Raw genomic sequence first — 144,179 nt, forward strand, 5'->3', positions numbered from 1 at the left:
CAAGGGTATTGGAATGGTTATTTGGTTGATGTGTGTGTTTCAAGAATGAGGGCCCCATGTCTATATTTTGCCTAGGGCCCCAAAATGGCTAGATCCGCCCCTGCGTTATTATTGGCATTTTTAGCTGATCAACAAGGCAGAAGTAAATAAAAATCACATAGCATAATATATTTCAAAACCAAAGCATAAAACTATAAAAGATAAACAATGTGAAAACTAAAACATGTTAGACTTTCAAATAAAAGCGTGCAATGAAATCAAACTGAAAGGTAAAGTATAAAAACACACTATAAAAAACCATGAAATGAAAATGAATCAGTTAACACGAGAACCGCCAACGGGTAATTTTTCCCGCAGCTGTTTCTTGATTGTCTGTAACATTGTTTCAATAAAATATTCAAGTCTCCCAGTCTGTGACTTTTCCTGAAAGTGTGTTATGGAACACCCTCTGCTGTTAAAAATTGTCAATATGAAGTCAGATTGAAAAAAATGGCCATTTATACCTATCACCGCCAGCAGGTAATATTTACCCCCTATAGAAAATGCAGTGATTTTCGGGCTATTTATTTCGCGTGTAAAGATAAACATGACGTGTTGCTATAGCATTGCATATTGTGTACTGCTGTTCCTTATAGAGCCGGTCATATTTTGTAGAAAGACGTTTAAAATGGACAAAAGAAAGAGACTCCTGAATGTACAGGAGGCATTAGCGCTGCTAAACCGTCTGAGTGAAGAAGCGTCTGATGGTGGGGAGGCGTCAGGACTGAGTGATGTGTCCTGGGTTTGTTTCGGCCGCTGACGGGTCATCTGACAGCGATCCAGAGCCTTCGCGGAAAGTGAAGCCGTCCCATCCTTTTTGTGCAAACTTCCCTGCTTTGGGACGCCCCCCGGGCTGACAGAGACAGTAATTGAACGCATCCCTCAGACTATGACGTTAATCGTCACGCGCAACGCGCTCCCGGACATATACAGACTGGTAGCGAGTGAACGGGTTGCTGTGTGATCTGCGATCGGGTGTATACGAATCCATAATAACCACACACACACACACACCCACACCCACACACACACACACACACACACACACACACACACACACACACACACACACACACACACACACACACACACACACACACACACACACACACACACGCACACGCACACAAAAGAACAACACAACTGTACCACTCCATCTCAAGTGGAACAATAAAGTTTGGTTAAGAACACCCCCTGGATTGCTGCAATCTTTCTGATCGAAAATTTAGGCCAGCCTTGTGTAGAGCCAGTATTACATATACATCTATTTCACAATTGTATTAAAGACTAGAACCCTGTGTTCTAGTATGATAAATAAAGAGCATTGTACCTTGGATATCCATGCATTCTAGTAGCGGGTAAAATTTACCCACTGGCGGTTTTAGGTATACAGAGACCCTTGGTGGTTCTAGTGTTAAAATACTCAGCCAGGTGACAGCTACAATAACAAAAAGGTCAAGAAACAATATGGACATTCTGATACCAGCTGAGAGGATGCAGTGTGTTGTAAAGTTGCAGAGTCCATTAGGATGACCTGTCAGTGACCTCACGGGTCCAGATGGTCAGTGTACTGCTGGTCCAGTGAGCAGGTTGGTGGTGTCGGTGGCAGCGTCCCCCGCCTCCAGGGCTCTCCTCACATTCTGCCAGAAGACTCCGGTGTGTTGTCCGGCCTGCGGCCAGCTCAGGTAGCTGCGTCTCTTCAGCAGCTTTCTCATGCGGTAGTATGGAGACAGCTGGTGGGCCGGGATGTCCTCCAGAAACAGCAGGATCAACACGTCCTTCTGCTCGTCAAACAGACGGAAGCTGCAACAACACACCAAACATCAGACTACAAGCTCATCCACCTGAGATGGCAGCATTTGTATTTTACGACTTAGAATATAGTTACTAGCTTTGTGAACACGGGAATGTTGAATCGACAAACATTTATGTTAGAAATGTATAGTAGGGTCCCCAGCACATAGAAACTGCCGGAAGCATTCATGAGCCTACGTGGACAATAGTCAAAAAATGGCTTGGCTGATTGGCACAGTTTTGGACAGACTAATACTATTCGCCTAATGTGCTATTCTTCGTGGATGTTCAGTCCACTGAAATCACTTAGTTGATAGAAGTGCTAGTTACTGGAAGTCTTTAAAGCAAGCTCTCTCTCTGAGTCACTGTAAAACACGCCTTCCATTTGATTTGATTTTGTTTTATATTGAGGAGAAGTCTCTGTGTCAGCCTGTCCATCCTCTGCACACATCTATTTTGCTCTATTATTGGACATCTTTGAAGACAGAAGAAATAATGAAAGACGCTGCCATTACCTGGCCATCTGGATCTCTCTGGAGCACCACTCGCTCTGCAGGTAGCGCCTGGTGATCACACAGATGGTCTTCCTGCTGCCATAGATGGCGTCTGTAATGTTCTCTATGATTGGCTTCCCTGTGGAGAGTTCAGACACACTGGTGATATTCTCCACTGCACATTATGACCATTTTCACAGGCTTCCAGAACATTAAAAAGCCTTAGAGACCCTGACCTCTGCATGGATATCTCTCTTCTTTTCAATTTGCTGAAAATAGAATTAGTGACCAGGTGTCCGATCATAAGCATGCATCCAACAGAGTGATCACTTAAATACAATATCCATCTATGGATACATTCCATGTGAAATAAAAATACACTGTGCAGCTCTCAGTCAAACAGGTCAGCAGACTGTGGCAGTAAGCAGCTCTGCCCATGTTTCGAGACTTTACGGACGATTGTTTGCTGGAATAAAATTCCCTTCATACCAAATATATTTAAGTTTTAACTTGCATAGTTTGTGCAAACAATTAGGTCATAGTTTAGTGTTATTACTATTTATAAGCTAATAGTTTCAATGGAAATGTTTATTTTGAAGGGTTAGACAGACATTATATCTAAATATCTGTCCCACATGTGGCTTGTTGGCAACTGGTCACCATACTCATCTTACCTGCCAGCTGAGTTTCTCTAACTCAACATTTGTCAAGATAACATGTAAATATGGCCTTTGTAACCACTTGGGTGAGTTTCAGTGTAATTCACTAATGTTTGGTTGTCTCCCTGGCCCCGGCAGTCTATAAATCAACACGTCCGAATGTTTATCTCTCCTGATCAGCACCTGAGGACTTGCATGGCCGTGTGGCTCACTGCCACATCCTGTTGACAACAACAGTGCTATATATATCCATATGTTCTCTTCCGACAAGAATCTTTGACAGAAAACACAAATGATTGTCATTTTGAGATCACAAAGTAAATATTATTTCGCAAGAAAACACCATCTATATGCTTTTTGTTTTTCTATATTATTTCCATTAAGTATATTTTTTTGTAATGCATTTATATTTTGCCGGGAGGACAAAGGATAAACACCTAGACTAAATGGAGGCATTAAATAAAAACTATACAAATGTAATTAATGTAATGAATGGGATCTCTTTTCAAGGGTTGAGGCAGTTTTCACTGCATCTTCAACAAACCACATTGATTTTCTAAGGTTAAAGTCGAAGGGACATGTTGCTAGGGTTAAGGATTTTAAATCTGGGAGGGACATCACAACCAATGCTGCATGTTTGAGGAAGCCAGTGAAACCAATGTTTCACCTTACTGTGGTTTTTAGCTTTATGTGTTCATCTCCTTCATTAATTAAAACAATCCATTTTCATTCGTTGTGTAACCTGCTGCCAAAACGGAGCATGGCAGATGTAGTTTATGCTGTTTCAATGTCCCCTGGTTGGAGGTGTGTGATAAGGATATTCTTAGTCCTACAGTTCCTCACACATAGTTAAGTAAAAAAAAGCAACATATTACAGCTGTAATCTAATTACAGTATCAATACATATATTTCATTATTTTATAATGCAATATAAGAAATGTTACATCAAATTAATTTCAGGGAGAAAGAATATTAGTTCGAAAATACAACATTAAATCCTCTTCTGGTATAAACTACATCCACTGTTGTTGGTTGGATAGAAACAATGATGTATGAACTCATAAAAGCACTTTCCCACTATAGTTCATACATGAAACATAAAGATCTCCTTAAGTAACATATAACATCAACCTACGCCAGTGCAGGTTTAACGTTTTGGTCAAATTGCTAAGGTGTTGGTTCTTTTTAATAAATGATGCCCTATGATTCACTAACAAACACAGTGTGGTTTACAAATACAAAAGACCATCTAAAAACAATTGCATTTTGTTTGCTAATATTTGTGTTTCAGACACAAATACAGCAAAGGTTTTACAAGTACATATAAGTACAAAAAAATATATATTTCCTACAGAGACAAAAAAAGATCTTGTCACTTTTGCCAGGAATATTTCGCAGTGGCTATGCTGAGGATTTTCTAATTTTGGATTTTTCACCAGAAACAACAACAAACTCACCTGTTGTCCGCTCAAAGTGTTGATGTAGTCTGGTATCAGATCGTTAGAAAAAGCGCTGTCATTAGACTGGCAAGGCCTGTTACTTGCTGTGAAGCAGGGTGGCATTTCAACGGGACATTAAGACCTGTAATGTTTTGGTTTTCACGGAGACTTGGCTCGACCCCACGATACCGGACGCCGCCATTGCTCCACACGGATTCTCCATTCATCGCCAGGACCGGACAATAAACTCAGGGAAGAGCAAGGGAGGAGGTGTCTGCTTCATGATTAACAACAACTGGTGCTCAGATGTGGAGATCATTTCTTCGGACTGTTCTCCCAGCCTAGAGCACATCATGATCGGATGCCGGCCTTTTTATCTGCCGAGGGAGTTCACATCTGTTGTTCTAACAGCAGTGTATGTTCCGCCGCACGCTAACAACAACACAGCGCTGGAGGAGCTGTATGGGATTATCGACAGGACAGAGACTTGTCGGCCAGAGGCCGCATTTATTGTGGCCGGGGATTTTAACAGAGCCAACATGAAGAAAGTCCTGCAGAAATACTATCAGCACGTCAGCTGCCCCACGCGCGGTGGAAATACACTGGACCATGTTTAGCCTACACTCCTTTCCGGCATGGATATAAAGCCCTCCCCCGCCCCCCCTTCGGCAAGTCAGACCACATATCTCTTCTTCTGCTCCCCGTTTACCGGCAGAGACTGAAGAGGGACCGACCTGTGACAAGGACAGTGCAGCGTTGGTCCGAGCAGTCTGACTCTGCTCTGCGCCACTGCTTTGGCATCACGGAGTGGTGTGTGTTTGAGGAGGACGATATAAACACACACACTGACGCGGTCATTTGCTACATCGGCAAATGCATCGATGACGTCGTGCCGCGGATTACTGTACGGACATTCCCAAATGAGAAGCCCTGGATAAACGGCGAGGTCCGAGCTAAACTTAAAGCACGGGCCATCGCGCACAGCGGCGGTGATTTGGATGAGTACAGGAATTCCAGGTATGCACTCCGGAGAGCTATTAGCAATGCGAAAAGACAATACAGGGACAAGGTGGAGTCGAACTACAAGGGCTCCAACGCCAGAAATATGTGGTCTGGACTAAAAACAATAACAGACTACAAAAGGACAACGAGTGGTGCTGAGGAAGTGTCTGCATCTCTCCCAGATGAACTGAACACATTTTATGCACGCTTTGAGAGGCCCCCGGCTGTGGAGGCACAAAAGGCCCAGGATCCCTGCTCACTGGTTTTAACCAGTGCAGATGTGTGTAGATCTCTGAAAAGGATCAACGCACACAGGGCTCCAGGACCTGATGGCATCCCTGGCCGTGCTCTCAAGGTGTGTGCAGTTCAGCTGGCAGATGTGTTCACAGACATTTTCAATAGGTCACTGCTCCAGTCTGTAGTCCCCACATGTTTTAAAGAGTCCATCATTGTCCCTGTCCCCAAAAAGACAAAACCCATCTGCCTCAATGACTACCGCCCAGTTGCACTCACCTCCATCATCATGAAGTGCTTTGAGCGGTTAGTCAAAACTTTTATCACCTCCTCCCTCCCTGACTCACTGGACCCCCTGCAGTTTGCCTACAGAGCAAACAGGTCCACGGATGATGCCATCTCCCTCACCCTCCACACTGCCCTCTCCCACCTGGACCAGAGGAACACTTATGTGAGAATGCTGTTCATTGACTACAGTTCAGCATTCAACACCATTGTGCCCTCCAAGCTCATCATTAAGCTCAGGGACCTTGGGCTCAACAGCGCCCTCTGTGACTGGATCATTCGCTTCCTGACGGGCAGATCCCAGGCAGTGCGGATGGGGAACATCACATCCTCCACCTTGACCCTCAACACCGGAGCCCCTCAGGGTTGTGTGCTCAGCCCTCTCCTCTACTCCCTGTTCACGCACGACTGCGTGGCCACACACAGCTCCAACACCATCATCAAGTTTGCTGACGACACGACCGTCATCGGCCTGATCACAGACGGCGACGAGACGGCGTACAGAGAGGAGGTCAGAGCCCTGACATCTTGGTGCCAGGACAACAACCTCCATCTCAACGTCAGCAAAACAAAGGAGCTGATTGTGGACTACAGGAAGAGGCAGAGAGAGGCACACACACCCATCACCATCGACGGGACTCCTGTGGAGAGAGTCAGCAGCTTCAGGTTCCTCGGGGTAAACATCAGTGAGGACCTGACATGGACACATCACACCAGGGTCATATCCAAGACGGCTCGACAGCGGCTCTTCTTCCTCCGCAGGCTGCGGAAGTTCAACATGGACTCCAGGATACTCTGCAACTTCTACAGGTGCACCATCGAGAGTATCCTGACTGGCTGCATCACCGCCTGGTATGGCAGTTGCACCGCCCTCAACCGTAAGACTCTACAGAGGGTGGTGAAAACTGCTCAGCACATCACCAGGACGGAGCTGCCATCCATGGAGGACCTCTACACCCAGCGGTGTAGGAAGAAGGCCGGTAGGATATTAAAGGACCCCCATCACCCCAGCAACAATCTGTTCTGTCTGCTGCCGTCTGGCAGACGGTACCGCAGCATCCGGACCAAGACCACCAGACTCAGAGACAGTTTTATACCACAGGCTATAAGACTACTGAACTCCTGAGCTGTGTGAATGTCTACTCACATCTTTTTATAGTACACACATACATATATATATATATATATATATATATATTATACACATCTGCCATACATATCTGTTTATAGTACACATATCTATATATTATACACATCTGCCATACATATCTGTTTATAGTATACATATCTATATATTATACATATCTGCCATATACATCTGTTTATACGTAATATATGCATCTGTCCATACCTCCTCATTCAACAGTGTAAAGTATTTAAATACTCTAAATGTATTCCACATATGTATATATTTCACATCCTCAAATCTTTATTGTTGTTATTGTAAATATTCTTCTCTCTTTTTGCACTATTTTATTTATCTTATTTGCACCATGTATGTTGAGTTGTTGGAGGAGCATGGGATATAAGATTTTCATTGCCAACATATACGTTGTATATGCTGTGCATATGACAAATAAAACCTTGAAACCTTGAAAATGCTTGAATAGAAGAAGAACCCTTTAGGTGTGTGTGTTTTTACTTCATCAAAGTCAATTGTAACATTAATTTTTTTTCGAAACAATGACTAATTAAAGGAATAAAACAACTTTAGAGTTGAGAATATTATTCTACAAGGACAAACTCATCTATGAATGTCAGAGCTGAAGCCTCCCTCGCAGAGGAACTAAACCATTTCTCTGCCTGGTTTGATGCCAGCAGATCCCACCACGTTACACCACCATACCCCCACCCACTCTTCAAGAACATCCGGTGGAGCGGACGCTGAGGTCAGTGAATCCTGGAAAAGCTGCAGGAGCTGATGGAGTACTCGGTAAAGTACTTAAAGCTTGCAGACCAGCTCTCAGGGGTCCTCACCCGAATATTCATCCTGTCCTTGACACAAGCTAGCATTCCATCCTGTCTGAAGTCAGCTATAATAATTCCTGTCCCCAAAAAGACACCAGTCAATAGGCGTAACGACTACAGGCCCATAGCATTAACTTCAGCAGTTATGAAATGTTTTGAAAGACTCATAGCTGACTACATCAAAACCAGCCTCCCACCCTCCCTCGACCCTTATTAGTTTACTGGAGCAAACAGAAGTTTGGGGTAACTATGTCAGGATGCTTTTTGTTGATTATAGCTCAGCATTTAACACCATCATCAATATATGTCCTCTCAGACCGTCCTTAAACAGTGAAAATAGGCCCCTACAGAGCAGCAGCGACTACACTTCCTGAGGGTGCTACAAAAGATCAATTGAAGGAAAAGCTGCTGGTGTCCTTTAAACACCATCGAGAGCATGCTCACATACTGCATCTAAGTTTGCTATGCTGGCTGTTCCGCCACAGACAGAAAAGCCCTGCAGCCCCTGCATAGCTTGTTCTTTCTTCAGTGTTTACCGCTAGAACAGTGACATTATATGTATTATAAACCGTATAACAACTTTACTCTAAGTCCCTCCTGCAGACATCCTGCTGAACACACACACACACACACACACACACACACACACACACACACACACACACACACACACACACACACACAAACACACACACACACACACACACACACACGGCTGGGGGGGATTTAGCTCACCGACTGTATATGGGGGACGATAGGTTCGGACGTGTCACGTGGGCGGGACGTTGCCAGGAGTTCAATGTAAAGCCAGCCCACATTTCCCTTTTAACGTCATAAGAACGGCAAATCTGGATCAGCTCGTTTGCACCCCGTTTTTAGATGTGAGTAAGGAGGAAAAGAGAGATGGTTGTATTTTCTGACACTTTGTGAGTCTGCTTATGTGGCATAACAGAGCCATCAGTGGGCTGATATACCTACATTATTATTAATTACATGTTTAACATCATTTGCATTTAGTACAGCTCATGTTCAGAGTGTGGTGAAAATTGTCTGTGTGTTTTCTGATAAGGGATGGTTGGTTTATTGCTTGAAAAATGTAGTGTTATCTAGCAGTATGTAGTGTCTAACTCCAACCAGCAGAGTTCCCTACACTGTGTTCAGGGACAAAGTCTCGTGTGAATACGTTCAGAGAACGAAAACACACACTTGAGTGAATTTACTGTGTTACTGTGTTGTGTGTGTGTGTGTGTGTGTGTGTGTGTGTGTGTGTGTGTGTGTGTGTGTGTGTGTGTGTGTGTGTGTGTGTGTGTGTGTGTGTGGCGATATAAAATATATATTTTTGCTCTTTTTAGGTAAGAAGGGAGAGTTGGAATTGTGTAATTGATGGGTGAACATGTTATGTGTGAGTTTATGATCCCTGTTGGACTTTATGTAGTATTGTTTATGTATGTTACTTGTTCAGCCAACGTAACGTACTGAACATAACTACCAGTGCTAGTAGTTAGCACTGGTTGCCTCGTTACCGCGAGCGAGCGTGAGGCTGGAGAGTAGAACTATGAGCCGTAAAGAGTCCGGACTGCTCGTGTTGATTTGGTTAATTTGGTTTGGTAGACATGATTGGCTGACTGTGTATTGGAGCAACAAATTGATATTTAATGTACAAGATGAAACTGGTCTGGAATAGCAATGCAACAGACATGATTATTGTTTGGATGTTGGTGCAGATGTTCATAATTGTTTCAGTGTTAGTATAGTGAATACGTTCAGAGAACAACAACACAGTGTGTGTGTGTGTGTGTGTGTGTGTGTGTGTGTGTGTGTGTGTGTGTGTGTGTGTGTGTGTGTGTGTGTGTGTGTGTGTGTGTGTGTGTGTGTGTGTGTGTGTGCGTGTGCGTGTGTTTGTGTGTGGCAAACTGATGATAAAATACATATTTTTGCCCTTTGCAGAACAAAATAAAAGACTTTCAAATTAAATGTGTAGTGGAGCATAACTTCACTCTGTACCATGCTACACTTACACACCGGGGACCAGTGATATCGGTAACGCGTATTTTTTCTTTCTTCTTGCGTCTCGGGGAGTGACGTCTATGTGACAATTAAGAGGGGGGGGGGGGGGTGTCGGCAGCTGCTGAAGGTAACTAATAAAGTAATTTGTAATCTAACTTAGTTATTTTTAAAACCAAGTAATCGGTAAAGTAACTAAGGTACTTTTTAAAGGAGTAATCAGTAATCAGACAACATTTTCAAGGTAACTGTGGCAACACTGCTGGGGACACATATTTATGTATAAAAGACAGCAAAAAGTGCTGGGGACCTTTAAAACACAAATGACTTGTGACTTCACTAAGGCTTGACCTTTTTTGACATGAAAATAATCGATACATTACTGCTTACACCCAAGCAGAGGCGGCTGGCCATCAGGAGTACCGGTGTTCCAGTTTAACTGGATTCCGGTTTAACTGGTTGAGTTTGTTTACCTTTTCCGCCAGATGTTGTGGTTGCCAGGTTCGTAATTTTCACGTAACTTGTGTGTCTGAAGTGTGACCAGACCACTTAGAAAACCTCGGCGAAAAAACGTTAACATCACCAGTTCATGTAAAATGCACATGTCGAGATCACCTACAGACAACAACAGAAAATACGCTGGCCAAAAAATAAAAATGAAAATAAACAATATTCATACTCTAGCGACAGGATTCAAACCCGTACATTTGGGTAATATATATATCAACCATGAATGTTACTCATTACACCACTGACCGGCTCAAACAACGCCCTGCTTGAACCATCTAAGTGTTGTCAGCTCTTGTCAGCTTTACAATCACCGTTTGACATCGATGAAATAAACCCCACCCATGTTAACTGGTGATATTCACAATATGACACAGGCAGACGCTGCCAACGCAAGCCTCAAAAACGAATACAAAAGCCATGTCTTATGGACAAAACACTAGCATGGCCATCTGAAAGGATATCGCTTTGTTTTTTTGCCTAAAAAATGCATATAGTGACCATTACAAAGCACATATCAATCGCTATGAAAATAGCCGCTGTGAGATACGAACCCAGTCATGCTTTCAAAAGGTATTATTCCACTGCCTTACCGCTAATGGCCTGAGCTACTGTTCAGACGTTGAAGCAACAAGCTGAATATTTATTATTTACTATTTACTTGTAGCTGTTCCCAACAATTGGGAAAAACAGTAACAATGACATTGAAATTGATCACTGGATGAAGTCAATTAGCAAATTAGGTGGCAAAGGATATATATATATATATATATATATATATATATATATAGGTGTTTAGACGGGCCATTTATAATCGTCAGCATGGATGGAAAAAGTGCTGACATAATGTCAAAGAAGGGCAAGACCTTGCATAAAGTATAGACCAACTCGGCCATAGAGCCAACACCACGTTTGCCGCACAAATAGCAAACTGGTTCCCCATCCGCAATGACTGACCCATCCTCACCTCAGTCCCCATCCCCACCTCAGTCCCCATCCCCTCCTCAGTCCAGCCCTACATTTCCACAAGCACAAGAAATACAAGCAGACACTCTGGAAACTCGTAATTATAGACTTATTTTGTCGATTGTTGATGAAACTGGTGGCTGATGAGCAGGGGATCAGCCATCTGCAAATGGACATAGCGCAACAGCTCATCAAGGAAACGGGTTGGTTTCTACTTTGTTTTCAGTTGTTATGTAAGTGCTATTTATTCAGCCAATAACATGGCTATCTGTAATCAGATGATTTGTCGGAGCTATGTCGGGTGTGTGGCGAACATGACACCCATGACCAATGGGTAAGACAAGTTTGGAGCACTTGAAGTTGATTACTGTAATGTTTTGTAAGCTTTGTAAAAGCTGGTATCACAGCCTTTGTGTGGGGGAACCACCTGTGGACAACGATTACTGTCCTGCATGTATTTGACGGCCAAACAATTAAAAAAATCCCTTGCTGAACCATGCCTCTATTCATCCAGTGATGAAGTTGTAGCCAATTGTGACAGTTTTGCTCAATTGGGAACAGCTACAAGTAAATAGTCAATAATAAATATTCAGCTTGTTGCTTCAAAGTCTGAACAGTAGCTCAGGCCATTAGTGGTAAGGCAGTGGATTAATACCTTTTGAAAGCATGACTGGGTTTGTATCTCACAGCGGCTATTTTCATAGCGTTAGATGTGTGCTTTGTAATGGTCACTATATGCACTTTTTTAGCCAAAAAAACCAAAGAAATATCCTTTGAGGCCAAGTTAGTGTTTTGTCCATAACACATGGCTTTTGAATTCGTTTTTGAGGCTTGCGTTGGCAGCGTCTGCCTGTGTCATATTGTGAATATCACCAGTTAACATGGTGGGGTTTATTTCATCCATGTCAAACGGTGATTGTTAACAGCTGACAAGAACTGACAACACTTAGATGGTTCAAGCAGGGCGTTGCTTGAGCCGGTCGGTGGCGTAATGAGTAACATTCATGGTTGATATATATATTACCCAAATGTACGGTTTCGAATCCTGTCGCTAGAGTATGAATATATATTGTTTATTTTCATTTTTATTTTTTGGCCAGCGTATTTTCTGTTGTTGTCTGTAGGTGATCTCCACATGCACATTTACATGAAGTGATGTCAACGTTTTTTGGGCAAGTTTTTTTTTTTTATATATTGTCTGGTCACACTTCAGACACACAAGTTACGTGAAAATGACGAACCTGGCAACCACATATGATTCGGCCCATACAGCGTCATATGACGCTCAATGAGTGGAAAACGTAAACAAACTCAACCAGTTGAACCGGAATCCAGTTAAACTGGAACACCGGGACATTTCCCAGTGGCTTGAGGGTTCAGTTTGTTAAGGAAACTTCTGGAGCAAGGACTCGAATCACAATAAAAACACAGCCATTCTAAAGGGAAGAGAGAATGTGGCAACCGAGGTGGCGTGCCTGAAGGAGACTATTGGAGTAGAGTGACAAACAGTGATGTCGGTACTCTAATCTGACCACTTTTTTCAGTAACGAGTAATCTAACGTGTTACTATTTCCAAACCAGTAATCAGATTAATGTTACTTATCCAAGTCACTGTGCGTTACTATTTTTGTCATTTTCCTTAGTAAAGATATATTTTTGATTTCTTCTTGCGTCTCGGAGATCGACGTCTATGCATGGCCGTAGCCACATTAGAGGTAAGGGAGGTCCGGACCTCGCTTATTTCATCCGAGGTTTTTTTTTTTTTTTTTTTTTTTTGAACGTCAAAAATGCCCAACTGAATCAAACATTAAAAACCTCTCATTAAACCTCTGTGAAACGTGCTTTGCAGATTGTGGTTAACATCCATGGGCTTTGTTTTCGGTTTCCTGTGTGCACTTTCGGCTTTTTGCGTTTACTTGTGCAGAACTAAGAAAAAAAATAACACAAAGCGCGCTTGCGACGCGAGGATAAGAATGTTCAGCCGACATGAAGTCGGTGTGTGAATAATAGCAGTAACGACAGTAACTTCTAGCCTGTGTCAACGTCAAGAAACCATTTGGTAAGTGAAAGTAGGCTACTATTTTACCCTGTACCGTTAAAATAGTGTCCAAATGAGCAAAATATCCGTTTTAAATATCCGTTTTGGGACTGTCCACGACTTCAACGGATATTTTAGCTCATTTGTTGGCTACTTTGGCATTAGACCCATACTGTAGGATCAGCCAAAGCTTCCTTTTCAGGTAGATTAATAAGCATCTAGTCTTTTTGACTTTATTGGGTTAGGCTATGGGTTAAATTTGGAGGGGGCACCTTTAGATATTAATGTTCAGTTAATCTAGCACGTTTTCAGCTCATATTAATTTTAATATACCCATTCCACAGAAAACAAGTCACAAAGAGCAGTCCAACCATGTCCAAGAGATTAAAACAAAACACAATGGATGCATTTCTGTCAAAGAAAAAGAAAGAAAAGGACAGAGATGGAGATAGTAAACAGGAAAGCAAGGAGGATGAAAGAGAGAATAGGGAAAGTAAGCTGGAGCACAGAGAAGAGAGTCATTCAGAGATGGAAGGAGAGAGGCACACAGAGGATGATGAAGCGCAGAGGCACACAGTGGAGGAGGGAGGGCAGAGAAGCGCAGAGGATGATGAAGCGCAGAGGCACACAGTGGAGGAGGGAGGGCAGAGAAGCGCAGAGGATGATGAAGCGCAGAGGCACACAGTGGAGGAGGGAGGGCAGAGAAGCGCAGAGGATGATGAAGCGCAGAGGCACACAGTGGAGGAGGGAGGGCAGAGAAGCGCAGAGAATGAATACAGCAGGGAGCAGGGAAACATGGACATAGGGGGAGAAGAAATTGGAAGTTCATGCCCTCAGCATCCCTTTGATCCGGTTAGGGTAAAAAACAAAGTTATTAATGGTGATGCCCTTACAGATGATGAGAAAAAAAGTGTACTCCAAAATCGGTGGTTAGCACCACAGAGATAAAGCTATCCCAAACGTACCTTGGGAGGAAAACAGCTGAGGTACAATCCCCAGTGGGAGAAAAATTATGAATGGCTGAGCTACTCGCCATCTGAGGATGCAGCTTATTGTGCCACTTGCCTCTGCTTTAATAAAGTAAAAGGAAAAAACTTTAGCTTCCTTACAAAGGGCTTTACTGACTGGAAAAATGCAGTTGGTGATAAAAGAGGCGTGATCCCAAGGCATAGCCATTCAGAGGGACACCAGAGAGCCACCGAATTGGCTGAAAATTTCATGTTGATCACACAAGGCCAAAAGAAAGATATTAAATCTGTTATCAGCAAGCAATATGATGACAAGGTCATGGCTAACCGCAAGGCTTTGCTCTCCATCATAGACAGTATTGTATGTTTAGGGAAAAGAAATGTGCCTTTCCGGGGGAACTGGGAGGGATCCAGTGAAAATGGAAATTTTAACTATTTTGTTAACTGGAAAGCACAGTTTGACACTACACTCAAGCAACATCTGGAGACTGCAGCCAAGAATGCAAAATACATATCCCCACAAATTCAGAATGATCTCATTGCATGCTGTGCAGAGGACATAAGGGAGACTCTTATCAACAATATCAAAACAGCGAAGTTCTTCACTGTTTTAGCTGATGAGTCAATGGATATCAGTGGAATTGAGCAACTATCACTCTGCGTTCGGTATGTGAGTGGGGAGGGAGAGAGTTCTGAAATAAGAGAGGACTTTCTTGGATTCTGCCCTTTGACTCAGCAAGATGCGAAGACAATAGCCACAGTAATTCTTCGACAGCTGACTGAATGGGGACTTCACACTGAGTATTTAAGGGGCCAAGGATATGATGGGGCATCTACAATGAGTGGCCATGTGAGTGGAGTCCAAAAAAGAATCAGTGATGTTCATCCCAGGGCAATGTGCACCCACTGCAGGAGCCATGCACTTAATTTAGTTGTAGTGCATGGCTGTTCAGATCTGCCTATAGTGAGGAATACAATGTCTATTATTGAGGAAATTGCAGTGTTCTTTTCAGGATCTAGTGCCAGAAAAGGTGCTTTGGAGGCAGAAACCAGTAAAGAAGGTCAAACAACAAAAAAATCAGGAATCCCACTCATGAGTGACACAAGATGGAGCAGCAGATCAACCACCCTCAGCGCATTTGTGGAGAAGTTCACAGCGGTGCATTCTGTGTTGGAAAAAATGGGGGTTGAAAAACCTTCTGTTTCTGCAAAGGCTGCCACCCTCAGGCACAGCATGGAATCATTTGAGACCATAATTACAGCTGTGATGGTAAATGAAATACTTGGATACATACATCCTTTAACCAAACTGCTGCAGACTACAAATTTGGACATCCTCACAGCCTATGAGGAAGCAAGAAACATGCGGCAGGTCATCGCCAACCAAAGAGAGGACAAAGGTTCCAGGTTGTGCTTTGAGAAAGCCACTGCATTGGCTAATTCAATAGGTGTTGTCCCAGCCAAGCGGAGGGTATCTGTGAGACAAACATACAGAGCAAACGTGACCACAGAATCAGTGGAGGACCATTACAGGATAAATCTCTTCTACCCCTTCTTGGACCACATCACAGCTCAGTTGGGAGATTTGCCAAGAATAATAAGCCCCCTATCCTTGCATCATACTTGGTGCCATCATCCTTGAAATATTTAACACCAGCACGAGAGGATGAGATGCTTCGGTGGTACCACGAAGACCTCCCTGACCAAGACACTGCCAGACAGGAAATTGAGCGCTGGAGACATAAATTTGAAGATGGCCCCCTTCCTTCTTTTGCCCTAGAAGTTCTACAAAAACACAACCTGTCATTCTTCCCTAACATAAAATGTACGTTGAAGATTTTCTTAACCTTGCCAGTGACAATTTGTGCCTGTGAGAGGTCATTCTCAGCCATGCGAAGACTAAAGACATGGCTTAGATCTACCATGTCAAACGACAGACTGACGGGCCTGGCGATGATGCATGTGCATCAGAAAGTGGAAGTGGACCGGGAGAATATCCTTCGACGGTGGGATGCCTCTGGTCATAGGAGGATTCAGCTTGCATTTGATTAAAAAGTTGATTGTTGAGATTTTAGGTGATGCCATTTGTACTTTTAGGGGCTGTAATTTGCAATGATTTATTTCTACTTGAATATTATTTTTATTTTGGAATCATTCATCATTCAGTTCATCAAGTTCAAAGTTACCCCCTATATTCTTTAAAAACATGGTGGTGTACTATTGCTATAAAAAAAAATGTAAATATAGTACAGTACATTTTTTGGGGGGAAAATGCTGGTTTATACAATTAAAAGACATTTAAACAATAAAACTCTTGTGTGACTTGTAATTTAATAAATACATAAAATATATATATATATATATTATACATATACATAAATGTATATCTAAAAAACAATATAATTTAAAATATTTATATATATTTTTTTTTTAAATCGCCGCGCGCGCTTTGCGCGCGCATCATGGACCTCACTTATTCCAAAATGCTGGCTACGGCCCTGCTTACCTTGTGTGTCTTAGCATCACCTTTAAGTCCCGGGCAGCTAAGATCCGTTTTTTTTATAAAAAGCTAATGTTAGCAGATAAAAGTAGTCTAGATTTAAAACGGTTCAAGCTGCACGGATAAATCGAGCAGAATCAAACTGTAACCTTACAGTTATCACAGACAAGCAAACAACTTGAAAATAGCTTTCTGCAGTTTTGGTCAAAACTAAGTTCTACTAACATTATACACTATACACATAATCTGCTCCCACACACAGAACAACGTCATTTAAAGTCATAAATACGGCAGTGACATTATAAACTTACCCATGAGATGTTTCCTGGAGATACCCCTGCCTTCTTCTCTCGCATAAAAAACGCATGTGAATCGGCAATAATAGTCCCCGGTAATTCACTTCCGTTGTGGCTTTTTTATTTGCAGCGTTTTTTTTTTTATTTGCAGCGCCCTGGCCTCTCAGGGCCACCGTACTATTGTTATCAATGTTGGCTGGACGCTTCAACGCATACAAACAATGGTGGCTGCCCTGAGCTGTTTTTCTGCTCATGACGTCATCGCCGGAAAGTACCGAAGTGGATGTTTCGGACGGGGCGACCAATTGTCACTGGCAGACACATTTTTTATGCTGTGTTAATCGTGATTTGGTTTAAAAAACGTAGTTTCATTTTGCTTTTGTGGTGTATTAAATCTGTTAATACAGTTACTCTCTGACGTCATAAGGGGTGCATAGAGGATGTTGTTCAGGGAAATGGGGCCATAGGATGTTGCTTAACTATAGCTGGAATACGTTGGGGGGCCTCTAGGACCGGACACATGTCACTTTAGGGGGGCACACCTTGTTACTGAACAATACACACTTTGGACGCGCACATACATGTTTTTGCTATAAAGTGTATGCACAACTTTCACTTTAAATTATACTTTTAATAAATTCAAGTCAATCTAAGTTACATGTGATGGTAGCTAGTCAAATGTAACAGCATTTTAACCAGACTGTATTAAAAGGATAATTACCAGTTTTAGTTTAAACAATTAAAAAGACCAAATCAATCAAATGTATTAAAAGACTAATCTTTATTGAAAGGTGCCTATTCTTCTTTTAAATTAAACTTTCAGATGTGAAATATTAAAATACAGTAATAGTATTGTCAATCGAAGCCACTCTTAACAGTACACTTTATATTTATTATTTTCTAAAGTATTTATTGCACTGCATATTCAGTGTGGATGTTCAGAGAGCTTCAGAGACTTTGAGGATAAACCTCAGCATGATGGACGTCCTGTCTGTTGATATGGCCAGAGAGGACTGATGTCTTTCCCTGCGAGGTGGACCAGGCCTGATGGAGGAAGACCAGGCCTGATGAAGAAACCACCTAACTGCATATGTGAGCCCATACTGGGCATACAGAGGAGGAAATAAGTATTTGATCCCCTGACATTTAGTTAGTTTACCCACTTACAAAGAAATGAAGATTCCTCTCTCTTTAAGAAAGTACTCCTGATGTCAACTCTTTATCCCTGGATAAAAGACACCTGTCCACAGTCAATAAATAAGATTACAACCTCTCCACCGAGGGCCAGACCAGAGACAGGTCTTGTGATCATGGTGGAAATAATATCTAAGGACATCAGGGACAAGATTGTAGACCAGCACAAGGCTGAAATAGAAGACAGGACCACCAGCAAGCAGCTGGTTTGATTATTAGAAGCACAAAATAACCATCAATCGCGTCTCGGTCTGGGGCTCCACGATCTAAGATCTGGCCTCTTGGGGCATCAATGATCATGAGAAAGGTGAGGAGTCAGCCAATAACTACTACACAGGAGGGACTTGTTAATGATCTGAAAGCAGCTGGGACCACAGTCACCAAGAAAACTATTGGTAACACACTACGCCGTAATGGATTAAAATCCTGCAGCGCCCGCAAGGGTCCCCTGCTCAAGAAAGCACATGTTCAGGCCATCTGAAGTCTGCCAGTGATCCTCTGAATGATCTAGAAAAAGGCTTATCAGAAGGTAATGTGGTCAGATGAGACCAAAATCAAGATCTTAGGCATCAACTCCACATGCCGTGTTTGGAGGAAGAGAAATGCTGATGATTACCCCAAGAACACCATCCCCAGTATCAAGCATGGAGGTGGAAACATGAGGCTTTGGGGGGGTTTCTCTGCTAAGGGGACCGGGTAATTCACCTCATCGAGGGGAGGATGGAGGGGGCCATGTACCATAAAACTTTGGCTGATAACAGCCTTCCCTCAGCCAGGACATTGAAAATAGGACATGGATAGGTCTTCCAGCACGACAATGACCCAAAACATACGGCCAAGCAAATAAGGAGTGGCTAAAGAAGAAGCCCATTAAGGTGAGGGAGGGGCCTAGCCAGTCTCCGGACCTTAATCCCATAGAACATCTGTGGAGGGAGCTGAAGCTTCCAGTTACCGAGCATCAGCCTCCAAAAATTAAGGATTTTGAGAGAATCTGCAGAGAGGAGAGGACCAAAATCCCTCCTGAGATGTGGGCAAACCTGGTGACCAACTACAAAGAAGGATCTGACCTCTGTGCTGTCCAACAAGGCTTTCTCCACCAAGAACTAAGCCATGTTTTGCAAGGGTAACAAATACTTATTTCCCACCATTAAACGCACATTAATTTATCTTTTTTTGTAACTACATTTCTGGATTCTTTTTTTTTTTATATTCTGTCTCTCACTGTTAAAATAAACCTACCATTTAAAGTACAGACTGTTCATTTCTTTGTAAGTGGGCAAACTAACTAAATTGGCAGGGGATCAAATACTTTGACTACAAAGTATTCAGCGTGCAGATCTTTGTGTTCACAGTAAAAGTGTAGTTAATGAATGTTGTGTATTGGTCTTAAAGGTCCCCTATTATGCAAAATGCACTTTTTGATGTCTTTATACATAAATATTTGTTTCCGGTGTGTAAGTAACTCACAAAATGTCAGAAAATACAACCCTTTCTCTTTTCCGCCCTACCCGCAAAACGGGGGTACAAACGAGCTGATCCAGATTTCCTTCGGTTATATTATTCAAATATAGGATAATAGGAGAGCTTTAATGAATGTTTAGACTTGGGTTAGCATGTAAGTAAGTGGTAACTACATCTGTGCTAACCAGTGGCGGGCCGTGCATTTCACACCTAGGCCTTCAGTGATGTCCTACACAGTCCTACCTGAATTATTCCACCTCTTAATACCATCATTATGACGCCATGGCTCTAGAAACTATACATTTAGACAGAAACGCAGTATAACCGGGCGTTGCATCACCTTAACATAGTCAAGTACAACAGAGTTATATTAATATTTCCGAAGCATTTATAATCAATACATCAGCATTTACAGTTAACTTAATTAATCAGATTATCTGACAAACCGCTCCTTGACACCTGTGTCCGTCACATAACGCAGGACAAGTGCCAGCTGTGCTACATTACCCACATCTGACGTCTCGTCCACCATAACAGCGACAAAGGGTGCTTTTTTAATCTTCATTTTGATCTCTTCTCCCATCACTTCAGCAATAGCATAAATCAGGTCGTTTTGTATTTTGCCTGACGTCCCAGTAAACATGTTGTTTGTGTGCAGGTGGTAATGCAAATCTGTGCTGTTCTCAGCAAGACAAGAAAGAAGCTCCACGTAGCCTAGTTTCCTCTGTTTCTGGACTCGGCGCTTTCATCGTGTCCCCTAAATGAAAGTTCCTGTTTACCCAAAAACAGGACACAATCAATCAGTCTTTCAATATTTCCCTATTTTTGTTCACCCTTTCGTTGTGGAGCTCCGTTTCCCTGGGCACTTGTTCGTTGAGCTGTAGATCCACTCGGGTGTCCCCAAAGGTTTTCAAAAGCACCAGTGCTTCCAAGTGCCCAGCCGTGCTTTGGTGTCTCGTTGCTGCCTTGGTTAGACAACTCAAGTTTGCAAATTTAGTGTGGCTCCAAACACCAAATCGATCAGTTGCAAATACCAGGCATTCCCGGCAGTACAATTTGCAGTGCCTCTCGGAGGCTGTGAGCCAGGGGTACCGCTCGTAGTTTCCCTGCTGTGCTAGGCTCGCTAGCGTTGGAGTTGGTCGTTCCCTTTTCAAGATGTGTAGCTTTACTTGAAAAGTTCGTTTTGAAAATGGCGTTGTTATTATATCTTCGACCAAATTGATCTCTTCTCCTCCTTCAGCCATTGTGGGTTGAAAAAAATAGCTTGTAGAAATCTACACAAATTAGCTCGCTCAAGTTCTAGTTATGTTTGCTAGCTTTGCCCATAGACTGTATGGCTCTGCCTACTGCCTAGCTCTGCCTCTCAATAGTGCGTATCCAATCAGAAGATGTGCACGTGCTAACGTTAGCGTACGCCTGCTAGCTGGCCCGTTGTCGCCACCTCGAAATCTGATTGGTTAACGCCACAATTTTGTTTGCGTTCACTTTAAGCTACAGCCGCCCGCACTGTTGATTCTGAAGGCCTAAGGGCAGATTTCTTTGACCCTAGCAACACATTATGGCTGAAATATGATTGGATAAAAGCTCTAACATAAAGGCCAGCCCTCCAAATCTCGTTCTGAGGCTGGAAGCAGCGCAGCCAAGACGAACGCTATAAAATGAAGAGAATAGACTATGGGGAATAATTTAATACGTATTTGTGGAAAAAATATATCAAAATTTAATTTATATTCTGATGATGTTTAGGCCAGCAGAGAAGGCCTTGCTGGCCCTGACGGCCCACCACTGGTGCTAACTGACGCCATCTTTTGGTCGAACCAATGGGGGAAAAAATGTTGTTCAGCCAGGCTCTAATAGTGTACTGGGAAGGTTGTCACTTTTAAGGCTGATAAGTTCATTGGCTTATTTTGGTGGTAAATGTTGAAGGCACCTTATTCCTAGTGAATGATTATGGCTTTAATTATAGTAACCAAAACAAATTGATGTTATTTGAAGAAACAGAGGTGTTTTCTGAATATAAGGAAAGGAATCATACCAAGCTTGTTTTGACGGGAGGGGATCTAAATCTGACACCTGATAATGGCAATATAATGTCCTTCTAAATATAGTATTAATTAATGGAACACTATTTTACAAGATTTTTAAAATTCCAACGCCTCATAGATATTGAGAGGGACGGAAATCCAAATTTCAACCAATTTTCATGAATCAAACCAAATGGTATTTGCAAATCCAGAATAGATTTGCAAATACCATTTACAGATGTAAGATGTATCACTGTGTAATACATCTTACATTAAACCCAGAAAATAGGACTACATTTAAAAACGATTATTGGACATTTTTTGCAGATCTTTTCAAAGATGAGGAGTTTATCAAAATGGTTAGAGACCTTATACAGAAAATAGAATATGACATGAGCATAAATAGTTCTAGCAGTCGGTGAAAATATTTTAAATTCACGGTGAGGGAGTTTTCAATACAGTATAGTAAATCCAAAAATAACAGAAGCAGTATGAGATCCAGTTGGTGCAGAAAATAAGTAAGTAATTGTTTCAATAAGACTGTATTTTCCGATGATGATAAAAGTAATTTCATTGGCCTACAGACTAAACTAGATCATTTAAACTGAAAGGAAGCCCAAGGTGCTTATGCAAGATCCTGAGCTAAATGGGTAGAGGAAGGCGAAAGAAATACATCTTATTTCAGTGGATTAGAAAAAAGGAGAAAACAATGATTAGCACTGATATTGAATATGCAGATCATAGAATGATATCTGAAGAAATGTATCAATTCTACTCAAATCTTTATTCTTCTGAATATTCTACTAATGATTTGGATGTCTTTCTAGAAAGTATAGGTTCCCATATCCCCAAAATAGACTTAGCTTTTACAGAAATGTGTGAATCTGAGATCAGAATGACAGAATAAGATGAAGTGGTTAAGAGGATAGCAGTAGGAAAGGCACCACGACAAGACGGTTTGACATCTCATTTTTACACATTGTTCTGGGAGGATTTGAGAATCTTTTTATTTGAAGCTTTAAAACACATATTGAACAATATGACAACTACATTGTAACAGGGACTAATAACTCTCATTTCTAAACAAGGTAAAGCCATTCTATTGAATACTGACTATAAATTGTTTATATATGTGATGGCTAGGGGTACCTGAGCCTGGGGGCCGGAGATCATAAACCCTCCACCGGCATGTTGAGAATTGGGTTTAGAAATGGACGGTATGGTGAAAGGTATGGTACTGTAGTTTGTGGTTGGTGTTGAAACCAGTTCTGGACCAGAGCAGAGCGGTGGAATGATACATTGTCCCAGATGACAATGTATTGCATCCGGTGCATTTGGTTTACTGCTGTGACGATGTTGTGCAATTAGTCCAAAGTATGTTGTAAGGGCCCATATTGGAATAAAGGAGGAGGACCCCGTTCTGTGTAATGGCAGCGCAAAGGGTGATGTTACCCCCACGTTGCCCTGGGACATTGATTATAGCCCTGTGGCCAAATATATCTCTGCCTCTCCTTCCTGCTTTTGTGAGGTTTAACCCTGCCTAATCTATGTATATTAATTCATGTGGGATTTCCTCAGCATCCATCTGTAAAACTCTCTGAAATGCAGTGAAAGACAAGATTGTGTAGTTAGAGCATAGATCTAGTATACAGTAAACTTACATGTAAAAGTATGCAGTATGCAATATCACAGTGCTAAAGAGAACAATACATACCTCCACATACTCATGCCACAGCTGTTTGACCCTCTCTGAATTCCGCTCAAAAAGCACTCAATAAATTTGTTTTATTTGAAGCTGATGCCTTTTCAGGATGCGTGCCAGTGTTGACTGAGAGACCTGATGGACAATATTGAAAATGGCATGGTCCCAGATAATTTTGACTTGAATTTCTCTGAGCCTGATAGCATTATTGGCCAAAACCATGTTAATGATCTCTCTCTCTCTCTTGTTCTTGCGTGAATATGGGCCCCTTTCCTCCTTGTCGTTCTCAACCCTCAATCCTGTGTAGAAAAAAACACATGTAACCTACTGTAAAATGTCACAGGAAGGGGTATCAAAAGTGCTGATATGGTGCATACAATAAGCAGCTGATTACTGTAGACAGATTTCTTTTTACCTGTTTGCTAGTCTCAATGTCCTAATGACAGATGCCACTGTATGTCTGCTAAGATTTGGCTGAACTCTTAGTCCAGCCTCCCTCAGCGTCAATCCGTGGTTCACGACATGGTCAACTAGTGTTGCACAAATTTAATTTGATAAATGTGGTCCTCTTCTTCTTTGAGCACGTTCTCCTCCTGCTTCATATTGTAGCGACCCTGCAGTGCTGACAGGGGAGAGACTCACAAAGGGGGGAAGGATTGTTGGGGTTGAAGACGTTGCCCTAGTTAGCCGGATAGGTCAGGTAGAAAAAGGGGGTGGGAAAAAGGAGACCGGAAGGAGTGTGGAGCGGCGGAGCGGGAGATAGCGGGAGAGGGAGAGAAAAAGACAATTGGACAAGCACGTTTTGCCGCCGACCTTATCTAGCCTTTGTTGTTTTGGGCGGTCTTCCAACCCCGGAATTTATTCTGTTGTAGGGTAATAAAACCTGGTTCACCGGTTCAACTAAAACCTTTGTGTCCTCCTCTTTGAACTAGGCAGCCACCCGTGCGGCGGAGCCGCGAATGCTACATTGGTGTCTGAAGTGGGTCTATGACGTGCATGTCAAAGGTCAGGATTTCCAGGCTGGGGACCTTGCCTGGGTGTATGGACCAAAGAGAGTGAAGGGCCGTTGCCCTAAGCTGGACAGTACATGGGTGGGCCCCTGCTATGTGGTTGAGAGAGTGGGGGAGGTGGTTTATCGGGTCAAACTGGTTCCCAGAGGGCGCACAGTGGTACTGCACCGGGATAGGATGGCACCTTACAAAGGGGACCAGCAGCCAGCCTTTCCTGTGACCCCTACCAGAGCACGGCTCAGGCCCCCCCGCCGCAGGAGAGACCCACCGATGCAGCCACTGGATGTCCTTCAAGGGGAGGTGGTGACCCCGCTGGGAGCAATAGTGCCACGGAATACTACTCCACAAGTAAATCATGGAGTAAGGAGGTCGCAGAGGGAGCGGCGGATGCCGGATCGCTTTCAAGGTGTTGCTCTTCCTCGGGGACGAGGAATTACCGGGGGGGGGGGGCAATGTAGCGACCCTGCAGTGCTGACAGGGGAGAGACTCACAAAGGGGGGAAGGGTTGTTGGGGGGAAGACGTTGCCCTAGTTAGCCGGATAGGTCAGGTAGAAAAAGGGGGAGGGAAAAAGGAGACCGGAAGGAGTGTGGAGTGGCGGAGCGGGAGATAGCAGGAGAGGGAGAGAAAAAGACAATTGGACAAGCACGTTTTGCCGCCGACCTTATCTAGCCTTTGTTGTTTTGGGCAGTCTTTCAACCCCAGAATTTAGTCTGTTGTAAGGTAATAAAACCCGGTTCACCGGTTCAACTAAAACCTTCGTGTCCTCCTCTTTGAACTAGTTAGCCACCCGTGCGGCGGAGCCACGAACGCTACAATATGTTTGCACACCTGATGGTTATTTACGAATTGGCTCATAGGTGTGGTAATTTGACAGTCAGTGCTTTAGAATTGCAAGGAAGTGACATCTTGATATACTTCTGTGTCTAATTTATACTATTTATTATGAGGGGCCGTTTAGGCCATAACACACTGGAATTCTCTCCCCTTCCCACTGAAACTGTCTCTGCACACTGAAAAAAATATTTCACGGCACACTGGAAATAACTTTCATATATATTAATGGGTGCCAAAACACACTGGAATACTTGCCTCCACACTGTAGAATTGCACAATAAAAGCACAAGAGAGAGAGAGAGAGAGAGAGAGAGAGAGAGAGAGAGAGAGAGGGAGTGGGGGCGCGAGAGCATTTTTTAGTGTAACCGGAAGGCATTTCAGTGCGTCCGGAAGGGCATTAGACTAGTAGGCCTAGTGAGAAGAACATGACATTTCAGCGTTATTTCATTGCATATTTTTTTTGTGTTTCAATATGAAGGTGCAACTTTTTTATATTTTGATCAGTCTGCAGGCCTTATTCGTTATTGGCAATCGCGAGTACATCGTTTATTTTTTATTTAAAAAGGTTTAGAGAAAAAAATAAAATGAAGTCTTATAATGAACTAAAACAAGTTAATCGAGGAATTCATGGAGTGCTAGGTCATGAAGACAAGTTATGGCACAGATATTAAAAAAATAAACTCGTCCGGGTTAAGCTTGGTGTCTTTGAATATTTGAATAAACCGTTTCCTGTTTGTTCTAAACTGCCATAGACACACATGAGTTTGCAAACTGGCGCGTTTTTATTTATTGCAAGCATGGCCGACAGAAGGACCGAAGAAATAATCGGCGAAGCAATCGGCGTATTAAGAGGTCTCTTAGGTACTTCTAATGTAATAAGTACAATTTCAACTGCCATCAACAATACCAACGCTACGCAGGCAAATGGGCAAAATTTGGAAAACGTGAATGCGGAGATTAGAAATGCTTTCAGACCACGTACAGTTAGAACTAGCAATCCCTTGCCATCAATGCCATCAACGCCATCAACATCGACACTGGAAACCCCTAGATTTGAGGCCAGGCGGTTCAGCACCTGGAATTCCAGAGGAAAGTCGGTGAAAAGGTAAGACCGTTTTTGTCATTGATATGGCCTAACAGACACTTCAGCATGCTGAAACAGATTTTTCATCATTAAACCATTATACATATAACGGAGATGAAGCTGGGAAGCACTAGCCTAGCGAGCAGGTGTATGCTGTCCATGCTGAACCAGCCTTTTCTCCTTTATTTTATGCCTTGTCCTGTTCGGGATGCACCGTAGTGTCGTGTAGGCCTATTATCATTCTAGAACTACCATTTTGCGTTCACTCAGTGCCAAATCAGAAATAGTCCAGCTTAGCACCAGCTCATGTGTAACGGAGGCCAACTAGCAGAGTGTGGCGTGGAACGTTAGTAAACCTTCCTCCCAAAGTACAGTACGTTTTGCAGCTAAAAATGTCTATTTCTGGACTAATGAATACTTAGTATTTGATGGTGGTGGTAAGTAGCCTATTCATGAAAAAAGGTGCCATTTGTGAATGGGCAGTATGAATTCTGGAAATAAACAACTAAAAATATTCCACAGTGCACAAGAAGCAGCACTCCTTTTTCATGCTTTCTTTCTGATTTGTTCTGGATGACTACCCCTAGCTAAGCTACGTCAGCAGGTGATAGGCACCACCTCATACCTGCAGGGGTTTGAGACTGAAAATGCCCAGCACATGTGACCAACAATTCAGCTGGTTAGCCTGACAAGAGAGAAATGGTCTTTATACACCACCTACAGAATAACTATTTTGGGGGGTGTTTTTTGTTAGTACCTTTCATTACCACCCATTGCATAGTATGGAAATTCACAATGATTGTTGCTGATAATATTGATCTTTTTTGATCAATTTGATCTCAAGGGTAATATCGCAAATGTCTCTGTCACTATGTCATAGTGCATTCATGTAGTGGTTTGGGGAGTCTTTGATTTTGATTGTTTTTGTCATGTTGTCCTAAGTATGTTGATGTTCTATATCCTTTTTTTTTTACAGAACAAAGCCGGGAATACACCGGGCTTTTCATAAAGATGTTATCCTGCTGCCTTCAGCTGATGACAGCAGTGTCGTGAAACATGCAAAGAAATCAGTGCTGCACCAGAGAGGCTACATACTGAATGCCTTTGAATTTGAAAAGGCATGGGACAGCACAGAGGTGATGGCCAGGCTTAGGCAGGCATTTGCAGCTAAGGTGTGCCTTCCTAATAATGTCAGGTAAGTACTGAAGTGGACAACAGTCCATTTTGTTGTGTTGAGAGAAGTTAAGCCAGGGATGTCAAACCCGAATGTGTATTAGAGTTGGCCCACATACCACCAATACACTGCTCCCAAAAAATAATAAAGGGAACACCAAAACAAAGCAATGCAACTTCAAGTCAACCATACTTCTGTGATACCAGCCTGTCTAGTTAGGAAGCAACACTCATCATGAATCCATTTCGACAACTGCTGTGCCAATTTAACAAGGCATGGGTAGAAATTAGCGGTAATAACCAAAATGTGCCCAAAGTAGACTTATTCTGCAGGTGGTGTCCACAGACCAATTCTCTTTTTTCATTCTGTCTGGTTGATTGACACCGCCTCGTGGTACCTCCAGGGATGGGACACTGACAAAATGCACTTGTGACTAATACAAATAAGCTAGAAATGATTAAAAAAAAGAGAAATGGGCTGTGGCCCCCACCTGCAGAATAACGGCATATTCTGTTTTGGGGAGCTTATTTTGGTTATTACCTTTAATTTGTATCCATTGCATGCCAAAATGGTTGTTGATTCCTAACTGGAAAGGCTGATGTAACAGAAGTGTGATTGACTTGGAGTAGCATTGCATTGTTTTTGGTATTCCCTCAGAGTGTTTTAAAGAGTGCATTTCTTTTAAAATATATATTGAGTTCAGCCCATCACTTCGGCCTGTGTACTTTATCGTTCATTATTTTTTACTCTGTGGCCGGTTATGTGACTGTGCTGTATGTAATGTATGTGTTGCTTCATCAAACTCTTAATCTGCATTAGCTTACAGATCCTCATGCCCTGTGGCAACAAGCTTGTTCCTCCATCACTGTCTGAGGGCCAAAAGCTGGATGCAACCCTCATACAGAAAATATTCAAAAGGGCATCTTTATACCTGCGGCCTTCCCTTTCACTTGAGGTAAGTATGATTCTGTTGAAGCCTGGTGGTCATTGTGCTGAAAAAGCCTCCAGTTAGAAAGTTGAAAATGAGAGTTCATCTTTCATGACGACAATTAGCCTAATCAAATGCCTACATCAACAAAAGAATGGCTTCACCAGAATAAGATTTGAGATTTTGTGTAAAAAAGATGGTTCACCCACTTTTCCACAAATTTGCCCCTTGGACTTCTGTTTTCTGAAAATGGTATTAGTCTTCTATGCTTAAAACCTACATACCGTAAAATTTTTTGTTCTCAAGTGTTTGAGTGATGACGGCTCATATAGTGATGACAGTTCCGAGGTAGAGGACGACCTCATGGAAGACATTTCTGCCAGCAGCCAGCAGCCATCCTCGTGCACCACACCACCCCCACAAGCACCACCTCAGCAGCCACCTCAACAGCCACCTCAACAGCCACCTCAGCAGCCACCTCAACAGCCACCTCAACAGCCACCTCAACAGCCACCACAGCAGCCACCACAGCAGCCACCACTGCAGCCACCACTGCAGCCACCAGTGAATGACCAGGCAGGATATCATCCAGATAATTACTATAGTGCATATGTCGACATCATTGAAGATTTGGCGGAGGAGGAAGACGGTGAACTGTTACATGCTATAGTCGTTAGCATGCAAGACCAGACGTAAGTGTGAGATCACCTTTGACACATTCCATAACTTGCTGGTGCGCTTCAGACTCCGCAACCTGACCCATCAATCAGTAAATAACAGATAGTGACATGCTTTGTCCTTGTGGCGTAGAAGAGGCCATGTGGACAGCCATGGCCAGGTGGAGAATTGGTGGAGTCTCAGTCACTTGTTTTGTAGGCTATAAATGTAAACTGAGTAGCAATTGCTGATACCGCTAATAATGATAAAATCAGAATCATGACAATGTTGTTTCAATCGTGATAAGAAAATGTCGCCATATCACCCTCCCTTACATTGCATTACATTGTGAAAATCAACTAGTTGTAAATGTGTGTGCAATTCTCTCTTCTCTCTTGAAGGCTCCCCAAAGAAGATGTCCCAGTCAGTGACATTCTGAAGGAATTGGCAGAGAAAATCGATAGCATTGGAATTTCAAGATTCAACATAAATCGCTCCAATGTTCTTGACGGGGCCATACGGGGTCTTAAAAGGTTGACATTCAGCCCATGCAATACTTTGAATGTGAGATTTTCTGACGATAAGGGGGCGACTGAGGAAGCTATTGACCTTGGGGGGCCAAGAAGAGAATTTCTTCGCCTTCTAATGCAAACCCTGTCAGAGTCCGAGATGTTTGAGGGACGCGAAGGCCATCGCAACTTGGCTCTAGATTTCAGAGGTTTGTTTACCATAATTATATGGAATTATTGAAGAATTTAATTGTTGTGCTTCTACGCTGACCATACTTGGCAAGTGATCTGCTGTACTTTCTGTTCTTTCTGTAATCTTTCTAGCTTTACGTGAGGACAAATATTTTTATGCAGGAACTGCCATTGCCCTCAGCCTGGTCCATGGCGGTCCACCGCCATGTTTTCTGTCAAAGACTCTTTTCACGGGCATATCCGAGGGAGCAGACCAGTGCCAGCCAGAGCTGGAAGACGTCACTGATTCTGATCTGCGCGACAAACTAACAAAGGTCTGTGGTTGGGGGAAGGGGGTTGCACATTTCATGCACTAATGTGTTGCTGTGTGTATCTATGTTAATTTGAAGTTGTTTCGGTTGGGTGTGTCAATGTAGAGTGGGTAGTGAACATAATGAAGCAGATTACTAGGGTTGTGGTGATGTTGATGCACTACCTAGTGTATGTGTCTTTATGCACAGAGGTGTCAAAAGTAAAAGCAGAGGTTAAAAAATGCCACAGTTTCCTTCCAACACAATTAACTTCACTGAGTAACTGGTCTACAGATACTGTAAACCAATATACCTGATGCTGCGCTGGTTGGGTCAAATTTGTAGGTTTTTGGTAGGTTCTTAGTTTATTTTTTTCAGTAACAACGTCTATCGACCTCATTAGCTACAATGGCATAACTGGTGTAACAGTTGTGTAATGTTATGTGCCAGTGTTGTACTTAAACAATACATTTACTTTTACTTTTGACACCTCTGTTTATGCACTATTCCACAGGTTTCTGAAGCCACGACACTACATGACCTGCAGCTGTCTGTGGAGCCTATCAGCGACTACTTGGCCACCGCTGGCTGCTTAAGGCTCTTAACATCCTTGACCGACAAATATCCACTGCTGGAGGACATCCTGATGTTCCACGTGGTCCATCGTGTTCGGGCACCCTTGGAGCGGTAATTTTGTTTCACGTGGTAAAATAACACATGATGCAGGGTGTCCATGGAGGATTAAAGCGATACTGCACTATAGTGAAGGTGGAAAAAGTTGTGAAATCATTCGTCTGTGTGACATTTTTTTACATCACAAAAATCTTAGCATTTGAACAGGTGTGTTCAGACTTTCTCTGGCCACAGTATGTCATAATGAAAATGCATGACATTGAGTGCTAACTGCAAGTACGTTGTTGTGACTAAAAGAAACGTCCAACAATATGGCATTGTTATGTCTTTGATATTTTATTTTTGTCGTCCCCCCCCCCCATGCAAAATGTTTAGATTCAAAGACGGGCTGAAAACCCTAGGCGTGTTGCCGAAAATACAACAGCACCCAGAGGCATTTCGCCCGCTGCTGTGCTACAACCCTCCCACGCTCACAGCCGACTCTCTGGATTGTCTCTTCACCATCAACTGGTCCGAGGATGGGAGCAACTCCCGGATTGGCGAGAACAAGACAGTGGCATTTTGGAGGGACTTCCTTCAGGATGTAGAAGGTGATTGAATTTCAATGGTGTTGAAGGCACTGGATGTTGTTGTGACACAGGACTATGAGAGGTTAAGGTCACTGAGATGAAATGAAAAGTTCATTGCCAAGGAAAATGTCATATAGGCCCAAGTAATATTACCTTACATTTTTAAAATAGGAAGTAATCTAAGTAGAAATTAACTTTTAAAGGTGCACTGTGTATGATGATGGCCAGAGAAGGTTGCAACTATGCTGCTCATTGAAACTGTGCTGCCTGTGGCCAAGTTTGATCTTTTCATGAATATTACACATATATGTATATACATAATATATACATGAATACATACACTTTCTCTGTAATCTTTCACTTTCTCTGCAATCTCAGAAGAATGTTAAGTAATGTTTACTTTTTCTTTTCTTTTTTTTTGCTGATTACATATTTGAATTGCTTTTTATACAAAATAGTTTTGATCATGAATGGTGTCACTAATGTAGTTATTGTGTTTGTGTATTATCATTTAACAGAAGAGAAGAAAATGACTTTGGAATCTATTCTTACCTTCACTACGGGGTCTAATGTGGTTCCACCGATGGGGTTCTCCCCTCAGCCATCCTTGGAATTCCTTCATGGTGGAGGAAAATATCCAATTGCAAACACTTGCATAAACTGCTTACGGCTGCCCCTTCACTCAGAATACGAGCCTTTCAAGGAGGCAATGGAGTTTGCCATCCAAAACACTTATGGATTTGGTATGGCTTAGGGTGTTTTAGGGAGGATTGCACTCAGTTTGGTTTCGTTACACAAGTGAAAGGGGAGAGAATTCCAGTGTGTTATGGCCCCTCATAGTTAGGTGTATAAATCATGCATCACACCCATGATCAAGAGCACACACACACACACACACACACACACACAGACACACACACACATGCACGGATATGCACGTACACACACACACAGATATGTACACGTACAAACACAGTGACACACACACACACATACCCACACAGATAACACACGTACAAACACACACACACACACATACCCACACAGATAACACACGTACAAACACACGCACGCACATATCCACACTTACACACGCACTCCCTCACAGTCAGTACAGTATGCAGAGACAGATGCATCTCATGTAAACACACACACAGATGTTCACACTGTTTTACAAACAAGCACTGAAATGAATAAAAACAATTCATTGTCAATGGGGTCTACTCCTGTTTTATTGTCTACTTTCCAAGAAATTAACAAGAGTAACAAACATATTTATTCCGTAGTTTCCGTCATCCTCTAAAGGATCAATTGTATGACGGATCTCTGCTATAGTAGTGTCATTTACATGAAAATCGTTATCAGGAACTTCTACGACGCTGTTGAATTGGAGTTCAGGAGATGTTTCACGGTAAGCAGCACCTTGGGATCCGACTGGTGCAAAGACACCATTGACCCCTGTGATGTCCTGGCCTGCATTCCTGATGATGCCAGAGAACCAAAGCTGGAGTGGGGTCCTACATCTTTCAGTCGATAAAGCATGATTATTCCACTGATTACGGAAGTCACTCGCAGCCCGTTGTATTCGTGGTACATAAATGTAATGCAGTGCGAACAGGTGCAACTCCGACAATGAGTCTAAATAGTTTCGGTTTTCCATAAAGGTGAAAAGTTCGACATAAAAATAAGAGACAACACGATTCAGCTCAGCCCAAAGTCTTTCTATTCTTTGGTTATGCACGCTGCGGCCTGCAATGACACTTCCTCGATGCAATCCTCTTCTGCTCAGCATGAAACGCGCAACCTCTAAGTTTTCAGTTCCACGGTCGCAACGGACTCTTGATGGAAGCCCAAAGTCCAGCACTCCCTCTTCAAACAGCGTCAGCACACTAGAACCCCTATTGTTTGTTAAACAGCGTAGATATATTATGGTTCGACTATACCCGTCCACACATCCGTGGAACACCAATCTCCAATGGATTAATTTGTGGTTTGAATCAATGTGCCTGCAAATAAAGACAAGGGAAAGGGGCATCAGTTCAACGTAGGCTATGGCCAACACGTTTGTATTTTAAAGTGCTTTGCAGTTTGACAGCAGCCTCAATGGTAGGCTATGACACGACTGGCACAAAGTCATTCGGACACTCGACAGTGCTGTCATTACAATAGTAGACTAACTCACCATAATTCATTCGGACCACGAACACAGTAGGTCCTGCGGCGAATGGCCTGTCGGTGACGTACACTTCGCCCCACTGGGTCAATGGTTTGTAGAGCTTCCCGAACTCTCCTGCGCTGAATACGAATCCCCATGTGGCGCAGACTGGCCCGTACGTAGATCTCGCCAGCATTCGGCGTAGTATCCAGTATGTGTCTGATGGTTGACAGCAGGTTCTCCCTTGACAGTTCACTGTATTGAAGAGGTGGTATACCCAAGCGTTGTCGGTGGCGGTACAAGGTCCGGCGCGCAATGCCAAAAAGCGAGGCTATTCCTTGCCAGTTAAGCCCAAGACCCATGCACAACTCTATCTGTTCTGCTGTCAAATCGTACCGTGGGCGACCAGTGCCGCTTCTATTAATAGGTGGTACAATGGTCATTTCTCTCGGAAGATCGTCATCGACCTGTTGCAGAACAGCCATCATGCACTGATATAATTGTTCAAGTAAAATTGTACACGGTCTTCCCTCCAATGTATCATGTTGCCGTACAATGTTTGTTATGTGGAATATTGTCCTAGCATGGGCTTCAAGTTCACGAAAACACCTCACATTTGGATATACCTGAATTCTTTCGAGACAATGTAGAATTTGCGAAAATATCTCAATAACATCTTCGTTGTTTGACCTAACTGATACGTGACATGCGAGGAAAATTATTATTACAATTATCTGTTTGTGCATAATTTTATGCTTTTGTCGTAGGCTACCTGAACTCGTACAATGAACCTGTTATCGTCTAATGGCTTTCCGGACGCACTGACATGCCTTCCGGTTACACTGAAATGCCTTCCGGTTACACTGAAATGCCTTCCGGTTACACTGAAATGCCTTCCGGACACACTGAAAAATGCTCGCGCGCTTCCCCCCCCCCCCCCCCCCCTCTCTCACTCTCTCACACACACACACACACACACACACACGCACACAGACATTCTCTCTCTCTCTCTCTCTCTCTCTCTCTCTCTCTCTCTCTCTCTCTCTCACTCACTCACTCACTCACTCACTCACTCACTTGTGCTGTTATTGTGCAAATCTAGTGTGGAGGCAAGTATTCCAGTGTGTTTTGGCACCCATTAATATGAAAGTTTTTTTCAGTGTGCAGTGAAATATTTTTTTCAGTGTGCAGAGACAGTTTCAGTGGGAAGGGGAGAGAATTCCAGTGTGTTTTGACACCCATTAATATATATGAAAGTTATTTCCAGTGTGCCGTGAAATATTTTTTCAGTGTGCAGAGACAGTTTCAGTGGGAAGGGGAGAGAATTCCAGTGTGTTATGGCCTAAACGGCCCCTCATAATTTATACAAGTCCAGCAGTGGCCCAGTCAGTAGGGGCTTGGACTGGGAATCGTAGGGTCGCCGGTTCAAGTCCCCGAACAGACTTGAAATATGGAAAGTGGACTGCTACTTGGAGAGGTCCCAGTTCACCTCTTAGGCCCTGCTGTGGTGCCCTTGAGCAAGGCACCAGACACCTCCAATCCCCCCTCCCCATTGCTCCCCGTGCGCTGCACAATAGCTGCCCACTGCTCCTAGTACTAGGATGGGTTAAATGCAGAGGACCAATTTCACTGTGTGTGCTTGGCTGTGTGCATGTATGTGACAATAAAGAGGGTTTTGCAAATCACTTGTTTTGCAAAAAGTGTGAGGCTGACTTTGTGCTTACAGTGGTGCAAATCTGGGTTGATGTTTTGCTCCTTGAGTGTAAGGTTTTGAAAATTGTGTAATACTTTTGATTTTAGTTTATGCAATCGAAAAAAATTGTAAGAGCTCAACCTGTCATTTTTTATAATTCCTATTTTGTGGAGATGTCAAAGTGTCTTCACAGGAAAACCTTTGCACTCAAGAAATCAAACAATTGTTTGTTTATACATTTTAAGAATGTGTCGTGTATTAAATCTGTTCATACATACAGTTAGTTAATTCGGTTCATAATACAGCTAGTTACTCTCTGAGGTCATGGAGAGTGCAGAGAAGATGTCGTTCACGGGCCATATGGTGGGCAGTCGGATGTTGTATAACAACCTCCGAAATACGTTAGGGGGCCCCTATGAACAGACACGTCACTTAGTGAGGCATACATTTTTATTACCTCCTGTGAGCACGCACACTTTGGATACGCACACACATTTTCTCCTATAAAGTGTATGCACAAAGACTGTTCAGGGGGACTTCCACGATTGGGTCTGGAACCTCGTATTGCCCGTGTTGGTGTATGATACTATGCTGTTGTAATAAACCTTATTATATACAAGCTGGTGTCTACGGAGACTTCGTCATCATCTTCACAAACATCGCTATAAAATATACCTCAAATGGCTTTTATATTTTTTTTGCAAATTTATTGTTAATTATTTATTCTTATTTTGATCTTCAATATATGATAAAAAGGTTTGTATAAGTAAATGTATACCAAAGGAAGGAGGAAATCCTTTGTTGCAACACACACACACACACACACACACACACACCAGGTCTCTGTGACATTAGTGCGATTTTTGCTGAGAGGAGTCTGTTGTGAATCAGAGAAACATTTAAAACTTCATGAAAATACTGACTCATGACTGAAATGTTCTCATGGTGAGGGGGAGGTGGTTGTTTATACCCAGGGGGACATAACACACACATATTTTCCAGACATAACCTTTTCGTGTTCAGATTTTTAGTTTTTTGTTAAACCTAATAAGTAATTTCAGAATCTTTTGGCAATGCTAATTAATAGACTCATCTTTTTTAACATACAGACTCTCAGGCTGATATATTTCAAAATGGAGAATAACTTCACCATTAACGCCCAATGTGACTATGTCAGAAATATTTTCTATATGGTCTATTCATTCTTTTTTATGTTCCTCATTATTTTCCATGAAGTAGAAATGGGTAAGGGTTCTTACAGGTTTGTTACCGTTGTGGTCAAATTTCCTGTTTGTGATAAAAGTTTCACACCATTTCTGCTGCCGTTTTCCCACTTCGAGTTCCAGTGTGAGTGATTCTCTACTTTCGCTGTGGATTTATCCTGCCCTGAACTCAGAGGCAACATCAGTTCTCCTGAGTGTTTCCGTGGAGGATTTTGAGTTGGACATTGCAAATAGCTTATTATACATATACCTGCTTCTAGTTTAAGTCTTTACAAACTGTACTCTGATATATTGGGTCAACGTATTCAGACTTAGTCTTTTTTATTTTTTATTTTAGATATCCCCTTGGTGCACAATTATTAGGCAAATTGTATTTTTGAGGATTATTTTAATGATTGAACAACTACAGAGCTCTCGGTCAATCCAAAACGTAAATAAACCTGAAACCGGAAGATTTAAGAAAGTAAAAGTTAGGTTTTGGCATTCTTAGGACAATATCTAAGCACAATTACTGGGCAACAAGGAAAAACGTATCGGTTCCCATCTCACTTGTTTACTTCCACCAATTAAAGTGAGAATAATAAACAAACAACTCAAAATGTACAAATAAACATTTCTGCCATAAAAAAAAAAAAAAAAACAGATACCAGATGTCATTATTATTCCCTCTTTAAGAACTTTACTGGCTAGCGACACAGAGGAGTACTTCAGTGCATGTGATGGAAAATTGTCCTGCAGAAGATCCTGGTCTTCTTAAAGATGCAGACTTCTTCCTGTACCACTGAGGGAAGAATGGGTCTTCTAAAAACTGGCAGTAGGTTCGGGAGTAGATGAGTCCATCTTCAACCAGAAAGGGTCCAACTAGCTCCTCTTATTTTTTTTCCTTCAGAGCAAAGAAATACTGGCAGTAAACTGTATTCTGCCATTGCAGCGCGTAACTATGCAACGCTAGACAGGTAGCTAGCAACTTGAATCCTCCAATAACCACAAGGCTTGGCTTTTCTTGAAGTTTACTGAAAGATTTTGATTGTGAAACTGGAAATACAAAACAGAAAAATACATTAGTACACAGCATCTGTATGTAATGTTACTAAATACTTATTAAATGGAAGTGCAATAAACACGCACACATTTAAATGCAATAAGCCTATACATAGTGAGTTGACAATACTGCTACGATAAGCAGGCTAAATGTAAAGCTAACAGCTAATTGCTTGCTAAATGAAGCATCTTCTAACAATCTCTATAAATACAGAGAAAATGTTACAGACTTACATTTTCTACAACATATGAAAGTTACACAGGTTATACATTATGGCCTTGTACTTACAGATAAACAGTATCCAAAGCAAAAGCTTAAATAGAAATGAACTCTGCAGCACCAGGGGCCTGTACTACGAACGGAGTTCAACCTACTTAGAACTAACTCAGGGTTTCCGCGGTAACCCGGGGTTGACTAAACCTGGACATCTTGATTGGTCTTAAACGGTACTACGACGCTGATTATGAAGTTGATCAGCTGAACCTGTGTTCACTCAACCAGAGTTACTGCGCGTTCACATAAAAGGGGTGGTACCAGCGCAAAAAAACACTCTCGATCATGGCGGGCTCTCCCTATTTCACAGAAGAGGAATGCGAGATCATAATGAGGAGTTATGAAGAGTATAAACCGACCCTGGCTGCTAAATCCAACACCGCGGCAGCAAACAAGGCGCGACTGGGGTGTTGGCAGCAAATTACAGACCGCGTAAATTCGTAAGTAGGCCTATTTCTTTACTTCTATATGTCCGTTAAAATAATCCCAACCTGAATACAGTATGTCAGGACGATGTACAATAACAGTCGGAACGTTACTGTATCGTATGTGCAACCACAAATGAAGCAGGACAACTGAATGTTTAGTCCCCTTCACTAATTCTGTGTATGTCCCTTAAATACTTCCAGAGGTACCAGCAGCGCCAAACGGACCTGGCAGCAGGTGAAGATGAAGTACAAAAACATCATTCAGAATGGTAAGTAAGAATGTGTGTGTGTGTGTGTGTGTGTGTGTGTGTGTGTGTGTGTGTGTGTGTGTGTGTGTGTGTGTGTGTGTGTGTGTGTGTGTGTGTGTGTGTGTGTGTGTGTGTGTGTGTGTGTGTGTGTGTGTGTGTGTGTGTGTGTCTTGTCAGAGAGAGCTAAATGTGTCTGTCTTTAACAGCCAACAAGAAGAAGGTAGAAATAAGGCGCACAGGAGGAGGGAGGGCACCAGACTCCTTTACTCTTGCTGAAGAGTTGGCCCTAGCCAACAACAGTGGCAGGGTGATGATGGATGGGGTGGCAGGGGTACAGTCTAACCCTGGGGCAGCTGAAATGTCCACCCTCTATGTGCAAGGTAATGTATGGCATTCATCGTTCTTCATGTTAGAGTATTTTGGCTTTCTTCCCCTGAATCATCAGTAACATGTGTCTTCTGTTGCATGCAGTCGAGGGTGGAAACATCACAACCCTGCAGCCACCAGGATGCATTCATCCTCTGACACAGGTAATTCAAATGGATAACATCCATGACATGTAAATTAGGCTATGTCACCCCTAAAGTATGGGTGCAGCGTAAAATTCTGAATCTTTTCAGGATGATGATGATGATGATGATGATGACGAGACCCTCACAGCCCCCTCCGACACACACATGCAGGTTAAAACACTTTACTGCTACTATATGCCACATTAATGTCCTAGGAGGGTGAGCATCATTTGTCAGTACTGTCTGAATCAAGTGACCTGTGTCATTAATGCAATGTGTGTGTGTGTGTCTTAGGAGGACTTGGAGGAGCTTTCCCTCCTGAAGCCTCCCTCCCAGGGACCTCACAGTCAGACAAAGTACAGTTTCTCCTTCCTTGTTTAATTACTGAATATAATGCATACTAGGCTAATGTGTACAACATGGGGTGGGGGTTGTGTAGGCCACAGTGGACAATGTCCGCAGTTTATACAAGAAAGTGCTGGAGCTAGACCGCACAAAGAAGAGGCTGGAGATCAGAAAGCTGGAATTACAAATTGAAAAGCTGGAACATGAGAAGAAGGTATTGTCTTATCACTCCATTAATATATAGGCTACCCACACCCTATATGTGTGTCATTGATCTGGCTTTTCGTCACCTTTTCTTCTTGCAGGAAAGAGAGTCATCTAATAAATGAATAATATCAGAGATTGGTGTGACATGTCTTTATTTTTGTGCATTTAATTTGTGGTGTGTACAATTCATTGGAAAAACTGGTTGGTAATGGCATCCCTGACAGCACGGCCTGTTGGATGATCCAGGGTGATTGGATCAGTAATATCAGGGGGTGGGGGAGGATCATGAGGGGGCACTCTTTCCTTCCTTATTGTGGCGACATTCTGAAGAACCACACATGCTGCTATGGTTTGGCAGGCCCTGTCTGGCTTGACCCGAAGGACCTTCAGGCAGGCGAATCGGGCCTTCAATATGCCAAATGTCATTTCGATCCTGGCCCTAGTGACACTGTGTGCATGATTAAATGATCTCTGTTGCCTTGTTTGTGGATCAGGAAATGGTGTGATGAGGAACTTCATGCATGCGTAGCCACGGTCCCCCAGCAGGATTCCATCAAATTGCCCTTAGATGAAATGGAGGAAAAATTAAACAACTGTCACACTGATTTCATGTTCACTATTAAAGCATATTACTTCAGGTAAATCGATATAGGACTTTTACCTTGGTGGAATCTGTCAGACAGTGATGATTCTCTGAATATACGGGAGTCATGGACTGACCCTGGCCACCTTGCATCCAGGCTTGTGATCATATAGTGGTGATCGCATGTCATCTAAGAATATGTGCACAGGTAAGGAACATAACAGGTGAGGCATGCTGTTGCGCATGTAAATGACACCACCCCATGCAGAGGACAGGAAATCATTCTACATGACAACAGGAATTGACAGGTTGACATTACCTATTCCAATGAATCGTGGACTGTACAATGTACGCCTACTGTTAATCTGTTAGTCTTGTGTATTACCTGGACATTGATGGTGTGTTTGGACTTTCTATTCACAAAATCCCGCTCATGCTCTCCCAGGGGTGCACTGATAGGAATGTGCGTACAATCAATGGCTCCAATTACTCTTGGGAAACCTAGATATTTTGTTAGTCAAATCAGTTGCCAGTCACAATTATGAAATGTGCAAATTACCTATTTTTAGATTAGTGGCATATTACCAGCGATTGCATAGAACCCTTCTTTTATCTGACGTGCAGGCAAATGGCCAGGGAATACAACAAATGCATCCACCAGTTTAGTGAGAGCAAGTACCACCTTCCGTATCACCCGGCATACAGTGTTCTTACTCAGGTTTTCAGCATCACCGATGGAATACATATATTGTCCGCTGGCGAAATAGCGCAATGAAAGACATAACATTTGCTCGATTGTGAGGGCCTGACTTCGGCGGGTTACATTAGAGACGTCCGCCTCGAGCAGCTGGCATAGGTAACGAATTCCCTCAGCTGAGAATCTATATCTTTCATGGAGAACATCGTCCGGGTACGCCAGCGGATTCTGGCGGTCTCTAAATACCCTCGCCCTCCGAAGAGAGCCCCTCACAATCTGCGCGCCTATATCGTACGGATCGTCCAGGTATGCTGGCATTGTCTTTAGGGGACATGTCGGTGGAGGAGTGGTGTCTAAATAGGGTGTGGTTAATCGGAAACCTAGGGTTAACCAAGAACTAAAACTGGGAAGACCAGTTTTGGGATCCTACGTATATTGCCATGGCAGCATACCTCGGTTTTAACATATCCAACTTTCGTAGTATGGGTTAACCAGCAACATACGCTGCACGTGACCAAGTTACTCTCGAAGTTACCCCGGTAAGCCAGAAAACCAGCTTCGTAGTACAGGCCCCGGGAGTCGGCCGCATGTCTTGACGTCAACGTCAACATCCATTTTACCCTTACATGCACATATATCCTAGATACCGCAAACGAACACACGGGGGCAGTATAAACAAAGCAAATCAACCTTAATGATGTATATGAAATGCTTTCACTTCGAAACTATCCATCCATCCATCTTCTCCCGCTTTTCCGTCAGGGTCGCGGAGGTAACAGCTCCAGCAGAGAGCCCCAAACTTTCCTTTCCCTAGCCACATCAACCAGCTCTGACTGGGGGATTCCAAGGTGCTCCCAGGCCAGCGAAGAGATATAATCCCTCCACCTGGTCCTAGGTCTACCCCTTGGTCTCTTCCCAGCTGGACGTGCCTGGAACACCTCCCTAGGGAGGCGCCCAGGTGGCATCCTCACTAGGTGCCTGAACCACCTCAACTGGCTCCTTTCAACGTGAAGGAGCAGCGGTTCTACTCCGAGTTCCTCCCGGATGACTAAACTTCGCACCTTATCCCTAAGGGAGATGCCAGTCACCCTTTGGAGAAATCCCATTTCGCCCGTTTGTATCCGCTATCTCATTCTTTCGGTCATGACCCATCCTTCATGACCATAGGTGAGGGTAGGAACGAAGATGGCCCGGTAGACAGAGAGCTTTGCCTCCTGGCTCAGCTCTTGTTTCGTCACAACGGTGCGGTAAAGCGACTGCAGTACCGCTCCCGCTGCTCCGATTCTCCGACCCATCTCACGCTCCATTGTTCCCTCACTCGAGAACAAGACCCCGAGATACTTGAACTCCTTCACTTGGGGTAAGGCTTCATTCCCTACCTGGAGTGGACAGTCCATTGGTTTCCTGCTGAGAACCATGGCCTCAGATTTGGAGGTGCTGATCCCAGCCGCTTCACACTCGGCCGCGAACCGATCCAGTGAGTGCTGAAGGTCACAGACCGATGAAGCCATTAGGACCACATCATCTGCAAAAAGCAGAGGTGCAATCCTTAGCCCACCGAACTGCAGACCCTCTCCCCCACGAGTACGCCTAGAAATCCTGTCCATGAATATCACAAACAGGATTGGTGACAAAGCGCAGCCCTGGCGGAGGCCAACCCTCCCCCGAAATCGGTCCGACGTGCTACCGAGGACCCGGACAAAGCTCTCGCTTTGAGAGTACAGAGATTGGATGGCCCTGAGTAGAGACCCCCTCACCCCATACTCCCGCAGCACCTCCCACAGTATCTCCCTGGGAACCCGGTCATACGCCTTCTCCAAATCCACAAAGCACATGTAGACCGGATAAGCGTACTCCCAAGCCCCCTCCAGGATCCTTCCGAGAATGAAAAGCTGGTCCATCGTTCCACGACCAGGACGAAAACCGCATTGTTCCTCTTCAATCTGAGGTTCGACAATCGGCCGGACCCTCCTTTCCAGCACCTTAGAGTAAACTTTCCCGGGGAGGCTGAGTAATGTGATGCTTTTGTAATTGGCACACAGCCTCTGACCCCCCTTTTTAAAAAGAGGAACCACCACCCCGGTCTGCCACTCCTTCGGTACTGTTTCCGACTTCCACGCAATGTTGATGAGACGTGTCAACCATGACAGTTCCTCAACACCCAGAGCCTTCAGCATTTCTGGGCGGATCTCATCCACCCCCGGGCCTTTGCCACTGTGGAGCTCTTTAACCACCTGAATGACTTCCCCCCGTGAGATTGGAATTGATCCCCCTTCATACTCCAGCTCCGCCTCTAACATAGAGGGCGGAGTTGTCGGATTCAGGAGTTCCTCCAAGTGTTCCTTCCACCGCCCTAACACACTATCAGTTGAGGTCTACAGTGTCACTTCCTTACACAGCTTGGATGGTTCCCTGTTTCCCCCTCCTGAGGTGTCGGACGGTTTTCCAGAACAACTTTCCTTCTCCATGGCTTCTCCGAACTTCTCCCACATCCATTGCTTTGCCTCGGCCACGGCTGAGGCTGCTATCCTTCGGGCCTGTCGATACCTTGCAACTGCGTCAGGAGTACCCAGGGATAACATATCCCGGAAGGCCTCCTTCTTCAGTCGGACGGCTTCCCTGACCACCGGTGTCCACCAGGAGGTTCGAGGGTTACCGCCCCTTGAGGCACCTAAGACCTTGAGACCACAGCTCCCTGCCGCAGCTTCGGCAATGGAGGCTTTGAACACCGCCCACTCAGGTTCAATGTCCTCAGCCTCCACAAGGATGCCTGAAAAGCTCCGCCGGAGGTGTGAGTTGAAGGCCTCCTGGACTTCGGACTCCTCCAGACGTTCCCAGTTCACCCGCACTACACGTTTGGGCTTACCAGGTCTGTCTGGCAGGGGGCCACTCGACCCAACTCACCACCAGATGGTGATCAGTTCACAACTCCGCCCCTCTCTTCACCTGAGTGTCCAAAACATGCGGCCTCAGGTCCGATGATACGATAACAAAATCGATCATGGACCTTCTGCCTAGGGTGCTCTGGTACTACGTACACTTATGAGCATCCTTATGTTCGAACATGGTGTTTGTTTTGGCCAATCCATGACTAGCACAGAAGTTCAGTAAAGAACCACCACTCCGGTTCAGATCAGGGGGGCCGTTCCTCCCAATCAAGCTCCTCCTAGTGCCTCCATCATTGCCCACGTGTGCGTTGAAGTCTCCCAGCAAGACTAAGGAGTCCCCTTCAGGAGCCCCATACAGGACTTCTTTCAGCGTCTCCAAGAAGGCCGAATACTCTGAACTGCTATTTAGTGCATAAGCACACACAACAGTCAGAGTTTTCCCCCCCATAACCCGCAAGCGTAGGGAGGGCGACCCTCTCCACTGGGGTAAACTCCAACAAAGCGGCACTCAAACGGGGGTTTGTGAGTATCCCCACACCCGCTCGGCGCCTCGCACCTTGGGCAACTCCGGAGAAGAATAGAGTCCAACCCCTATCCAGAAGTAAGGTTCCAGAGCCGACACGTGCGTAGAGGTGAGCCCCACCAGATCCAACTGGTAACGCTCCACCTCCCGCACAAGCTCCGGCTCCTCCCCCCCCCAGAGAGGTGACATTGCACGTCTCCAAAGCCAGCTTCTGTCGCCTGAGTCTGGTCCGTCGAGACCCTCTGCTTTCACTGCCACCCTTCTGGCAGTGCACCCGACCCCATCGCTGTTTCCCGTAGGTGGTGGGCCCATGGGACGGGGAAGCGGAGGTGTTGCCCACGTTGCTTTTTCGGGCTGTGCCCGGCCGGTCTCCATGGCAAGCCCGGCCACCAGACGCTCGCTGATGAGTCCTCCTTCTGGGCCTGGCTCCAGAAGGGGACCACGGGCTTCCTCCGGGCTGGGTATCCTCGCTTTCACGTGTGTTTTTCATGAGGTCTTTTGAACCAATCTTAGTCTGGCCCCTTACCTGAAAGCAATTTGCCATGGGAGACCCTAGCAGGAACACAAGGTTCCAGACAACACAGCCCCCAGGTTCATCGGGGCACACAAACCTCTCCACCACGATAAGGTGCTGGTTCTCAGAAAGCCTTCTAAACTATATTCATTTTTAAAGAAAGGCAACACAAACTGCATCAACAAATCCCTCTCCCCTGGGGTCCTGACATTGACATTAGAAGACATGGCATGGAAGGAGTACAATAATAATAACAAAGAAGGAATTGGGTACATTAGCAATGGAAATGAAACATTTTGCAATTCTTGGTAAAGATTCAAATTATATAGAGTCTCTATCTGCCTTTATGTGTGTCCGGAAAACGCCTTTTTGAAACATGTGGCATCTGAGACCTGTCCCCCAGCAGACACCAAACAGAAGTCAAGAATATTACTGAGCCAGTCCAGCTGCTCAGGGCTTCTACTACTTTAACCCAAGAAGGAGTCACCAATGCACATTCCCATACACAACCAGCTCATCTTTAATAATACCAGCCCATACCAGAAGCCCACATCCACCTTTTTGGTGTCTGAAGTGGAGCTCTGTGCCTGTTGCTGTCAGCAGCGGATAAAGGGAACATTGTGTCATCTGTTGACACTCAGGAGCTTTACAGTGGTATGTCAACAGGGAATATGTTGGCTTTAATCCTCACTTTCAACCAACACTTATCATTTCTGAGTGTCTGTTGACTGTCAATATGTGTTTTACAACAGGTTTTCAAGTCTGTAGATTAAATCAGCATCTTTAAAGTAGACTATCAACTACTCAAAGCTAAGTTCAGAGTCCCAAAAGATAAAGAGTTCCTGCAGACAGGTCAGAGGCTAAGGTGTTTGAATGGGACTTCTTCATCCCACATGCTCCACACATGCACAAGGCTGCGACGTGTTCCAGCTCCAACCCGCTCTACCAGCTCCAGGCGCTTGCAGCTCACATTCATGAAGATGCATGTATGAAGCTCACCAAAAACAGTACAGCACAGAGAGTACATTTTGTGCATCTGACTGGTGTTTGATTGAATCTCAAATTGACTATCTGTTGATGACCTGTAACAGAGAGAAGTTTATCTGCTGATGTTCAACTGATATATACGTGACCATCAGCAGGCAATAGGCCCTGTCCAAAGAGTTTCTGTACACATGCAACTTGAAAGTGAAACAAACACTGAGCCGCTCGTTACCAGGCCGTATACAGGAGATAGTATATGTAATACATTCCCAATAAAGCAATATTACATTTTCAGGTGCTAACTATATTATTGTGTGCTAAAGGCTTACAATATGTGTTTGTTCAGGTAGTTTATTGCATGATTAGTCAAGTTATGACACTATGGTCCGGCCATTACATTTCTGGAGTTTAATCAGTGGCGGTTCTAGAGCAATTTACTGAGGGGGCCAGGCTGGGGCCAGTTATTTTGTGAGAGGGGCACAAAAAAAGCAGCTTAAAAAAGACAAAGACAGTATAAAGTAATTGCGGGAAATAAACATAAACATTGTTTCTGTACAGACATTTATTTCAGTAACTTTAAGTCTAGGTTCTAATCACAGTGATTTGGTAGTTATTTTTTTCATTTAAAATCCTTCTTTATTTACTGAGTTACAATTTTAATGGGTTAGTAAGTGCCGAGTTACATTAGTTCTGCTTGTACTGCTATAGTCAATAAATAGTAATATTATAAACTGCTCCTTGGGAGGGGGGCCACAGGGGGGTCCCAGGACAGTGTTACTTTTTTTTTGTGTGTTGTTTTGTCCTCGTGTCTTGGTGAACCTTTGAAATAATAATAATAATAATAATATTTTATTAAGAAATAGGATGAGAAATGAAACTGTTTTGTAATCTGCACATGGACTTTTAAGAGTTCATATCTACCTTTATTTTATTTCCGGCCCGGAAATGTATACATACTGTATATATGTGTACATGTGTATATATGTGTATACAGTGTGTGTAGGTATCAGGGTAGGAATTTCACGGCGACCATGACGGCCATGGCCGTAGCTTGGATTGGTTGTGCGCACCTCACATGTCATACGTCGCATCCTTCAATCATCATGGTAGCGTCTCGCTATAGGAATACAAGGAGGCCTCGTGGCTGTTTTTGTCTCTCATAGCATTCCCCCGTCTCTCTCGCTCTAGGAACCTCCCTTCTCCTCACCCAGTGGCGTTTTTATATGTACAAAACTGGTGAGGCATGAACAACTTAGATATTTATATAAATGCTTCTTGTACCTTAATACATGGAGTAAAGAACGCTATCACAAAGCAACACTTAACAAAAACAACAACCATGATGCCTCAGCATGAAAACATCAGACTGTAGGAAATCACAGACACGCATCACCGTGGTTACAATAGCATCGATCCAGCAGATCGATAGCCTAAAGGCTAAACACAGACATCAACATAAACTATAGTTTCGCTCACCAAAGCTCAAGTAGATGGTCAACTTTTTCATTTTCTGTTTGTGTTATTCAGCGCTGGTGATGTAGTCTAAGCCCTCTCGTCTCTTCTTCATAACTATGCTTTTTGCTGCACACTTTTACAGCCAATCAGCTCTGACTTATGAGATAGCGTTTTAGTTTGCCTGCGAGTGCTTGGCCCCACTTGTAAATTATTTTTTGCCGCACACATTGAATGAAAAACTACTCCATTCAATGCGCAGTATAGTAAAAAAGTGATTTGTTTTCCATTTATGTGTTTTTATTATCAGAAAGTTGTTTATTTGTAAGCTCCAAATCCTAATTTTTCCCTAAATGGCCTTTGTGCCCTGGCATGTGGCCTTTGTGCCCTAAAATGACGAAATTCCAAGCCTGGTAGGTATATATAGAATTTCATTTTTTTGTGTTTGTATGTGTAAACATACACACATGGAAACCTGCCTTCCAAGTTTGCAGTTAAATGCATAAACTGTGTATTTCAGGATGCTGATGTGTGTGACTTGGCAGCCGCTGGACACACCCAATGTGTGTGTGTGTGTGTGTGTGTGTGTGTGTGTGTGTGTGTGTGTGTGTGTGTGTGTGTGTGTGTGTGTGTGTTTGTGTGTGTCTTAAGGAAGCAGACACTGCTACAAACTCACTCAGTGTTCAGGAACAGAGCAGCAGTGTGCTCCCCCCCTGAGAGCAGACAGCAGCATGGTGCTTCACAGAGAGTTCAACTCTGCAGGCCGGGCCCCTGGCCTGCAGGTCTGGAGGATCGAGAGTCTGGAGCTGGCCCCTTTGCCACAGAGCTCGTACGGAAGCTTCTACAGCGGAGACGCCTACGTGATCCTCCACACCGTGAGGCAGGGGGACCGCTCGTCCTACTGCTTGCACTACTGGCTCGGTGAGTGAGACCTTCTCTTAGGGACCCAGTCCGTGTTGTCTGCACTCACATTAAAACGGTACCAGGATTAAACCTGATACGACACTCCAACTGGACAAAATGCGGCTCCAATCAATTAAAAAAGAATACGTGAAATTAGCTTGGTAAGATTTTTTAAAATAAGATGCGATATTTACATACTCCAGATTTTGTAACTAGCTGGGAAAAGTTGTTTTGAGCTATATTAAGGACATTTTGTGTAAATAAGCCAGAAATGCTCACAAGTGTTCCGTTTTTTTAGTGTTCTGATTTTAGTTGGTGGTTTTTCATACAAATGTGTTATCTAATATTAAGTAATATTATTTTTTCAATCAAGATGATCCATCTTTAACAAATACGTTGTGACATATACAACAAAACTTCATCTGAGGTACAACTGAAAACCAATGTCTCTGACTTAACAACATACTTGAGATGCATTGTACATAAACAAGACCCAACAGCTCACTGGGTTGTTACTTCTTAAATTATTGTCTCTTATATCAAGTGTAAAGATATTCTGACTAGAAATAAGACACATTTACTTGGCAAGATTTCAAGTCTTTACAGTGCAGGTGCTTTCTCACAGTTAAAGAAAGCTGACATTAAATATCATGTGGACAGCTGTCCATCATCATCAAGCTTCACTCATGATTCCATCCAATAATAAGTGCTTTTTTAGACTAATATCCTGACAGCACGTTCCCAGCAGTCAGAGACTCTTCCAGTCCGACCACTGACTTCCTCTCAGACCATGGCATGCAGTCAGTCAGGCTGACTCTCTTTACTTCACGTGGAAACATTAACTGACAGCCTGACATGTTTTCATCAGAGCTCTTTCTCTTTCCCTAACCTCACAGCAACGTTTTTATTCACAGATATTGTACAAAGGAACATACAGTATCAAAATGAAGAATGAAGTTGAAATCACTGAATCTGTTGTAATTTCTAACAAGGTAATGAAAGTAAAGTCATCTGGTCCGTCAGATGTTTGATATTGGCTTTAGCTAATGTTCAAAGGCACCTTTTAGAAAGCTGTCACCGCAGAGACAAATTGTTTTTTAACAGAGTGTATTTTAATGGCAGCCGGTGGTCGGATATGAATCTGTGGATGGCAGCATCATGACACAGGCTGTTGCTGCAAACTGTGCGACACCTTGAGGTCACATGACTGCTTCTGTTCAGAAAAGCTGCTGTACACACACACACACACACACACACACACACACACACACACACACACACACACACACAATATACAGTGAAACAGGAAATACCTCTGGGGTTAATCAGTGGGCCGACCTCCATCGTCATCTCTGAACTCTTGAGTGGAAAATCAATAAGACTAAGATATTTACATGCTCTTACCGTCCGAGAGCACATCAGCATTCATTATTCACCATACTGCCTCCTCCCACAGCGGCCACACGGGTGTGTGTGTGTGTGTGTGTGTGTGTGTGTGTCCGTGTGTCCGTGTGTGTGTGGAGAGGCAAAACTCATACTAATACTCCATTATTGAAATAAATAATGTGAATTTGACACAAAGGCTTATTTCCAGAAATAACAGATTCCTTAAATGTGTTCAGTTCTGGTACAGAACCCGGTTTTACCAAGATCAACCTAATGCCCTAAAGCCGCACCCCTCTCAGGAGTTCCATTTTATATGTTCCACTGCTCTTCCTCTGAGCCCTGCTTGTCTCACAGGAAGGGAGTGCAGCCAGGATGAGAGCAGTGCGGCTGCCATATTCACTGTGCAGCTGGACGACCACCTGGGGGGAAAGCCGGTGCAGTACCGGGAGCTGCAGGGCGCCGAGTCTACCACCTTCACCAGCTACTTCAAGGGAGGGATCACCTACAAAGTACGACTCGTATTCATTACTGCTCTCAGCGATGCAATCACCTGATTTGATTTCAGTCTGATTAAAGTTAGCAACCTTTTACTGACAAACACTGCCCGGGGGGTAAAATATTTCCATCCTTTCAAATGAGCATGAATGAACTTTGTTAGATTTTTTTTATTTCTACTTCAAAGAGAAAAAAATGGAGACATTTTTATTAAGGTGGGAAATAACATGACCAAAAGAAGTGACTACTGACAGGTAAACATAGAAGGTAAATAAGGGAGACTCAAAAGGACACATGGAGGAGTTATTGATATGACATATGTGTGTTTCTGAGAACAAATATCAACAATAAAGATAATAATTAGCGTTTAGTTTTTAAATATAATATATAAGCTATTTTGGGATTCAATAAAAAAAATACAGACATTGTTTGAGAAAAAAGTATTTCTAACTGGAGAATGACAGACAGCAGCCTGCAGGGCCACACAGGGCCACAGGGGGCCGTACTAAGCAGCACAGAGATGCAGGTTGGAGGTAGAGTAGAAGTTTGACCATGTTTTCCGCTTTCAGACAGGAGGCGTGGCCTCAGGTTTCCACCATGTGGTGACCAATGAGCTTTCAGCCCGGAGGCTCCTCCACATCAAGGGACGGCGGGTTGTCAGGGCCTCTCAGGTAGCCCTCAGCTGGACCAGCTTCAACAGCGGGGACTGCTTCATCGTTGACCTTGGAGATGTAAGGACATTTAACCTCTTCCTGTGTTGATGAACCTGGAACATGATGTTTGTGTGCTCACTCTGTTCCCTGACCTGCAGAGGATCTACCAGTGGTGTGGGTCCAAGTGCAACAAGTTTGAGAGACTGAAGGCAGCGCAGGTGGCTAGAGGTATCCGTGACAACGAGAGGAATGCTCGTGCTCACCTGGAGGTTGTGGAAGAAGGAAGTGAGCCATCCAGGTTAACTGACGTGAGTGTCCCCCTGTTCTCTTCTCTCCCACAGACTCAGTGTCTCTATCTGATCACACATTCTTCCCCTGCAGATGTAGTTTGATGAGAAAAAAAACCTGAAACCAAGATACAGTAGCTTTAGCAAACTCCATCCACTTAAGAAGACTGTAAGATCTGATGGCTCTCTTTTAGTTTTAGCGTGAGACGTACAGATGCTCCAGACTCTCTGTGCATGGACTGAACGGTACATGGACTTTAATCACGCCTTTCTAGTCTTCAGTCTACTGAAAGGGCTTTAGCTATAGGACTTCCACATATGTATGAAGAGATATGAGGAGAGAGGAGGCGAGGAGAGAGGAAGCGGGCAACAGGCATTAAATAATCAACCTCCTTCTTGTCTTGCAGCGTCATTTTAAACACTTTTGTTATGCAGCTGTATTTTAGGATCTATTTCAGGTGAGCACATCAGAGATCCTGATCATTTCAGACAACTTAAAGATCAAACACAGAATCACAGAATATATGAAACCATTCACTCCTGTCTGCCGCTCTACAGGCATGGGAAACGTGTCACCTTCATATTAATGAGAATATGTTTCATAACATGCAGCCTGATGGATGGCGCTTATTTACTGGCTGTTAATCTGGTTTTGTAAATTAATTGCATGTGAGATTTAGATGTATAATACAGAGTTCACATAGTTCCTCTCCTCTCAGTTTCTGCGAGTATGCATGAGTGACAGGGAGGAGGGAGGACCGCACATTCTTCCAAGTTCGTTTTTTTTTATAAATCTTTGCTGGGAAATCAGCATACACGTGTGCAGTGTTGGGTGTAACACGTTACAAAAGTAAATACGTTAGAGTAATGTATTACTTTTTGCTGTAATGCAGTTACAACACATTTTAACCCAAATATGCAGTATAAACACATTATAAACAGTCATTTAAGAGCAAAGATAATGAAATAAACACAACAGGTATAAAATACATGAATAAAAGTTACAATGCAGAATAAAAGTCACAGTGCAATGTTAGATCATAGCAGTTCAATTAAAAGCAGCCGCAAAAAGAAATGTTTTCAGCCTGCATTTAAAAGTAGCAAGAGTCGCAGAGGCCCTGCGGGGTTCTGGGAGTTTGTTCCACATATTTGGAGCATAAATAACTGAACGCTGCCTCTCCTTGTTTAGTTCTAAGGCTGGGGACAGAAAGTTGACCTGAGAGTTCTGGAAGGTTCATAATGTAGCAGGAGATCACAAATGTATTTTGGGCCTAAACCATTCAATACTTTATAAACCAGCAGCAGAAGTTTGAAATCAATTATTTGACAGACAGGAAGCCAGTGTAAATACCTCAGATCTGGAGTGATGTGATCCTCTCTCTTAGTGTAAAGACTTCAGATCTGGAGGGATGTGATCCACTCTCTCAGTGTAAAGACTTCAGAACTGGAGTGATGTGATCCACTCTCTCAGTGTAAAGACTTCAGAACTGGAGCGATGTGATCCACTCTCTCAGTGTAAAGACTTCAGAACTGGAGTGATGTGATCCACTCTCTCAGTGTAAAGACTTCAGAACTGGACTGATGTGATCCACTCTCTTAGTGTTAGTGAGGACTCGAGCCGCAGCGTTCTGAATCAGCTGCAGATTTCTAATGGATTTCTTAGTGAGACCTGTAAAGACACCGTTTCAGCAGTCCAGTCTACTGAAGATAAAAGCATGGACAAGTTTTTCTAGATCCTGCTGTGACATTATTGCTTTAATCCTAGATATGTTCTTCAGGTGATAGTAGGCGGACGTAGGAACTGTTTTAATGTGACTGTTGAAATTCAGGTCAGAGTCCATGACTGCACCTACATTTCTGGCGTTAGCTGTTGTTTTGAACATTGCTGACTGAAGCTCAGAGCTGACTTTTTGTCGTTCCTCCTTTGATCCAAAAACAATTACCTCGGTTTTGTCTTTGTTTAATTGGAGAAAGTTCTGACTCATCCAGTCATTGATTTGTTCAATGCACTTACTCAGTGTTTGAATTGGAGCACAGTCTCCTGGTGAAATGGTAATGTAAATTTGTGTATCATCTGCATAGCTACGGTAACTTGTTTTGTTGCTTTTCATTATCTGAGCCCGTGGTAGCATGTAGATGTTAAAGAGAAGAGGCCCCAAAATGGAACCTTGAGGAACCCCACATGTCATATTTGTCAGCTCTGATGTGTAGCTGCCTATAGAGACAAAGTGTTTCCTTCCAATTTACAACTGCTGCCGAAAGTCCCAACCAGTTTTCTAGTCGGTCTAGTAATATGTTGTGGTCAACAGTGTCAAATACAGCGCTGAGATCTAATAATACTAACACTGAGATTCTGCCACTGTAAGTGGATGTCATTGAAGACCTTAACAAGAGCAGTGTCAGTGCTGTGATGCGGTCGAAAGCCTGACTGGAACACATCAAAACAGTTATTTAAAAGCAAGAAATTACTCAGCTGTTTAAAAACTACTTTTTCAATGATTTTACCTAGAAATGGGAGGTTTGATATGGGCCTGTAATTATTCATTACTGAAGCGTCCAGATTATTCTTTTTTAAGAGTGGTTTAATGACTGCAGTTTTCAGGGCCTGTGGAAATCATCTGAGTGGAGAGACCTGTTTACTTTATGAAGTAGATCTGAGGACATGCTATGAAAAACATTTTTGAAAAATCTTGTAGGTATAATCTCAAGGCAGCAGGAGGAGGACTTCAGATGTTGAATAATGTCCTCTAGGTCTTTATCATTAATCTGGTGGAATTGTGTCATGGTGTTTGAATTGATTTTAAGTGGACATAAGGACAACACATTTGCTGTACCTGATACAGAAACACCGACTGCCTGTCTGATTTTCAGAATTTTGTCAGTGAAAAAGGAAGCAAATTCATTGCAGGCCCTGGTGGATTGAAATTCTGATACTGACACTGGGGGGTTTGTTAGTCTCTCAACGTTAACAAACAAGGAACGTGTTGTTTGTTTGTGTTTTTGGCAATGATGTCAGAGAAGAAAGACTGTCGTGCCTTTTTCAATTCCAAATTATAAAAGCCGAGTCTTCCTTTATAGATTTCAAAGTGAACCTGGAAAAAAATGTTTCTCCACCTGCGTTCAGCTTTTCTGATCTCTCTTTTTTCTGTTCTCACGCTCATGGCCTTTCTCCATGGAGATATTTTCTTGCCACATACCTCCTTTACCTTAGTGGGAGCAATGGCATCTATGACATTTTTAACTTTTGAATTAAAAAGATCAACTACCTCATTTACTGAGATGTTAGCAAGGGCTAGTGTGGGAGAAACCTTCTGAACAAACATTTCCCTCGTGCCTTTTTGTGGTAATTTCTTTTTGAACATCTTTGTGAACAGGAATAAAGCTCTCAAAAAAAACACAGGAATGATCAGAGAGTGCAGTCACCGCAACCTCAGAGATGTTCAGACCCTTTGAGATGATTAAGTCTAGAGTGTGCCCCTTGTTGTGCGTCAGAACCATTACATGCTGAGTAAGTCCGTAGTTATCCAGAACACAGAACAGTTCTTTAGCCCCTCTGTCCTCTGGGTTGTCAACATGGATGTTGAAATCACCAACAATGACTAGACGTTCAAAATCAATACACATTATAGACAGCAGTTCAGCAAAGTCATCAAAAAAGCTTGCACAGTATTTGGGGGGTCTATAGATGTTTAGGAACATAGCTCGAGAGGAGCATTTCAGAAGGGCCACCTATTCAAAAGATGGAAAGTTTCCATAAGAGGTCTGCTTGCATTGAAGGGAATCATTAAACAAAATAGCAACTCCACCCACTTTCTTATGCATTCTAGCCTGACTCATAAAACTAAAGTTGGGAGGGGTTGATTCGATAAGAACAGCTGTGCTTTTATTTTGGTCTATCCAAGTTTCAGTTAAAAACATTAAATCCAGATTGTGCTTGGTGATAAAATCATTGATTAAAAATGTCTTTCCTGCTAACGACCTGACATTTAATAAAGGTAGTTTCAGCTTGTTAAATAAACTATCAGTCAGATTTTATGTGACAAGCTGTGACTGACGTGGAATCGCAGCTAAATTTGATAAATTCACACTAACAGTTGAGCGCTTTCTGTTTCTAAGCTGATTCACCGTTCTTAATCTATAACCTATCAACACAGATATCGGCCAAGCTATTGGCATTCAGGGTCCCGGCATGTTCTGGAAAGAGTTGAGAGTGCCATATGCCCTTGAGCCTGGACCCAGTACATATCAGTTAGAGCTTGTTGCCTTTTCTACACACACATCCTTATCAGGCTCCGGAGACAGCGGATGCGGTTTCGAAGGGGGAGGAGGTGGTGCACGTTTTGTTTTGGATGATTGTGATAGGCATGGTGATGAATACGGGGGAGCTGGTGCACGTGTCTGCTTCGGTGATTGTAGTTGAGGGACGGGGGTCTGCTTGCGAATCTCGTGAACCATGTTCAGGCAGGATTGTAGGCGGTCACTGAGCTGCTGGTTGGAGGAGTCTGGGCTCAGAAAGCTGGATGGCGGTTTGGGTGTTGAAGGGAGATTATCCTCAAAGGCGTTGATGGATGGCAGTCGAGAACCCTCCTTTTGTCTCATAGGTCTCCTATAATCACGACTCTCCTCAGGCAGGTGCAGTGATAGGTCTTCAAGGCTTTCTATGCACTGTGTTGTGTCCTTCTCCTGTTTTGATTCCTCGTGTTGCTTGTCCTTGGCATAGGGAGCAGATTGATGATGCAGGCAGTTGAATATGTTGGAAATAAACAATTTTACTCCTGACTTGTTCAGAAAAAGTCAATCTGCCTAGAAAAGATGTCTGCGGTCCCAGAAAAAGTTAAAATTGTCAATAAAATGGACAGAATGTTCAGTACAGGCAGTTGAGAGCCACGTGTTCAGTGCAAACAATCTGCTGAATCTCTCCACTCCTCTTCTGACTGGCGGTGGAGGGCCACTGATGAAAACCTCAGCATTTAGAGAGCTGACAGTTTTCAAGAGACCTTTAAAGTCTTCTTTCAACACTTCTGACTGTTGTTTCACGACATCATTTGTTCCAATGTGCAGTACCACATTTTTCAAAGTCAGGTGTTCAGCCCTAATATGCAAGATCTTGGTAGCCAAGTCAGAGACCATATCCTTGGGAAAACAGAGTACTTTGGTGTTGTTTAGACTTTTTAAATCTCTTACAGCAGAGTCACCCACAGTCAGAGTTTCAGGCCTAGTCGTTAGCTTTCTTTTACTTTCCCAGTAACTTTTGGTTCTTACCCTGCTGTGTGAAGAAGACAGGTTATCCAGGTCATCAGAAAAAGATCTTGGGTTCTGTGTCAGTGGAGCATATCTGTTCTGAAGTGGCACACTTGGTTGTTTAGGAGGATTGTTTGCAGTCCTCCCTTTAGCAGCTGTCCACGGCTGATTCCTAGTATGAACTTGGGCTGAGGATGCGCTCTGCCTGGGTGATATCAATGCAGGCCAGCCGGTCACATCACAGACCTCAGAGCGCTGGGCTCTGCTGGTTATTCGTCCTCCCAAATCCCATGAAGATGATTTACTCTTAGGCTTTGCAAGTTTTTGGAAGTCATCTGTAGAGAGGGGAGTAGGGTGGCCAGACGTCCGGCTTTAGGCCGGATAGTCCGGCTTTTCAATGTCCTGTCCGTATTTGTCCTCCCTTCTTGACAAATACGATTTTGCTGCTAACTAGCTTAAGCTAAGTAGCACGCAGTACCAGCAGTCTAGGCTTTAGCTGTTGCTAGGCCACGCTACTATCAGACTGGGGTCATCGTAAAACTACTGAAATATGGCCAAAGCCCTCCGTCTATTTTTGAAGAATAACCGTCCCAGTGATAACTTAACTTAAGGAGTCGCTGCTCGAGGTTTTCAGAAAGGAAAAATAGGAAAAATCATCAAAAAAAGTAAGCAAAAGCAGGAGCAAGCAGAAAGGCGTCTGCACTGTCGAAGTCCAAGGGCACAAACATGTACTGCCAGATAGATACATAGCTTTAATTAAGGAGCTGCAATAAACTACATTTTAGCATTTAAAGCCCTACTTTTGCGGTTATTTTGGTGAAAGTAACTCAAAGTAACGCAAAAGTAGTGTAACGCATTACAGTTTAGAGACAGTAATAATGTGATGTAACTTATTACTTTAAAAAGACAGTAATAAGTCATATGTACTGTATTACATTTTAGAAGTAACTTGCCCAACACTGCACGTGTGTGCATGAGACCGCTGGTGGCCCCTGCTGCTGGCCCCTGCTGCTGGCCCCTGCTGCTGGCCTGCTTACAGCACCTTACGTGTTCCTCAAGTGACTCTTGATATTCTTCCACTGCTGTCCCTGCTCTCTGATGGAGGTTTGTTGTTCTGTTCGTCCCAATGACAGGTGCTGGGGGGGAAGCCGGAGCTCTCAGAGGGAGACGCTGAGGACGACTCAGAGGCAGACGTGTCCAACAGGAGGATGGCCAAACTCTACATGGTACATTAAACTCAAACACAATACCAGTGCCTCTATTCCAGTTACTAACTGTGAATCCTAACAGAGGCAACAGAAACACTGATGAACACTTAACACGAAGGGTGGATTTACTCCATCAGACCGAGATCCAGTCCTTTGGTTGCTGATGAGTTGACACTGCTCTGAAGATGCAAAGTTTCTTTGAATAAAAACTTTAACTGAGGACGGGAAAGCTTTCAGTTCACACAGTTTATTCAAAAGGTATGATATGAAGATGTTCCTTCGTATCTGGATAGTGAAACATGGCTTCTGAGCTACAAAAGCCTTGTTCATATTAGACTTTCTAGCTCTTTATTCTGTCGAAGGTCTTCACGGTGAAGTCGGTCAATGGCACACATCTTTAGTTCAAAGTTCCCCCGATGTCATGGCAACAACAACCAACGACAATCTATCAGCGGTTTTGTAATGAATAAATTAAATGCATACAACAAGTCTTAATGTCTTCAAGCAAAAACATCACAATCCAACAATACTGTAGCTGTGAAGTCACCATAGAAGTAGTGGATTTACAAAATACTGTGGAGCAGAAACACCTATGGACACCTGCAAAAAATGTTCATCAAAATATGCTTAGGCCCACTACTAATGTTATATTAGAAAATACGGAGGCATTAAGTGTGTGTTGTGAGTTGTTTGAATTTGAGTTTAAACGCATTTCAGTGGGCTTACTTATTATTAGCCTATGCACTGTATAGGTTATGTTGCCTATCCATTGTAAATGTAACCAAGCTGGTAAAAATCACCATTAGTTTTTAATATTATTAGCTTATTAAACTACTGAAAAATAAACAGTGTCTATATCAATATGTGGCAGCTAAAAACTTAATCTCATTGTCCTACCTTAATGGAACCGTATGCGACGCTTCGCTGTGGCATCGTAGGCATCAATAATGTCCTCTGCTTGGATTTGTTCTGTGAGGTCGCTCTCAATTAATCAGGCTCAGTGTTAACAACCTCTCCTGATGCATCATTGTTCTCAGCCAGTTTCGGATACGCCGCATTGCTGAGAATGACCTCTCACATGTTGCTGTGCCAATGGGTAATGAGAGGGCCAGGCAAAAAAGTTTTTTGTAGTTAGGATAGTGTCCAGTGACCAGTTCCTTTTTTATATTTTCAATCGATACACTTGGGAGTTTTGTCGTCACCATTGTCATCTCAGTCAGTGCAAGTTTTGTGTTGATGGAGAGGAGGCTTGTGTACTGGCTGTGAAGGCTCTCTGCCCCTCTGAAGTCACATCTGAACACTGCATCCACACTGACTGCAATTCTGCCATTGGCGGCGATGAAAACCATGTTGAATACTCATCCAGAAGTGTATCCAGGACAGGATAGTATAGCTGAATTGTCCATTTCTTTTTCAAGCTGTTTTTGTCTGTGCTTGTTTGGTAACCTATGGCCAAGGGTGCTGCTGACTGTGGTGGAAACTTCTGAAGCAATGGAGACGAAACTCAGCGAGACACTGGAGAGCAGGAACTTGATGGCAAAACACTGTTGGGTTTATTCGGAGTTACGGCCGGAGAATTGACAAGACATTTACTGTAGACACGAGTTGCCACAGCGGTTGCCAATTCTGAAGATCTCGACTATAGGAAGAGGTTTTAGCTAGTTCCAAATGGATAATCAACATTCTTCAAACGCCAGACTAAACAATATGTTTAACTTAATCTAGGTCACAAAAAAAGGTGTTTACCGGAGCATCTGTGTCCAGATAAACTGGCGCTAGCTGTCCCTAAACAATAAAGCCAATCTTAGGTCAGCTTGAGCTTGTACCCACTGTGGGAACAACAAGGCTTCGGAAGCCCAGGCTGCTCCTCCTAAATGAAGATAACAGCCCCTGCAAGGCCATAGAGCCAGGTCAGAGGAGGACAGAGAGAAGAGATGCAAATGAGCTAAAAATTTACAAGCTTACACAAAATATTCCCTAACAGTTCCTCTGTTTTTATCAATTTTGATAACTTACTAAACCGTAATCTAAAAATACATTTGTGTGGACTTGTAAAAATGAGACTCTTCGGAAAAGTTGTAGGCACTCTACTTCACATTATATTTCATCACAGTATCAAAACATTCAAGATTGAAACATTCAATCACAATGACTGACGCACCAGTCACAATACAAATCATCTGCCAACATTGTTCTGGAGCATCTTTTTTAAAGCACAGTGATAAACATACATGAAATTCACAGTTACATAATAACATGAGCATTTAAAGTTCTAATAAGTTTAATCATTAATTATTTGTTGTTGTTTATCTTTATCAGATTATCATTAATCGTTGTACTAATTTATTTACTTTAAAGTTATAAATCTAAATCAAAGCTGAGCTACAGTTGTAAGCTGAACATTAGTCAGTAAATCATTAACATTACTTAATTCAGGCTACAGTTAAAATCAATCAAAGCATAAATTGTAAGGCTGAATTGCCACTCCACCTATGAATACAATTAAGTTTATTTTGCTCAAAATAAAAATTAATCAAAGCTATTTCATTCATTCCAGTCAAAGTCAAAGAAGTAAAGTTTTATCAAATCAATGTCTATGAAGTTCTAAAAGAACATCAAATCATTCTTTAAACATTCCAACAAGCTGAAAAGGAAAGGTTGGAAGGGAAATGGTGGCAGTGAATTTAACCAGCCCTGAACCCCATGACCCCAGTGTCCCTGATAAATCTCCCAAAGTAAACCCATGAGTTTCGTGCAAAGTTTTAATCCCCTTAGCAGTATCGTAAGCCATATCCATGACCTCAGGTGTAGCGTCGGAAATGTAAGAGCAATACTCAGCTCCAATCACCTTGCATGTGCCCCCCTGTGCTGCCAGCAGAAGATCCAGTGCCATTCGGTTCTGTAAAGCTACAGTTCTAACTTCTTGAAGCTCCTTGTGCTCAGCTAACATTGCTAAGTTGGAGACATTGAGGTGGTTTTCCACAATTTTGGACAGGGCGACAATTTCTTGTTGAGACACATAGATGCCGTACCAAGGCAGGACAACGTCTGCTGACCTGGCGATATGGACCTATGGTCCCTGTGTAAGGAGTGGAAAATGCCTGCAAGTTCCCTAGGCTCTACCGTACGAAATAGGGGGATCAAACAGGCTAGATAATAGGTTCCCTCAAAAGTATCGTACAGCACACAACTGTAGGCCTTGTCACCACACACCAAATACACTCTCTCAGGGAGGGGAGCCGTGGTCAATTTTACCTTAACTATGGTGTTGCAATCGCTGTGTCCCATGTTGTTGGAGGGCAAGAAACCTCCGGCATTCAGGAAACAGACTGGGACATTCCTCCACTCATGCACCACAACTGGGGGAATATAAACTGAACAGTCACGGGTATGGGTCTTACTTAAAGGCAATGGTACAGAACAGTCATGTATACGAACTTTAATTGACTCCACAGTCCAAGTGCCGAACCAGGGTTGAACCGCGACCAAGGCCTCAACCAACAGGGATGGAGTGTGCGGTTGAGGAGAGCATGGGGGACTTGTGGAGTTAATTGAGCAATTGGTTTGGACTAGAGCTAATTGGAATTTGTAATCAAAGGCCAAACTTACATACTTTGTCATAAATATTAGTCTCAAAAAAGTCAAATGGTTAAAGCTGCTGGGCAAATAATCCTTATTTACAGTGTCAATGATGAGTAAGATTAGTCCTTGATATGGTAATGGTTTCTCAGGATCAATGGGATAGGAGGGGGTGTAACAATCGTCTGCCTCGCCACTAATTCGAGACGCTATATCACTCAACTCATGTACTAGCATGTAGTCGGCTTTCGTAAAAAGAATTGAGCTAAACATGGGAGAGTGCATTGATTTTGGTATGTTCTGACACAGCCAACAGTGGCTGAGGTTACGCTCATGAGCTAAGGATGTTAACGGTTAATCGACTATCGATTAATTGTCGAAAAGAATTTACTCGATTAAATTAAATTAATTGTGACTAATTGAACATTGTAATCTATGACCGTTTCCCACAGGACGTTCTTGAACGTGACCCGAGATTCTCGCGAGCCGCTAGAGCTAGACACAAACTTGAGGCGGCAAAAAAACTAAAACAAACAATGATGAGGCGGTCAAAACGGAGTGGAGTGTGGGAGCATTTTAGATTAATTAACGATGAAAAAGACGCACAATGCAAACTTTGCGGTGCTACATTTAAATACAACAGCTCTACAAGTTCGTTAAGATACCACCTGAACAACTTGCATGTAACGTTAGCCATTCCGTCGCCTTCACAACCTACAATTGCTGCTGTGCTGGGAAGGCGAGTATGCGACCAAAGAAAAGCAGACGGCATTACTCAGAGAATTTGCGGGATGATTGAAAGAGATATAATGCCAATTAGCACCACCGAGGCCGAGGGATTTCGGGAGCTGATACAATTCATGGAGCCAGGATATAACATCCCTTCGCGAGCGACTGTGACTTCCAACTTGGAGGCACGCTACGAAATTAAGAAGGCTAAGCTAAAAACATGTTTGTCCGCGGCTAATGTGGCTCTGACGACGGATTGTTGGACAGCACTGACTACAGAAAGCTACATCACGATTACTTGCCACTATATTGAAAACGACTGGCAGGTAAAGTCGGCAGTCCTTCTTACGGAGAGCTTATCCGAGAGACATACAGCTGATAATTTAGCTGCCAAACTGAACCAGGCTGTGGAGTCATGGGGACTCACCGGCCGTGTAGTAGCCTGTGTGCACGACAACGCTCGGAACATTGTTTCAGCAAACAACCCCGCACGAGTCAGTTGGAAGTCAGTGTGTTGCTTTGCTCATACTTTAAATCTGGCCGTCAATGACGGATTCGCTGCTGCTGGTGTCAACCGAGTAATTGGAGCTGCTGGCAGGCTGGTCAAGCACTTCAATCACAGCACACCAGCAACGAAAGCGCTAGAAGCAAAACAAAGACAAATGCAGCTACCAGCTCATCGGCTCATTCAGTCCTGTAAGACCAGGTGGAACTCTGTACATGCGATGTTTGGCAGACTCGTAGAACAGCGATGGGCCGTGTGTGCTGTGCTATCAGACCGCTCAGAGACCAAGCTTTCAGATGCGAGGACGCTGGAGTTGAGAGACGACTTCTGGCAGCTTATGGAGGACATAGCGCCAGCACTAGAGGCTCTCCAATGTGCTACTACTGTAATGTCAGCAGAGGCGGAGGTATCCATATCCAACACGTACCCCATCACATTTAGTCTGATTAACACGCATCTCAAGATGGCAAATGGAGACAGCAACAGAGTGGCGGAATTCAAATCTAAAGTGCGCACTTCGTTGGGGGAACGGATGAAGGTAAGCTATGGCCATTAATTAATTAAACTCTTCGATCACATTTGAGCTATATAACAGATTATGGGGTGAATCACTTATCACCAACACATTGTCACAGTGTAAACTGCGTTTTTATGCAGTTGTACCCTTGTCATGTCAAACCTTATTAAATAAAACTCTAATGCTAGCTTTCTCCTTTATTTAATTTTAACAGGTTGAGTCTGAAGACCTCACATCAACAACACCAATGATAGCAACGATGCTGGACCCACGGCATAAGCACCTGGGATTTCTAAGCCCAGCAAGCAGGATCTCAGCTAATACCAAACTGCTTGAACTGGCTATGGAAGAACATGTGGACTCCACATCAACAAATGAAGCCACCACTGGAGATGATGTGCCAGTCCAGGGAGCTACACTTCAGAGACACACTTCTGCTATGACTCTTCTACTGGGTGAAAACTATACCACCAGCAGCAACGATGACATTAAAGAGGAAGTGGACATGTTTCTGAAGGATGCCTCACCACTCCTTGATTCCAGTCCCACAGAATGGTGGAAAGTCAATGAAGGAAGATTTCCGAGGCTGGCAAATGTGGCACGACGATATCTGTGCATACCGGGCACGTCTGTCCCATCAGAACGTGTATTCTCAGCAGCTGGCCTGACTGTAAACAGGCTGCGCACACGACTTACTCCTGACCACGTTAATATGCTTATTTTCTTGAACAAAAATAGAGGGGTCTAGGTCAGGAGCCTATTCAAAACACATTGAGACAGGAATGTTTTTGTTTCAGGAGAGGTAGCCTATATCTTCATTTGACTGTTCTAAGGGTCGCCCTCTAATGTTACTGTCACCTTCCTCAGGGATGATTTAAGTTGTGTTCAGAATATATTTGAAGTTTCCAGGGCTAGTTATCTTACTGTTACCTTTCTCAGACCAAAGGGGATTATAAATGCTGCTAATGTTTCAAGTTTTACATATGTAGTTAACCAGATTATAATGTGTAGGCTTAATATTGTGTAGGCTAGGCCTACCCATATTGTTTAGATTTCTATTTAAAATTAATTTTATTTTGCTTAATGTTTCACATGCGACAGGTGAGCCAGTGCACAATTATTTTGTTATGTATTTTAATTTTCTGTGCTTAATGTATTTTGTTAAACTACATAAATGCCATTATCTGCACATTATCCTAACTGGTACAATAAAACATCAATTGTGCAATATAGCATGCATTTTTATTCAGTAAATAAGCAATATTTAGCTTTTAATGTTAAAGACACTATTGATACACTGAGAAATTTACATTCTCAGGAAAAAAGCCGTTTATATCAGTTAATCGTTAATCGATCGATAAGGTCAATCAACTAATGATTAATGAATTAATCGATAATTTGCATCCCTATCATGAGCATAATCTATCATTACATTTATTGCAGAATAAATTTTAGATGGTGTAGATTGGGGGATTTGAGCAATTTTGGATCTTTTTTCACGGGTTTCCATTAAATTAAAGCTATCTCTCTCTGCGGTGGAACGTACAGGACCTGTAGCTGGGGTAGGAAAATGAACAGGATCAATTAGCGTGCATGCAGTGCGCCCCGGTCCAGGGACTTTGTAATCTGGTTCAAAAGTAGTGCACTCAGGGTCATTGTTTAGCTGTCCTTTAGTTAAGCACCACATTTTTGGGTGCACAGAGGCAGAAGTGCTGAGTGTTACTCTTACCCCCGAGACATCTCCCGGGAACAATTGGTACCACTTCTCTGGATAGGAGTGCCCCGCCCACTGACCCTTATTCCAAAACACAGGAAACACCCCAGAACAATCATTGGGCTTGCATCTGGTAAGTGGGCATTCAAAAGAAATACTTTGCGTCTCTGTGGTGGGAATGCTGAGAGCAGGGAAAACTTTTTCTCCAGTGTCCATCTCTCTCTTTTTTCTCTCTTTCATCATATTGAAAGTTTGTTTGGTGTTTGGAAACAACCTGGATTTGTAGCTAAGCATGTCCATGCCCGATGATTCAGATCCGTGCACCTAGGGGTGGGCAATATACCGGTATGATAGTAAAAACCGGTATTGTGCTGCGCCATGATATGAATTTTGAGATATCGTTGATACCGCGGTATTCATAATTCATAATTGGCGTTCATATTGGGTTGCATTGTCGAACATTCTTTGTCTTCTGAAGTATATTCAAACGGGCTTCGGAAGATTAACCTAACAACAGATCTCCGCTGGATTAATGAATGCCTGGACGTGTTCCCTGTCTGTTCCTAAAACAGCTGTGCACAGAGTTCTCGTGCACCTAATTTCCATACAAAAACGCTCCACGAGCTCCTTATAAGGGCATGCAAGACGTGTGAACAATCCAGACTCCACAGGCAACGCGAAAGCAACTTTAAACGATCAAAATCACGACATTATTTTAGGACATCACAATGTGTAGTAGAATCATGAATGTAGATGTAGAGGAAATCTTTTCCTCCGTGACTGATTTCGTAACTTCTAGCAAGCAGGGGCTGGCTTGAGCGGAATGGTTTTTCAGTGAGGAGACGCACAACGCTAAATGCATATGCAGTGAATGATATTAGCCTACTGTAATTATGCCCATTATTTAATTTAAGTAATACAATACAACAGAAGGTAAGCAAGAAATAAAGGCCTGGTCCATATACAAGCCTGCCCCAAATAAAGGCCAGTGCGATGTGCAGCCTAAGTAAATAAAAGCACTCGGCCACAATTTGAGGATTTACGGTGTAGACCTATTTTTATGAGCGGACGTTGCAAGCATTTTTTGCTGCGCGGAAGTAGTGCTAGCAATAGTGGATCCAAAACAAGAAGAAGAAGACTTTTGACTTTTACAAAAACACTTTATTACAGGTTTGCATCAAATACAACAACAATCTATTTACCTAGAATAGGTAAATACAAAAGCTAAGCCTTAAAAACTTGTGTAAAGTGCAAATCCTCGTTCACCACAGAACATACAATATCTTCATAACACCACCGTTGTTTAAAAGCTTCCAAGTCCCCAATGTGTTTATAAAAACGATGCTCTAGCCAGAGTCTGGCTCTGATGTTGCACAGCCAGATCGCTTTTGCTTCTTGTCCCTTTTTGTTTTCCACTCTGTTCTTCCTACTTAGGTATATGGCCATTTTAGCTTCACCAGAGAGGTAATTTAGGAGCTGCCACTTTTCTTTGCTTGTCTTTTTGTATGGAGCCCCCATGATAAACACGCTCTCGGTAAAAGTTATACTAAAAAGACTAAAAACCAATGTTAAAAGAGAGAAGAAACCCGTGAGTCTCTGGCACTCTGTAAAAACATGGAAGACAGTCTCTCTAAAACCACAAAATGGACAGTTGTTACTGACAGCAGGATTGATGACAGAGATAAAAGAATTGGAGGCGATAGCGCCGTGTAAAATTCTCCACTGGAGGTCGGCAGTACGTTTCTTTAAGGGGGGTTTGTACAGAATCCTCCACTGTGGGCCTGGTCCGTTTCCGGCACCCAGTCTAGTGCTCCACACAGTGGAGGCCCTGTCCTTCAGTCCATTTTTGTTGATAGTTTTTACAATGTTCGTGTATATAGTCTTTTTGTCAGCTTTGTGTATGCTCATTTTCTCTGGGTTTGCAACCTTGAGCAGGGGGCCCGTCAGCTCTCCGAGCCCTGGGCTCAGGTATATCTCCGGGAAAGGGTCTGTTGGGTCTGGTTTGGCTCTGCCCTGTCCGTAGCTCCTTAACAGTCTCTGCTCCTCAGCGCAGAGGCTCCGGCTCCAGAGTTGCAGGATCCTCTGGGCCACCCGGACAGAGTGTAGACCCAGCAGAGAGCCCAAGGCCCGGGCGTCGCTCAGCTCCGGCCCCGCTGCTTCCACCACCTGCTGAAGGCTCAGGGTCCCAGATCTGCGCAGCACCACCGCCAGTCCTGGTGTCTCGCTGCAGCTAACGTCCAGCCTGGCTCCATGAATCAGAGGCTCTTTTAACAACCAGTGCAGAGAGTCAGTCTTTGGACACCTTCTATGGTTAAAAAGGGCCCAAGACTTAAAAACACCTTGATAAAAGGGAGGTAACCCACTTAACTTTAAAATGGTTAAATCAGTTAAAAACAGAGCAGCATCCAGCCCCAGGTTACTCACGCGTCTTAGAATGCAGCTGCTCGCATCTCTCCACACCAAATCAGCCGGGCCGGTAAGATACCTTTGCAGAAACTGCACTCTAAAGGTGGCTGTTCGGCTGGCCAGGTGGACAAGGCCCTGTCCCCCCTCCTCTCTAGGTAAAAACAGCACCCTCTGTGGCACCCAGTGTAGCCCATCCCAAAAGAAATCTACCAATCTCTTTTGTATTTGGGCCAGTAGGCCTGAGGGAGGGTCTACACAGGTAAGGCGGTGCCACAGTTGGGATGCCACAAGGTTGTTTAAAACCAACACTCTACCTTTAAAAGACATCTGCGGTAGCAGCCACTTCCATTTGGACAGTTTTTCCTCAATTTTCTCTGTGACGTTCTCCCAGTTCTTCTGGACTATATTTGTGTTCCCTAAAAACACCCCCAGGTACTTTATGCCATCTCTTTTCCATGTCATTCCCTGGGGGAGAACTGGGAGACCGCCACGCCACTCACCGACAGCGAGGGCCTCGCTCTTCTTCCAATTGACCCTCGCTGCCGATGCTGAACCAAAATCTGTCACAATATTGGTTAAAATGTCTGCATCCCTCTGGTCACTAATAAAAACAACAATGTCGTCCGCATACGCAGATAAAACCGTGCTTCCATTAAAACCAGGTAAAAACAGCCCTTGTAATTTAGAGCGTATTTTGCAGAGGAGGGGTTCTAGGGAGAGTGCATAGAGCATCCCAGACAGAGCACAGCCCTGCCGGACCCCTCTACACACTCTAAAAGGAGCACACAGCCCACCGTTGAACTTCAGCACACTCTCAATCTTATTGTACAACACTTTGATCTTAGCTATGAAACCAGCGCTGAACCCAAACTTCTCCATTACTTTCCAGAGGAAGCTGTGCTCAACGCGGTCAAAAGCCTTTTCCTGATCTAGAGAAATCAGACCAGTATCAATGCCCAATGAGCTGGAGACCTCCAAAACATCTCGAATCAGGTGAACATTGTCCACCATGGACCTGCCGGGCACACAGTAGGTCTGGTCCCGATGGATGACCTGGTCAATAGCTCTCCCCAACCTGGTGGCCAAAGCCTTGGACAGAAGCTTGTAATCCACACACAGCAAAGACACAGGGCGCCAGTTTTTGATGTCCTGCAAGTTCCCTTTTTTTGGCAGCAGCGTGATCACCGCTCAGCTGCAGGACATTGGCATAGAGCCAGAGGCCAGACTCTCGTTAAAAACGTCTAACAGGTCATGAGACAAGATGTCCCAATAGGCTTTAAAAAACTCAACCGAGAGGCCGTCGATACCAGGAGCCCGCCGTCCCTGCATGCCTTGCAGTGCGGCCTGCAACTCCTGCGTTGTCAACGGCCCTGCGAGCTGTGAGATGGCCTCTTCAGAGACCTGAGGTAGTTCTGCACAAAACTCCTCTGAGAGCGTTTCGTCCTCATTATACTCACTCGTGTAGAGGGTAGAATAAAAACTCACAGCTCGTCTCCTGATCTGGCTTGGCTCTGTTAGTTCCTGCCCTGTGTCTGACAGCAGTGAGTGGATTACTCGCCTCTGCCCATTCTTTTTCTCCAGGCCGAAGAAGAAACTAGTGGGAGCATCCATCTCGTTTATGTTTAAAAACCGGGACCTGACCAGTGCACCCAGAACTTTAACGTCCAGCAGGCTGGCTAGAGACATCTTTTTCTCTTTGAGGATTTCAATATATCCTCGATCTCCTGTGGACTCGCTTATTGTTTCTAGTTCCACTATATCACTCTCCAGGTCTTTCATAGATCTGATGTTGTCCTGTGTGACATTGAGGGTGTGCTGTTGACAGAGCATTTTTATCTCAGTCTTACCATGGTCCCACCACTGCCTAAGACTGCTAAACTCTCCCTTCCTCTGTCTAAAAACACTCCAGAAATAAGTGAGGGCCTCTTTAAAATGTTTATCAAATGTTAAAACCGAATTAAAATGCCAATAAGCACTTCTCGGTAAAACATTTCTAATAAAAACATTACATAGAAGCAAAGAGTGATCTGTAAAACCGGCAGGGAGTATACTGCACATTTTAATAGTATTCAAATGATGCTTAAAGCAATAAATGCGATCTAGTCTGGCTGATGAAATCCTATTCTCTCGGATGTGGGACCAGGTGTACTGCCTTTCATCTGTGTGCATCCTTCTCCATACATCCACCAGGCCGTGGGAGTGGACCAGCTGCCTCAGAGCATGCTGGGATGCTGGATGCGGCTCTGCATGTTTGCGATCTAAAGATGCATTCTCCGTACAATTAAAATCCCCACCCAAGAATAAAAAATCCTCCGTGGCACAGCCGTTTAAAACATCATTCACTTTTTGTAAAAACAGCTTCCTCTCTGCACCGTTTGTTGGAGCATACACATTCATAAAAACAGCCGTAAAAAGGTCAAACCTTGCTATTATTAAAAGCAACCTCCCCTTGATAAACTGCTCGACCTCCAGTGAGACAGGATTAAAAGACTTGGAGAGAAGGAAGCCCACCCCTCCACTGAGAGAGGTGTTGTGGCTTAAAATGACTTCCCCCTCCCACTCTTTTTTCCAGTCATTCTCGTTACCAACGTCGCTGTGCGTCTTCTGTAAAAAAAGCACGTCGACATGTTTTATACTTGCTGTTTGATAAATTAGAGCCCTCTTTCTTAGCTCTCTGGCTCCATTGACGTTCAGGCTTCCCACTCTAAAAGTGTCCATTGTGAGTGAGGTAGTGCATCCAATAATAAAAACAAATAAGTTAAATAAAACACACATAAGGGGTTTTAACTTCATTGCTGCTTATTTGTTTTCGTACTTTATGCACCAGTTTTTTTAGTCTCCAAGCTTCCTGTTCTGTGAAGACAGACTCCTCTTTTCGACTAAGATGGAACTTGGCCGAAGAACAAAAGATGACCAAATCAGGGAAATACTCTTCCACAACTACCCCATGCTGGTTCTTTGTCTGGAGTAGATAGTTTTTAATCATTTCCGCTGTGTACATTTTTTCCTTTTGACTGTCACTGAACCCTATCACGTCACTGCCGTCTGACACGCACTCATCCCCACTCTCATCTGTCTGCCCTTGCTCTCTTCCTTTCTTTCCCTTGCTCACCACTTTGCTGCTCTTTCTAAGAGTAGGTGCGTTGTTCCTCGTGCTTCTGCATTTATTAGCAGTCTTTTTTTTTGTTGCTATATTGCTGTTGCCACCTCTTCATCCTCCATCTCAGCAATCTCTACCTGCTCACCCCATGTTTTCCTCTCCTCTCCTGTTTTCACCATATTTTCCTCCTGTGTTTGGCAGACTTCACCCGTCTCTACCATTTTTTCGATTATCTCAGTTTTTTTTTTTTCTTTTTCTCCCCCCACCTGATTTTCTTCACCTCTACACAAAACCACAACCTCCCTTTCGTGAACATCCTTACCATCACCCACACCCTGTGCAACACCCCCGCATGCCCCGTCGGACACAGCAACAGCCGGCTGCCCCGGCACAGCGGCGCTGTCAGCAGCCGCGGCCGCCTCCGGAGGGGAGCCCCCCACCGCCACAGCGGCCGCACCAGCGGACACTGCCGCTGGAGACACCCCACCTTCAGCAACAGCAGCCGCCCGCTGCTCCACTACAACCGGCCCGGCCGCAGCCGGCCCCGGCGCGGAGGCAGAAGTGACATCCGGACCAGGCGGAGCCGAGTCCCCGCGCCCCGGACAGGCACTCACGGTGTGCCCCTCTTCCCCGCAACCAAAACACTTCATAACCGATGAGGTTGCAAAAATCACGTAGTCATAATCATCTACTTTAACGTAAAAACGGAGGTTGAGCTCCGTGTTCCGATTGTTAAGTATCATATAGACTTGCCTGCCATGAGACACCACGTGCTTCAGTAACTGAGACTTACACCCAGACAGCATCTTCTTCACCGGAGAAACAAGTTTCCCGTGTCTGGGTAGCTCTCTACTGAGGAACTCATCAGTTATGAAGGGCAGGGACGTTGGATAGAACCACTTTGGTTGCAGGGAGCGTCAGCGGAGCGCAGCGGCTGCACCCGCACAAACATTTCACTCACCGTGATGCCTGTCTCGATAACGCGGTTCACTTTCTCCACCTGGTCCAGGAAGATCACGACCGCACTATTCATCCGCGCCAGGGACTTAATGCTGCTGTGTCCGACCTTCTCCCCCACAGCCAGCCCGATATCCTCCACAGTGCATGGGAAGCCGGCCGATATTTTAATGCCGTGCTTCCGCGTGAGTCTGGCAAAGTCTCCATTCACCATGGCGTCAGACGCCGGCCGGCGAGACACCGGCAGGAGAAGCCCGCAAAACACCCCAAAAACAGCACCAAAAGACCCAAAAATTAAGCAAAATAAGCTATCACCAATGAACTATATTAAACTAACACCCATAAACAAGTACAAACGATAAAAATTAACTCTTAAACGTTGCTCTTTTCTTTCGCTCACACTCCAAAATCTCCCAGCATGCACCGGAAGAAGAAGAAGAAGAACAAGAAGAAGAAGAAGAAGAAGAAGAAGAAGAAGAAGAAGACGACGAAGAAGAAGAAGAAGAAGACATTGAAGAAAAAGAAGACATTGAAAATTAAAGATGAGTCAAGAGGCAGAAAAGAATACCCAGGTGCAGGATGACGAATTGGTGAAAAAGAAAGGGGGCACCTCTGTCGTGTGGAGCTGGTTCGGTTTTAAGATCTCCGACCTCGAACAAAAAAATATCTTATGTAAATTGTGTCGCCTTGCTGTTTTAGCGAAAGGTGGAAACACCACCAATTTATTAAATCACCTTAAAACGATGCATGCACGGGAATATGCAGATTGCATCAAAATGCGAGAAGCAATCAGCCCAGGAGCTCGACCAAAGACAGACTTCCACTCAATCGCTTCAGCAATCACTACAAACATCATTCGCTGCCGGTACTCGCTATGAGCGGACAAGCAAGAAATGGAGAGACATCACGGAGGCTATAACCCATCACATTGCGAAGGACATGGTACCCATCCAAACTGTGGAGAAAGTGGGTTTCAAAAAGTTAATTGAAACTCTGGACCCAAGGTACGAGATCCCGAGCCGCAAGTCATTTAACTAAGAAGGGCTATTCAAATGTGATTCAGATTTTTTCCCCCTCATATATTGTGATATAATATCGCTATCGTCTGGACAGTGAAAAATATGGTGATATGAATTTGACCTCATATCGCCCACCCCTACGTGCACCTTACTTTCCTTCTGTAGGAAGCGAGAGCCCTCGCTACCTGAGGTTTGGAACCCCTCTGCCTCATCAGGCAGGGTTCCTCGGATTAGCCCTGTCAGGCATAGAGTGAGAAGCAGGAGGCCTCTTTTCACTCTCCACTTCCCTGTACCTCCCCACTGTCTAGTGGGGGAGATAACCGACATCGGGAAGCATGGATCCATTCTGTCTTACTAGTGGGGCAGATAACAGCATTTTTTCATAAGAATCGTTCAAATGTGGATACAAGCGCCAAAATTGGCTCAATTACTCTATGGGTATTGCTCTTCCAATAAAGAACGTTAGCCACCGCGAAAAACCCTCATGTCGGCTGCAGCGGCCATTTTGTTTCCGCCATTATCAAAATATGCGTTTTCCATGATATCTTGTGAAAAAAACATCAGAGCACATATAGGATGATGTCTACCCCTATGTTTTGATGGTCAAGGATTACAATGATACCATAGAAAACATAATTGAATGCTTTGTGACATCCACGGCTGCCATTTTGTCTTCCGCCATAACTGAATTCTGTATTTTGCGTTATATCTCTTCAGCCAAACACAATAGATGAAAAGTGGTCTTGTCTACCCCTATGTTTTTATGGTCAAGGATTACAATGAAACCATACACTTTATAAATCTAAAGATAAGTCTCATTGTGAGGTATAATGCTGCATTTCGACTGCTTTTCGTTGTCTCTGTACCTGTACTCTGTGCAATGACAATAAAGTTGAATCTAATCTAATCTAATAATACTGTGGAATGGAAATCATAATATGAATAGACCTATTTTTCTAAAGGAAAGAAAGAAAGAATATTTGAAAACAGAATTAGGGTATTTTTACCTGTCTCTTTAAGTGAGACTGTCTCTTTAAGATCAGATTCCTCTGTTGGTGGCAACTGTTGCTGGTAACTGTTGCTAAGAGCATATCTAAGGTAAGATTTGATTATATTTTTTCTGTATTTCAAATGATTATCTATGTTAATTTCCAAGACCTAAGGGTTTAAAAGCATACCCTCTATATGTGAACAGATGTCATTTAAGGGTGTAATCTTATTGACAGATGACATAATTTAATAAACATAATAAACACAATTTGTTTATCAATTATGGTTAGGGGTGACAGTTGGCTAATGCTAATGTTAGCTCATGTTTTAACATGACATGAAGATTGGTTAAAATGTAACCAGTGTATTGCCTGTAAAATGGCTATGTGACTCATTTGTTTGCACTTAGTAGTTTCTTGTATGTATGACTTATTACATGTGTAATAAGCTGTTTGATTAACAGATAGAAATATTAATAATTTATGGTTAGAAAAAAATACATTTAGGGTTTGCCAATCTCTATATTACATCACTAGTGCTAATTTAATATTGAGTATGGGCCTATGCACTGTGTTGTTTTCCTCTGAATTGCTGGCACTTTTATGTTGTCATCTTGTATACTGAATTGGTTTCAACTATGTGTTTTTGTTGTTTTATGTTATAGTCATATAAAGCAGATATAGACTTGACTTTCAAGCAAGATGGCAGACTCTTCACCAGCACCAGCTAAGTGGCAAACTGACTGGAGCAAATGTTGTTTATGTCAAAAGGAGACACAAGAAGTTCTCAAAGCCCCGCCAACACGGTATTCATCTGATCAGGATGGCTACAGCATGATTTCAATGAATATCCCCCTCTTTTATGAGATCAATGACCTGCCAATTATTCTCGATCCTGCACGGCTGGATGAGGGTGGTGGGATAGATGAAACATTGAGACAGAATAAGGCCATGTATCATCAGAGCTGCCGCCTCCTTTTCAACAACACAAAGCTTGACCGGGCCAAAAAAAGGAGAGCACAGAACAGTAATCGAGGTGATTGCCAAACAAAGATGCGCAGAGCTCATGAAGGTCAGAAGTCTCCCCTAGCTTGCTTTCTCTGTAATACAGAAGCTCCAGCATCCGAGCTTAGACAAGTAATGACAATGCAACTTAACCAGAGACTAAATGAATGTGCAAAAGCACTTAACGATGGAAAACTTCTGGCAGCACTGAGTGGTGGAGATGCCATTGCCCAAGAGCTGAAATACCACGTCACATGTTTGACTAATCTTTATAATAGAGAAAGAGCATTCCTCAGAACTATTAAGAGACAAGCACGTGAACAGACACATGAACATAATGCGTACCCACAGGCATTTTCTGAGCTGGTGATTTATATAGTGGAGACCAAATCGTGCTCCGAGGGTCTGTCTGTCTTCCGGCTTGCAGACCTAGTTAACCTGTATCAGCAACGGCTAGAACAGCTGGGTGTGGAAACAACTGTAAATGCCACCAGACTTAAAGACAGATTGCTGGCTGAAGTACCTGAGTTGGAGGCTCATAAGCAAGGAAAAAATATACTCCTCGCCTTCAAATGTGATGTCGGATCAGCTCTATCCCAAGCCTGTGAGTACAAAGATGCCATGATCCTTGGTAAAGCAGCTAAGATCTTAAGAGCACAGATGCTCAATCATAAGGCAAGTCTTGATGGGACATTCCATGACATTTGCATTGAAGAGGCAGTTCCATCCTCCAGAAGATGGTGTAGTCTGTCCATCTGTTTTGAGAAGTGGATTGTTCACTACAGCTGCCATGGATAACATAGATCACAATCCCACCGCAACAACAGCCACAACATCCTTCCATGGCACCAGCATCTCGGTTTTTCAGCATCCAACATCAAATGACCAAGGTGAAAAACTTGAAGAACTGAGGCTTGGGAAATACAAAGTGAAGAGAGTCCCAGAACTGCCTGACAGCTTCACAGACATCCATCCTGCCTTCTTCACAAAGAAAAAGCCCTCTCCTCCGCCAAGTACTTCAACAGATTTGCCAGATGCCAGTCTACTGAGATCACAGATTGCTCTGGAGTATGAGTGGCTGGAGAAAATCACTGTGACTGAGGGGCCTGTAGATGTTACTTGGTCTGCACACCATGCTTCAAAGAAGAGAGGCCCTGCATTTGAGGTCAGCATCACATCACTGTTACCTCTGCTTCGTGATCAGGCCCACTCCGTTGCTACTGTCAAACATGTGATGGACAAAATTAAAGACATTGTAGCATTCCTGAACCCAGGCCAGGTACCTGTTCTTGCTGCTGACCAACCAATCTATGCAGTAGCCAAGCAGGTGCAGTGGCACTGGCCTGAGAAGTATGGTGAAGACAATTTTGTCATCATGTTCGGTGGTCTGCACATAGAGATGGCAGCACTGAAATCAATTGGAACTTTACTTCAGGACAGTGGTTGGACAGGGGCTCTGGTGGAGGCAGGGATTGCATCTCCTGGTACAGCTGAATCATTTCTGACAGCCTCAAGCATCACTAAAACACGGCAAATGCACCAAATTACAGCATGCAGCCTGTACAAGCTCCTGAAGGCAGCTTATCATAACCACAATGAAGAGATGCTTGACTTTGAAGCTTGGTGTGAGAAACGGAAACAACAAAGCCCCCAATTTGAATTCTGGCATTTGGTCTTGTCAATGGAACTTGTAATTCTCCTGCTGATCCGGTCATTCGTCAAAAAGCTCAGTTGGCAGCCATACTTGAGTCTCTTGTCCCAATCTATGACACCGAACCAGAAGTGGAAACCTGTATTATTGATGGCTCAGCTCTTATCAACAGTTTGCCCCCACGGAGCTCAAAGACATTTGGCGACTATGCTTCATTTGAGTTTCTCCCAAAACTTGAGGGATACTCTGTGAAATACAAAAGAACAGACATAGTCTTTGACATCTACCGGCAATCAAGTTTGAAAGCAGAGACCAGGTCTAAGAGAGGACATGGAGCCAGAAGGAAAGTGACCTGCAATGGCAAAATACCAACTAACTGGCGGAATTTTCTCAGAAATGATGACAACAAAACTGAGCTGTTCCACTTCCTTGCTGACAAGGTTGCACAAACATTTTCACCAAATGTGCTTATAGTGACCAAAGAGGAGCAGGCGGTCAGCAATCAGTCCATCGACCTTGACGAAGTGAGTTCATGCACACATGAGGAAGCGGACACCAGGATCTTTGTCCATGCCAAGCATGCAGTGAACAATGGCAGCAAAAACATCATGGTCAAAGCCAACGATACAGACGTCCTTGTTATAGCAGTCAGTGCGTTGCCAGTTCTTCAAGCAGCAGGTTTACAACAGTTATGGATTGCTTTTGGTCAAGGAGTTAACATGAGGTGGATCCCTGTACATGACCTCTGTCAGTGTATAGGAAGAGAGAGGAGCAGAGGAATTCTTTTCTTCCATGCCTTTACAGGCTGTGATGTTGTTTCAGCCTTTCGTGGCAAAGGGAAGAAGACTGCTTGGCAAACATGGGGTGTATTTGATGAAGCCTGTGAAGTCTTCACCAAACTCAGCCACTATCCGCCAAGAATAGGTGACAGTGACCTGAATATTTTAGAAAGGTTTGTGGTCATGATGTATGACAAATCAAGTGAAGCAGCAGGAGCGGATGATGCCAGGTTGGACTTGTTTGCCAGGAAACAACGGTCATACGAAGCCATTCCTCCGACGAAAGCAGCATTGCTTCAGCATATAAAGCGTGCAGCCTTCCAGGCAGGCTGCATTTGGAGTCAGGCAACTGTACTTCAACCAGAACCAGAGAGTCCTTCTGAGTGGGGATGGACCAAGATAGATGACCAGTGGCAGGTCCTCTGGACAGAGCTTTCCCCAATAGCAGAGAGTTGCCAGCAGCTGACCAAATGTGGATGCAAGGGAGAATGCCAAGGACGATGCAAGTGTTACCAGTTTGGTCTTACCTGTACAGCTCTGTGCAGCTGTAGGTGTCTGGCGTGATGGCAATGAACTTTTAAACCTTTGATGTGAATTGATGTTTAGATGTCTCTGAAACAAAGTAGATCCAACCTTAAGAAAATGATACATTCTGTTAATTAAACATTCTTCATATTAAATATTTTTTTTCTGAAATAATTTTGTATTTTCTGTCCTCTTCTATGTTATTTACTTTGTCAAATCGCACCAAAATACCCTCAATCATTAAGATGTTTTACATTATGGATGTGCCCAGGGCAAATAATAGAGGATTTAATGGTAAAAGTAAAAAAATATGTCCCATGGGTACAATTCTGTGACAGAATATGTCTGTCAATAAGCAAAATTGGCGGCCATCTTGGAAAATGGCGGCCATCTTGGAAATTTAAGTGGCTAACGTTATTTATTTAATTAATGACCCCAAAGGTATACATTGACCAAATTTAGTGCTTGTATCCACTTTTGAACAATTGTTACAGTTATCTGCCCCACTATACCCTGGACCTTCACCGCCGTTCTGGTCACTATTAACACCTGGAAAGGACCTTTCCAACTGGGAGTCAAAACGTGTTTTTCAAGAGATCTGATTAGCACATTGTCACCAAGTTGAAAAGGGTGGGTGGGCTCTTCCGAAGGCTGAGGGAGCCTGAGAGCCACCTGTCTGTGAAACTTTCTCAAAATATCAGTTACATTTTTAACATAGTCAGTCATGTTTCTGAGTTATCCTAACTGCAAAAGCTGGACCTCTGTCAGTGTTGATTCCTGCTGGTACCCCAAATCTGGGACTCACATCCTTTAGGAGGCACTTTACAACTGTTCTAGCATCTTCCTTTCTGGTTGGGTAGGCCTGTACCCATTTAGAGAACTGGCACACAATTACCAACAGGTACTTACAGCCCTGGCATGGCGGCATGTGTGAAAAATCAATCTGCATATTTACAAAGGGGCCCGTTGAGAGTGATGTGTGGGCTTGAAAGAATGATAGCCTCATAACCAGAGCGCCTAGCCGTGGTCATATGCTGAGTAGCAGATGTGTTTAAGATGTGCAACACTGCATGAGGGACATAAACTACGCAGTCATTGGCCAGTACAATGGGTGAAGATTGTTTGATAACTATGGCAACAGCGGCCACTGCTCTCAAGCAGGAAGGCATACCAAGAACCACAGGGGAAAGTCGAGACGAGTAGTGTGCAACAGACCTGTAGTTTGAACCGTGCTTCTGTACCAGGATGCCTGTTGCAAAGCCTTCCTTCTCATGGACATGCAGATGAAAAGGTTGATGGTAATCAGGGAGACCAAGAGCCGGAGCCAATGTGAGGGCCCGCTTTAAACCCTGAAAGGCGGAGAACATGTCTTCTGTCCGCTGAACAGTGACAGGTGCAGTCTGTAGTGTGGCAGCCCGCAGGACAGAGTCCATGGCGGCATACTCATATATCCAATGTCTGCAGTAGTTTGCCATGCCCAAGAAAGAAAGCATTTCCTTCTTTGTGTGTGGTGGTGGCACTTTGTTCAGAAGACAGACCCTGGCCGGTGAAAGGAGGCGGTGTCCATCCCTGAGAATGTGACCCAGATAAGTGACCTCTGTCTGGCAGTATTGCAATTTAGCCAGGGATGCTCTGTGGCCGCACTCGGCAAGTCTTTTCATGAGCAGAATAGAGTCAGTGTGGCAAGCGTCTTTGTTAGGAGAAGCAATCAACAGGTCATCAGCATATTGGAGGAGGGTGCTGCCCCCTGTCAGAATAAAATTGTCGGGATCCCGTTTAACGGCTGCTGCGTACACAGTTGGTGATTCGACAAACCCCTGTGGGAGGCGTGTGTATGTGATTTGTTTACCCTTAAAGGTAAAAGCAAACGGATACTGGATTTCGGGGTGCAGTGGAATTGAGAAAAAGGCTGAACAAAGCTCAATGACTGTGTAGTGGGTGGAGTCTGGGGGTAAAGACGCAAGAATAGAATTGGTGTCAGGCACAATGGGCGCCCTGGGAATGACAATGTCATTAATTGCTTGCAAATCTTGTACAAAACGCCACTCATCCGGTCGGTTATGCTTTGGGATGGGCAAGATTGGAGTGTTGCAGGGACTGTTAGTGTACACTAAGACCTCTTGTTCGAGCAAAGACGGTATTACTCCCTCAATGCCCGTTAAAGCCCTTTGAGATAGGTTATACTGTCTGATTGCTGGCAGTCTGGTATTAGACTTCAAAGTCACTCTGTAAGGCGGAGCAGAATTAACAAACCCAACATGATTCTTATGCTTTGCCCATAAAATAGCTGGAACCTCTGAAAATCTGAAGGGGGGCCATAGTTAGGGGAAGGAGGTGGTTGTAAATTAATAAATGTGCTTTGAGGGAGAGAAATGGGCCCTGAGAGGCGCAGCATGTAGTGTTTCTCCCCAAGGTTGATTAGATTAGGTGTGTGAGTGCTAGAGGCTGCTGCAGCCTGTAGCAGGGCATGGCAGTGGACTGCCATAACCCCCACCTCCTTTGGACTACTGCCTGGAGGGACAGCCAGGGTGATGTGAGGGACAGAATCCATGGCATACAGCCCCATTTGTGTGAGAGAGAGCCGAACAGGCAATGCACATCCCTGTGGTCCTATAAATAAAAAACTGCTCACATTCCAACTGATCTGATCTGCTGCTAAAAGTCCTTGTTGACAGTATATTCATGTGATTGGTTAAATGCAGCAGTGCAGTGACACTGTAGGACTTGCCTCATAGAAGACATCAGTGATAGACAAGATGGCGCCGAGGATGGCTGCCGTGTCTCGAGCTCCTCACCAACTCCACATCTTAGTGTTTTTATTGTTTTACTTTGTTGGTTGTTTTTAACTTTTTTTGCAACATGCAAACCGGCCAAGCGAGCGCTATCATCCATTATGATAGAGAACAACTTTTACACATCAGGTCGCTGGTGGACAGCAATAATCCACGACGACCTGCAAACAATGGAGAGTCTCTGTGTTTACCTGCTTGAGCTCTACTTGTGGAGCGCAGAAGGAAGATACGGGGCCGGCGGGTCCTGGTTAGGCTGAGGAAACGTGAAAACAGGCCTCCTCTACCGAGTTTACTTCTGGCAAATGTCCAATCCCTGGATAATAAACTGGACGAACTCCGTAGCAGGGTGGCATTTCAACGGGACATTAAGACCTGTAATGTTTTGGTTTTCACGGAGACTTGGCTCGACCCCACGATACCGGACGCCGCCATTGCTCCACACGGATTCTCCATTCATCGCTAGGACCGGACAATAAACTCAGGGAAGAGCAAGGGAGGAGGTGTGTGCTTCATGATTAACAACAAGTGTTGCTCAGATGTGGAGATAATTTCTTCGGACTGTTCTCCCAGCCTAGAGCACATCATGATCGGATGCCGGCCTTTTTATCTGCCAAGGGAGTTCACATCGGTTGTTCTAACAGCAGTATATGTTCCGCCGCACGCTGACAACAACACAGCGCTGGAGGAGCAGAAAATACAACCGTCTTTCTTTACCTCCTTATCCACATCTCTAAAAACGGGGGTACAACGGAGCTGATCCAGATTTGCTGTCCTTATAACGTAATAAGGAAAATTTGGGCTGGCTTTACGTTGAACTCCTGGCAACATCCCGCCCACCTGACACGTCCAAACCTTTCCTCCCCCAATGGGTGATCTGTTTGGTATTTTGAGCAAAACACTTCATGGACATGTTTTTTTTTTTATAAATATAGACCCACAATATATTCTTCAGATATAGCATAATAGGAGACCTTTAAATGAGTCCAGAGCAGAGTGTTGCAGTTACATGCTGCTGTGATAATTCAGTGGATGGAGAAAGACTTTAAATCATGAATAAAATAATTCAGTAATGTGCGATCATTGAAGCATCTCTAACCTCCTTAGATAGATAGGCCGACAGTCCTGATTTCATTTGTAGTTCAACAGTGGATGAATGCTACTGATTGGTGATTGCCTCATGGAGCTAAAGGTTTTTTAGGGTGTGGCTATTATACTCGTGTGTGTGTGTGTGTGTGTGTGTGTGTGTGTGTGTGTGTGAACAGGTTTCTGATGCATCGGGCTGCATGAAGGTGAGCGTTGTGAAGGAGGAGAACCCATTCCTTCAGAGCGACCTGCTCTCTGAGGAGTGCTTCATCCTGGACCATGGCAGGAACAACATGATCTTCGTATGGAAAGGTAATCCGTCGGAGTGTGTGTCAGACGCTGTGGCTGTGTGCACGTTTCAACCTCTTCCCACTGAACCTCCAACAGGGCATAAAGCCAACCCCAGTGAGAGGAAGGAAGCCATGAGAACAGCAGAGGACTTCATCAGAGAGATGGGCTACCCCCCCAACACACAGGTTCCTGTTCACTTCATTCATTCAGAGGGTGGGGCCTCTGGCTCTGTGTTCAGCTCGGTGGGGAGAGCAGTGTGTATCCGCTGCCTTAAAGTGTCACCTCATGTTGTCAGGACTTGGGGAAAAGGACCCAGGCGCAGAGTTAATAGAGGAGGCAGGGGTACAAACGTAACAAAGGGCAAGCTTTTATTTATTAAAAAGCTGATAATAAACATGCAGAAAAACGGTACAATGAAGGAAAAGTATCAAATGGAAACAGACAAACCGGTGGAAAAGGGAGGGCTGACAAGTGGGATCCAAATCATCACAGGGCAAATGACGACACGACAAAGAACACAAAGGAAAGACAAGACTAAATACAGAGGAGGGTAATCACAAGACAAGACACAGCTGGGAAGGGGAGGTGAAACACCCGGGCAACAGGTGAGCACGATCAGACAATCAGACAGGGGGAAACTAAAGACAGGAAGTAAACTACACAAGACAGGAAGTGACAAAACAAGATACATTTCAAGATAAAACAGTAAACTATAAATACAGAAACTGAGATCCTAACACATGTAAATAAAGGAACTCTCTGGTCCACTAAAAAAACTTAAGAAAAGGTAAAACTAAATATCTCTTTACAGTTACTAATTACATATTTAAAAATGGAATAACTCACCAAATACAAGCAGTGTTTCCCCTCTCCTTTAAACAAACAATAATGAAAACACTTGCACACAGCATTTAATCCATGACAGTTTCATAAAAAGTATTCAGATTATTTACTTGAGTAAAAGTGTTAAAACTGCACTAGAAAAGGTCAAGAAAGGTACTTAAGTAAAGGTATTTAAGTACCCCCAGGAAACGATACTTAAAGTATTCGGAGTAAAAGTAAAAAAACTAAAAATACAGCTAAATATTTAAAAAATGGAAATCCAGTCCCCACATTAAGAAGCTGTTTGTAACATTTATTTAGTTTTAAAACAAATTGTAACATTGCAATACTGCAACTGTAATCTGATTACATATTTATGATGTTACTGTAATGGAATACAGTTATATCTGATTATATAGTGCTGTATCCGGTTCTGAAAAGTGTTCTTTAATGTTCCAGTGATTCCATTGAGTGAATGAAGCGTTGCTTGTGATGCCTGCAGATCCAGGTGTTGCCTGAGGGGGGGGAGACTCCCATGTTCAAGCAGTTCTTCTGCAGCTGGAGGGACTGGGAGCAGAGCGAGGGCTTTGGGAAGGTGTTTGTCACCGAGAGGATCGCCAGGATCCAGCAGGTGGAGTTCAATGCCTCCGAGCTCCACAAGTCCCATCACATGGCAGCGCAGTACAACATGGTGGACGACGGCAGCGGAGACACACAGGTGACATGTCCACGTGTGACGTCATAATAATGCTCTGTTGATGCCACAGATACATGTCATAGTGTAATGATGGATACTCAAATTGTCACATATACTCCTTGGTGGTTACTCTTTTGAAAAAGCCCCACTCAAAAATCCAAGATGGCTGCAATTTTCAATATGGCTACCAATGATGGCTTGGAAATCGCTTTAAAATCTCTTACACCTACCCAGTATAAATGATCTTGGTGACTAATTAGACATTTTTGACCTGGTAGAAACCAATTTCATATGTCATGAATTACTCAGAAACGTCTTTTTATCAAATGTAAGCCCTACGATCAAAATAATCTGCCAATGGAGGACTGGGTAGCCTAACATGCATGGTGGTGGAGGTGGTGAAGGTATATCAGGGTGTAGGAGAGTAGTAGTAGAGGTAGTACTAGTTATATCATGGTGTTCATTGAAGGCTTAACTATTTGTGCTCACATAAAAGACTCGTTTTAGTTTAAGTTTGGTTAAGTGTCCCAAATGTTTTCTAATAAGGCCCACATTTTAACATTTAGTGTTTGAAATTACACAAAAAAAGGTATAATTGACTTCCCCATGGTCAAAAACCTCTAATTCAATTCCAAATTTGGCGACATTGATCCAGTGGTATACATTCTGGGGTAGAAAATACATCTAATACATGGTTGCAAATTTTAAAAAAATTTCTTGGGGGCAGGATTGTTTTGGGGTTTACGGACCCAGGGATTAAACATGGCCCATTTTGGTTTTGTCCAAATTTTGAGGATTGTTAAAGCTACCGCCTCACTAAGGGGGGAGGGCAGTGAAGCCCCCGTTTTCCCCTTTCCCACAAAGGGAATTGGGGGGCCCTTAAAAAATATGCCGGACAACACGGTTTCTTTTTTTTTACCCGGTTTTTGCCCCGAAAACAGCTGTTGGGAAAACAAAAATTTTATTCCGGTCTAGAAAAAAACCAAATACGCACGTTCTTATTTTGGAGGGGGGAAAATGGAAAAAACCAGAAAAATTTAAGGGGTTACAGCAAAATTAAAATTGTAATATCGGAAAAGGGGCTGGAAAGCCCAGACCGAAAAGAAAAAACAAACTTAAAATAAAGAGGGAAAAAAGGGAAACCTTGTAGGTTTTTATTTTTACCTTCTTAAGACCACTGAGTTAACCCAGGGAAGGCAGGGGGGGAAAGTGCCCCAAAAACGAATTATTTGAATCGATTATCTTTTTGTTATTTGTTTCGTTTTTCCCTCGGATGAAAAACGCCCAAAAAACGCCAATTTTTAGAAAAACGGTTCAAAAAACACACAAGAAAACCAATTGAGGAAAAGCACATTTTTAAAAAATTTACATGGACAGCACCCGAAGAAAGTTAACGAAAACCCCCAGGTTTGGGGTTTAAAAAAAGAAAAGCAAAACCCCAAAGAAAAAGGGAAAAGGGGGAAAAAGGGAGCAGAGAGGCCCCGCACGGGGGCGGGCTCAATGCGGGGACCGCGGGCCCCAAAAGGGGCCATGACGGTGGAGCTCACGAGACGGGCGGCCGGAAAAAAAGAGGGGCGACCCTCTCCCCTTTTTTTTCCCTCCCTTTTTCCGGACCCCCCTTTTCCCTTCTTTTTGACGCTCTCCTCTCTCTTCTTTTTTTTTAGTGGGGGCTTCCCTTTCCGTTTTTTTTCCCCCCCCCCCTTTCTTTTTTCCCCCCGGATTTTTAAACTACTCGTCACTCCTCTTATGACGTCACCGTGCAATCTTGTTGCGAGTCCTGGAGCTCTAAAACTACAATATTCTATTATGAAATCCTTTGGGTTTATCAGGTATTAAACAGGAAAACTTTCATTGCAGCATCAATGGGAGAGGTAGGGGCGGTGTGTTTAGTATGTACTCCCTGGTCCTTCCCCCCTACTATTATCATACATATTGCTTAATGCTATCTGAGGCAAAAAAACAACCCCGGAAATACCCGGAATTGGACAAATTGACCCGCCGAAACAGGAATTATTTTTAAATTTCCGCCCCAAATATATTGATTATTTCTAACACCCTTCCTTCAAGAAATCATAAAAATCCCCTCTTAAAAACTGGTTTTAATGTGGTTGTTTTACATTGCTCGATTTTAATGTGATTTTTCTTTATTTTTTTTCGTCTTTTTTTTTTGTCCCTTTGTAAAGGACTTTGAGCACCTGTAAAAAGCTTATAAAATACATTTTTGAAAAGCTCCGGTTTTTTCGCCCTTTTTTTTTCCCAGTTATCTTTCAAATTTGGGTGAATCTGCAAATAAATCCACTCCCCCCTCCCAGTAAGGGGCGGGAGATAAAAATAGCCTGCTCCCCCTTTAGTTCACCTTTTGACCCCCTCCCGCACCCCAATTTACCCTGGCCTGAGTTTCCCTCCACATATCTGAAGTGTGCGTCTTAATTTAAAACGTGAGGGTCAATTCATTGTTTTTTGTTTTTTGTAGCCTTTGGGGTAGTTTTGCGACCCCTTTGTTCCAGACATGGCTAGGACCCGTGGGAATTGTTTGTTGCTTGTTTGTTCTTTGCTGTTTATTTTGTGGATTGGTATTCCAATGTTTGTTGCTTTTTTCTTGCCTTTGCTGTTTGTTTAAATTGTGTTTTTGCACTGATTTTTGGGGTTTCTTGTTTGATTGACCACTTCGTTATTTTTTTTGTAGTTGTTTGTTTCTTTGTTTTTTCATGCAGCACAAAAAAATAAATAAAGACCAAAAGGGAAAATAAATATGGTTCTTGCTTTAAAAACCCTGCCTTTCCTTGCCTCTTTGCATCCTTGCCCTTTGGGTCTTTGAGAGACCCTGTCTGCTGCCACATCACTCTCCCAAACCAAATCCCCCCTACAGTTCCTTAAAGGTCCTTCGACCGGATACGAGTGGTGAACTAGGGCAGGCAACTTTTAAGGAGTAAAAGAGGTTACGTTCCCGGGAAAAGGGCCCCCCCAAAGCGGAAACCCAGAAGTGGGGGGCGGTATCCAGACCTACAAAAGAGAGAGTCCCCCTGCCCCGTAGGGGCTTCCGGGGTTTATTTTCCCAGCCACCCCCAAAAAGCCTCCTGTCACCCCAAGCAGCGTACTGCGCCCCCACCCCGGTGCTGTTGATGCCCCGGGCAAAATGACCTGAAAACCGGTCAGACGCTGAGAGGGAACAAGCCGCTGAGGAAAAGGGGGAGGGGAAGAGACGAACAGTCGAGGAGGAAGAAGAAGGGGACTATGAAGTTACCCCGCTTGCCCAGCTTGAATAGCAGCCTCTTCAGCCCGCTCCACTGCCCCCCCCCTGCCGCTCCACCCCCGCTCCACAGCCGCTACACAGCGCATTGCTCCGTCCCCTGGAGATGTGAGCCCTGGCGATGGGGGGCAAGAGCGACAAGGTACCCACCACAAGGTCAAAGAGGCTTTTTTTCTTCTGCTCCACTTATGTAGTGGAAGCTCCCGAGCTCAGCAGGAGCCACAGGTGGGCTCACCCACAACAGGCGGCATGGTCGATGAGAGGAGGGAAAACTTGGAGAACGAGGAGATACAGCGCAGTTTTGGGGGGAAACAAGTTAGTGAACGGGCAAAAGAATGGATAGGCGAGCACAAAAGCTTTAAAGGAGAGAGAGGGATGCCCCGGGTCCCCTTTATCTACAGACGATAGGGGGGGAAAGTCCGAAAAAACGGGGAAGGGTGTTTAATCACATCCTTATGGGGATGTAGGAATGACCACAGAACCCACCGCTCCGCCGTTGTCCAGTGTGAATGCCCCACCTCAAGTGCTTGCCCCTTTTTTTCCCTGAGCCCAGAGTCCTGGATTCAGCTAAATGTTGATCGTTCCCCGAGCGCAGGCTCCCCCTGAGGTTCCTCAGACATGGTTCCTTCATTCCCAGTGAGTGAACAATCTCTTTCGTACCCCACTTACCTCCGCTGTGGTTACCTGTAGATGCTGTGAGAAGAAAAAAACTTCTATTCTGCTGAGAGTCACACATTACTTCAGACTTCCGCCCCGAGCATGCGGCTCCATCCCTCCTTTTTTTTTCAAAACCAAATAGCGCTGACGCACCTCGCCCGGCGGAGTCAGGGGCCCTTTCGATCCGGTTCGTGAGAAACTGCACCTCTTTCTTGCCAAACCCCATTGAGAGGGTTACAGGGGGCGTGTTTAATGGAGCTTTTATTTAGCGAGCCTTTGGCATCCCGAACCCAAAGTTTGCTTTTTTTGAGAGCAAAAAGGAAAGTGACTTTGTTTGCTTACCATGGCGTTGGAAAATTCTTAGTTCCCGCCCCCCTTTTGAACGTAAAAGTTTCAGGTCCTTATGGAACATGAGGCTGCCAGTGCATACAAAGGGAAAATCTAGACGCCTCAACCCCTACCTTCCGCCCCTTGGGGCCCAAAGGGAAAAAGTTGGCAGCCACGGCGTTGGTCAAAGTGAAATAGCTAGCCCTCAATTACCCCCTGGGGACTTGGGGACGCAACGCTTTCCAGGATTTCGCTCTTTCTGTACATTCTTTGATTGCATCGGGTCAGTGGAAGGTGCAGAGGGAAAGTGAGTTACGGGTGGTTTCCCACGTAGACAGGTTCTTCCCAAAGCCCCCCCTTTAAAAACCGGGGTTTCATTTGGCATGTTTGCTTGTGGCACGGGAAAGGGGGGTTCAGAACAATCATCCCCTTGGAAGATTTTCGATGGCTAAAGGTTAAAGCCGGGCCAAGGTATTCCCCCAACAAGTCCGGGCCCTGCGTCAGTGGAGAGACGAGACCCAGTCCAGAAGACCTGGGGAGAAGGGCGAGCCGCCCCCAAATTACCGAGAACCCCGCCACTGTGGAGAGCCAGCCTGAGTTCAACCAACCCATGGAAGGGGGATGACAATCCAGGGGAAACCCAAGTTCCAACCTTTTTGTCCATCTGTAAAAACAAGGAACACCCCTAAAAAATTGCCGAAAGTTAAAGAATTTGCCCGCACATGAGAACCTGGATAGAGGGGAAATGATCGTTGTAAGTGTGCCCGCTGTATAAGCCAGATAATTCCCCCCCCAAAAAAAGCTTGAATGTCTGCAAAGATTTGATTCACCATCCGCTAACATCAACCTCAACCGTCAAATCAAAAGGCCCCCAGGTCGAGAAATCAGAAACGGGAAACCCCCTAAATTGCTCGTCCGTGCCTTGTTCTGCAGACCTTGTACATGGATCAGCCAAACGATCTCCCGTGTGATTTTGAAGGTAGTCCAATTTTCTTGATCAAGGGCCCGGGCAGAGGCTGAAAAATTAGCCATACTTGACGGGGTTTCAGAAAGAAGTATCCTCCCCTCTGCAGGTCCCAGCTGCAACAAAAAAGGCCAGAAGAGGTCCTGATTCAGAACTGTGCGTCATGAGGTGATTCCCAAAAATGGGGAAATCTCGTTCAACTCCCCAGGACCCAGAAGAAAATCAAATTCCTTTCCCCAATCCCTTTTTATGCCCCTGCCCTCAACTTGGCTGAGCATTCTGCCCCCGCCTCTGACCTGGGGGAGTTTTCCCACTTACGAGGCCTCCCTTACCGGACTTTGTCCAAGCCCGGCCTGATCCTGATAGGCTCAGATTTCCCATTGTGGTGCCCAAAGAGCCTGCCCACATGGGACCTTATGGGGGCCCCATCGCGTCCATATCCCTTGGGTTGGGCTGTTCAGGGCCCCACCCAAATGCCTTCCCCGACTTCAGACTTTCTGAGTACAACCCTTGTTCACACTCTGCAAAACTGTATCCTGCCCAGTAGGCTGATTTGATGGAAAATGTGGAGAGACTGTGGAGACTCGTTTCCTTTCCCCCCGTAAGGAAAAGAAGAAAACCGCTCAAAGCAGGTCATTATTGCCTGGAGCTGCTCGAGACGAAAAACTGCAGTGAAAGAAGCAGGTGGAGTGTCTCGTATGCCCCCCCATTGCTCAGAGCACCAAACGTCCCGGCTAACCTTTCCCCCATAACTTTTTGCCATGGCTGCGGGGAAAACTGAAGCGGGTTGAAAAAGGGCCCCCTGAGCTCATTGGACTGAACCAGGAGATCCTGAAACTGGTCGAGATGGAGTATGTGAAGGGGGTGGATCCCAAAGATGACGCCGGTTCAGAATCTTGGTATGTTCCACATAATCATCAGAAAAGGAGGGAAAAAACCCCGGCTGGTTTTCAATGCTTTTTCCAGTTTCTGGCCAAAATCTGAATCCAGCCTTCTTCCTGGTCAACTCTGGGTCCCTCTTCTTGGCGTGTCCTCCTTTTCCGTGAGCCAGGGGGCCATCAGTGGGGACAAAAATCTATGTTCCCAAGTTCTTACCCCCTGCTGAAGGCCATGCTAAGTTTCCCTTTGGGCGGCTATGGCTCAAGTCCCTCCCCCAAGACCTATGAGTGGCAGGGTGTTCCCTTTGGGTCAACTTGTGTCCTTGTTGCCCCATTTATCCCCTGCACCCAAAGCCAAAGAGCCCCGGGAGAGGATGGGGGAGTGATGAAAACTCGTGTTGAGGGCATTCTATGTCGAAAACTGCCTGAAAAGTTTCCCTTCTTCGGCCCAGCCAAGCATTTTGGGCAATTCGTTCCACACTGCTGGGGGGATTCGAAATTCCCCAATGGGATTTAATGACTCCCGCGTTGCGAACTTTCCCCCTCCGGGGCAAGATTGCTAGCAGGGACTTGTGGCTTCTCAAGTGGCTGACCCCCAGGAATCCCTTAGGTTTGCGGGGGGCTGCCTTCCTGATAGCCGGGGGATACAAACCCCGTGGACCCCATCAAGATTCCCACATCCCCATTCTATCGCACTGGCCAGTCAATAGACCCTTGGGGTATATCTTACCTTATCCCACGGGGCCCAAAAAGTGTGGTTCGGTTGTGGAAGCCAAAACGAGGCTGGGATGCCCCCTCTTTTCCATTGAAACTGGTTGCCCGAGGTGAAGGGGGAAAACAGGAACTGGCGACCTCTAAAGCATCAGACTGCCTCGCTGCTATGTGCCCTTTGTGCTGCCCGTCAGGTGTACACAGGGCTGCATGTTTTCTGTGTGCCTCAAAAAGGGGCCCTTGGGCCTGTGGTTATTAGTGCCCATGACGCCAAGATCAGTTCATGAGGCATTCGTCATGGCCGCCCCAGGGGTCCCCAAAAGAGACATTGTCAATGCTCGACTTGAACTGAGGGCGGCCTTGGTAGGGGGGCTTTGGCCCCATCCCTTAAAGTTGAATTCCCTTGTCTTTGGGGCCGAAACCATCTTTGGAGTGACCCCACACAGCAGACCTGGTTGAAGTCAGAGTCGTGCAACAACCCGGTCTTGGTGGCACGATCAGACATCAGACAGAGGAAATCAAGAACATGGAAGTAAACTACACAAGACAGGAAGTGACAAACAAGATACATTTCAAGATAAAACAGTAAACTATAAATACAGAAACTGAGATCCTAACACATGTAAATAAAGGAACTCTCTGGTCCACTAAAAAAACTTAAGAAAAGGTAAAACTAAATATCTCTTTACAGTTACTAATTACATATTTAAAAATGGAATAACTCACCAAATACAAGCAGTGTTTCCCCTCTCCTTTAAACAAACAATAATGAAAACACTTGCACACAGCATTTAATCCATGACAGTTTCATAAAAAGTATTCAGATTATTTACTTGAGTAAAAGTGTTAAAACTGCACTAGAAAAGGTCAAGAAAGGTACTTAAGTAAAGGTATTTAAGTACCCCCAGGAAACGATACTTAAAGTATTCGGAGTAAAAGTAAAAAAACTAAAAATACAGCTAAATATTTAAAAAATGGAAATCCAGTCCCCACATTAAGAAGCTGTTTGTAACATTTATTTAGTTTTTAAAACAAATTGTAACATTGCAATACTGCAACTGTAATCTGATTACATATTTATGATGTTACTGTAATGGAATACAGTTATATCTGATTATATAGTGCTGTATCCGGTTCTGAAAAGTGTTCTTTAATGTTCCAGTGATTCCATTGAGTGAATGAAGCGTTGCTTGTGATGCCTGCAGATCCAGGTGTTGCCTGAGGGGGGGGAGACTCCCATGTTCAAGCAGTTCTTCTGCAGCTGGAGGGACTGGGAGCAGAGCGAGGGCTTTGGGAAGGTGTTTGTCACCGAGAGGATCGCCAGGATCCAGCAGGTGGAGTTCAATGCCTCCGAGCTCCACAAGTCCCATCACATGGCAGCGCAGTACAACATGGTGGACGACGGCAGCGGAGACACACAGGTGACATGTCCACGTGTGACGTCATAATAATGCTCTGTTGATGCCACAGATACATGTCATAGTGTAATGATGGATACTCAAATTGTCACATATACTCCTTGGTGGTTACTCTTTTGAAAAAGCCCCACTCAAAAATCCAAGATGGCTGCAATTTTCAATATGGCTACCAATGATGGCTTGGAAATCGCTTTAAAATCTCTTACACCTACCCAGTATAAATGATCTTGGTGACTAATTAGACATTTTTGACCTGGTAGAAACCAATTTCATATGTCATGAATTACTCAGAAACGTCTTTTTATCAAATGTAAGCCCTACGATCAAAATAATCTGCCAATGGAGGACTGGGTAGCCTAACATGCATGGTGGTGGAGGTGGTGAAGGTATATCAGGGTGTAGGAGAGTAGTAGTAGAGGTAGTACTAGTTATATCATGGTGTTCATTGAAGGCTTAACTATTTGTGCTCACATAAAAGACTCGTTTTAGTTTAAGTTTGGTTAAGTGTCCCAAATGTTTTCTAATAAGGCCCACATTTTAACATTTAGTGTTTGAAATTACACAAAAAAAGGTATAATTGACTTCCCCATGGTCAAAAACCTCTAATTCAATTCCAAATTTGGCGACATTGATCCAGTGGTATACATTCTGGGGTAGAAAATACATCTAATACATGGTTGCAATTTTGAATAATTCATGTGGCTATTGATTGTTTTGGGTAACTGGACCCAGGGATGAACATGGACATTTTGGTGTCCACTTTTGAGAGATTGTTAAAGCTACCTGCATCACTACTGGTGCAGAGAGCATGTGAAGCGGCCCGCTGTTGCCCCTTTCCCACCAAAGCGATTCCAGGGCCAGTTCGGAGCTAGTGCCGGACAAGCACCGGTTCTTCCTGTTTCCACCGCGGCTCTTGCCCCGAAAACCAGCTGTGATCTGACACCAAAATATTGCCGGTCTAGAAACAAGAACCAATACGTCACGTCATGCTTATGATGGAGGGGAATGAGATTAACCTGAGCAATAACAGTTCATGGAGAGTACAGCAAATTAAAGCTGTAACTATCGGTAGCGCTGAGCAAAGACACTAGAACACGACCACACACTTGTAAAAAACAAACTTAAAAATAAAGCCAGGCAACATTAACCAGGCTTAGTGTGATGCTGTTTATTTTTACCTTACTGTAATGACCATCTGTTCACTGTTATTATTCATTGGGAAGAGCAGGCAGACTAGTGCTGCAACTAACGATTATTTTGATAATCGATTAATCTGTTGATTATTTCTACGATTAATCGATTCCTCGGATGAAAAACGCACCAAAAAACTGTTTTCCATTATTTTATTCAGAAAACTGTGTTCACAAAATCTACACACAAGAAAATCCAAATGTAGGCAATGTTCACATTTTCTAAAAAATTATTCAATGTGTACTAGTTCACTCCTGTAAGAAATGTTCATTTATTCGAAGCCCAGGATTCGGTTTAAAAGAAAGAAAGCAAACCTCCCTTAAAAGTTATAAAAGGAGTGTTTAATAATGGATGCAGTAGTAGGTTTTACAAATGTTTCACAGCTGTGGCTCAATAGCCCGGGACACGCGTCCACAGGCCACTGACTGAGTGGAGCTCATCAGTAGTTACTGTCTGGCGGTCCGGAGCAAAAGAGAGCGATCTCAAAATACAAACATGTTTTATAAAACCATCCCTTTCCGACCATACAATAAACAACTTCAAAATAAGACGCTCTCCGCTCTCGTGCTCTCATTGGTTGGTAGTGGGGGGCTGGATCCTGTTGGCCGCTTGTCACATGGGGTTCTCCGGACTCTTCTATAGGCTGACGTCGTCAGGGGCGGGTCCTCTTATGACGTCACCGTCGCCATCTTGTTAGTGAAGTCCTGGAGCTCTCAACTACAATATTCTATTATGCAATCCTTCTGAGGTTTATCAGGTATTAAACAGGCAACTGTATCATTGCAGCATCAATGAGTGAGAGGTAGAGGCGGTGTGTTTAGTATGTAACTCCACTGGTCCTTCTCCCTCTACTCATATATACAATACAATATTAGCTTAATGCTATCTGAGGCTAAAAACAACATCCGGTAATACTACCGGAATTGGACAAATATGATCCGTCCAGAAACAGTGAATTATCTTTTAAAGTTCCGCTCCAATATATTGATTATTTCTAACACTCCTTACCTTCAAGAAACTCATAAAAACTCACCTCTTCAAACTGGCTTTAATGTGTGATTGTTGTTACATTGCTCGATTTTAATGTGATTTTTACTTTATTTATTTACTGTCTTTTTTTTATGTACCTTTGTAAAGCGACTTTGAGCACCTGTAAAAGAGCTTATAAAATACATTTCTGATTATCATTATTATTATTAATAAATACAGCACACAGTGTCTCAACCAGGGTGGGAATTTCACGGCGGCCATGGCCTTCATTGCCCCTCGGTCTGGCCGTGATGCCCCGAAAATAATTGTACGTCCAACGGCCACCGTTGTGCCCTGTTAAAATCTCGAAGTTGCTTTAAAAGTGTCAGAGCGGTGGTCTGAGCTCTGAACTGCATTAGTCCTTGTAGCTTGGATTGGTTGCGCGCACCTCACATGTCATCATCGCATCATTCAATCATCATTGTAGCGTCTCGCTGTAAGAATACAAGGAGGCCTCGTGTCTCTTTTTGTCCGTGAGTTTATTCACTTCTGAGACAGTTTACTGTTGTCCGTAACCACGCCTAAACAACAAAGAAGAACGTTAATTATTACTTGCACACATATATATATAGCCTACCGTTAGCTCTCCCGTAGCATTCCCCCGTCTCTCTCTCTCTCTCTCTAGGAACCTCCCTTCTCCTCACCCAGTGGCGTTTTTATATGTACAAAACTGGTGGAGCACGAACAACTTAGATATATAAAGGCTTTTTGTACCTTAATACATGGAGTAAAGAGCGCTATCACAAAGCAAAACTTTACAACAACCGTGATGCCTCAGCATGAAAACATCAGACCGTAGGAAAACACAGACACTTGTCACCGTGGTTACAATAGCAATCGATCCATCGATATATAAACTATACTTTCGCTCACCAAAGCTCCAGTAGATGGTCAACTTCTTTCATTTTCTGTTTGTATTATTTAGCGCTGGTGATGTAGTCTAAGCCCTCTCGTATCCTCTGCATAACTACACTTTTCGCACACACACTTACAGCCAATCAGCTCTGACTTATGAGATGACGTCTCAGTGGGGCTGCGAGCGCTTTGCTCCACTTGAGATTTATTTTTTGCCGCACACATTGAATGAAAAACTACTCTATTCAATGCACAGTGTAGTAGAAAAGTAATTTGTTGTCCATGTCATTCATGTGTTTTTATTATCAGAAAGTTAAGTTGTTTATTTGTAAGCTAAAAATCCAATCTCCAAATTTTTCCCTAAATGGCCTTTGTGCCCTGGCATGTGGCCTTTGTGCCCTAAAAAATGTTTTGACACAAAAGGCCAAATGGCTTTGCCCCTGAAATGACAAAATTCCAAGCCTGGTCTCAACCCAACCCACTTTCTGCAATTTTGCAAGCACTTTGAAATAGCTGAATCAATAAATTGGCACAGTTGAAATAAGTTAGAATACGTCAAGTTAGTCGTTAGTTTGTTTAGTATTTAGCCGTGTAATAAGCCGGATAATGTTCAGCAAGCTGGTCATTGTTGAAAACAGACACAGACAGTATTATTAAAGAGACTGGCGCAAAGCGGAGGGATCTTGATCGGGTGTTTTTTTTTCTTAAGGACCGCTTCGCTGTACATTTTCCTTTACTTGTCATGCAATATTGAGCAAACAACCAGTGTTGTTCAAGATGAAATGCTCCTGTAGAAAAGGCTCCAAGGTTGTGTTGGTGTTCAGTATTTTCAGTTGTCCTGTGTAGATGATGAGAGGAGGAGGGGCTAGCTCACGTGTTTTGTGTGACATGGCACTAGCTCAGAGTCAGACGGTGGCAATTACAAGCATAGACATCTTATATCATAGACAGAGCATCGAACGCTGCTGCCGACTGGCGCTGACGAGACGCGTGGCCGCCATCTTGGTATGGTGATCCGCTCCACTCAGTCTAATTTGTTTGGCAGGAGCAATGAACTGGCAGCGCATTTAATTAATCATACCTCACTGAATACCATTACCAATACCGTTTTTTTCTCATACCTGTAGCTATGATAAAGGACACATGTTTTGGCGTGTTTTATTATTCATAGTTGGCTTAACAGTAATAGAATATTCTGATATACTATAAGTGACCAGGCGTCCGAGATCAAAACTGGGAACATAAATCCCAGAGAAGGGGATTTTTATTTTATTTTTTATTTTAGCTATTTTTAAGTTGAAGAAACAATATATGATTAGGTTATATATATATATATATATATATATATATATATATATATATATATATATATATATATGTATATCCTACATAAACAATGTATGAATACATTAGATATCTATTTATCTTAGGGACCTTATAGACTGTATCTCTTGACTGTTGCTGCAGCAGCAGAGAGTTTATTCTGTCTTGACACTTTGTATTGATATTTTGTATTAACAACATTCTTTCCTTAAATGATTATAATGTTTACAGTGATTGTTTTATATGTATTGTTTATGCATGTCACTTTGGATAAAAGCGTCTGCCAAATACTTAAACATAAACATATATAAACACCTGAAAGTCTTTATATCAGCTAAAACCACCTATCTGTTTCACTGGATTCAGAATAAAACCAAATTCTGTCTTACCCAACAATGTTAGTATTTGAATATTGTTACTTGAACGACTTATTCATGGTTACAATTATACTGTTAAGAAAGTATTGTCTTATGCTTTGCCTAAAATGAGAATGCATCATAATCAGTGGCGGCTGGTGAATTTTGTTTTAGGTGGGGCTGAACGTGAATGACAGAAGTCAAACGTTTTCTGTAAGTCTTCACAAGGTTTTCACACACTGTTGCTGGTATTTTGGCCCATTCCTCCATGCAGATCTCTTCTAAAGCAGTGATGTTTTGGGGCTGTCGCTGGGCAACACGGACTTTCAACTCACTCCAAAGATATTCTATGGGATTGAGATCTGGAGACTGGCTAGGCCACTCCAGGACCTTGAAATGCTTCTTACGAAGCCACTCCTTCGTTGCCCTGGCGGTGAGTTTGGGATCATTGTCATGCTGAAAGACCCAGCCACGCTTCATCTTCAGTGCCCTTGCTGATGGAAGTTTTCACTCAAAATCTCACGATACATGGCCCCATTCATTCTTTCCTTTACACGGATCAGTCGTCCTGATCCCTTTGCAGAAAAACAGCGCCAAAGCATGATGTTTCCACCCACCACTACATGCTTCACAGTAGGTATGGTGTTCTTTGGATGCAACTGCATTCTTTCTCCTCCAAACACGACGAGTTGAGTTTTTACCAAAAAGTTCTATTTTGGTTTCATCTGACCATATGACATTCTCCCAATCCTCTTCTGGATCATCCAAATGCCCTCTAGCAAACTTCAGACGGGCCTGGACATGTACTGGCTTAAGCAGGGGGACACGTCTGGAACTGCAGGATTTAAGGCGTAGTGTGTTACTGATGGTAGCCTCTGTTACTTTGGTCCCAGCTCTCTGCAGGTCATTCACTAGGTCCCCCCGTGTGGTTCTGGGATTTTTGCTCACCGTTCTTGTGATCATTTTGACCCCACGGGGTGAGATCTTGCATGGAGCCCCAGATCGAGGGAGATTAGCAGTGGTCTTGTATGTCTTCCATTTTCTAATAATTGCTCCCACAGTTGATTTCTTCACACCAAGCTGCTTACCTATTGCAGATTCAGTTTTCCCAGCCTGGTGCAGGTCTACAATTTTGTCTCTGGTCTCCTTTGACAGCTCTTTGGTCTTGGCCATAGTGGAGTTTGGAGTATGACTGTTTGAGGTTGTGGACAGGTGTCTTTTATACTGATAACGAGTTCAAAAAGGTGCCATTAATACAGGTAATGAGTGGAGGACAGAGGAGCCTCTTAAAGAAGAAGTTACAGGTCTGTGAGAGACAGAAATCTTGCTTGTTTGTAGGTGACCAAATACTTATTTTACCGAGGAATTTACCAATGAATTCATTAAAAATCCTACAATGTGATTTTCTGGATTGTTTCCCCCATTCTGTCTCTAAGTGTACCTATGATGAAAATTACAGGCATCTCTCATCTTTTTAAATGGGAGAACTTGCACAATTGGTGGCTGACAAAATACTTTTTTGCCCCACTGTATGTTCAGGGGACCGCTTCATTTTTATTGTGAATCCTGGAGTTTCTCATTGGCTTTTCATACTGTTCCAAATATCCTCCATTAAAAATACAAACTATATAGACAAAAGTATTGGGACAGTCCTCTTAACCCTTGAACTCAGGTGTTTCATTCAGTCCCATTGCCGAATGTATATAAAATCAAGCACCTAGCCATGCAGTCTTATTAAGAAATAAAATGTCTGTATTTAATCTATCTACATTTTTCTAAATACATTCACATGTGGCCCTTACAGTATTTTGTTTCCATCCCCCAGATCTGGAGGGTGGAGAGCAGCGGCAGAGTTCCTGTCCTCCGAAAGAGCTACGGGCATTTCTACGGTGGGGACTGCTACATCCTCCTGTACACCAGCGGGAGAACACAGGTCATCTACACCTGGTGAGTCACATGACTGTGTGTGTGTGTGTGTGTGTGTGTGTGTGTGTGTGTGTGTGTGTGTGTGTGTGTGTGTGTGTGTGTGTGTGTGTGTGTGTGTGTGTGTGTGTGTGTGTGTGTGTGTGTGTGTGTGTGTGTGTGTGTGTGTGTGTGTGTGTGTGTCACCAGGGTAAAATGTTTCCCTAGAGCAGTGGTTCCCAAACCTTTTCAGTCAGGGCCCCCTCCCTAACCTGGTTCCAACCTAGATTGGTAGGATTAATTGTATGTAGTTGTACAAACATTACATTTTCTCTGCTAATAATAAATACACACAAAGACCCAACTATAATTGTATAAATTATTATGGATTGAACATGAACAAAGTGCTTGTTTTGGCAAATCATCCTGAGCTCTGTGAAATTAACAGTATTTTTATTTTATATATATTCAATATATATATGGTTGTTTTTTTTAATGGAAAAACTAAACTAATTGGAAACAGAATTAACATTGCGTTATTGAATGTATCGTTTGGGTTCTGGGCTGCTAGCACACATAACATACCTGCAGTGGTAACTGAGTACATTTACTCACTTACTCATGAGATGTGCAAGATAACTGTTATTTAGCAATAATATAAATGTATTTTATATATTTTTAAAATGATAACGAAGAGCAACAAACGTTTGATTACAACTCCCCCCCCCCCCCCCCCCCCCCCGGTGTACCCACGTGCCCCACAGTTTCAATACCTCTGCTCTAGAGACATATTGTGGTGTGAACTATCACAGATCGTTTTTGGAGTATGAGACAGATCACCGTGTGAGATAAAGACGCATCTGGAGAGTTTGAGACTTTAGGATCAGAAAGAAGGAAAGCGAGCTCCAGTGTGAATCAGCTGTGGGTCTGAGGATCGATGGGCTGGGCTCACACACACACACACACACACACACACACACACACACATACACACACACACACACACACACACACACACACACACACACACACACACACACACACACACACACACACACACACACACACCGCAGCACTGTGAACTTTAATCTGAGTCTTCACTCCTCATTGTCCTTTGTCTCCTTGCGGCCCCCAGGCAGGGGGCCAGTTGCTCTGTGGACGAGCTCACAGCCTCCGCCTTCCTCACCGTGGACCTGGACCAGTCCCTGGGGGGCCGCGCAGTGCAGGTACAGCAGGGGCTCTTGATCTTCAGCCCTGCGTGGATGCCTCATGTGTTAGAAGTGGTGTTGTGCGGATTGCGTTACACCAGGGGTGTCTAAACACACGAAGGCCACATATATAAACACACACGAAGGTCTGGGCCCCTCACTAGAGATGAGGTATATTGCCTCATAAGTGAAGTTAAAAGTTAGTATCATTTATAGAATGTAGCTAAATTATACTTGATACTTGAATATGCTTTATGTAAAAAAAAAAACAGCCTCCATCACAGCTCTCGAGAGGGTTTAAAACTTTACTTTATTCTATTACAAAAAGAGTTGTCTGTTCATTCTTTAAAACAGAAGCCTCGGATTGCTGATAACAAGGGGAAATATGAAGGCTATATTTCAAGCTTGTTATGAAGATAATTTATTGTGCTTTTTTTTATAAACTAAGATTTGCTTGAACATTTTTTCAACTTTAATTGACTAAGTTTATTGAAAATTGCCCCTATTAACACATTTAATATATTAATTAATTTATGTATTCATGTATTTATTTATTTAAGAAGTGCAATATAAGACAAACACAAGTTTCATGTTTGGGCCATGTTCCATCATACTTTAAGAATTTGCTGAGGGCCAATTCAAAATGGCCCACGGGACCGCATTTGGCCCCCGGGCCGTAGATTGGACACTCCTGCGTTAAACAAACTGCTAACTGAGAAACACAAACAACAACACAATGACATATCAAAAGTAACACAATCATACAGGAAGTGGGAGGTTCTGGATACACAGCAGGTCACTTTCTAATTTCAATTTTCATTTCATACATTTATTTATATTCATATATTTTACAGAGGCGGAAAAAAAGGAAAAATATTTTAGGTAATAATTATATGTAACATAAAGAACAAAATGTAAAGTTTAAGTTTGAGGTGCCTCTTGTTTATTTTATTGATTTTTTTTTATGGATAATGAACTTTCTCTCCGTCTGTCCTCAGGTCAGAGTGTTCCAGGGTAAAGAACCCCCACACATGCTGAGTCTCTTCAAGTCTAAACCCCTCGTTGTATATAAGAGTGGGACGTCCCGACTCAGAAGCAGGACCCCCCCGCCCCCCCCTCCTCCAATCCGACTCTTTCAGGTGCGGCGGAACCTGGGGGCCATCACCAGAATCGCTGAGGTTAGCATTTACCTGCTGTGTGCACCACGGCGGGAGGGGGCAGGTGATGGAGTGTTTGATTCTGAGCCGGATCTGTGTGTGTTCCAGGTGGAGCCCCGGGCCCCCAGCCTGAACTCCAATGACGCCTTCCTGCTGACGATGGCTGATGGGCGGGGCTTCCTGTGGGTGGGCCGAGGGGCGAGTGAGGAAGAGGAGAGAGGAGCGCAGTACATGAGTGAAGAGCTGAACTGCAGGAGCACATGCATCAGGGAGGGGGGGGAGCCAGGTCTGCTTCCATAAAGATTATTTTATATTATTACTATCATTACTATTATTTATAGTCTGCTATTAGAAACTTTAGAGTTTCATCTTCTGAACTCCTCCTGAGCGACAGCTCTGACGCACAGCCAGGTAAAGTGTTAATAAATTAATAATAAAAACATAATAAATAGTCTACACATTTCTCATATTTAATCTGTACAAAGACCCTTCATGGGCACAACATTTACACATGCTCCTGTATGTTCTGAATGCAGACACACATTTACCTGGGTATTCATAAAGTATTTATTTGATCATTTAAATGAAAGATTAAAACACCAGCCAGAGCTGTAGAGACCTTCTCTTTTAATGGAGGATGTGAATACTGCAGCTGGAACAGAGAATACACTGAGTGGATCCCCAGTTCTATCTGACCTCTGACCTGCAAGGGGAGGGGGGAATTGCTTGGATCTTGTACTTGAGTAAAAGTAGAAGTACTCAGATCTTGTACTTGAGTAAAAGTACAAGTACCAGAGTGTAGGAATACTCTGTTACAGTAAAAGTCCTGCATTCTAAATGTTCCTCCAGTGAAAGTAGAAAGTACTCTCATCTAAATGTACTTAAAGTAGCGACAGTAAAAGTAGTCATTGTTTGATTGGTCCATTTCAGAATAATATCTCTGATATGTTTTATAATGATTGATCATTAAAGTGTTCTCAGAGCTGGTAAAGGTGCAGCTAGTTTGAATGGCTTTGTATACTGCAGGGTAGCTGCTGGATTTACTGCAGGTGAACTAAAGTCTGATTTAAGGGATATTATATTTAACATCATTAATCTAAATCAATAAGTAACAAGTAACTAAAGGGGTTAAATACATGTAGAGGGGTAAAAGTACACCATTTACCTCTGAATGGAAGTGGAGTAGAAGGAGAAAGTAGCATAAAATGAAATATTCAAGTAAAGTACAAGTACCTGATCATTGTACAGTACTTAAATAAATATACTTTGTTACCACTGATAAACTATGTTTGCTGCTCTCACTTATTTATACTGTGTGTGTGTGTGTGTGTGTGTGTGTGTGTGTGTGTGTGTGTGTGTGTGTGTGTGTGTGTGTGTGTGTGTGTGTGTGTGTGTGTGTGTGTGTGTGTGTGTGTGTTGCAGCGGAGCTGTGGGAAGCGTTGGGGGGGAGGACAGAGTACCAGAGCTCAGAGAGTCAGAGCATGGCTCACCGCCCCCGCCTGTTTGGATGCTCCAACAAAACGGGCAGGTTCATAGTGAGTGTGATCCTGTGGATCAGGTTTATTGATAAGCTGCTGTGATTGGATTCCTGCTGATGTGTTTTTTGCATTGTTTTTGTTTCTTTGTTTTGTTTGTATCTTATTTAATTCTAGTTCATGTGCATGTCTTATCTACATGACAACATATTTCCTAAATTGGGATCACTAAAGGATATCCTGTTCTATCAGGTCTAGTGCGGGTGTGATGGGAGTGAATTAGGCTGAAAGTGGCCGTGGTCTTTTGAAACACATGTATTCCCAGCATGCACCTGTAATCTTCCTCCTGTGATCACTGAAACACTGCTTCGCTGACGGGGGGGTTCTGTGTGCAGGTGGAGGAGGTTCCAGGAGAGTTCACTCAGGAGGACCTGGCCGAGGACGATGTGATGCTGTTGGATGTGTGGGACCAGGTACACACACACTGAGTCCTCCCTCTCACACACACACACACACACACACACACACACACACACACACACACACACACACACACACACACACACACACACACACACACACACTGAGCCATCCCTCTCACACACACACACCCTGAACCCTCCCTCTCACAAACCCTGAGCCCTCCCTCTCACACACACTGAGGACTCCCTCTCGCACACTGAGCCCTCCCTCTCACACACACACACACACACACACTGAGCACTCCCTCTCACACACACTGAGCCCTCCCTCTCACACACTCTCTTCTGCTACAGGTGTTCGTCTGGATTGGGAAGGATGCCAATGAAGTGGAGAGGACAGAGTCTGTCATGTCTGGTGAGCATTTGGTGGAGACCATGAGTGTGATGAAGTTTTGCTGTTGTTTATGTCTTCCTGAGTCTTAAGTAACCAATCAGTATGCAGGGGGGTTAGCTCTACATCAGGGGTGTCCAGACTCTTTTCACTGAGTGCCGCCTACAGAAAAAAATACGAAGGGCTGGGCCACTCACTAGAAGGGAGGTATGTTGCCTCATCAGTTAACTTTTAAGTTATATGCTTTTGAAAAATGTTGTTACAAAACGGTTTGGCAGCTTATTCCTTAGAAAAGAACAGAGATTGCATATAATAAGGGGAAATATGAAGGATATATTTCAAGTTTGTTATATTAATTACTTATTGTGCTTTTTATCAACTAAGATATTTTATATAATGTTTTATTAACTGAAAATTAGGCTTATTAACACACAAATACTGTTTAATGTATGTTTACATATAGCATAGTTTGGGCACCCGTGCTCTACATGAACATGAATTACTAAAACAGATGATGATGACTTGTAGGACCAGGGGCCCAGCTGAGGTCTGTCTCTGTAATAAATTACAAAATTAATATTCTTTAAAAACCCATTCTCTATTTCGTCTGCGTAGAATGTCACATGTGCCGTTGCTGTGTGTTGACTTTAACGTGCCTCTCCGGCTGTCTGCAGCCAAACGCTACATCGAGAGCGACCCGAGCGGCCGGGACCCGCAGACCTCTGTGGTGCTGCTGAAACAAGACCACGAACCCCCCACCTTCACAGGCTGGTTCCTGGCCTGGGACCCCTCCTACTGGGATTCTGTCACCAGGGGCATGAAGACTATGCACCTCTAGATTGTTGGATGCGGATCTACCGACGAAACTGAATGAAACTAATGACAATAAAATAAATGAATGTCTTTGAAACATTTGTTTCCAGTGAAGTTTTTGTTTTAGTGGTGATTTTGTTTTACATAGAAGTGTTAGACCATGCAGGCATAAAGCTTGCAACAACATGGAATTTGCTCAAAATACCAAACAGATCAACCATTGTAGCATGCCTCACCCCCCTCTGTTTCAGCCCTGTTCCTGACGTGTTGATTCTGTGACTGTAGTTTAAAATGAACTAGCTGCTGCTGGCCACGCCCCTTTGGAGCATCATTATCTCTCCTCTGAAGAGATAAGTTTGTAACGGAGAAACTCAGCTAAATGCTGCTGTGATTAAATGTCATTTTATGTTCCACACCACATCCAGCATTATTTCTGAAACACTTCTCAGTGTTTACCACTAGAACAGAGACATTATATGTATTATATACACAACAACTCTTAAAGGAATACTCCGGAGTAGATTCACCCTAGGTTAATTTGAACCGTGACATCCAGCCAAGTAGCGCACCCGAAGTTTTTCCAATCTTGTCCGAACATCAGCCGAGTTACGGAGTTCTCCCGAATAGCTTAGTACACGCGCTAACGGAACCTCGACCTATCTCCAAAATTACCACACTACAATCACCTGTTATGACACCAAACTTCTGCAGTAGTATAAATGTGGTCTGTACTCACAAAACGATGCATTTCGAAGTTTGTACATAGTCCAGGAGTGTATTAGTATCAACACAAGCCGAATAGCTTCTAATCTGCTAAAGCTGCGTCGACGTCACTGGGCTATTCCCAGATCAAGGAATTGTTTTCGCCTTTTCCTACTTAAGATTTAAACAGGACAACATTTCTGTATTTAAAATCAGTTTTTGTTCTGAGATACAGAATTTTTGGTTTTCATTAGCCGTAAGCCATAAATCATCAACATTAAATCAAATAAACACTTGAAATAACTTACTTTGTGTGAAATGAATCTATATAATATATAAAAATCAATACATCAAATGTTACTATGTGCTTACTTATGTAATTTGCCTAGCTAAAGAAGTGTTATGAAGGGTGTTATTTGGTTACGCCTCTCTTTGAGGGCGATTGAAGATCTGATTAAATCATCTGAAGATGCCTATGCGCCACCAACCAATGGTAGATCATTATACCTCAAAGCGAGAGTAGAAAAGCTGTTGGAATTGAGAAATCGGGGCCTTTCCTTTGAGCTGCAGACAGATAACTACTCAGATGTGGACTGTGTTCAGTGACACAGGGAAGGATCACAGCTGTGTTTCCTTCTGTAGACTTATCATATCATTGAATTAATAAATGCTGTTAAAACTTGATGAGAAGCTCCTTGGATTTGTTAGTTTCTAAATCTTGAAGAAGGAATAGGCAAAGAAATCTTCAGTATCGCTCAAAGAGAGGCATAACCAAATAACATCCTTCATAACACATTTCATAACACTTCTTTAGCTAGGCAAATTACATAATTAAGCACATAGTAACATTTTATATATTGATTATTCTCACATATTCTATTTGCCTATTCCTTCTTCAAGATCTAGAACCCAACAGTATATAGACACTGCTCCTTTTGTAGAATCCTGAAGACAACAATAAAACAGCGACTATGTGCGTGAATACAAAACCAACACCAGGATAAAGTGGCATGTTCCAAATGAAAACACTTTGCATTTAAAAGGTTTTCTTTATGCAATAGCACTTCATGGCTCATGTCCATTGTCTTAGCGATATATATTTTCCGCAGTCCTGCCTGGGCAAGTGCAAATTCTTCTGATGCGGTTGGTGTTGTATCAGAGTTTAGGTTCAATAGGTAGACATACAAACTACCATAAAAATGAGAAATATACAAATAAGGCAATGAAATGGAATATTACTAATATTATATATATAATATTATTACAGATGGGATGGCGGTGATGATTTTAGGGCTAGAATGACAAACACAAAATAGCAATCAGGGAAACAAATAGTAAGGTTAAATTAAGTAAAATATTGCTTAAACATCTCAAACATAAACTATGCCATCGATTTTTATAAAGCATATGGTTCACTTGGTGATTAGGGCACCTGGTGTACTTGCTGGGGTCGGCTTTACCTTAGTGGTGTTGGAGCGGCTCGCGCTGCTATTGGCTGAGTTCAGTTCCTTATCACGTTGACGTCAGTATGATACGGAACTGAACCAGGCACTGCGGGCTCAAACATATATGGATGGACTCCCATTGGCTCTGCCACATTGATTTCTCCATCTGATGACGGTTCAAGGCTATCAGAGAGCTCACTGACGCTTTCATCGTGCTCGGCACCAACAGAAACAGACAAATTTTCACTAAAATCACTCTCACTAGTACTGCTAGCCATGGTTGCAACACCGGTAAAGTTACACTTTACGACGAAAGTCGTCTGCTACTTCCGGTACAGGCAGACTGTTTTGCGAAGGTCCTCGCCGGCTGATAAAAATAGTTTTTTCTTGTCAATTATTCTGCTTGTACGTGCTCCCCAAAAATACAAGAATTTCACCAAACGATCAAGTTATATACATAGAACTGAACTGCCATCCCCATTAAAGTAAACAAAACACGTTTCAGTAGGCCTTTAAAACCGTTTGTATTCGCATTTAACCCACTTAATCCTTAGACGAAAATCAGTGGTAGGCTATAACCCCCCCCTACAACAAATGCTTGTAAACTTGACATTTACACCTATTGTGAGTTCAAGCAGTTCCTATATCTGTTGTTAAGTCACTAGAGCAGGGGTCACTAACCTTTTGACACAGAGCTACCTGAAGGGTATCGGGAATATGGAGGGCTGCTTGTTATATGGGCCATTCTACCGAATTGGTTCAAAGTCAGGTTGGGAAAATGTTTGAAATGTATATGTTTTATTCCCAAAACTTTGACTATACAGTGGGGCAAAAAAGTATTTAGTCAGCCACCAATTGTGCAAGTTCTCCCATTTAAAAAGATGAGAGAATTTTCATCATAGGTACACTTCAACTATGAGAGACAGAATGGGGGAAACAATCCAGGAAATCACATTGTAGGATTTTTAATGAATTAATTGGTAAATTCCTCGGTAAAATAAGTATTTGGTCACCTACAAACAAGCAAGATTTCTGTCTCTCACAGACCTGTAACTTCTTCTTTAAGAGGCTCCTCTGTCCTCCACTCGTTACCTGTATTAATGGCACCTTTTTGAACTCGTTATCAGTATAAAAGACACCTGTCCACAACCTCAAACAGTCATACTCCAAACTCCACTATGGCCAAGACCAAAGAGCTGTCAAAGGAGACCAGAGACTAAATTGTAGACCTGCACCAGGCTGGAAAACTGAATCTGCAATAGGTAAGCAGCTTGGTGTGAAGAAATCAACTGTGGGAGCAATTATTAGAAAATGGAAGACATACAAGACCACTGCTAATCTCCCTCGATCTGGGGCTCCATGCAAGATCTCAGCCCGTGGGGTCAAAATGATCACAAGAACGGTGAGCAAAAATCCCAGAACCACACGGGGGGACCTAGTGAATGACCTGCAGAGAGCTGGGACCAAAGTAACAGAGGCTACCATCAGTAACACTACGCCGCCAGGGACTTAAATCCTGCAGTTCCAGACGTGTCCCCCTGCTTAAGCCAGTACATGTCCAGGCCCGTCTGAAGTTTGCTAGAGGGCATTTGGATGATCCAGAAGAGGATTGGGAGAATGTCATATGGTCAGATGAAACCAAAATAGAACTTTTTGGTAAAAACTCAACTCGTCGTGTTTGGAGGAGAAAGAATGCAGAGTTGCATCCAAAGAACACCATACCTACTGTGAAGCATGTAGTGGTGGGTGGAAACATCATGCTTTGGCGCTGTTTTTCTGCAAAGGGACCAGGACGACCGATCCGTGTAAAGGAAAGAATGAATGGGGCCATGTATCGTGAGATTTTGAGTGAAAACCTCCTTCCATCAGCAAGGGCACTGAAGATGAAGCGTGGCTGGGTCTTTCAGCATGACAATGATCCCAAACTCACCGCCAGGGCAACGAAGGAGTGGCTTCGTAAGAAGCATTTCAAGGTCCTGGAGTGGCCTAGCCAGTCTCCAGATCTCAATCCCATAGAATATCTTTGGAGTGAGTTGAAAGTCCGTGTTGCCCAGCGACAGCCCCAAAACATCACTGCTTTAGAAGAGATCTGCATGGAGGAATGGGCCAAAATACCAGCAACAGTGTGTGAAAACCTTGTGAAGACTTACAGAAAACGTTTGACCTCTGTCATTGCCAACAAAGGGTATATAACAAAGTATTGAGATGAACTTTTGTTATTGACCAAATACTTATTTTCCACAATAATTTGAAAATAAATTCTTTAAAAATCCTACAATGTGATTTCCTGGATTGTTTCCCCCATTCTGTCTCTCATAGTTGAGGTATACCTATGATAATAATTCCAGGCCTCTCTCATCTTTTTAAATGGGAGAACTTGCACAATTGATGGCTGACTAAATACTTTTTTGCCCCACTGTATATATATTATACCATATCTAAAGTACACATATTTAGTAAAAGAACAGTCCATTTTTATATTTTACTTTCAGACTGTATTGGAATATTTTTCCTCTCCCAAAAATTGTCACTACCGAAACAAAGTAATACACTATAGTAAAACAATATTATTATTTATCTGTTAAGATTGTGTTTACTTCCCTCCTCTAAAGAGTATTTTAACAAATATTTCTTGAAGGTTTTCACAATTAAATTAATGAAAATGAATTTTTACCAAATTTCAAAGTTCAATTTATACAAGTCATCAAAATCTAAATGCAGTATTTCTTTGTAACATGCGTAATACTGATCATTTTGATTCCACAGTTGATGATTGATGAAATACTTTAAACCAATCAGTATCATAACATTTTAGTTGATAACTGAAATCACTTAATTTTTTACGAAACATCCAGTGTTTCGGTAGTGACGGCACTGTTTCGGTAGTGACTGCATTGTTTTGGTAGTGACGGCACTGTTTTGGTAATGACCACAGTATTTTGTTTGCAAGGTTGTCTCATATTTCCTCAACCTTATTGCTTAATCTTAACTCATAACATGCCTTAGGTTGGGAATATTACAAACACAAATGTTTTGTGGTCGATAGAATTATTTTATTTTTGAAGACATAGCAATTGTTCATCCAGAACCATTTAAAGTACCAACATTACATTATCAAGGGAACATTATCTGAATGAATTAACTGATCATGAACACAAATTTCACACACACACATGTGTAATTGTAACAGTGAACTATCAGGATGAAACTGGAAGCAAGTGGTCTTCATGTAGCTTCAATCATTGCTAGTATGTCTGATCCATTCACAAATTTAGTTTTTCCACATACTGCAGTGAACACTCTTGGGCGGATCTGGACATGCCTCTGTGTGACGTTTTCTGGTGGAGGGATTAAGGTGACGACCTTGTCCACTGTGTACCAGATCTTGTCCTCTAGTCACGGCCAAAAAAAGCGTTTTTTTCGCCCAATGTTGTGCATGACTTTGACCTCAAGGGCACCTGCACACAGATAACAGGTGAAATAAAAGTACAATGGGTGAAACATGACAAGTATTGCTTGTATTGCAATCTTATGAGACTATGAGATAAAGTTTGATTCAAAGGGAATGGGAATATAAGAACGGAAAATGACCAAGAGAGAATAAACGGAAAGAGAGAAATATCATGCAATGTAATTTGGAAATCTGTGAGGAAAAAATGAAAAGATGTACAAATCCCCTTCTTCTATGTCTTCAATGATTCCAGGATATGGGTCATCGTCATATGCAATGACACACCATTTTCCAACTAGGTCTTCAGTGACGTCATCAACTGGACAGAGAGTCCCTTCACACTCAGATCTTGAGGTGGAATGGCTTCCATCTTCTGAGGCTGTTGTTTCAGATGTTCTTACATCTCTTCCAGGCTGTAAATGTGGTGCAATGTTGGAGGACGATGGGTGGAAACAGGGACAGATGTTCTCTCTGTTGCAGAAGCAGCTGAGCACTGTATAATGGATCGTGCCAGGCGTAGTGCAAATTACTTGATGAATACTCAGTGTACCTTTGATGGTGGTCAGCTCATTTGGCAGGAGAGTGTTTAATCTGTTTATCTGGTCTTCCTCCACGTAGAGGAGCTTGACTTTGGTGAGAGGAAGGAGTGTGTCATAGAGGACTTTGGCTGTGGGTATGTCAGAACTGCTTTAAGCTGAGCCCAAATGGCAGGAGGATCATGCTTCATGGAAGGTGACAATGCACAGAATGTCAGTGTACAATCTGAGGTGTATACAACAGCATTGTGCAGTGTAGTCTGCCTGTGTGATGCTCCAAAATGGACTTGCTCCACCTCCTTTGCATATTTGCACTGCCAGTTTTCTGCATAGTCAATGTGAAGAGTAGCTTCGTCTTCTTTCAGAGATGTGTGCAGGGATTGTAGCTGTGTGTATTGGTGATGGATGTTGAAGAGGTGCTTGCACACTTTGGCTTTCATTTCTCTCTCAAAATCTTCCAAAAGGAGTTGCAGGCTGCCCTCACATCTCTGTTTGACCGTTTTGGTCACAGTGATCTTCTGTCTTTCTCCGTCCTTTTCTTTTTCATAATCTTCTTTTTTCGTGAGCCACTGGTACCACCATGTGGCTTCTGTTCCTGATGTACCAGTACTTGTGGGGTGTGTGAGAGACTTGTTCTTACAAGAGAGACATTCCCTGTACATGCAAGCTTTAGCCTGAGTGGTACAGCACAACTCCTCAGCAACTTTGCTCAAGCTTGATGAGTTAATAATGCCAAGGTGCTTCTCTTCGCTGCATGTCTTTGACCTTCTGCTCTAGTTTCTGTAATTTTCTGTAGTTAGAGGTTTTTGCCCTTCTCCTTCTCTTGTCTGCAGGTCTATTTTCTGGTGTCTGATCAGCCTTGCTAGAAGTGCTAGTTGTACTTTTTGTCCTTTTCTGATCTGCAGGCCTAGGCTCTGGTGTCTGATCAGCCTCACTAGAAGTGCTTGGTGGTGTTGAAGCCCTGCAAAATGTCTCCATCTCGCTCTGTCTTTTCGCCAACACCCTGTGCTTTTGCTGTCTTTTCCTCCATGATTTCCTGACCTTCTTTTGCTCCCTGTTGGACAAATCGCTGATACATTTCAACTTTCCCTCTTCTCTTTGTTTCCTATTTCTTTCTCTTTCCTTCCTTAAATATTCTTTGTGTTTCACTGGATCATACCTCACTCTTTTCCTGTATTCTCTCAGCCTCTCTGCTCCACTTTTTCTCATTTGTTTTGGCATTTTGGTTCTCCCCTGAACAATTTCAGATAGAAATCAGCATTATCTACATGTTTACCATTTAGTCCACACAACACATTTATTTTAAAATGATGGGATTGAAGTACTTCTTACCATTCAATTTTGTCACTACCAAAATGATCATGTCACTACCGAAACTTTACCATATGTTTCGGTAGTGACTGTTCCGGTAGTGACAATTCTAGCTAACTTTAAGCATAACTAAAGAATGCTAGCAAGCACATGGCTAGCATACATGTCTTTGAAGAGGGGTACACTCATAAAAACATAATATTTTGCATAAAACCCGAACGAGTTCTTGAAGAGAATATGTGTTTGGTAGTGACAATTCTTATGGTTACACGCCGATGTTCAGACTTTGGAACACATTTATATAAAAAGTATGGGATTCTGCTACTTACCATTCAGCCATGAAGGTCTGAGATGCTGTAACACTTCCCAATCCAAAATGCAGGGGGTGTGGCTAAAAACCAGGCTCAGCCAATGGACTAAAACTCTTGTGTTTCGGGGACATGATTTTTTGAGTATGGTTTTTTAATTTAAAGATTAAACCCACAATAATTCTAAATATTTCAACTTCTGTTTAAACGTAATCATAAAGATATTTGTAATCACACCATTGAAAAAATTCTTAAAATGGTTTTAAGTGTTATTTACAGAAATTGAAATTTAGATGTCAGGGTTGGGGACAGCAACTTCCCAATATAAAGTACCCTATAAATGAAGATTTTGTATATATTTAGCTTATCACTATCTCATTTAATGCCTTGGGATTAAATATACCATAACATGTTCTTAGTAAATATCTTTGTCTCAAGACTTAATTGTTTTGTTAAATTATTTTTTATTGTTGAGGGACTGCACTTTGAACCAATTCGGTAGAATGGCCCATAATATCATCCTTCTGAAGAATATACATTTGCAGTTTTCCTTTAAATGTATGTATGTTTAATGTATTTTATGCATTTAATAGGCTACATATAAGAAAATCATTTTTACTTATTACTGTTACCCCCGTTAACTGTAGAAGTGTACTTTATACTTCTAATCTACTACATCGGGAAGCGAATTTTTTAGTTTTTACAATACTTTTTACAATACTCAGGATACACTTTTGAATTAAGATTATTCTGTACTGATTAAATCACCCAACATTACGTGTAAGTAACTAAACCATGAATGGGTTAATATAAAATAAGTTATCTGTTCAAAAATATTTCACAGTTCCAGCTTATTAAATGTGAAGATTTGCTGATTTGGCTTTAAAATATTTTTTAAAAGAGTGGAGCAAGTAGTACTTTTACTCTTTATAGTTTATCATACATATAAGAAAAACATTATTACTTATTGCTGTTTCTGCAAAAAATATTTTGATATTTTGTTATATAAAGCTACAGTGTGTGGACAACACACGAATGAGAGAGTGTTTTCCCGCTGAAAAACACTTCTGCGAGGAATCTCGAACAGTGTGTGTGTGTGTGTGTGTGTGTGTGTGTGTGTGTGTGTGTGTGTGTGTCAGACAGACAGACGTGTTCACTTTGATCTGACACAGGGACTGAATCAGCAGCAACACTTCAGACGGTTCAGACGTTTTGAAACATTTCTCCCAGCGAGGTGATCAGAAGTGGACCATGCTCGCTGTTGGATTCATTTAGCGATCCTGAAAACCCTTGCCAACCAGAGCAGCAGCCCCTCACACAGAGGAGGAGAGGCTGACTGTAGGAGTTTCTCCTTGTCCGATGTGAGGGTCTAAGGACAGAGGGTGTTGTATTCATATTCTCTACAAACTGTAAAGTCACCTGACACAGATGTAAAGTGTTTGATTCTGGGCTTTATAAATAAACTGCTTGATTTGATTGATTGACATCTCCAAAAAGGGCATTGCTTACATTAAAATGTAATTACGTTTTACAGAATACAGGTTACTCCACTTTAAATGCCACACTCTTGAAATACTTCCTCAGGGGTCCAGCCGGTGTCAGCAGAGTCTCACTGTGGACCCTGCAGCCTTTCAGTCTTTCTGAAGACACTCCTTCCCTTTATTAGTTTCAGTTGAAAACAAATATTTCCTAAAAAAGCAGGATTTAATAATGGACCACACAAGCCCTGTATACGTTCTTAACATAAACTATGAATTAATGCACTGATGCCATAACTTGACATCAATGTATTATACTGAAGATAAGGGGTATAGGAATATATTGTAAAAATGTAAAATACATTTGTGTGTTGTTTATGGGCAATTCATCTTTTATTTGTGCCATGTATTTGACGTTACAGGCTATTATAACGTTTGAATGACATATATGTTTGATACAGTACAATATGTGTGTGTGTGTGTGTGTGTGTGTGTGTGTGTGTGTGTGTGTGTGTGTGTGTGTGTGTGTGTGTGTGTGTGTGTGTGTGTGTGTGTGTGTCTGTGTCTGTGTGTGCGTGTCTCGGGGTGTGTGCTTCTGGGTGTGTCCTTTTGCAGGTACAGCTCTCTCTCTCTCTCTGTTGGACACACTCAGTGTTCGGGATGGACGTACTCTCGGTGACGCCGCTGCTGCTCCTGCTCTCTTTCCTCGGTAAGAACTTCTTCACTTATTATAACATAGTTATTATACAGTTATGTTTAATGTAGGAAATATTATCCCAGCAAAAAAATGGGTTGTGATCAAACTGTAGATTTCTACAAAAATGTAAAAGGTTTCCATCGTGTGACTCCCTGGGTAGTAAACTACTATAATTCCTGTTTAAATGGTGTACAATAATGACCTTACCCCCCCGTCCGCCTCAGGATGCTGTGCGGGGCAGGACTTGCTGCCGCCCGGCCCGGTGGAGGGCATCCTGGGCAAAAGTGTGACTCTAAAGACGCTGGTGGACAAACCGGTTTACGACTTTATAATCTGGAACTACAGCGACGGGACCGAGCAGACTAATGTGGCCACCACCAGCAAGGCGGGTGTGAAAGTGAACGACCCCTACAAGGGCAGGGTGACGGTGAACCAGACCAACGGATACCTGTATCTGGATGGGCTGCTGGACTCCGACAGAGGGGACTACAGCATCAACATCATATCCGCGGAAGAAGGCACTAAAACCGGGGAGATCCATCTCCGAGTCCTGGGTGAGTCACTCCTCTGAGAACACTTCCGGCGGCATTACCGCGTCCCTTGACATGTTAGTTCAGTTTGTGCAGATAGTTCGCTCACTTTCCCCCCTCGGCTTTTAGAGGCAAGAGTGTTGGAATACATGTTTCTGGCTCATACCATCTCACTGTAGAACTGCAGTCCGCCACAACTATGTTACCTGTAACGCCATGGTGAGCAGGTATCCCTCCGCCAGCACTCACCGCTTGGGGAATATATTCCTTGGCGGAGTAACATATTGTCTGTTATAATCAGAGGTGGGAGAAGTACTCAGATATTGTACTTGAGTAAAAGTAGAAGTACCAGAGATTAGGAAAACTCTGTTGCAGTAAAAGTCCTGCATTCTAAATGTTCCTCCAGTAAAAGTAGAAAGTACTCTCTTCTAAATGTACTTAAAGTAGCGACAGTAAAAGTAGTCATTGTTTGATTGGTCCATTTCAGAATAATATATCTGATATGTTTTATAATTATTGATCATTAAAGTGTTCTCAGAGCTGGTAAAGGTGCAGCTAGTTTTAATGGCTTTGTATACTGCAGGGTAGCTGCTGAATTTACTCCAGGTGAACTAAAGTCTGATTTAAGGGTTGATTATATTTACCATCATTAATCTAAATTAATGTAACTAAAGGGAATAAATAAATGTATGGGAGTAAAAGTACACCATTTACCTCTGAATGGAAGTGGAGTAGAAGGAGAAAGTAGCATAAAATGAAATACTCATGTAAAGTACAAGTACCTCAAAATTATTCTTAAGTACAATCGTTGAGTAAATGTACTTTGTTACTTTAAAACATGATTAGATCATTATCTGTTCCCTGATCCTACAGACACACAGAAAGGTGTGTCCCCCCTGGCCTGAGCTTCCTAAGGGTGTGGCTCTTCCGGGGGGAACTGTGTGTGTGTGTGTGTGTGTGTGTGTGTGTGTGTGTGTGTGTGTGTGTGTGTGTGTGTATGTGTGTGTGTGTGTGTGTGTGTGTGTGTGTGTGTGTGTGTGTGTGATTAGTTACAGTTAGAGGTGTGTGTTTAAAGCTGTCACATTACTGCTATATGCTGTTGCAGAACATTTTACAGTGTACACACACACACACACACACACACACACACACACACACACACACACACACACACACATACATACACACACACACACACACACACACACACACACACACACAATTTGAGTGAGTATTTTTTTAAAGATGGGCACATCATTAACTGGGCTAAGGCGGGGGAACTCCTGGTTTCATGAAGTGACCCAGCAGGGCTAAACCAATGACTCCTCCTCTGGATTTGTCAGTGGGGTTTCATTTTTGACATACTGTATGTTCTTGTGGAATGAATGAAACATTTTGATCATCCAGCTGTTGGTTACTGGGCTAGCTGGTATTGGTTGCAGTATTCTAAGCTGGTTGCTGATCAGCCAATATGTCCTGAGTCAGCATGACCTAAACAACGTCTCCAAGCTGGTGCTCCCCACATGACGTCAGTTTATTTATCTGAGGATGGTTCAAAGTGGAGCATGCATGCCTTCCCAGCATTCCTCCTGACACTCATTCATACATTTCTACTTGTTTCCACACAGTGAGCGACCAGTTAAACCAGAGAGCAACAGCACCAGTGTTGTGTTTGTGTCTTTGGTGAATTATTTATTTAATTGTATTATTTATTATTATTTATGTCTTATATAACTCTGTTGCATTGTTGAAGGTGCTCGGGACTTAAGATTTTCATTGCCATAACTACACTGGAGTAAATGTGCCTTGGACATTAAAACCTTTGAATCTTGAATCTTTGAATACAAATAAAAAAGTATATTCTTTTTGCAACAGGATGTTTTGAAAACCGATCCGTATTCGCCTGTGCCAATATTCTAAAACATGACCATTGCATTTAGCTGCTCCTTATATCCAAAGCATCTTACAATCAATCATCATCAAGTTCAATCATCTGAATCATAAATCAATAATACTCTTTAGCTGGGTTAGCTGCAATGCTACACCTCTGGCTTCAAATGAACCGAACATCTCTAAGTTGTACACAATAGAAGTGAGCAAGTCAAAAATATATTACTATTATTATTATTATTATTATTATTGGCCCTGATATCGTATCAGGTATCCAGAATTGTGTCATTTTCTCTAATATAACTGTATCCTGACATCCATAGAGTGGACCTTCAATGTGGCCTACAGACAGAGTCGCTCCTTCACTCTGCTCTCACTCCTTCACTCCTTCGCTCTGCTCTCACTCCTTTACTCGGCTCTCACTCCTTCACTCCTTTACTCCTTCACTCTGCTCTCACTGCTTTACTCTGCTCTCACTCCTTCACTCTGCTCTCATTGCTTTACTCTGCTCTCACTCCTTCACTCGGCTCTCACTCCTTCACTTTTTCACTCTGCTCTCACTCCTTGACTTCTTCACTCTGTTCTCACTCCTTGACTTCTTCACTCTGCTCTCACTCCTTCACTTCTTCACTCTGCTCTCACTCCTTCACTCTGCTCTCACTCCTTCACTCTGCTCTCACTCCTTCACTATGCTCTCACTGCTTCACTCCTTCACTCTGCTCTCACTGCTTCACTCTGCTGTCACTCCTTTACTCCTTCACTCCTTCACTCTGCTCTCACTCCTTCCCTCTGCTGTCACTCCTCCTGGTGCCTCAGCACACCCAGCCATGCAGCGCAGCTCCAGGATCAGTGGGAACAGGTCGAGCAGGTTGGGCCGGTGCCATTTCTCGGCCATCTTCATTCACTCATTCAGATGTTGACTTAGAAACACAATTAGGATATTCTGCAGAGACCTGGGGCGGTTGTTAAACTTTCCGGCCCCTGACACCATCAACTGCTCCTCGGTAGCAGCAGAACTCGGGAGAGTCTATCATTTGACTGATAGAAGACAGACGGTATTTGGGGATAAATACCAGATTTAGTTTGAAAGGTTTAAAGAAGTCACATCTTTTATCGCTGTTGTTAATTGTGTTCTATGTACATCTATCTATATATCCATCTGATATATGAGACTGTCATGATACAATTATTCCACTCAACAGTCCCCTGTCCTCATGCAAAGCCTGTTTCCTGTCCTCCATGCAGTGCCAGTTTCAGGTGTAACAATTAAATCCAGCCTGCCCGAGGCCATCGAGCACAACAGCACCGTGGTGCTTACCTGCGCCGCTACAGGCTCTGACCTGAAGTTCGCCTGGCTCATGGGCACCACGGCTATCGTCGCCGACGGCAAGCGGATCACACTGAAACAGGTGGGTGTACACCATGGATGTATAGAGAAAACTCGTTCACTCCTATGAGAGTTCCTCAGTGGTGCATGAAGCCGGAATGGCCTTACGCTCTCAAGAGCAGAAGTACCTTTACTGGGTCCAGAGAGTGAGCACTTGGTTTTCCTTAAGCCCCGCCTCGGATCCAGCAGTTTTTTTACAACTGTTAGACCCTAATGATTTAAACAAGGGCTATACAAATGGGTAATTTATTTAGTAAAGATCTGCTGATTTACAGAGATCTCTTTCCAATGTAAGTCAATTGGGAAAAAGTCCTTTTGGGCCCTATGAGGTCACGGACCGACACAGCTAGTGTAGTCCCGCCGTTTGGCCACTACAAACATTTTATTCAACGTCCGCCGCACTTTCTGGGGGCTTGATTTACATGTGTCTTTGAAATGTTTCTAGGTTTTCTAAATAGTGTCTGCTCTAAAGAAAGAGATGATGCAAACTGAAATGTGTCTTTAGGGTGACAAAAAATCTGTCCAGGGACCACAGATGAAAAGTAGCATCTTGGCTAACTCCAACACATTTACAGAAATGTTGATTAATGTGCACTGTCCCTGTTAAAGACATGACTAAATAAACTGACTCTGTAGCTCTGGGTGTACATGCACTTTATCTACCAATCAGAGGGTCAGGGGTTTGATTCCTCCCCTGCAGTCAGCATGTTGATTTGTGCTTGGGCAAGATACTTATACTCAAAACCAAATGGCTCCAGTAGGTATCTCTACGGTGGGGAAGTTTGTGTTGCATTGGATGAAAGCCTCATCTAAAGAAATTGAAATATGATGTATAAAGTAAACTGTTGTATTGTTTAAATTCATTCCTTCGATGAATGAATAACCAATGTGCTATGTGGTTTGGATTGCATGTCAGGAGGCCCTGTCCAGTTCTCTGACCATCACAGGAGTCCTGAGGACGGACCTGCCGGCCCCCGTCACCTGCACCGCCACCAACAGTCTGGAGAGCAAGAAAAGTGCCCCCTTCAGCCTCATAGTGCACTGTGAGTAACTGCAAAAGTCACGTGTTCCAACCAAAAATAACTTATCCACACTTTTGATGGTTGTGGAGGCACTGCACAGTCGTCTTTATAACTCAACATTATGTTTGATTCAACAAAATGATGAGGCTCAAACGACCTGAGCTCTGATAAACCACTATTAAACAATATTGTCTATTTCATAATGACAAGCCTTTCTTCTGCTGTTACTTAAGTTGAAGTAGTGTTAGCAGTAATGAATGTTCTACGCCAGGGGGTCCAAACTACGGTCGGGCCATTATGAATCGGCCGTCAGCAATTTCTAAAAGTATAATGGAATACACACACCTGAAACTTGTGTTTGTCTTATATTGTACTTCTTAAATATATCTAAAACTTTATATGACATGTGTTAGGAAGCCCAATTTTCAAATAAAGTCAGTCATTAAAAGTCCAATAAATGATCTACATAACAAACTAAATATAGCCTTCACGTTACCCCTAGTTATCAGCAATCTGAGGCTTCTTTTTTAAGGGATGAGCTTCAACACTGTTTGTAACAGAATAAATTAAAGTTGTAAACCCTGTAGAGAGCTGTGATGGAGGCTGTTTTTTTAAACTTTTTATACATATTCAAGTATCAAGCATAATTTAGCTACATTTGATTAATTTATTAGCTTATAACCTAACTTATGAGTATAGCCCATGAATACCTCACCTCTAGTGAGAGGCCCAGCCCTTCATATGTTTTTATATTTGGCCCTCAGTGAAAAAAGTATCGACACCCCTGTTCTACGCAGTCTGTAATATATTAAATACTTCTACTTCTATCTAGTGATAGATAATATATTACATTATGGAATACACTTGCTCAACAGAGTGTGTAATGATCCACCCTCATGACGTCTCCCACAGTTTCAGTGAGAGAGTGAGTCAGTCGCTGTCACCCCCTCACACCCATCTAATCACTGCTAATAGTGTCTGGCTCACACGTTGCCTGGCTGTGGAGCTGACGCTGCTCAGATTCTTGACCCTTGAGTATAACAGGTGTAAGGCCATCCTGGAGCCATGTGACTGCGCTGTGTGTTTGCATGGTGCTCCCTCTGCATTAAACCACACTTTGTACACAGTGACTGCACTTCCACTCCTTCCCCATGACTAACCAGAAAGGCGGTGAAACCACACCGACCGCAGGTTAACCCTGTTATTAATTAATCTAAAGCTCTTGGCTCATCTGGCTTTGTGTGAAGCCAAGCCCAATGACTCTCATTTCCAATAAACATTTCCATTCCTTAAACTTGAAAACAAAATAAAGCACCTTTTCTAAATATCAATAACTCTGCTGCTTTTATTTCAGTGTGTTAGCTACATATTAAATCATATAGATGGATAGATACAGTAGACGGATGGATAGACAGGCAGGCGTGCGGCAGGTAGACAGATAGACAGACAGACAGATACTTTATTCATACCAAATGGGGAAATGGTTTTGTCACAGCAGTCCCTCCAGCTGATGTCCATGTGTTGTCCCTCCATAGACGGACCAGATGAAGTTTCCATCACTCCTCCAAACCCTCCTAAGTTCCTCCGCTCCAAATCCAACTTCAGCTTGTCCTGTGCGTCCATCTCCAGCCCCCCAGCAACATTCAGCTGGTACCATGGCCAGAAGATGATGGAGGTGGCGGGTCCTGTCCTGACTCTGGAGGTCATAGAGAAATATAAATTGGGTCTTGCAGTGGAGGAGTACACATGCAGTGCCACAAACGCCAAGACCCAGCGTGTCGGCTCCTCCCCGGCCGTCTCCTTCGCTGTGATGGGTGAGTCAGCTGACCTTTCTGTGGCAACAACTTCCTGCAATGACATTGGTTAAAGACATACGGTTCTCTGATGATGGACCACAGTCAAGGCTGTCCTCTTGGTCTCTCTAATTGAAATGACGGGGAATAGGAATCGCCTCACATGTTCAATAGGAGACAGGTCTGGACTGCAGGTCGACCAGTCTTTTTCAGTTTGCGTCAGTCCATCTCATAACAGCTCTGGCTCAGACAAACCAACGGCGCTTCTGGGTGTTGATATATGGCTCTGGCTTTGCATGGAAGACTTTTAACTTGAACTTGTAGATGAAGCGAGGAGCTGTGTTAACTTAACAATGATTTTCTGAAGTGATCCTGAGCCCACGTGGTAATATCCTTTACAGAATCTCATCTCAACCTTAATTTATTTATATAGCACATTTAAAACATCCGCTGTTGACCAAAGTGCTGTACCGGGAACAAATACAATTTGGAATAATACAATGGGTTAAAAACAAGATCAAAAGCACAATAACTAGAAACATATAGAAATGTCAAAATGTCATGTTCAACTAGAATTCAAAGCCAGTGCAAAGAGGTGAGTTTTTAGCAGAGATTTAAAAAGTGCAATAGACTGAGCAGTTCGGATTTGAACTGGGAGGCTGTTCCACAGTCTGGGAGCTTCAACAGCGAAAGCCCTGTCAGGGGGCTGAGTACATTATTAAAGCCATCCAGGAGTTGAAACTGTCCAAATATTAAAATCTCTTTTAAAAAGAGTCAATAAGTTGATTTCCATCCATGATTGAATGTCTTTCAGAAAGCTAAGCAAGGCATTCCTGGATTCATTATTTGCTTTTATTGGCAGGTATACCTGGAAATCATCTGCAAAGCAATGGTATGAAATGTAATGTTTTTTTTTAATTGACCCCATTGGTAGCAAACACAGAGTGAAACAAATGGGGCCTAATATAGAGCCGTGAGGGACCCCATAGTGTAGTGGGGCTGCAGCTGGAGAATAGTGGCCAATATGCACAGAAAAAGTATTTCCTGACAGATAATATTGAAAGCATTTCAGGACGTTACCTTTAATACCAACACACAGTTCCAGGTGTGATAAAAGAATTTGGTGTCAATGGTACCAAAAGCAGCAGACAAGTCTAAAAGAACCAGCACAGCAGAATTAATCAGCAGTCAAAAGAAGATCATAAGAAACTCTTAGGAGAGCAGATTCTGTGCTGTGACGTAAACCAGACTTTTCTGAAGTCCGTTAAAATAAAGGTGCGAGTGCAGTAGCTCTAAAAAAGAATGATAGGTCGATCGAAGGTCACAGGCATTCAATGTTGGTTTTCGGCCTTTCTACTTAAGTGCAGAGCTCTCTCCAATTCCTCTGGATCTTTTGATGACATTATGGTGATGATGATAAATTCTTGCAATTGAACGTTGAAAAAACGTTGCTCTTCAGCTGTTGGACTATTTGGACTGTTCACAGAGTGGTGAACCTCATCCCTTCCTTGCTTGTGAACGACAACATGAACTTGATCAGTTTGAACATTACATATCTTATCTTTGTCGGGTAATCATTTGAGATCGAAAAGGATTTGCAAATCATTGTATTCTGTTTTTGGTTGTCCCAACTTCATTGGAATTGGGGTTTGTATATTAGCGACAGTGACTTTAATTGTTGGAGGATATCATATTTTAAGCTTTGCCTGAAGTTCACTTGAGCTCCACCAAGAGAGCACTGAAATAAAGCAGGCTGATACCTTTCCTGAGGCCCCTCCGAGGCACGAGACTCACATCTGTCACATGAGCTGCTTGTAATGACCCATTACCCGTGTGTGTGTGTGTGTGTGTGTGTGTGTGTGTGTGTGTGTGTGTGTGTGTGTGTGTGTGTGTGTGTGTGTGTGTGTGTGCATGAGAAACCTGCTGTGAGGATGGTCTCACTACATGAAGAGTGTCTGTCTGTTCCGTCTGCATGCAAACAGGAAATTACATGTCAGGCGTGTGGACGCTAACAATAACAGTAATGTGAGGTCTCATTGGATGAACTGGAGATCAGTTTACTGGTAATGGTTCAGCCCGTCAGTCTATTATTCTATCTTCTATTATTTACCAAACAGAACAGATCTTTAAAAACCCTATCTGGTTGCATTATGGGAAATCTAGGATCCAGTGTTGTTCGAACTTGAGTATGCTTTTCATGTTGGACTTCTAAATATCATACTTTAATTTCTCTCTCTGTTTGTTGATGTTGTTTGAAAACCAATTTGGTTAGATTTTGTATGTGAAATCGAAGGTAAAGCAATCTAGCTCAATAGAAAAACCATGACAATCTAAAGGAAGTATCCCTCTCCCCTTGCCCAGAGGCCGTCTCAGGAGCGAAGGTCAGCGGTCCGATGTCCATCCTCATCGCGGGGAACAGCTCGGCCAACCTGAGCTGCGCGGCGGCGGCCGGCAGTGTGCAGAGCACCAGCTGGAAGAAAGGCGGAGCTGCCGTGAGCGCCGGAAGCCGCCTGGTATTCTCCGCTGACATGAGCTCCCTGCTGATCAGCCCGCTCATGAAGGAGGACAACGGAGTGTTCACCTGCATGCTCACCAACCCCATCAACACGGACAGCGCCTCGTACACAATGCTGGTCAACTGTGAGTCTGAGGGGGTTACAGCTTATAGCCCTGCTTCATTTATCATTGGATGTATTCCTAAAGCAATAAACCAGTGGTGGGAAAAGTGATCAGATTATGTCCTTGAGTAAAAGTGCTAACACGAAACTGTCAGAGTAATACTCAATTTCAAGTCAAAGTACTGCATCAACACTGGTACTGAATTAAAAGTATTTAAGAACATTATGGAAACGTACATAAGGAATTAGGAGGAAAAATACTGAGCAAATCCTCTGGAACCTTTTTTTTTAACATAAACCTCTGAGCAAATTTGCTGCAATTGTTTTTATTTTACTTATTTCGAACGTGTAAATCAACAATACAAAAAAATAAAAATAATAACAATGGAATGAAACAGGAGAATTATGATACCATACAAACTTAAGCAGTATCAAATTGATAAACAAACATATTATTGACTTAACTATTTTATATAAACAAATGATCTACCTAATGACACATCTGAAAAAGGGAGGGAAGAAGTTTACATTTACTTAATCCCACCCCCCAAAAACTAAATTATTCAAATGTATTTTATTTTTTTGCTGTTTACCCACTCATTGTTTTAATAACGTAATATGTTCCAAAAAATGTAATATTAAATATTTTCAAATGTTCATTTAAGTACTGTGTGTCTAAATTCGAGTTTATAAAGTAACTTAATACATCTGTAAATAAATGTAGCAGAGAAAAAGTATAAATAAGTCTACAATGAAAATGCTTGAGAAAAGATACAAATACGTTAAATGTGTACTTTATATTTATGTATTTATTTGAAAAAGGACCATGATTACATTACATTAATCTCAGAAAAGAGAAGAGATGCTTTATGCCAGGTTTGAGCTAACAGCTAATTTTCCATTTTAGGCCGGTACATAACAAACAACAAACAACACAAACATTTAATAATCTCACACAAACAATTATTAAGTACTAGTCGATAAAATACTAAATAGTACATATAAAATATAATATTACAATTCAGTTGAAATTGAAAAACTCAGATCAGAGTGTAATTAATGTTGGCATAAGTGGTTGCTTGATAACCATTTTGTTTTGCACCATGAGAGAAAGAGTGAAAGTCAGCGCAGGTTTGAATCTCAGCTGGGAGAATATTCTAGTGTTGGATGGCTGTTAATGAAAATGCAGATTGTGCGGAGTGTGCCTCTGCGTGGGGAATGTGTCTGCGTTTATTGCAGATCTTGACTCAATTTAAGTTTACTTGAAAATGTACTCCGTAACTTTCCACAACTGCGGATTAAGCTATGTACAGGAAGTAGCATGTGTCCAATAAATAAAGTTAGAACAGAATCCAAACCAAGATGAGTACTGCAGGTGTGAACCCTCTGTGTGTTCTCCTGCAGACGGGCCTGAAGCCGCCATGGTGAGCGGGGAGTCAGCTGTAGAGGTGGAAACTAAAGTGGTGCTCACCTGCTCCGCTGCCTCCGTCCCCCCCGCCAACTTCACCTGGAAGTTCAACGGCACGAAGACCGACGTCAAAGCGGCAGTGTATCAGATCGAGGCAGCTCGCTACAAAAACACCGGGACGTACACGTGCGAGGCGCACAACGCCGTCACCGGCATGACCAGCAGCCACACACACATCCTGTCCGTCAAAGGTGAGAGCCATGTTTGCAGGAACAAACACCTGATCTTTAGATAAACACATTGATACACGGTGACTCATCATGTGTTACCGATACAACTTCCTGTACGCCAACTTCTGCAAGAATAGCGCTTTTATTATCCCAGAATCATTTCATAAAATCACAAATCCACTGACTCACAAGTGGTTCCCAGTGAGCCTGCTATAGGCTACATGTTAATCCCGTGCGTTACTGTTCTAAATTCAGTTTCACACTACAGTTACAACATCCAGCTGTCACAGTGCAGAGACAGGGCTGAGAAAAGAAAAGCTGTAACTTTCCAGGGGTGAAGGTATGCCCATTATTTAGAATTTGTCAGAAAAAAGGACATGTGACGGTGTCCAGGCCAGAAGATATCATCCACTGCTGCTAACACTCAAACCTCTCCAAGCACCTGCAAAGGCAGCATGCTAACACCAAGCTAGTGTAGGAAATGTTCTTTTATTCGAAGCCCAGGAGTCGATTTATTAAAAGAAACAAAAGTGAAGCTCCTCTTATAAGTTTTAAAAGGAGTATTAAATAAAAGGATGCAGCGGTAGGTTTTACAAAAGTTTCACAGCTGTGGCTCAGTAGCTCAGAACACACTTGAACAGGCCCAAAACATGAATAGGGTTGACGAGCTGTTTACTGTCCGTGGGTCCGAGCAAAAACAGATCGATTCCTTAGTTGCATTGCTCTTTGTCGCCTCTTCCTATTGGTCGCCTCCAGTCGTAACAGTACTTCCGGTCAGTTTAGTGACTACGTGGCATAGTGTCATCTCCCTCCTTATGGTATTACAGCGTCAATAAGGTGAATTAATCATTGTGTGTGTAATGTATAACACCACAAGTAATTTCCCTATTCACTCTTTATCCAGATTCTGTCCGCTAAGGAAACCAACGCTCATACCCGCAGTTTTCTTCCGTCTGGCATCAAGCGTCATCAGTGTTGTATACATCCGGTTACAATAATAAACCATTTCAAAATAAGATTGTATTTCAAAATAAGACAGTGTTGTGGTTACTCTTAATATTGATTATTATTTCTTACACTAGTAACGAAAGATCCCCTAACCCTGAGTGAGGCTGTTGGTGAGTGTGTGCCTACTCCAACAAGCAGCAGAAACTATAATTTTCCCTGGTAACTAAAGCAGAGATGGACCTCCTCAAATGTTGCCTCAGTTTAAAGTTTGGGCTACAGGCTGTTGCTGAGGAATGCAAACGTAATGTAACACCTTACTTTATGTAGAGAGTAAAGAAGTAAAGTAATATATGACTTTTTTTTCATTTGTAATACTTTTCTTTTTTTGAGTAACGACCCAATCAGTGGTGATCAAACACTGCAAAAAGTGAGGTTATATAACCATAGACTGTATATAGATACAGTCTATGTATAACCCCTCAACGTTCAGAAGTAGAACACTTGGTTTTTTTTTATGGATAGGTTAGAGAAATCTTACGCCCATAAGGATCACGTTGTTTTTTTAATTATGTATTTTATTGAGGATATTTCTTTGTTGTAAAGTACTACAGTCCATGACAGGAAACCTCTCAAACCAAGCAGTTCCCTCCGGTGTTTGCAACAGGTAACAGTTATCTAGACTCTGGAGGCCTGCCATACTCTCACTTGCCCAGCAACAGTTTCACAGAAATCCTAAAACTTAAGTTTCCCTGCTCAGCTTCTGTGGCATGCAACCTGCTAACAAGCTAACGTTAGCCGTCAGATGGAAGCCTGAGTGTTCGGACCACTTTGATTTCCTCTGGAAGTGAATTTACTCCGGAGGATGCCTTTGAGCGGGGGTGCTAATTATGTGGTTGTGATTTCAGAGGAAGGAGAGTTGGAGGAAGGTCTCTCAGACGGAGCCATCGCTGGGATCGTCATCGCCGTCCTGGTGGCTCTCGGCGCCGCCATCGGCTTAATCATGTACTGCAGACAGAAAGTGCCGTGAGTATTCTGCTTTACATCTTCCTCTGGACTGTGTGTGATGACACCTGAGCTGAGTCTGTGTGTGTGGAGCTCGGGGGGGGGGTTGCTAAACATTGTGTGACTTTGGCAATATGGTTGTCAGATGTCCCGCTCTGTGGAGTTGCTACAGTGTTTCCACACAGCTTTCAGAAGCTGTTGACAGTTGACACACACTCACACTCAAGCTGTCACAACACTGTTGCAGTCACAGCCATCACCCCCCCCCCCCCCCCCCAGAGGAGCCTTCGTTGGGTTGAGATGTCTCTCAGAAGTTCTCTTATCTTCAGGGTACATTCAGCGAACAAAACAACCATGGCTTTAATGTTTGCAGATGATTAGATAAGTAACACTTTGGTTCTTTAAAAATAAAACCTGTTTAAGATTTATATTAACACAGAAGAAGAAGTATGAGCGTTTATCCCAGCGGGAAATCACTCCCCTTAGAGAAAGTAAATAGGAAACACACAGAGTAACTGCAGGTCCACAGATCCATGGAGTGTAAAGAGGGTCAGGGTGACGTGATTTAAACCTGAACAGTGGCAGTGAGGCATCCTCCGCCACTTCCTGTCACAATTCGACACACTGTGAAGCAAGGCACCATATACACACACACACACACACACACACACACACACACACACACACACACACACCCACCCACACACACACACACACACACACACACACACACACACACACACACACACACACACACACACACACACACACACACACACACACACACACACACACACACACACAGTTTGTTGAAAGACAAATGTCCTCACTACACAACATTGTCCTTGTCCTGAAGGATTAAAATTAAAACTGGTTATTTTCTGGTTACACACACACACACACACTCTCCCAACCACCCAACTCCCCCACACACACACAAACATACACACACACACACACACACACACACACACACAAACACAAACACACACACACACACACACACTCACACCATCCACCCACCAAAACACGCTGACCCGGAGTCTTAGAGAACAGAGGGGATAAAACCAGTCCACACTCAGCAGCGTATCCAAACATTCCCAGATCAGAGAAAAGCCTGGATAGGTGCATAGCTTTCATTCAGTACTTTAAAAAACACATTTCATTTGTTATCGATTGTGTATCGACTCAGTGATATGTTATCCTGCAAATCATGTTTGTAAATGTTTTACATTTAGGTGAATCTTGTTTCTGTGTAATCTTTAAGATCTTAAATAATACTTTATAGTGAGAATCCGCCTGCATTAGTCAATGGATGAAGGAGAGCTTCAGCTAGTGATGCTAGCAGCAGCTATTGAGAGGTCTCCTCCTTCTTTGACTCCTACATCTCTGGAGGACACACTCACTCTGGAGACACTGGGCTTTACTCCCCTTCACACACACGCAACAACACACATTGACATGTGGAAGCAAAAAGAGACTGCTTTTTCACTCATGCAGAAAAAAGATATTAAGATATAAAAGCAGAATTTAGCATCTATATGACTGAAGTTCTGCTTTTAGTTTTAAACAAATAGCTAAATGTCCAAACAGACACACTCACCCACTTTGGAACGTGTGTGTGTGTGTGTGTGTGTGTGTGTGTGTGTGTGTGTGTGTGTGTGTGTGTGTGTGAGTGAGAGAGTTTTGGTGTTTTCAGAACATTTTCGTGCTGCGTTCCTTCACTGTGCTGTCAGTCACAGCCAGAGAAGCCCCTCCTTCTCCTCAGACAGAAAGTGTGTGGGCTGCAGCTTGATATGAAATCATATGCCAGGAGTTCTTATCTGATGCCAGCCTTAGTGACCAAATGTTCAAACCACTTTTAACCAGTTTGAACCGGAAGCTCCTGGAGCCGTCAGTCTCCGCTCACATCTGATGCAGCTGTGTTGACATGTCACATGTCACATGCAACATGCTAACAGTTCGGGAGGGATGCTGTGTAATGGGGTCTTGGTTGATGTTTCTCTGGTCATCCATCTGTGACCTGTCCCAGTGCATGCTGGGAGGTTCTGGTGTTTCCACAGTCTCTTGTCATTCATCATCGTCATCTTAGGAGGAATCTGCTTTAGAGATATGCAGTCAATTCATGATGCTCGAGAGAAACACCCTGCTAGAGTCAGTGACTAAACAACGCATTTTACAGTTTGAATATTCAAATGTACCATTTCCTCTTTCATGGTTTCTGTTGGATTTTTAAAGTCATTCCTGTAGTTTTATGGTACGTAGAGCAAGAATGCTCCTCCGACCTTTAGGAAGGATTCCCCCTCCTCATTCTACAGGGATACTTCCTAACAGGTGATGCAATAGAACATCACTAGTTGGGAAATGGATCTTTGTACAGGAAAAATACCAATCCAACTATAGTTGTCATAAAACACTGACACCCTTTATTTACTTCTTATAATATTAACCAGAAAATATTCATTCCGATGTTCTTTTCAATACAACAGATTGTATTAAATAACTGTCGGGAACTACTGAGTACTTCACAACTTTCCACGATTGCTCAACGTGGGAATTTCCTTTTTTTCCTATTATTTGAATTAAAAAATGTGTGAAATCCCTCTGCACAGACCGTTCCAGTAGTCTGACTAAAACTGCTTCCTCCATCGTTGCGCCTAGAAACACAAGCTGTCAGCCAGGACCCCCATTCCCCTCACTACCCCCACTGAATAATTACTAGTGGGATGTCGAGGAATGCTTTTGAGGCTCCACTTTTCCAGCCTGCCAAGACGCAGAGCACGCTACACACACACACACATGTGCTTTCGTTAAGATATTTATTTTACATTGGTTCATCTTGTCACTCATTCATGTATTAAAGTGGATTGAATAAAATTAGTGGGTGTATTGACTGACACACAGAGACAACAGTGTGTTTGTGTGTGTGTGTTGGGCGAGGCTGGGGCTCAGAGAATGGAATAGTTGAGGAATGTCACTGTCATGTCTGCACTCGTCTCGCTGGTGTCGCTGCTCGTCTTCCTCTCTCACCCTCACCTTTATCTCCTCTCTCGTTGATCTCACATCCCTCTGTGTTCCTCATCAAACCATTTAATTTCCCGCCTCAACGGTTGAGGAGCAGACCGGCTAACCGTCAGTGGGGATTTCAACGGAGGAGGGTCAGCAGCAGAAGAAGGGTTTTAGGAAATAAAGACCAGGGCACTTTTGGTAGAACAGACGACTCATCCTCCCTAATCAGTGTGTGTGTGCTCAGTGTGTGTTTGCTCATTGCGGGACACACACACGGCTCGGTCCGGGCTGTGGCTGTAGTCCCTTCTGCTCCTGTATGAGCATTAGCATGTTGCAGCTAACTGCCATCTCTCGCTCTTTACTGCTTTAATCCACGTGTTACAATTTTACAATCATATTATTATCTTCAAAAAATAATTACGGTAATTATTTGTTAGATTGATGAAGAAAAATTCCATTTTACATTTCCAGTCTTTTAAATTCTGTATTTGTTCAGTTCAGAAGGCCCAGCCCTTCTTGGTTTTTCTGTACGTGGTCCTCAGTGAAAAGAGTTGCCCCAAGGTCTAAATGAGTAGGCCGATGAGGAGTCAGACAGACGGGCCTCTGAGTCTGCTGGGTTTTCTTGAACACATATTCTCTGTCCTCCCCAAAGACTCTGATGTTTTCGACGTCCTCTCCTCAGCTCCTGGTGTCTGACCTTTGACCTTATCACGATCTTAGTTTATCCATATTTTAGATTTATACGTTCTAAAAGCATTGTGAATGATTATGGTTTAATAGACATTTATTCTAAAACTCAAAAATAATGCCATAACTGCTATTAAATATCTTATTTAATGTGGACATTTCTAGTCTTTTAAATCTAGATATGGGAAGCAGTATTTGATGTCCATGTTTTAGTTTTTTTTGTTTATAGCAAAGTTGGTCTTACATTTCATTCAAAATCAAAAAAAATGTGTGGCCCTCAGTAGGAGCCGTGCATCAGTTCCACAGCATGTGAGAGATAATACCTGCCGCTTTGCCTCCAGTATTTGATTAAATCAGCTCAGTGTCCCTCCTCGGCTCTCTTTGATCACACTCACTGTATTATTCTGTGATACGTTGAGAACACATCTACACACACACCCTTCCTGCGCTGCTGTGCCTTCTTCTAAATCCCCAGACTTCCTGAAGTTGTGGTACTCCACACTTGTTTTGGTTTCGAATGGCAGGAACTGACACGAAGGATTGAGCAACTTTGAAAGAGTTTAGGAAGTTGAAATGCAGCAGCAGCAGTTTGAGCACTGAGCATCACTGTCAGGAAATCAACCACAAGACTTTTCAAAGTAGTTTCCACAAACACTCTGCTCTGATAAAAATGTGAGGCAAGATATGAAAGCTGTATCTGTCGCCTCATGACAAAATATTTGTGTTTGCTAATATCTTGTTTGTCCTATGTATGGTACGTGGTGTTGCTTTAGAGCATGTCACTGTGCTGATATGACGTTCTGACCCCTGTCCTCTCTCCTCAGGGTCGAGTCTCCGTACTAAAGAAACACAGCTGGTGAGTCATCCTCACACACACCATGATAACAAGGCAAAGGACATACACAGATTTGCAGACAGAAACTGCTGGAACGAATTGAAACTAAATGCAAATATGTTATTTTGATGTCATATGAACTATGGTAGAGTAAAGACCTTCGTAAAGACTGTGTCCCTCTCATCACATACACACACACACACACACACACACACACACACACACACACACACACACACACACACACACACACACACACACACACACACACACACAGACACACACACACACACACACACACACACACACACACACACACACACACACACACACACGTCACATGTGTATTTATGTAAGGCCAGTGGTGGACAGCAACCGCCTACATTTACTCGAGTTGAGTACAATATTAAGGTTCTTGTACTTTATTTATTCCATGGACTGCTTCTTTATACTTCTACTTCAAAACATCTAAGGCAAAAATAGTCCTTTTAATTCATTGCATGTATCTGCTTAATCTTTGAAGATTCAGATTTATTTTAGCAGAGCACCGATAAACTGAGGTCCAGGACCTTTGGAAGTCTCTAAAGTTATTAGAATGTTCAATTCATAAGCAATGAACTGTGTTTTTAGAGGCCTTAATGTTCTCCCAAACAAAATGTATGCAGTAAATGTATACTTTACTATGTATGATTCTAATTATTGATCATTAAAGTGTTCTCAGAGCTGGTAAAGGTGCAGCTAGTTTTAATGGCTTTGTATACTGCAGGGTAGCTGCTGGATTTACTCCAGGTGAACTAAAGTCTGGTTTAAGGGTTGATTATATTTCACATCATTAATCCACAACTGTAAAATCACTAAACGTATTCAATACATGTAGTGGAGTAAAAGTACACTATTTACCTCTGAACTGTAGAGGAGAAAAAGTACCTCAAAATTGTACTGAAGGACAGTACTCAAGTATATTTTTTTTAAAAAAAATCCAAAATTGGGATCAGTAAAGTAATTCTTTTCTATGTACAGTACTTAGTTAAGTTACACCGCTGGCATTCCTCACCCCCCTCCCTCTATCCATCAACACATCCTCTGAGGCGTGTGAACACAGCATATATTATTATTATATCTATTTGACATATCATTTTAGATATTATATAATAACTGAAGGAATAATGATGCTAACTTTTGCAGTGAATTTATCTGAAGTTGCCTTGATGGAGGACCTTACACACACTCCTCCTCACACACACTGTGTGTGTGTGTGTGTGTGTGTGTGTGTGTGTGTGTGTGTGTGTGTGTGTGTGTGTGTGTGTGCGCGCGTGTGTGTGTGGCACTGCTCACACTCTCCTCTGTCATTTCTGTTTTTAGGAGATACAAGACCGTTTCGTCTCCCATGATGCATCTGTACAGTCGGGAGTAGCGTCCAGTTGGACCCAGCCAGTTCAGTCGAAGCCCTCGCTAAACCATTTCCCATGATCCCCCTCTGTCTCTGTCTCTGTCTCTGTCCCTCTCTGGTGAGGACAATGGAAACTTGACTTTTTTCAAGCGATGGATTCTGTCGGTTTGGATTACTGGTTTGTTTTGATCTATTTTGTTTATTTTTTTTGCTTTTCTTTCACTTTAACCCTTGCCATAAAGTGGTCCCCTATCACCAGACCCTCATCTCTCTCTCCTCGCCACTCCCACCCGGTGCTAACACACCTGTGTGTCCTTCAGGAAGCTAAAAACACAGGGACGTTTTCTGCTCTGAAGCTGACAGACAATGAGTGACTATCTTTGTCCTGCTAGAATACTGAGGAGGACACACACACACACACACACACACACACACAAACACACACACACACACACACACACACACACACACACACACACACAAAGGCCACACACGTTGTTATTCAGGATTCAGGTGTTGAATAATATCTGAAGTTTTTTTGGTGCTTTGATTTATCTCCCTCTCTGTGCCAGGTGGGGGGGGGGTCCTTATTGCAGTGGAGTGTGTTAGTTTTCCATGCTTCTTGTACTTGCAGCATTATTATAGGACATGTTGATCCTTAATACCTCAGGTTTCACCACACCAACGCTCAAACTGCTGAGCTTTAAGCTGAACACATCTCCAAACAGTTGAGACTACCAGCCAGCTGTTCTTTTTAATGGCCTTAATGGTCCTGGAGTGATTTGACTAACAACACATTGGGGATCCTTAAACTTGGTTGACTAGTTCCCTATGAAAAACATAGCATTTTCTAACCTTTATTCTGGATATCAGCTTCTAAAATACATCATCAGTCAGGCTGTTGTGCCTGAAGGCCAGTTACAATAGAAATAGACGCACACACACACACATACTCACACACATACTCACACACACAAACACACACACACACACACACACACACACACACACACACACACACACTCCTTAATCTTTAATGTGATGAGGGTTTCTCCTTCTCTCACTTTACCTTAACCCCCCCCCCCCCAGTTTGTGGTCCAGGATCCTCTTCAGTGTGTAAATCCTCTCACACTCATGGGTGGAAAGGTGGCGGTAAATGTTTAAGGCGGCACGGACAGGTTTCAACATGCTGGGGTGAGTCAGGTGGTGAAGGTAAAGCAGAAGAAAACCAAAGAGAAGAAAAAACGGGCGGAGGCAACATGTTTTCAGTTTAGGAGGGAAGGTGAGATCGAATGCGTTTTTTTTTTTTTAAACCACTTTAGCATAACAGGGTCGAAGTTATTTTAAACAGTGTCTTGTAGATTGAGTATTCACCTGGGTTTTTGTCTGAACATGTTAAAGAAATCAAACACATTTGTATCTAAATCAACCCGTTTATTCACTGCAGCACACAAGACAACTAAAAGAGCTCCACTTCCTGTTATTCTTGAGTTTTTTATCCTCAGACTTCCGATGATGTCTCCCGGCTTGGAGCTGCTGTAGTTTGATTGTTTGTGTTGGTAGGTTGTGTGTGATCTCAGACTTCCACGTGCACTGATCTCCAGTGAGAAAAGTATTTATTATGTTTCTTAAAAGCTTAATCACTAGAGCTGAATACCATAGGTTCAGATTAAGCATCCAAATTCTCCAAGTGGCTCTTACTGAATTAAAAAGACAATGTATCATTTTCAACATATTTATTTCTCCAGTTTGGGATAACACACAGCACAGAATGTATTCTGTTGTCCTGTAACAACCTGTGTATTTGTTTGAAGATGACACAAGCAGCCTTAATAAAAACTGCCCTCGCTGTAAATAATAGAAATATACACTTTAAACAATTTGTTTGTGACAATGTTGGAAATATACGTGGTGTTTTTATTTGTCATCATGATTTTTTTTTTAAAGCTTTGTTTTTGTTGTCCTGGCTTGTTGTTTGCAGAAACCGCCTTGGAAATTCCTGTAGTATTCCTAAATAAATGTCCCCAACATGAAATTTATGTCCAATTTAACATCCTTGTAAAGCCATAAAAGTGGTGGAAATATTTTCCTAATTTTGCCTCGTTTGTTTTGTCTCCATTTATTCTTTTCATTGTGTAACAGCTACAATAAATAACAACCAATCAGAGTCGGCCAATTTTACAAGCATCCAATCACAAAAACAAGCAAGCCTTGTCCTTCAGTATACATACCAGTGTGTGCGTGTGTGTATTTGTGGTGTTTTCTCTGCAGACGCATGGAAACTAGGGCGTGGCAGTTAGGAAAAAAATGAAAAAGCCCCTAGCTGACACACACACACATACGCACACACACTTTTTTCTTAAGAAGTAACTTATATATTTTCAGCTTTAAGTGCTTCTTCAGATATTGCAGTTTGAGAATTGAACAGGAGCTTCTTCACGGTATTCCTTTTTTCTAATGCTTAAAATTAGGTTTAAGCTTTTACCCCGTTGCCAAAAAACAGAGGAGGAATGGAAGAAATGTTCCTACCTTCCAAAAATATTCCCTCAAGTTCTCACACTCACAAATACAGAAGACCCACAAACAGGCTGAGCTGTGTGTGGTCACTGTGCTCTTTTGTCTGACGGTCAGGCTAACCTCCTGATTACAGATTTCCTACAAAACACCCCCCAGATAAACCTAGAACACACACACACACACACACACACACACACACACACACACACACACACACACACACACACACACACTTTATTAGTGCCAAGGGAATGTATGCTCTCTTTTTTGTAGTCAGAGACACTAAATAAATCCCCTCAGGCCAACAAAGACAGTTCATTCTGTAAATTAGACTTAACCTTATTATTTTAGAATATTGTTTCATCAGAGTAAAATTACTTGACATTTAGTTGTAAAAAGCTAACGCTAGGCTTAAACAATCAACATCACTGTCGCAGCACTGCTAAGCTAAAGGTGGCTAATGTTGGGCTATAAAGGAACTACGGCATGGTCACATGACTTCACGTTACCGCTGCTAAGCTAAAGGTGGCTAATGTTAGGCGTGATTACGTTTAGTCGTCTCAATTAGACAATAGGGGTATTTATTGAGGTATTTTATTTAGTGGAACAAAACATGAAAATCTCACTAGCTTGAGAAATGTTACCCTTCTGACCAGGGGACAGGAAATGTGATGAAATACTGACTGATCTTGGGGTTTGTGGACTCATTCCTGCACCACTCTACTGTATAAGAGTAAGAGGTGTTGACACCACACACAGTAAAACCATGTAAGGCTGTAATGTAACGGAATCTGTCCAGTCGATTTAAGATCAGCATTATGTTTAAAATTGAAAAAGCAAATCTATAAATTGTATTATTTTTATATTTTATTGTTTCAATGACATTTAGTTCAGTTTGAACCCACGTTGGTGTTATCTGGGCTCTATTTATTCTGTTGAATCTTTAGCTAAAACAAAAGAGTACAGTCCTCTCCTATACAAATTCAATTTCTCTTTCATGAGTCTCAAACAAATTCTCGGACAGCGGTACGGCGTGCTGTGACTGGAACGCTGTGAAATATCAGATATGTTGTTTGAGGTTTACCACAGTTAAAAGAAATATCTTGTGGAATCAAGCTGTGTGAGTGAGTGAATGACTTCTGTGGTTTCTGTAGACACACAGCACAGCAACACACACACACACACACGCACGCACACACACACACACACACACACACACACACACACACACACACACACACACACACACACACACACACACACACACACACACACAAAGTCAGGGTCTGTTTACATCAACATGGATTAAACCGGTTGTCAACACACAAACAGAAGGTCCTCTTTTTTTTGTAAGGCTCAAACCCTAATCCTGTTTTGTAACATTGGAGTCTGAACACTGCCCTGTGTTTGTTATTTCCCTCTCGCACCTTCTCCGCTCAAGGCTTTCATTTTGTTTTGGCAACACATCCTTTATGTATCAGAGTTAAACTGACCACAAACATGGGCACATCCTGCTGAACTGTCTGACCTCTGTAGTCCCCAGGTACCCCATTTAATAAACAAATAGATTAACACAATGGAGCACGCACACGCACGCAGAGTCTCTGAATGGCCTCACACGCCTCTGAATCTCTGACAGGTCAAAGTGGCTCATGTTTGTTCCAGTCATGCAGGAGGAATAACCCAGAAACCCCAGAGATCATTGTGAACATTATTTATTTACATGCTATACAAAAGGGTCTACTTTCCCCTTTACAGATTTGAGCAGAGACGAGACGGATGTGAGTCAGCTCCAGGAAACCACAAAGTGTCTGTTGCTGACGTTTTTTATAACCATGGGGGGTTTACTGTCTCTCAGACTGTGCAGACTGTTGTTATTTAATGTATAGAAATTAATTTGTAATATTTTGGGTTTACTGCTTAAAGCTGGTGTTAACTCATCTCATAGTTCCTCCTGATATTCCTCTGAAAACAGCAACAACTGTACCAATAAAGTTTCACCCAGTGGCGGTTCTAGATCAATTTTACTGGGGAGGCCAGGCTGGGGCCAGTTATATTATGAGAGGGGCACATTAAACGCGGATTAAAAAAGACAAAGACTGAGTTAAGTTAATGCGATAAATAAACTGAAAATACAGTAGTTGGTATTTGTTTCTGTATGGGTATTTATTTCAGTAGCTTTAAGTTAAGGTTCTTTGTTTCAGTAACAACATGGATTCAGTAGTTTTTTTCTTCCATTAACAATCCTTGTGTTATTAACTAAGACACAATTGTATTAAATGACATAAACAGTATTTGCTGCAACACTGAATCAAGTCGATGACCAGTTCAATCTCTAGGGTCTCTGCATGGCTGAGGTTTTCTCTTCTAGAAGTTCACGTTACAGCAACAACATCCTGCGGTTTTTGGAGATTTGTAGTCTCTCAACTGCTAGGTTTTAAACTTAGTTGAAGTAAGCCTCTGGTCCAAGATAAGCAGTGTTGTTTTATTCCTGCGCTCTTCAGCCGGCCAGTGGCGGTGTACCGCTCGAAGGGGTCTGACTACAATGCCATTCTGCCTATTGCGCCACTGCTATAGCCAATCAACAGTCATGTTATAAACTTTACCAGGTCAGTGTTACCGGTGCACTGGCCACTGTTGCACCCCCCCCCCCCCCCCCCCCCCCCCCCCCCCCACCAGAACCGCCCCTGTCCTCACCTAAGATCACACCTGACGGGCATGTCAACCATTCAGAACTATTTTTTGTAAGCTCATTCTTTAAAAAACAGGGTCTTCATTTGTACAGTTATTTCTTGTTTTTTCTCCGAAATCCTTCAAATCCTGAAGTAACCTTTAAATCATTGGAACCTTAGCAACGGCTGTGAGCAGCTCTGTGATGACATGTCGACAGAGCAGCTACAGGGTGTTCCTGCTCAATGCAAATAATAACACAGTATTCACCGTTTCCACAGGGTCAAGTTATTCTTGTTCAAAAAAGCATGGACCAATGAACAGGCGGTTAAGGCTGTGTTCATCCAATCAGGTGCGGGGGGCTGGGTAACCTGTTGCAGTGTCAACTGAACCTGTTTGGAGGCTTAGCCAGAACCAATGAGATGAGAGAGAGTTGTATGACAGACGGTTTCAGGGGAAAGGTGTAGCCTCGCAAGTCCCCTAAGATAGAAACCAAATCAAACGTTTAACTACGATCCACCATGTGTGTGTGAGTGTGTGTGTGTGTGTGTGTGTGTGTGTGTGTGTGTGTGTGTGTGTGTGTGTGTGTGTGTGTGTGTGTGTGTGTGTGTGTGTGTGTGTGTGTGTGTACACAGGTATAGCTGGCAGGACTGAACACGCCTAGAGCATTTACTCAGGAATGTGTGTTACCTGTCTTTGAGTCAACACTAAGCCATGCACGAGGGTGGGGACGGCCTTTCTGACAAAGAGTTATATCCTCACTCTGCTGAACACCAAACATCACCTTTTCCTTTTATTTTTATTTTTAGCATTTTGAAAAAAGTTTAACCTCTTGTGTCATCTTTGATGTTCTTTAACTGTAAAAGAATATAAGGTAGAAATATTATGTTCTTCAGTAGCCGTTTCTCAGAGATCGACTTCAGCATGATGTCTGCGCCCCCTTGTGGTGAAGCACTTCATAAACTGTGTCAACTTTATTTATACTTGTTGGTGAATGAGGAACATCCACATTCACTCTCTCACACTGCAGGCCTGTAGCAGCAGGTTACAGCAGTGTGTGTGTGTGTGTGTGTGTGTGTGTGTGTGTGTGTGTGTGTGTGTGTGTGTGTGTGTGTGTGTGTGTGTGTGTGTGTGTGTGTGTGTGTGTGTGTGTGTGTGTGTGTGTGTGTGTGTGTGTGTGTGTGATTACAGGGTACAGTAATAACGGCCTTGCTGTGTGGAATGGCAACAGGATTTTCCCTCACAGTTAGAACAGGCGCGGTCTTTGCATAGAGGCATAGGTAGGCAACCGCCTTGGGCCCCGCCATCTGTAGGGCCCCCCCTGACTGGGAGCTGTAAACTTCCCATAGGCCTACAGCTGGTAATTGTGGCCCTTTGCACAGTAATTCACAAATAAATGGCGATTTTTATAAATGGTGATTTTTGTATGTTTAAATTGGAAACAAGAACAACAAAATAAATTACAAAGAAATACAGATTCCGTGCACTCCCCCTCTCTTTCGCGTTAAAATGGAATATTCCATCCATGCATGCCATGTGCGCTAGACGACAGTTCAAAAACATTCGCTATGTTCTCACACAACATGCCTGCGCATGTATGCAAATGAGCACAGTGCGAAAGGACGCATTGTGATTGAGCAGTGCTGCGCACATATGCGCAATGGGTGCTACCGCGAACGCGCTCCTTGTGAAAGACGGAAGCGAGGTGAAATGAAGTGTTGTGACTCGTGAGCAAAGCCGTGAACTTCTAGAATATTTAGCAACATGAAGCGCCACTACCCAAGTGGCGCTACAAAAACGAAAACAAAGGGAGAGGCTAAATTAAAAACAGAGTCTCTTCGAAAACTGACAAGCTTTTTTAAAAGCGTGACAACACCGGACCCGAATGTTTTGGTGGAGGAGGAGGTGCCGCCGGCTCCGGCTGTTGATCCAACAGGAGGAGGAGAGGAGCTTAACCCATCGTGCTTGTGCACTGATGACAACAGCAAAGATGAGGAAAATGCCGTGGAGGATGCGGTGAGTAGGCCTACTGCTGCCGTTTCTGATTCTGACCACCCAGAAGAAAGTGATGCTCTTGGTGATGACCCGGGGTTGTGGCCCACAGTAGTCAATGACAGAGAACGGTGCGAATTGGTTAAAAGAGGGCCTGTGCAGCAACAATCAGAATTCCCCAAAAATGCAAAGGGTCGGCGGTTCACAACTGCGAACTACCATATGCAGATGAAAAATGGAGAAAGGATAAGTAGGACGTGGCTAGTGTACAGCAAGGCTAAGGACGCAGCCAAATGTTTTTGTTGCCAACTTTTTGGCAAGGGAGATACACAGCTTAGCTCCACCAACGGTTTTAATCACTGGAATAATCTCCAGGTTCACCTCAAGCAGCACGAGAGGTCTGCTGCACATGTGAAGAATATGGGTGCCTGGCACACACTAAATGCACGCCTTCAAAGTGGCTCAGCCAGTGGCGGCTGGTGAACATTTTTTTGGGGGGGGCGCAGTTGGGCGGCACGGTTTAAATAGCACTTTTTTAGAGGTTTAGCTTAAGACAGTTGGTTAGGTGGCTGCGGCCACATTCGTGCTTCTTACATTTTTGTGTGAAGTGCTTTAGATCCTTCATCCCGGTTGTAGTCCAAAGTGTTTCAGTCCCAGGACTTTGAAATAACAGACAAGGGAAACAAAAAAAGGCATTGCTCACTGTACAACCAGCTAACCAATTCTGCTTAGCATACAAGTTTGAGGAGAAAGTCCGAGTGTAGGTTCTCCCGCGATCAGTGGTCGTCTGTTGGATGTTTAAATCCGGACGCTCGGGTCCCAAGTCTTTCAATTTCTTCTTTTCGACATCTGATAGTCGATGAAACGGTGTTTTAAGTAGAGCTTGCACGGAGTTCTCAGCCATCAATGTCGCCATATTCACTCAATCTAAGTTTCAGCTAGCTACGGTGCTGCTCTTTACGCTTGTGGTTAGGGAATGATAACGATGCTGATTCGCCGAAATAGTCCAATCGCGTATCTAAGAATGTCACATTCAACTAAGAAACAATGCCATTGGCTGTGGGCGCAAAGATTTGCGCCCACAGATCTAAGTTTCATCCTCCAATGAAAAGCTATCCTTGCTAAAATGACTGAGAAAAGTATAAGCTCTCCTATAGACTCCCATGTTATCGGCGCCCACGGACGGTAGCCGACCTGCCTATTCTCAGAAAAGGCGAATGGCAATATATTATGTCCGGACACATTTTAGCGGTTCTTGACAGTGGTCTCCCATACACATTTAACCCATAAACACGGTACATTTCTTATTTCAATTATGTTGTATATATAACGTTTTTTTAACTCAAAAAGTCAGGGTGGGCGGCGCCCAAGCGCCCACTATTGACGCACCGCCACTGGGCTCAGCTATAGATCAGGAGGCACAGAATCTCATGACAGCTGAAGTCATTAGATGCAGAGAAGTGATGAAAAGATTGCTTGCAATTGTTTGCCATCTTGCTCAGTATAATCTGGCATTTAGAGGGCACAGGGAGAAGTTATTCGAGCATGGGAATGGAAATTTCCTGGGGCAAGTACAGTTAATGGCCAAATTTGACCCTGTGATGAAGGAGCATCTCTGGAAAATGAAAGCGAAACAGATTGCTGATACCTACCTGAGCAAACGCATACAGAATGAATTGATATGCCTTGTCGCCCAGTGCACCACTGATGCCTTAGTGGAGCGTGTGAGGAGGGCCAAATACTATGCAGTCATCATGGACTGCACTCCAGATGTAAGCCACAATGAGCAGCTATCAGTGCTGCTGCGAATTGTCAACTGTGAGCTCACAAAGGGAGTTTCTATCCATGAGCACTTCATGGGATTTCTTGTGGCAGATGACACCACTGGCCAAGGTCTTCTGCAGCTGTTTCTAGGACACCTGGAAAGATTGGGGTTGGACCTCTCCAACTGCCGAGGCCAGTCTTACGATAATGGCAGTAACATGCAAGGCAAAACACAGGGTGTCCAGGCGAGGATGTTGGAACTCAACCCCAAAGCACTGTGTGTGCCATGTGGCAGCCACACCTTAAACCTGGTGGTGGGGGATGCTGCAAAGTCCTCAACCATTTCTCTGGGATACTTTGGCACACTACAAAGGCTGTACACTTTGTTTAGTGGCTCTGTTCAGCGTTGGACCATCCTTCAGGAGCATGTGAAAGCTTTCTCAGTCAAGGCCTTGTCCACTACAAGATGGGAGTGCCGGGTGGATGCTGTCAAGGCTGTGCGCTACCAACTCCCAGAGATCGTTGATGCGTTGACAGCTGTGCACAAGCATGCAACATTGAAGAAAGATCCAGAATGCGCCTCCACTGCTGACAGCCTCAAGGAGAACATGATGAAGTGGTCATTCATGGTGAGCACCTTTGTTTGGTACGATGTGTTATACCACATAAACCGTGTCAGTAAAATCTTGCAGAGCCCCAGTGTGTCTATTGAGACACTAAGGAGAGAGGTCATGGCAGTGGCAGACTATCTGGAAGAATACAGGGAGTGTGGCTTTAATTCTGCACAAACAGATGCCAGGGAAGTGGCAGAAAAGATGGAGGTGGAGATGAGCTGGCCTGTTGTGCGACAGAGAAAAAGGAAGAGGCAGTTTGATTATGAGGGAAGAGATGAGCATATGTCTACTCCGGAGGAGCTCTTTAAAAGAGAGTTTTTTCTCCATCTAGTGGACACAGCCAGGTCCACTTTAATGGAGCGATTCTCGAACATGGAGGTCTTCTTTGACCTCTATGGGTTCCTCTACTCATCCGATTCATTAAGAAGCACTATTCAGACAGGGAAACTGGATGGTTGCTGCCGAAAGCTGGAGGAAGTGATAGGAGATGTAGATGGAGACGACCTGAAGATGGAGCTCAAAGGAGCTGTCCAGTCCTTCCCTCCAGTACATCACCTCTCCACTTCAAATGTTAGACCACATCTACAAGGAGAATGTCTTAGACATTTACCCAAACGTCAGCATAGCCTTACGACATCTCCTTACTCTCCCTGTGACGGTGGCTTCAGGTGAGAGAAGCTTCTCCACCCTGAAACGCCTGAAAACATACATGCGGTCTACAATGGCCCAGGATAGGCTGTCTGCCCTTGCCACAATCTCAATAGAGCATGAGGTCCAACAGTCCCTTGACATGGATGCAGTTATAACCCTATTCGCAGAGGCCAAAGTGAGAAAGGTCAGATTTGTTTAAGAAAAAACTGCCACCTGTTCAGTGTTCATAAGAAGAGAAATAAACAGGACAAAAGAAGCAGGAAGATAGTGACAGTAAGCTTGAGACACATGGACATACCACTGAGAGAGAAGCAGAAGAGGTATAGAAACAGAGAGGCAGAAGGAGAGAGAGGAGGACAGCACAGAGACAGGGACAAGAAGTGAGGTAATGATTTTGCAGTGCATTCCTGTGACTACTTGAACCCTGCTTGATAATTAATCATTATCATCTCAAGCAAATTGAATGGTTGTGCATACTATGTATCATATTACAAAATGTGTTAACTGGTAATGTGTTTGCATTTATTCTTTTCTGTTCTAGATTTCTACAGATGTACACATCCCCGACCCTGATGCATGAAAACCGGTGCCCCACACACACACACACACACACACACACACACACACACACACACACACACACACACACACACACACACACACACACACACACACACACACACACACACACACACACACACACACTCTACTCAATCTCTCCTCATTCAGTCACATACCCTTTCTCTCTCTCTCTTTCACTCCCACATATGTTCCCTCTCATACACATGCATTCTCACTCACACACACACACACACACACACACACACACACACACACACACACACACACACACACACACACACACACACACACACACACACACACACACACACACACACACACACCTCTCTCTCACATACTCATTCTCTCTCTTTCTCTCACACATGCACGTACACAAACTTTGCCTATTTCCTTTTTTAACTAATTTTGTTCAATAAATACTTCGCATTTTGACATACGATGGTGTGATATCTGAAACTTATTTCTCGCATATTAATGTTGAGGGCCCCCCTAGCTAAATTCGCCTTGGGCCCCCAAATTGCTAAGACCGCCACTGAGTTAGAACACTCCTCTGTTTCTCAGGCCTAAGCAGAGTCACGTCTATACACATCTGACAGGATGAACACGAAAGCACACAACTATTTAATGTCTCTAAATTCCATTTTGTACTTATATCATATATACTCAATGTAATTACATTGATACGTCAATATAATTTAGTAATATTGATATGCATTTTTTGTGGCACATTATATAAGACCTTTAATGGTCATTGTTTTCTTGGTCGTCTCTCTACTCATCGAGTCTGATTCACTTCCAGACTGTATTGATTCTTTGTCACATAGCCTCTAATACCAAAGCACTACTGACACATTGTGGTCAGATGTGTAATGCCAGCTCATCATCACTGTCTGTAGTGAAGGCAGGTAAACACATAATGTTATTTAAAGTATGTCATGTTGAAGTGCAGGCCTCTAGTCTCTATGCATGAGCTTACCAGCAGAGAACTTTGTTTTTCTTTAGTAGAAGAAGCAGCAGACATTCTTTCAATAGTTTTCAGAGGTGTATGTGCTGTTTAAATATCAACCATTGAGCAAAGCTGCCTCGAAAAACAACTCCTCTTATTCCCTCAGCCAGTGTGCTATGTTATACGACATGAAGGCATTTCCCCCCAGTTGAATCACCTCTCCAATGAGATTGCACATATGAGATGTTTAATTCCCAAGTGCTTTTATTTTACTCACAGGGATTGTACATTCGTGTTGGACCTGATTTACCAAGGCCTTGGAATTCAGTTTGCTTCCTTTTGTTCTACAGTGCATTCCAACTTTCAACATGAACATTTACTGGATTTGACTTAATGCAATGCTCAATACAATAATCCTCATTGTGAAACACTTTCACAGACTGAGAGGAAAGCATGAATCACATTCCCACATCAGCATGACCAGAGGTGTCATATCCAGGGGTGTAGTGCCATGTACACTTAAACATAGTAACACAGTGTTATATAACAATAGTCATTGTCACAATTATCTTTGTTTATTATCTTATCCAATGTAAGCCACTCAGGAAGGTTGAACAACTCTAAAAACACAACTCTGCCTTACATTCTGGAGAGTCAGATAACTTTGAACAAACTATATGGAATACTTTAGACTTTGCAGAGGCTTGGACCTATTTTAAATAAAATGGTGTGTCAGAATCAAGTTTGACAATTAATAATCTAAATTATTCAACAAAAATGGTTCATACACAAATTAATTAATTCTGGAAATATCTCCTCCATCACGGAAATGCAATACAAAATAAATCACACATCAATCTCCATTTTGGTCAGATTCCTGAGGG

General features: G+C 43.1%; 7 protein-coding genes and 1 long non-coding RNA gene across 8 annotated transcripts; 6 read left to right on the top strand and 2 right to left on the bottom strand.

The window, feature by feature from the left end:
• Positions 1–757: 757 nt before the first annotated feature.
• LOC134875191 (toll-like receptor 13) lies at positions 758–17,274 on the bottom strand. Its single transcript, XM_063899654.1, has 4 exons — positions 17,209–17,274; positions 2,349–2,466; positions 1,611–1,842; positions 758–892 (listed from the first exon to the last, which is right to left on the bottom strand). Exons 1-4 carry the CDS (start codon positions 17,210–17,212, stop codon positions 758–760), a joined length of 489 nt encoding a protein of 162 aa, XP_063755724.1. The 5' UTR covers positions 17,213–17,274.
• An 8,522-nt stretch (positions 17,275–25,796) lies between these two features.
• On the top strand, positions 25,797–32,628 carry LOC134874822 (uncharacterized). Its single transcript, XM_063899036.1, has 9 exons — positions 25,797–26,524; positions 27,480–27,698; positions 28,497–28,632; positions 28,912–29,297; positions 29,664–29,980; positions 30,096–30,277; positions 30,768–30,940; positions 31,262–31,476; positions 31,974–32,628. Exons 1-9 carry the CDS (start codon positions 26,178–26,180, stop codon positions 32,207–32,209), a joined length of 2,211 nt encoding a protein of 736 aa, XP_063755106.1. The 5' UTR covers positions 25,797–26,177; the 3' UTR covers positions 32,210–32,628.
• A 5,283-nt stretch (positions 32,629–37,911) lies between these two features.
• Positions 37,912–39,410, top strand: LOC134875192 (uncharacterized). The gene is made up of 6 exons (XM_063899656.1): positions 37,912–38,281; positions 38,471–38,538; positions 38,724–38,897; positions 38,989–39,047; positions 39,138–39,200; positions 39,324–39,410. The coding sequence occupies exons 1-6, from the start codon at positions 38,127–38,129 to the stop codon at positions 39,408–39,410; spliced, it is 606 nt and encodes a 201-aa protein (XP_063755726.1). The 5' UTR covers positions 37,912–38,126.
• Positions 39,411–39,716: 306 nt separating this feature from the next.
• Positions 39,717–41,411, bottom strand: LOC134874831 (putative nuclease HARBI1). Its single transcript, XM_063899048.1, has 4 exons — positions 40,750–41,411; positions 40,550–40,665; positions 40,243–40,354; positions 39,717–40,144 (listed from the first exon to the last, which is right to left on the bottom strand). Exons 1-4 carry the CDS (start codon positions 41,177–41,179, stop codon positions 39,768–39,770), a joined length of 1,035 nt encoding a protein of 344 aa, XP_063755118.1. The 5' UTR covers positions 41,180–41,411; the 3' UTR covers positions 39,717–39,767.
• Positions 41,412–47,950: 6,539 nt separating this feature from the next.
• Positions 47,951–102,979, top strand: scin (scinderin). The gene is made up of 16 exons (XM_063899037.1): positions 47,951–48,143; positions 49,866–50,020; positions 50,576–50,737; positions 50,818–50,967; positions 57,321–57,413; positions 80,925–81,057; positions 81,133–81,221; positions 82,361–82,576; positions 97,340–97,461; positions 98,552–98,642; positions 99,623–99,802; positions 99,890–100,067; positions 101,204–101,316; positions 101,652–101,729; positions 102,033–102,093; positions 102,744–102,979. The coding sequence occupies exons 1-16, from the start codon at positions 47,954–47,956 to the stop codon at positions 102,905–102,907; spliced, it is 2,175 nt and encodes a 724-aa protein (XP_063755107.1). The 5' UTR covers positions 47,951–47,953; the 3' UTR covers positions 102,908–102,979.
• Positions 61,330–63,957, top strand: LOC134874844 (uncharacterized). Its single transcript, XR_010167132.1, has 2 exons — positions 61,330–62,746; positions 62,940–63,957. It is a non-coding gene; the product is annotated as an uncharacterized LOC134874844 (long non-coding RNA).
• Positions 102,980–112,742: 9,763 nt separating the features above from the next.
• LOC134874825 (carcinoembryonic antigen-related cell adhesion molecule 6-like) lies at positions 112,743–133,657 on the top strand. The gene is made up of 10 exons (XM_063899040.1): positions 112,743–112,822; positions 113,035–113,364; positions 116,476–116,639; positions 117,534–117,660; positions 119,175–119,453; positions 121,794–122,072; positions 123,455–123,709; positions 125,542–125,659; positions 130,159–130,190; positions 131,532–133,657. The coding sequence occupies exons 1-9, from the start codon at positions 112,774–112,776 to the stop codon at positions 130,175–130,177; spliced, it is 1,620 nt and encodes a 539-aa protein (XP_063755110.1). The 5' UTR covers positions 112,743–112,773; the 3' UTR covers positions 130,178–130,190; positions 131,532–133,657.
• A 6,506-nt stretch (positions 133,658–140,163) lies between these two features.
• On the top strand, positions 140,164–142,585 carry LOC134874833 (zinc finger MYM-type protein 1-like). The gene is made up of 2 exons (XM_063899050.1): positions 140,164–141,131; positions 142,309–142,585. Exons 1-2 carry the CDS (start codon positions 140,169–140,171, stop codon positions 142,345–142,347), a joined length of 1,002 nt encoding a protein of 333 aa, XP_063755120.1. The 5' UTR covers positions 140,164–140,168; the 3' UTR covers positions 142,348–142,585.
• The last annotated feature ends 1,594 nt before the right edge of the window (positions 142,586–144,179 follow it).

This window comes from Eleginops maclovinus, chromosome 13, assembly GCF_036324505.1.
Source record: "Eleginops maclovinus isolate JMC-PN-2008 ecotype Puerto Natales chromosome 13, JC_Emac_rtc_rv5, whole genome shotgun sequence".
NCBI classification, from domain to species: Eukaryota; Metazoa; Chordata; class Actinopteri; order Perciformes; family Eleginopidae; genus Eleginops; species Eleginops maclovinus.

Coding starts and splice junctions, on each gene's coding strand:
- LOC134874822 (XM_063899036.1), top strand. CDS start 26,178: ATGAGTTTGCAAACTGGCGCGTTTTTATTTATTGCAAGCATGGCCGAC. Junction 29,298..29,663: donor GTTAGCATGCAAGACCAGAC/GTAAGTGTGAGA, acceptor TCTCTCTTGAAG/GCTCCCCAAAGAAGATGTCC. Junction 31,477..31,973: donor CTTCCTTCAGGATGTAGAAG/GTGATTGAATTT, acceptor ATCATTTAACAG/AAGAGAAGAAAATGACTTTG.
- LOC134874833 (XM_063899050.1), top strand. CDS start 140,169: ATGACAGCTGAAGTCATTAGATGCAGAGAAGTGATGAAAAGATTGCTT. Junction 141,132..142,308: donor TGATGAAGTGGTCATTCATG/GTGAGCACCTTT, acceptor TTTCTGTTCTAG/ATTTCTACAGATGTACACAT.
- scin (XM_063899037.1), top strand. CDS start 47,954: ATGGTGCTTCACAGAGAGTTCAACTCTGCAGGCCGGGCCCCTGGCCTG. Junction 57,414..80,924: donor GGATGGCCAAACTCTACATG/GTACATTAAACT, acceptor GTGTGTGAACAG/GTTTCTGATGCATCGGGCTG. Junction 98,643..99,622: donor TGGGGGGCCGCGCAGTGCAG/GTACAGCAGGGG, acceptor GTCTGTCCTCAG/GTCAGAGTGTTCCAGGGTAA.
- LOC134874831 (XM_063899048.1), bottom strand. CDS start 41,179: ATGCCAGCATACCTGGACGATCCGTACGATATAGGCGCGCAGATTGTG. Junction 40,355..40,549: donor AACACACCATCAATGTCCAG/GTAATACACAAG, acceptor ACATATTCTTAG/ATGACATGCGATCACCACTA. Junction 40,145..40,242: donor GTCTGACAGATTCCACCAAG/GTAAAAGTCCTA, acceptor ATTTCATCTAAG/GGCAATTTGATGGAATCCTG.
- LOC134875192 (XM_063899656.1), top strand. CDS start 38,127: ATGGCGGGCTCTCCCTATTTCACAGAAGAGGAATGCGAGATCATAATG. Junction 39,048..39,137: donor GCATTCATCCTCTGACACAG/GTAATTCAAATG, acceptor GAATCTTTTCAG/GATGATGATGATGATGATGA. Junction 39,201..39,323: donor CCTCCGACACACACATGCAG/GTTAAAACACTT, acceptor TGTGTGTCTTAG/GAGGACTTGGAGGAGCTTTC.
- LOC134875191 (XM_063899654.1), bottom strand. Junction 1,843..2,348: donor AGAGAGATCCAGATGGCCAG/GTAATGGCAGCG, acceptor GTGTTGTTGCAG/CTTCCGTCTGTTTGACGAGC. Junction 893..1,610: donor ACCTGCTCACTGGACCAGCA/GTACACTGACCA, acceptor TGTCTCTGTCAG/CCCGGGGGGCGTCCCAAAGC.
- LOC134874825 (XM_063899040.1), top strand. CDS start 112,774: ATGGACGTACTCTCGGTGACGCCGCTGCTGCTCCTGCTCTCTTTCCTC. Junction 113,365..116,475: donor GATCCATCTCCGAGTCCTGG/GTGAGTCACTCC, acceptor TCCTCCATGCAG/TGCCAGTTTCAGGTGTAACA. Junction 122,073..123,454: donor GTACACAATGCTGGTCAACT/GTGAGTCTGAGG, acceptor GTTCTCCTGCAG/ACGGGCCTGAAGCCGCCATG.